Source organism: Pteropus medius, unplaced genomic scaffold (assembly GCF_902729225.1).
Source record: "Pteropus medius unplaced genomic scaffold, Ma_sr-lr_union100, whole genome shotgun sequence".
NCBI lineage: Eukaryota > Metazoa > Chordata > Mammalia > Chiroptera > Pteropodidae > Pteropus > Pteropus medius.
In genome coordinates, this window is record NW_024344432.1 from 1,155,723 (window position 1) to 1,299,901 (window position 144,179).

Sequence of the window (144,179 nt, forward strand, 5' to 3'; positions counted from 1 at the left end):
TTTTAACTGGGATTATATTGAATCTATAGATGAATTTGGAGAAAATGGATATTTATAACAGGTTTAAGTTTTCCAATCCATGAACACAGTACATTTCTCCCTTTGTGTAAATTTTCTTTAATTTTTCTCAGCAGTCGTCTAAGTTTTCAGTAGACATAATTTTCACGTCTTATTAAACTTAAGTATTTCATGTTTTTGACAGTTTTAAACTGATATTGTTTTATAAATTTGAATTTCCAATTGTTTGTTGCCATCTAAAAGTTTAATGCCAACCCAAATCAGATGACTGTCATTCCCTTCACTCAACTAGGGCAGGTGGCATGACTGTGGGAACACAGTTTTCTTTCTTTGGCATTTCTGCTGAATTGTCATTTACAAAGAGAGGAGTTCGGAACACTACTACTGAGTCACTCAACATCTTGTTTTGCCTTGGAGTCCGGCACAGAGAGAAACAAAGCCATTTCTAACTTGGCATCTTGGTTTCGATTCCAAGTCCCTGGCATGAAGTTTCTTAATTACCTCGACTTATTTCAAGACATTAGAGTTCATTTTCTTAAAACAAAGTTTGTAAACATTATAGATTGCTCTTTTTCTCTGTAGATTTTCACAGACGTCTAAGTGTGTTTCTCTTATAATCACCAATTGATGTAGATGTATTGTCAACAGTCAGAAATATTTGGAGATGAAAAAGTTCTTAGAAATTCTTTAACTTGTAGCCCCTGCCACAAAATAACTTCTTCCAGATTCACATTTGCAGGTAAAGATTCCCTTTTGCCTTGGTTGGTGAGAGAATAGAGGAGAAGAAAGAGAAAAAGAGAAAGATACAACGAGCCAGGTTCTCTGGTCAAGCGCAGAAATTTTGCATCATGAAAGGGCTGCTGGCAAACAGCAAAAAGCCATGGGAAAGATGTAGAGGAAATTACGAAATATATCAGGTTCGGTTTTTCTTCAAGTCAGTTCTATATCTGGCAGAATGTCAGTTTTTCTGTTAGGAAGAAAAATGTCTGCAAAACCCCTCGGCAATTGTTATAAGGCGAGGGGCAGAATACAATTTCCAAGCTAACTGGCTTATCACTCTAACATAGAGAAGTTTTGATAATAGTCCACTGGATGAACAAGTATGCGTCTTTGCTTGGAGCTTGGTTCTTTCAGCAAGTTTCTGCAAATTAAAACTCCTGTGTGTCTAAAAAGAAGGCTAATAAATTTCAAAGGTCCTTGCTCCCTACAATTTCTCAACATATCTATTTTTCTTTGACACCAGCTGTTTTCCAGATCCAAACGCTATCTCTGTAGTATATCTGCCCCCCGTCCTTTCAGGAGTACCTCCCTCTGTCAAATCAGATTGCTTTTCTTTGTGCTATTCTCCTATCCACTCACAGCCAAATTGAACAAGAAGAAAATAGTGCAATTTTGATGCCAAAAACTACCTGTATTTAACTGTAACTAAAATAACTAAAAATGCTGATTAATTTATTAGTTTCCACAGTGATTTAAAATACCTCTATCTGGACCCGCTCCTAACATTTGTAGGGTAAAGGCAAGAATATAAATGGAGGCCCATGTATCATATGTATATATACTTAAAAGTTTTAAATCATGCTAACGGGCTCTGTGTGTGTGTGTGTATGTGTGTGGCCGCAGATCCATTCTCAACTCTGTGGGCCTGCACAACTAAGCTCCACCCACTGACATCATTCTCAGAGCTCTGGAGCGCCCCTTGTGGTAGACCACAGGGAATTGTTCAGAGGAATCCCCTGAGGCCATTTTAGTTCATGAGACTCTCAAAAGTAGAGAGGACCCCCAGAAAGCCACCAATAAGTGTTCAAATAATAGACACCTTCATAATCCAAGGGTAAACAGCTTAATATATTGACCTGAATAGATTTGTGATAAGAATACAGTAAGACTTGAAATTAATAATAATAAAATAAAATTAAAAAAATACAGTATGTAGTTGTATTGATAGCCCTGTTTCCATTCTATTTACTTTAAAGTCAGAATTAATCAAAACCAATCCTCTCAACTTTCTTGCGCTTATGACAAATAATGACCTACTTTAAGCAAGAATTAACTGAGGGCATAGATTGGCAGTGATTCTTCTTTTGGATGTGACATAAGAAGCTTGGAAATATAATCACATACACTGTTATTCAAGGAGGTGACAACAAGAAGCAATTTCCAAACAAGCCTCTCGTTGGGCCTTGATGACACAAGAGTGATTTTTCCATTACTGAGAAGAGCAAACCAGTGCAAATAGAGGTAGATGATATTTTTCTGACAGCTGAACCAGACTTCAGTTTAGTTTCAGAGAAACCTTTTGTTTGAGTTGATCTGTGCTGCATCAAGTTGGGCCATCATTTCAATGGATCCATTGAATCATTCTGGAAGAAATAATGTGCCCAGGACTTGGAGTTTTCTTTCTCTTAGTTTACTGTCTGGAACCCACCCCTGGAGTGTAACTCACCTCTGATGGCCCATCTCGGCCTCTCTGGGGGGATGATTCATGGGGGATAAGAATGAGGATGAGAGGAGACCATAGGAATGAGGTAGGAAGCAGCATCTGCAAAAACGTTTGGCTCTGAAAAGAAGCATTGCAGGGTGAGGGCTACAGGGAATTGTGGGGAGACGTCTGATCCAAATATAGCATCTATTTCCTTGGGTTCCTCAGTTGCTTCTAGATGCAAGTTCCATGAGATTTTCTCCCTATTGCTCTCTAAACTCCCCTCCTGCTGTGAATTCCCTCCTAACAGTCCTCATCTCGTATGGAAAAATAAGTGTATCAGTCCTGGTTCAGTCAGGGAAACAGAACCACTTTGAGCTGTGGAGGAAGGGATTTATTAGAGGAAATAGACCTGGCCAGTTGTGGAAGGGTTTGGGAGACTGGCATCCAGGAGGGAGTTGGAGAATAGGGGAAGTCACCCACCTGGCAGTCAGAAGCCCAGGACATGCAGCTGCCAAAGTGGAAGCCCACAGGAAGCTATGGAAGTCGCTCCTGCTTCCATGGGGCTGCACAGATGTCCAGTGGTGGGCCGGGGGCTGCTATTGGTCAACAGGGTCAACATTTGGGAAGGTTTGGATACAGAGTGAAGGAGAGTGAAGTCAGGCTGGGACTGTCCCTCTGTTTGTCACCACCCCCTAACCACGACAACCTTTGGAAAGTAATGACCGCCGCTCCATTCTCACCTAAATCTTGTGCAAATTTCTCTTTCAGCCAACTCTAGCCCAGAACCATAAGGGAAAGGAGTCCTTGGAAATGTAATTCCAGCTCACCAAGTCAGCACACGACACACTGCCATGCTAGTAAACTAGCAGCGAATTCACTGGCAGAGCTCCCCCAGCAACTGGTGCACCACCCAGACAGAGAGAATGTGGGATGGATGGATGGATGGATGAATAGACAGAAAGGTCTAAAGGAGCCTTTGACTAATCTGTGTGTGAGGGCAACGGAGAGTTTTCCTGCTAGCATGAGACATAGGAAATCTCGTGGCCAAGGAGAATTTAGTTGGACAGCAGCCTTCATTGTAAACTGCAGTGTGCTACTCACGTTATCGGTCAGCACCCAAAGTTCCATAATACTTTGTTGCAGCCAGATTTCAAAAGAATCTTGTTCTCGGAAAGGCCCAAGCACATGCATATTTAAGTTCTTTTACCACACAGTGTTAAGTGAGGGGAAACTATCTCAACACAAACTATGAAGATTCTACATGGCTAAAATGCACAAATTCCTTATCAGTAACGCTTAGAATAGCTCCTTGGAAGAGAGAAAATGTTTATTAAAATCAAAGTACATGTGAGAGATTTACTTTATCTTTAGTCTCCTATTTAAAGAAAGTGCTGAGTTGTGTGTTAACACTTCCAGGTCTTGACCACTTTTTGTCTTGAAAAAAAGAGAGAAAATGTTTGTCATTCCAGGAGCATAATCAGTTGAGCCGGCGCACAATGACATAGTTAATTCACCAACGGAATTTGTTGCCATAGCTCCAGTGAGGGACGGAGTACATTAAACAATGGCCTTTTTCACAAGTGCAGCTTTTACCACAACCTGCCTGTCCCCACACAACAGGCCGTCATAGTGCCAGTCTGGAGCACAACAATTGTCAGTGAACAACAGCCCAGAGGGGACAAGAGGAGACTTGTGGTAAATAAAGCAGAGACCCAGCAATTTGGGTCTCTGCCGATTCAATCACTGGGACACAACCAACTCCTCCGAGCTTACCTTTGAGCTTAACTTTTAGTCAAGTGCTCTGGTAAGTTTGGAGAAAGAAAAATTTCACTTTGTGACTCAAAAGAACTCTAACGAAAGGACACTAGGAAAGAGGGACAGCACATCAGGAGCAGACATGGTGGGCCACCAGGAATGCACCGTGGAAGAGGACACCAGGGACAATTGCACTCCCAAATTCTGGCGCAAGGTACTGTACATGCTTTTGTACTGACTTTTGCCCCTTCGAATATCAAAGTAGCTTTAAAAAGTAAAGTTTTATGTATCTGCGAGTGTGATGGGCCTGTGCTAATGAACAGAGTCACACTCAAAGTGGAAATACTACTCTCTCAATCTTAAGGTGATACAGAAGAAAAATCGTGGCTAATAGTTTGTTATCGCCCTTACTGAGTGTGCAAGCTCATTGGATAGATGACCGGAACAAATTCTCTTCCTTAAAAAAAAGTCAAATAAGGATGAGGAAATGTAGGTAGTTCAAGGCAAAGAATGAGGGCACTGGAGAAATGTTTTAACAAAATGTTCATTATCCTATACAATGAGAAATTCTCCTAGCAGAAAAGTCACAAATTCCTGATTACAACACCCATTTCTGAATTCCTTGTAATGCAACTAGCACGTAAGCGAGGCCACCTTGTATGGTCTTTTATTTATCTGGGTGGGGGATGTCTACGAGAATGTGCATTTTAGTGAAGCCTTGTTAAACTGAATGAGTTCTGGATGAAAACGTTTAGGTGCTGGGACAAAATAATGAGGAGGATTCCAGGTGATATGAAGAAGAGATTAGGACCAGGGGAAGCTTCCTAGCGATGATGTAATTTCTCTGCTTCACAGTAAAGTTGATTTCATGCCACTCCCCTGAGAGTGGTTTTGCAGGCCTCAGGACACCGGCCCTGCTCTTTCTTGTCCCAGCACTCCTTCGGAACCTTCCCACTACCCTTGGAGTCAATGGCTGGTTAAAGCACCACATGCCTCAGAAAGTAGCCTGGGTCCATATGATCTGGGACTTGAGCTACAACTGGTAGACCATTTACCCCGATTGGTCCCTTTCCTGTGTACTTCCATATTATCTCAGATTTGCAGAAATTTGTATATCGAAGACTCACGAGTTCTACCAGCTCATTTTATTGAGTTAATGAGGGAATCAAGAGGAATTTTAGTCACTCATTCATTCATGCCTCATTCCAAAAATTTATTTGAGAGGTATCGAAACAACTAAATTCAGTCTTGACTGGTGCAGATGTGGATAATTGAGATGACCTATGTCTAGTCATGTAGAATTAAATCTATATAAATATCATTCTGTACTCCCATACCTTTTATGAATTGAAAAATAGCCAAAGGCTTCTAATCTCATGGATCTCCCAATAGCGTCACTTGTCGCTATCATAATAATGGCTGACATTTTCAGTCCTTCGTAGGTGGCATGCCCTATGCTAAGTACTTTACAAGCCTTATTTCATATAATTACATTCAACAAAAGTGCTCGAGCTCCTAAATGCTAGCCTATTCTGTAAATTTGTGCCTCAGTTTCTCCCAGGTAAATGGAATGGGTTTATTTCGTCTCCTTGGGCAATCAAGATGAATTACATTATTAATTGTAACAATAATAAAGAAGTGATTTCATTAACACTTCAATCAGGCTTTTCAGTTTTCAATGTACTTTTCATACACAAGCTGACCTCAACTTCTATAATTTTGTCTTTCTGACTGCCAGTCCTTGTGTGCATCATAAATTGATACCTGAAAGCTGACACATGATCATTCCTGGCTACTGCTAATAGTGCTGCTTACTGGCCAGTAGTTATAAGCATTGTCACTAAATATCATATCTGAATGCTGAGGATGATTATGAATTTAATAATATTTTTGAACTTTCTAGGAATGCAAACTCACTTTAAAGGAGAGAGTTGTTTGTTCAGTTTCCACATATTTAACTTTGGGACTTGACTGGCACTAAGTTGGAAATAGGAGAATGCCTGAATGTATCTCAATTCTTCTTGCTCCAAATCCTCTGAGGAAGATATTATTTATATTCTCATTTTCAAGTGAGAAAATTGAAGCCCACAGTGGTTAATTGTCCAAGGTAGTAAGGATAGGATTGGGATTCAGGTTCTTGGAATCTAATTTCACTTTTTCCTTACATTGTCAAATAAGGCTGTTTAAATTTAAATTAATTAAAATTAATTAAATAAAATTTAAAATTTCGTTCCTCAGTCACACTAGCCACACGTGGCTAGTGGCTACCTTATTTGGACAGCTGGACAGCTCAGATATAGAATATTCAATCGTTGCAGAAAGTTCTGTTGGATAACACTGCCTTAAGCCATAATGTCTCCTTTAGATATATTGACATATGTCCTCAAAATATATTGCAGTTCTAAGTAATATGGATTTAAAATTTTACAGTAAAATCTCATTCATTTGAAGTCTCCTCATTTGCATAGCACCAAGTTAACTTTGATCTGCAAATTAATAATATAGATAAGAGTCAAGGAGACATTAAACACACTTCAGAGACCAAAGATTTTTAAGCATCATCAAATAACTCCAGAAGTACTCACTTAGATGCAAGCAATTGATATGATAATTGCACATCATTTTTATTTATTCATTAAAACAGTGATCCCCTAAGGTGCCCTGGTAGGAAATAATGTGGTTAGCCTAGTTCTCTCTAGCAACCATTCTGACATTTCTAAATTCTATGTAAAGTCCTTTTATACTACTAATTTACCTTCCTCTTTTCCTTTGGATCATAAAGTAAATTTGTAGCATAAAATACTTTCACAATGAAATGTTTACTAGCTCGAGATCTAATTCTAAAGCCCTTGTTTCTTCCACTATCTCCCAGGATTCCCTGGAAGGAGAACTCCTGTGAGCCCCCCAGAGAGTTTGGCACATAGTAGGGGTTTGATAGATATCTGTTGATTGGCTGACAGAGATAGTTATTTTAAGATGCTACTCTTAATTGCACTCCAATTTTCAACAGAGAATTCATGGATCAAAATGAAAACTGTCTTCTGTTTCTTCTTTTCCCTTTACTGGTCTTCGCTGCAAAATCTTCATGGTGAGATAGGGCTTCCATTCCCACCTCCTTCTCCACTCCCCCGCAACACCCCCAGCACCAGGCAACCATGACTCTACTTTCTTTTGTATGGATTTGACTATTCTGGACATTTCATATAAATGGAATCATATAGTATGTGGTCTTTCGGGTCTGGCTTCTTTTACTTTGCATATGTTTTCAAGGTTTATTCATGTTGTAGTATGTGTCAGTACTTCATTCCCTCTTATAGTTGATAATATTCCATTGTATGGATAGACCACAGTTTGTTTCTCCATTCATCAGTCAATGGACATTTGGGTTCTTTCTAATTTTTGGTTATTGCGAATAATGCTCCGATAACATTTGCATACAAGGTTTTTTTTATATACCTAGGAGTGGAGTTGCTAGGTTAAATGGTAACTCTATTTTTAACTTTTTGAGAAACCGCCAAACTGTTTTCCAAAGAGGCTGCACCATTATACACTCCCACCAGCAATATGTGAGGATTCCAATTTCTCTATATTCTCGCCAACACTTGTTACTATCCATTTTTGAAATTATTGTCATCCTAGTGGGTATGAAATGTTATCTCATTATGGTTTTGATTTGCATTTCCCTTATGGCTAATGATGTTGAGCATTTTTCACGTGTTTATTGGCCATTTGTATATCTTCTTTGGAGAAAATTCTATTCAAATCCTTTACCCATTTTAAATTGTATTGTCTTAAAGACCCATCTTTGCCCTAAAGCAAGATTTCTCAACCTTGACACTATTGTCATTTGGGGCTGGATAGCTGTTTGTTGTGGGGGACTTTCCTGTGCATTGTAGGATGTTCAGCAGCACCCCGGTCTCTATCTACATGATGCCAGTAGCACCCTCCCAAACTGTAGCAATCAAAACTGTGTCCAGACACTGCAAAATCACCCTGGGGGCACAAAATCTCCCCTAGTCAAGAACGGTTGTTGTAAAACATCCTCCAGTACAGCTAAGAAATACATGGAAACAGAATTTCATTTCCATGTGGAAACGAAATGGTGGAGGCAGAAGCTGATCTGAGTGGGTTGAAGATGATGTAAAAAAGTGGATGGACCTAGGGGGTGGGGTGGGGCGTGAACTGATCTTTCCAATATTTATCTTATGAGAAATAAATATTAAGGTTACAAATGAGAATTAGGTAACATTATAAGATAAACAATATTTCAATGTAGTAACACAACAGGAGTTGTAAGACTATATTTAAGTATCAAAAGTGTGATACAGTATATCTAGAACTATAGGATTTTTGAGAAGGAGAATTTACTGTGAGCTGGTCTCTGGGGCACAGTGTCATCCCCTGACTCTCCTGGGCATGAAGTGCAAATGACTGTTAAGCTTCATTTCACAAGTTAGTCTCCTCTCTTAGTGAGGACGTGTACACATCTGTCTCAGAGATAGATTGTTGAATTGCAAAGGAAAATACCCACTAAGGTGACTTTTCAGTAAGGGAGAATGCAAAGGACTGCCTATTAGAATTCACAGAAGGCTGAAAAGCAGGCCTCGGCAAGTATAGGACCCAGAGCAGCTTGAGAAGCCCTCGGAAGGGGCTATTTCTGGACATATTTATTTACTCTGATGCTCTGCCCACAGCTCGGCTCCTGGACTACTTGGTCTCCATCTCTTAGTTCTAATTCCTGAAAGATGGAATCTGAGAATCTGAGAAACCAGTTCCCTGGGCTGTGAAGTGGGGCAGTTTTTCCAGAAGGGGTGGGATAGGATGAGGGAAAAAAAAAATAGGAACACATCATGGGTCCTTAAGCCATTCCACCACCCGTACAGATTTTTTACCCAGTTTTTATCTTCTCACCCATTTTTATCCTACTACCCTCCAAAACACATAACACATGTCACAGAAATGGCCTGAACTATTGTTTGCCAGTTGAATACACACTTACTACCATTTACCCCACTCTTTTCTTTACATTGATTTTAGAAAGGGGATGGGGGGTAAATTTTTTATTTGCTAATGACATAATAGGCAAGTGTCATATAAACTGAGACGGGCTATTCTAACAGGAGAAACATATGTATTAGGGAGCAGTGTCTGAATTCCCTTCATCCCAATCCTCCCCATTGGTATAACAGTTGGGAATAAAGACTACTGAGATGTTGGGAGATGACACATTCTTCCCACTAGTTAATAAAGTGATGCCCAACCTTCACAGTCTATTAATTAAGATGGTAATCAGTGCATGCTTTGAGTTTACTATTTGAAACTCAAAGGCAATGAAATCAGAACAGTACTCAGATTTTTTTTTTCATAAAGAAATGAATAACAAATTAGAGCCACAGAGCTAGAGTAATCACATTTTGAATGATTTCTCCTGAGCATGCCTTTAATAACCTGTATGTGTTGGGTAAGAAGAACAAAGAAAGGCAAAGTTAATTATCTAGGAAAAGCTTCATCAAGGAGTTTTGGTTACATTAGTTCAGGGTTTCTCAGCCTTGGTACTACATTGATACTTTGGACCAGATAATTCGTCATTGTGGGGAGCAATCCTATGCATATAGTAGGACGTTTAGCAGTATCCCTAGGCTCTAACCAGGAGATGCCAGTAGCACTCCTTCCCCTCAAGTCATGACAACCAAAAATATCTCCAGACATTATTAAATGTCCCCTGCGAGGCCAAATCGCCTTGGATTGAGAACTACTGAATTAACCACATACATTCCTTCTCATTCCCCATCCCCTCGGGTCCCTCCAGGATTTGCTATTTTAAACTCTTCAGACCAAACATTTCATATCAGGGACAGCTACATCTTCCAGGGAATTATTTAAAAATAAATTGATTGGATCAAAATTACTTGTCCAGATAAACAGAGTTCCTTGTATTTCTGTATTGAAAAGTAGCAGACAAAAAGAACAAAGGAAGAAGGCATAATAAAGGTATTTCTTTAAGGAACTCAGCAAAACACTTATATTTCATTCCTGCAAAACCTGCAGGGACATCATTAGTCTTATTTTATTGGTGAGGAAACTGAGGCTTATAGAGTCTAAGTCACTTGTTCAAGAAGACACAGTTGTAATTTAGCAGTGGAGCTAGAAGTCTGCTGGCAAAGTTTGTGCATCTATGCTTATTTCCTCAGCATATGCATTTAAAGTGCTAGGTATTTAACAAAGCAAGGTGACCAATTTTTATGTGTGTGTGTTTTTTAAAAAAAACACACAACTTTATTAGGGAATTTCAAACATATGCAAAATTAGACAAAACGGCATCTTCCCATTTGAGCTGTTTATGTACTCCTCACCTAGCTTCAGCAATGATCAACCCATGACAAAAATTGTTTCATCTAGAGCTTCTCAAACTCGGCATTATTGATATTTTGGGCTAGATAATTGTTTGTTATGTGTGCCCAGTACACACACAAGACAAGGCAAGACCAAAGCCAAGGTCTGACTGACTTGACTGGTAAAAAAGCACATAGAGTCGCTTTGGATTCAGACAGTTTATTATTTGCATGGATAGTGGAAGAAAGGTAGCCAATGGCGCCAGCTTCCTGTGGTCCTTGTTCCACACACCAAAAAGGACAGCATGGAAACAAAGGAGGCTGGATGACCTCAACTCCAGCTGAGGAGCCAAACGTAGATCAAAAGTAACTGGTTTTCTATTCTGCAGCACTGAAGTGGGCAGGGCAGGAAGCTCCCTACCTTCACAGAATCAACGAGGCTATTAGAAACTGCCTCTCCTCTTGAAACTATGGGCCTGTTCTCTGTATTTATGAGTCTGTTTCTGTTTTATTTTGTTTGTTTGTTTGTTTTTTAGATTCTACATATAAGTATAATCATACAGTATTTGTATATCAACTGTACTTAAAAACAAAAAACAAAATTGACAGAAAAAAAATAAGCCTTAACACAATAACTGGCACATAGTAGATTTATCATGAATATTAGCTATTGCTATTGTAATTATTGTTACTAATAATGTCTTTCCCTCCCAGATTGTTAGCTCCATTTAAGCAGGAGAACCATGTGTTCTGTACACTACCGCATCTCTAGTGCTGGCACGTAACAGGAACTCAATAACATTTAATTGACTGATTGGTTGGGACCTGAAGCCAACAACCCTGCCCTCCCACCTGTTTCCCCAATATGTCCCCTTCACCATTTTTATTTCTTCCCGATATATTTGAGTATACAGGACAAAGCTTTCTCCCCATCATCCTAGGTGCTCTGAGGCACAGTAAAGTCATAGCAAAAATGTCCTCATTATGGAGGCTTTCCATTTGCTTTCTTTTTTATTTGAATAAGACAATTGAAGGTGGAAAATCCAAGTACAGAAAAAAAAACTGTATGAAATACGTGAACTACTGACAGTGGTAGTGATCTCTGGTTATAAGAACTTTAGAGTTTTGTTCTTTTTATAATTCTGTATTTCCCTGATATTTTAAAGTATAAAGCAAGTATAAGTTTTTTTAAAAAATTGCCTCGTGACAACCTCTCAGGGGAGATAGGGAAGTTAGTGAGAGATGGTCTCAGAGCAGCTCCTAACAAGCCTCCCATGTCTCATGTTCCAGGAAGATCCCAAGGCGTTCTGCTAACACTCAGATGAGCTGCAGTGCAAGTCTTCTCTGGTGTGATCTGCGTGGACATGTTCAAGGTCATCAGGGTGCCAGGGCAGAGCATTCTCCCATAGTGGAGGGCTGTTCCTGTGCCCACTAGATGCCTGGAGCACCATCCCCCAAAATGTAACAACCAAAAATGTCTCCAGACATCACTAAATGTACCTTGGGGGGCAAAATTTCACCCACTTGAGAACCACTAATCTAGAGCCTTTATCCATTCCCCATATTCATGTGATATATTTCATCTGCAAATATTGCAGTATATATTTCTAAAATAAAGTTTTAAAAAGACACACAATGTCGTTATCATACCTAAAACAAATTAATAATAATTCTTCTATATTATCTAGAAATTGCTCACATTTCTAATTATCTCATAAATGTTATTGTATATTTTTAGTGTTTTGAATTAGAATTCCAGTAACATGGTCTATACTTTGCAGTTGATTACTGTGTCTTTTAGATCTCGTTTAATACATAAGTTTCTTGCAATTTTTTGGTTTCGACAATAGAGCTTCTGGGAAAAAATCCACAATCTGGATTTTTCTGATTACATCCCTGTGGTGTTAACATACTCCTTTATCCCTTCCGTATTTCCCGTAAATTGGTCTCAGATCAGGAGACGTGATCAAAGCCAGATTTTATTTTACTTGGCGAACTCTTTATAAGTGGTGCATGTACTTCTATCAGGAGGATATAATGTTTGGGGTTGTCCAGTCTTTTTGTCACATTAGCAACTATTGAATACCTAGGTGCTGAATACCTAGATCCAATTGTTCATTAGGGGTTATAAAATAGGGATAGTCTAATTCATTACTTTCTTTATTACCTTCATACCTTCTTCATTACTCACTCTAAGGTGAAACACTTCTTTTAACTCACTATTTGGTCCCCTAGAGGTACAGTTTGTGTCAGAAAGGTAAGATAAATACTTGATTTACCTTTCCCTCTAGTTTCCAGCTTTCAGAATAATGCATTTGTTCCCTTGTATCCTCCAATGCAGACAATTGAGGTTTTTAGTTTGTCTGGGATTTTTTTTTTTTTTGCAATATTATGAATTCATAGGTTTAAACATATCTGATGGATTTCAATCTATTGCAGTTTTTATCCTTATCGATGCTTAAACTTTCCATCTTTGGCTGGCAGGAGTCTCTCTAAGTTGGCTCCTGAGTCCTTTGACAATTTTTATCCCCTTTCTTTAAAAAAAACAATAATAGAATTTATATATTCACATGAATATTTTTATCTTCACAGTTTTGCTCTACAACAATGTTACTCAAGGTGTGGGTCTCAGGCAACACCCATGAGCTTGATGGAACCTCTAATTGATGGGCCCTGGCCTGGCCTACCGAATTAGAATCTCTGGGAAAGTGAAATTTAGCAAGGTCTCCAGGTGATTCTTATGCAAATTAAAGTTTGAGAACTTCCGCTCTACAGGAATTGACTTCAGAGGGTTGCCTTCCTCACTTAAGATCTTTAGCCCTTCAAGAATTTCTCACCAGAATAGATCTCCCCTCTGTTCTTATTGGATATCCTCAGAGGTCACAGTCATGGTTGAAGGTTATTTCTGATATTTTCAAAATAACCTAAAGTCAGTTGATAGTCTGATAAGTGAATGATAAATCTGGTTAATATCTCTTTGGACCTAAAAAAATCCGATTTGAGTATATAATAACTGATTTTCATACACAGCTTTATTAAGTTGCATGATGAAATTGTCAAAGAATTATTTCAAAAATGTTTTGAGCAATGGTAGTATTATATGTGCTACGGACTGCTGTGGTTTAATACTAATGGTTTTGCTCCTTTTGAGTTCCTACGGTTGAACGATTTGGTGAGGTTATTCACTGGCACCTACGAATGCGTCAAATATGAGTTTTATAGGGGCTTAATAAAAAGTTTTGTCTAGCTAGGTTGTATCATTAAATGTCAAACTAAATGAAAAACTTTCAAGATGAAGGCTCTTCAAAGAGAGCAAACTGAGCAGAGCATGGGAAATGTTGAGCTAAAAGGGTAGCATACAATGGGCAGGAGCAGGGGTTTTGAAGTCCAACAGGCCCAGCTCTGCCTTTGGCCTGTGACCTTGAGCAGATCACTTAACTTTCCTAAGCACTGATTCTTATCTGCAAACCTGATATGGAGCCTGTGCCTGACACAGAGTAGGGTTTCATAAATTAGTAGGTATTGAAATTACAGACGATGTATTTGTTGTTCGAGTATCTGAAGAAGAGATACCAGGTCCAGCTCATGCTAAGGAAGGTATGGTAGGCAGAATAATGTCCCTACCCCCCGCCCCAGCAAGATGTCTACATTCTAATTCCCAGAACCCAGGAAGATGGTACTTTACATGGCAAAAGGGATTTTACAGATGTGATTTAGTTAAAAATCTCACGATGAGAGAAATCATCCTGAATTTTCCAGGTTGACACAATGTAATCACAAGGGTCCTTTCAAGTGAAAGAGACAGGCAGGAGAGTGAGAGATGTGACTGCTGAAGCAGACGCTGGAGTGATAGAATTTCTGGCTTTGAAAATGGAAGGAAGTGACCATGAGCCAAGTAATACAGGCAGCTCTAGAAGTTGGAAAAGTCAAGGAAAAGGATTTTCCCCTAGTGCCTCCAGAAGAAATGCAGTTTTGCTGAAACATTGATTTTAGCCCACTGAGACCCATTTCAGACTTATGACCCCCCAGAACTTTAATAAATTTGTATGGTTTAAACCACTACCTTTATGGTAAACTCTTACAGCAGCAATAGGAAACTAATACAGAAGTTAAACCAAATCTCTCTTTGAGCATTAAAAGATTCTGAGTGCAGATTTTATAAGATAAAGATTTCATTTTGGAGTCCATGCTATTCAAAATTGATTAGTATAAAGTCCAAGAATTGTAATAATAGTTTACTTGTGAATGAATTTATCCATCCTGGCATCAGGGTCTTGATTACTCACTTACCAGTCATTTGGATCACATTGAGAAGGCTCCAGGCATAATCCTCAGGACTCTACAGTATATCCTGCAGTACTGGGTATCTGCGTGGTGGGAAAGCAAGAAGGAAGGAAACTGGTTATGGCAGATCAATAACCAAGAAAGACGACTCTTTAGGAATATCAGAAGAAGTATAAATTTAGTCAACTATTCTGGAGGACAATTTGATAAAAGTATCAGAAAACGGGTATATAAAACCTGAAAAATGCAAGGACTCTGACTCACCAATTATATTTGCAGGAAAATTTATCCTAGGGAGGGGAAAATCTAGATTAGTATGCATATCATTCACCTGCTTAAAAAAATCCTTTCATGGTTCCCATAATTGCTTATAGAATAACACTTGGGGAGACTGAAGGGTGACAGCAGTACACCCACTTACATTGGATAATTAAGACTGGCAGGTGTTTGTACTGGCCATAGCTTTGTCTAGACTTGAACCTGGTTAGATTAACCTCGAAGGTCCCTGAGCCACCTTTGCTACATTTGACCTTTTTCATGAAAATCACTGAAATGATGATTGTGACTAACAGTTCCAATGTTAAGTCAGTGCCTGCCCTTGAACATTTATTAAAAACTATCATCCAATTTTATGCCTTAAATAAATTAAATTTTTTATGTCTGTGTAATCGAGACATTAAGTGTTGAAAATTACCTATATTCTGACCTATCCACTGACATTCAGATAATATATCTGGCATGCAAAAGTTGTGAGTCCAAATTATGCTCAAGTCCAAGTGAGAAATCTTTATTCATTTTTGTTTCTGTTGTATTATCTGTTGCAGCTATATGTCTGGACCCAAACTCCATCAAGTAGGGACCAAAATTTACACAACATTCTTGAGTATGATGGCGGCTGCATTTGGAGTTTTGATTAAACTGCACTACATGTGTGATTATTACTTGTAAACAGATGATTAGATATTAATTAGACAATAAGTGATTGTAAAGCACTTAGAAAATAAAAGTGTTCATAAATACCACCAAGTAATAGCAACAATAATTCCTTACTGACTACACAGCTGCTAATGTCAATAAGAATGATTTATTCCAGCTAAGGGCAACTTCAATTTATGCAAAATAAAAAGCTGCTATCATATCTGTTTTTGCTACAGCAAAACAAAATATATCATCTTTACAACAGATTATATCATTAGCATTTAGATAAGTACATCTTATTTTGATAACACCAAACTTCTCTTTCAGGACCTTCTCAAACACAGGCACAACCATTATAGTATGGTGTCTTGAGTGCTAAGAACTGGAGTTCCTTATTACTCATGCCTCTGACTCATGTCAAATATTTCTTTTAAATAAAAGATGTAAGGTGACATTTCATTGATGGCATTTGCATTCATGCAGTAGGTTTGTCATGTCGGGTCTGTGCAGTTGCTCTGCAGCATCTTACAACTGTGCCTAGACTCAATAAATTTTGGTCAAATGAATGAGTGAAAGTCAATTTATTTTTGTTATGATAGAAGCTGAAAAAAGAAGAAAATCCATGTTAAGAGTAAACTAAAGTACTATCATTCCATCTTCTTTGTTTTGCAAAAAATAAGTTTCAAAGCTCTGACTACTTTTTATGTCTATTTTTTTTTTCCCTAATGGCCCTTATAAGTCATAGAACTGTATCAGCCTGGCTCTTGACCCACTGGTGAATCTGGCAATACGTCTGTGCTTATTTTTCTGTCATAAGTAAATTCACACACCAACAATGAGTCCGGGTCCATGGTTTCAAAGATATGAAATGGACTGAGTAAATACAAGTGGAGAGTGCTTCATAGTACATGAATTCAGTGGAGGAGGGAAGGGGTTTTTTAGATGATGAGACACACATGAGTTAGCTCAGCAACATTGTTAACAGAGCAAATGTAACTATCAAAGAGTGAGGCAGTATACTTTGGTGGAAAATAGGGTGAACTTTGATTCAAAAGACTTGGATTCAAGTGACACTTCTACCACTTACTGTATGACCTTGCTCAAGTCACTTAGCCTGTCTGAATCTGCTTACTCCTTTGAAGTGTTTCAGTATTAATAGTTGTCAATCTTGGATTGCTATTATGACATAATTCAATGTGTAAAAGCACCAAGTGAGGGGTGAAATGCTTTACACTGGAAAAAAATGTATTACCATAATTTTCCTAGAGTGAGTGAAAGGATTTATGCATGAGTTTCATTATTTAGTGCGGTGGAATTTTTTTCTGGACTTTGTCCGATTTTAGGCCCAAACCTATAAGCCACATGTGGAAAACTGGGGAAGTGGCTCAAAATAGAGCCATGAAAGTAACAAAATTCCATATAAGGTAATAATGGTTTCCGGGTAACCTGAAATTATTGTCAGTTTCACCTTGTTTTTTCTGTCTCCCTTCTTTATGATAAATTCTCTATTTGGCGAATAAGGAATTTATCATAAAGTGAGAAAAAAATAAGGAAAAAGGAAATGTAGAAGGAATAGTGGTGTCAGGAGTGATGGTTAAGGGGGAGGGACTTGGAATGAAGGAGACCTTGATAAATATTAAGAGCAGCGAAATATATGTAGAGGCATACAAACTGTAGCTAAAGAATTTAAAATTTTCAGTATGGTTGACCTAATATTTTTATACAATGGATATAACATTTCTAGCAGCATGACTAGATTAAAGATTGAAAAATAAAAAGGAAAAGTATTTTTAAAGAAGAAAAAGCTTAAATATAATACCTGCTTTAAAAAAATAGGCTTTTATATACAATATTACGACTCATTTTTATCCACGTGATGAGGTTATGAAAGGTATGTCCCCATAGCAAACAAATCGTACTAGAACTTTATGAGGGGGCTCTGAGTAGTGTCTTAGTTGGAGATACCCCAAAAGCAGACTCTGAGACAAGGATTCAAGTTCAAGCAGTTTATTTGTGAGGTGATACCAGGGAACACCCACAGGAGTGTAGACAAGTGAGACAAAGAAAGGAAGGCAGCCAGTACAGGGTGCATTGTCATGCCGGCTACCGCCGTGGCAATTGGAAATTAATGCCACTGGCGAACTCTGGAGTCACTGTAGGACTTGGGTATTTGTTTATTCACTCCTGTCAGTCATTGGTTGAGAGCGCTTGGGGGTGTGGACTGTTGATTTTCTCACCCCTCAGCCCTGCCTCCATGGTGGTGTTGTGGGAAGAAGGCCGGGGTTTTTCACAGCCAGAGAAAGCCCTCAGGGAGAGAGATGCAGGCGCTGGCAGTTGCAGGCCAAAAGTGCTGAATGAGATGATACAAGGTGGGTGGGGGTGGGGAATTGGGGATCGGCAGCACTCACACAGCCTCTGCTTCAAAGAGATTATTTTAGTTCTTCCCTGCAGATCTTTCGGAATGGTATCTTCAAAAATTTGATATTGTTGAAATGAAGACCGCTTGTGGGAAGAATGATGTTATTTGTAGGTTTCTTCTATGCTGAAGTGAAGGGCTCTAAGTGAAGGGCTCTACGGCTAGGTTTTCTCATCTGCAATGTGGGGCAACTATCCCTATCTGATCAGGTGTTGTGGGAATTACAAGTGCCTGTGGTAAGTCCCTGGGTAAATGGTAGAGATAAAGATGAAAGTGCTTGTGAGGGGCCACAAGTTCCCACCCCAGGCAAGCCCTACTTGGAGAGGTTACAAGATTCAGGAGCTCTGTCTCCAAATGTTCTCTGGGAATTTTCTGTGTAGCCTGCCTCCTCCAATTGCTTCTGCTAACCGGAGATAGCCACCTGCCATCCTATAGTTGCTCCTCAGTTTGTTTTTTTGTTTCCTTTCACTGTGTCCCTGCACCTTTCTATAGGCTCATGTGGCGACCTTTGCCTGCCTCATCCCCACCCCATCCCCCACACCCCGTACCCAGCCCTTAATGCCTTTGGGGAGAAGGGGTAATGTTCTTTTTTTTTTTCCTAACTATAAGGGCAATAAATGCTCTTATTTTTAAATACTGTTATCGACAGGAAAATATTAAAAAGAAAACAGAAATCCCCCATAATCCCACAGTTTAAAGATGTCACTGCTAGCAACTTGGCGTATTTCCTTCGAGTAGCCTTTTTCTAGACATGAACATAACCATAATTGGGATCTGTTTTTTTTTTGAGTGGTATTTTGGGACCCACTTTTCTCACCTGACATAATGTTAACATGTTCCTATAGCAGTGGAATTTCTTTAAAAGCATGACTCTTAATGCATGTAGAATACTACATTATAAGAATGTATTTCATTTTCATTTTAACCACTCTTCATATTGCTGTGAGTTGTATCTTCTTTTGCCTTTTTAAAATAAATCTGCAATAAGCATCTTTGTGCATAATTATTTATGCGCTTCTCTGATGATTTACTCGGGGATAAATTCCCAAGGGGAATCCCTGAGTCAAAGGATATGAACATTCTAAAGGCTGTTAGCATGTACTGAACAAATGTTTCCCATGGAGTTTTTAGCAATGTTAACATGTGTATAGATTTATGTAACTATTACCGTACTCAGGATACAACAATACCATCACTCCAGTAACTTCCTTTCTGCTATCCCTTTATAGTTATCCCCATAATCCCTAAAGGGTTATGGAATGTTCAGTTCCATAGTGTGGAATTAACTGTATTATCAGCTAATCATCCTAATAGCATTATGAAGCTCCTAAATTAAAACAACCCATTCAGGTATTAGTAGGAAGTTCCTGAATCGGGTTACAATAGCAGCCAAGACTCTGTCCCTGGAGTGAGTGGATCTGGTAAGGACTCCTCTAAGAGTGGTGCCAGAAAGAGTATTTCTGCCTGTTAGGACTGTGAGGCATACTGAGACTCACCCACTGGGCTGTGGGGCGAGAGGCATGAGGAAGCCAAGACAAAGCTGGCGTAGGATTAGTGGGAATGGAATTACTAGTAGTTATAGAGTGGACCCTCAAGGCAGTTAAAAGTCTAAATTTTGAGAGTCAAGGACTGGGGCTGAATATGTGCCTGGCATGACTTAGATTTAACACAGTGGAATTGATAGGTAAAGGTCTGACTTGGGTGACACAATGAAGATACTCATCCTAGGCAGATGCAGCATCTTGGTATGATGGGAAAGAGAAATATGAGGAGGGGAGGAAGGGGGCATCTGCCCACTTTGAGAAAGAAAAGGCACAGGGGGTGATAAGGACATGGTCTGAGGTCCTGGGCAACAGGGGTTCACAAGGACTCCACTGAGGCATCAGGACTCTGCTAAGTAGGAAGGTGAATAGGTGAGCCTCCCGTTCTAGAGAAGGAATTAGAAGATCAATTAGGAACCAAGTTGGCAGCTCAGGGGCCCAGAACACGGCAGGGGTTAGGTGTTTTGTAACGAGATTATATAGCTCTAGGCAGTGGTTCTCAAACTTTAGTATGTGGCAGAATGCCTCCAAAACCTGGAGGTTTCGTTAAAACACAGATTCCTGGTCTCTACCGCCTGAGTTTCTTATTCAGTAGTTCTAGAGTGGGGAGTGAGAATTTCTGACAAGTTCCCAGAATTTCTGCTGTTCCTTTGGGGACCACACATTGAGAACTACTGCTGTAAGGCAAAGAAAATATTGGGATTAGATGGACAATCTCACTCCCATATTACCCAACACAGGTGGAAAAGGCGCTCCTAAATGTATCGAAGGGCATGGTAGCGCTAAACTTGCAGCTTGAAGTGTTTTGTGCTTCCAGGAAGGCATATAGGACAGGAAGGAAAGGGTAGGAAGGGGGTGGGAAGACCCCTTTTCAGGTGACTCAAGTGTCAGTGGAATTCTTGCATCACTGGAGTTCTTTCAAGCATAGGTAATAACAGAGATGTCAAGAGATATCATTCTGATTTAAAGTGGCAGGATCTAAAACTGTCAATCTCCGCTGCAGGATCCATTTTCTTCCGTTAAGGCTAATTTGCTTATTTAAGAAATAATAAAAATAATGCTCCCATACATTAGTATAGCACATTGTAATTTACAAAGTGTTTTCACATGATATCTTATTTGATCTCCCAAATTCTGTGAGAGATGCAGGGCAGGTATTTTTACCCCATCCTTTGGACTACTGATTCTCAAAGTATGGTCCCTGGACCTGCAGCATCAGCATCACCTAAGAACTTGGTAGAAATGAAAATCCCAGCCCCACCTAAGACCTACCGAATCAAGTTTTGAGGGGCCAATAATTTACATCTCTAACAAGTTCTCAGGTGATCTGATGTTGGTGCTGCTAGTCCGGAACCACACTTGGATCAAAACTACTGCTATAGAATAAAATGAAAGATCTAGAAGTCCAGGGACTTGTCTTAAGAGGACTGCTACCTAGGTGCTTTTTCCACTACTGCACCTGCTGCATCCCCACTCCAGCCCCGTTCCTTCCAATCCCAGTTCTATCGCTTGTGAGTTTGAGGCCCTGAGCAATTACTCTCAATTGCAATTTCCTCACCTGTAAAATGGGAATAATAGGATCTATGTCTTTGGGTTCTTATGAAGATTATATAAGATCTAGGTAAAATACTTAGCACTGTGCCTGTGCTTAATAAATACTAGCAATTACCATGGTTTTTATTAGTTATTAAAAATGTGGTATTTCATTAGAATGAATAACTTTGTAAGTTCTTTTCTTTGAGCGTGTGTCCCTCTTAAAATGAGGGATATCCCTGGCCGATTTAGACATAAGGGCACATCTTTAACACCTCATCCGGGATGTTTTTGTGATTACATCCCCACTCCCCACCCCCAAGCATTTGCTGAGAGCAGGGTGCTTAGGAAATAGGAGCAGAGGAATAATAATAGACCAGCGGGTGGAACATTGGATTGAAGGGCAGACAACAGCAAGACTTTATACTGAGGAAACTCAGAATAGCTGGGCTGGGGGAGGAGTGGCTGAGAGAGGAAGCGATTGGGGAGGGCAGTCAGAGGTGGGAGGCCAGGTCAAAAACAATCTATCGCCTTCAGAGTTCCCCGTAGGACAGCCCCAGAACTAGGCTCCAGGCCATGCCAAGCCTCAGGAGATCTGCCCCCTGCCCTTGTTGCAGTCAAGGGGGTGAACACTCAGGTGCCACAATGAATGCTCTGAGAGGCCCTCTGAGGTCAGCTGGCAATTGTGGGCACAGGGAGTTTGGACTCAAAAGTGGCTTTGTCTTCAGGGTGACTCCTATTTGGCAAAATTCTGACTACAGCACATCAAAGGCTCAGGCCAGGGACATGGTCCTTTTTTAGTGGAGGTCTGTTATGTTCTTTCTCGAGGCGCCCTGGGCCCCCACCCCAGGAAGCGGTTTTATTTTATCTGGTAGTGCAGCCCGGGTCACCTGCCCCGAGTGGACCGAGACCTTTGCAACGGAATTAAACAGAAAAAACAAAAGCAGCAAGTTCGGGCCCCCTGGGCACGAATGGCCAGCCAATGGGGCCCGGCCGCTCCCCGGCGGAGTGGTACTATGATGACAGTAGCCAACCAGCGCGCTCCATGCAAATGAGGTACTGTATCCCGCACCCGCCGCTCCAGTGCCGTCTTGTTGTTATAGTGATAAACTGAGGCCTTGCCTCTGGGTTTCTCAGAGAAGGGCGGAAGGGCAAGGCGGTAACCTCTTTAAAGCCCCCAAGCGAAGCATCAGAAAGAAGGGGCGAAGTAAGGGGATGGGTAAGGAATAGGAAAATACGTGACAAAGAAAACATTCTCTGCCTGGGAGGAGACTGACTGAGGCTGTTGAACTGAAGGGAGCATTCGTTGGCCATGCCAGTACTTACCACTGATGCTGAGTCAGAAACAGGTATCCCAAAATCCCTTTCCAATGAGCCTCCCTCAGAAACCATGGAGGAAATAGAGCACACATGCCCACAGCCTCGACTGGTAAGTAAAGACAAAGGATGCAAATGTATGCGTGGCTATGGCACAAAAGAGTTCCTTATGCGCCCGCAGGCAGCGAGGAAAAAGATGCTTAGAGGATTTTCGTGTAAATGAGAATGGAGCTACCGCCTAATCCTTCTCAGCTTGTTTATACTTAGCTTCTCTACCGGACGCGCTCTCAGCTTACAAAGCATTATTGTATCGGCTGGGTAGGAAACGGGCTGCTTGGGCTAGGCTGTGTTTTTGTGCCCAGGGAGGAGGGAATGGCCTTTTTCCTTTGAGGTGTCTTCTCATCTGAAGATAAAAATCCTACAGTGCAATTTAAAAATGGTATTCTCCTCTCAAAGCTTGGAACGAATCCGTTGTTAAGTTCTAAATTCTAGCTAGTGGATAGATGATTCGGTCCTCAACTCATGTTGGTACCTAATGCCAGTTTTGGAAAAATGAAAACGACATGGAAGCAAAACTTCCTCATTCATTTGAAATTTTCAAAATAAGTAAAAGAGTCCTTCGATGATGTATTTAGAAATAATGTGTGCCTTAAATGAATTGTAAACATTTCTGGAGCGTGCTGTGAGGGTTTCTCTTCAGGTATGGGAAGCTGGGGAAGCTGCATTTACTTAAAAAGGAGCTGCATGCCTTTAATAATGAAAGTGTGCAAGTGGGGCGCTCAGAGCTTCCTTCCATCTCAGTAACTGGTTCTCAACCACCTCAGCGTGTATCCTCCAGGAATCAAAAACATTAAATGTGTGATGGGTTTTCTGTGGTGGTCTGAAGTCTTGTGGAACTTGGGGAGATCTCTCTTTGAACCCACAGATCCGAGCCATACACTAGTTAGTGTTATCCTTTCTCTAGCAATTTCCCTCAAATTAAAAGATGTGGTATTTTGATTGGCTATGGAGTTTGACCCTTGGGAAGAGGTGGTTGTTGTTGTTGTTGTTGTTGTTGTTGTTAAGGATTTTGTAATGTAGCGTTTTGAACTCCTAAAATGAGGGCTCACAGATCCCAAGGCCAGCCTATCATGGGACTATTATCTCTCATAAGGGTTAATAAGAGTTCAAAGGCAGGCTTAGAACAACTTTCTAATATATGAAAACAAGAGAAGTTATATTATAGTGCTATGGGCTTTTGTTCACTGCGTTTCTATTTTTTAAAATGTATTTCTTAGGGCAATTTAATATTAATATTTAAGCCCCTTACTGAACGACTTACACAATGTAGTACCTATGTTCTCATGGAATACAAACCATCCCAATAAGTTTGTTACCAAGGGATTCCTTTGAGGCACTAAAGATCTCATGGTTTAGCACTGAAATAAAAATGACCACTAAAAGCTTGTTACAAGATCATCCAAAAATATTTTTAAAAGTTTAAAACCCAGTGTTCAAATTTGCATCACACACCTTCCTGACAGATAAAGGGCAGGGAGAGAGGCCGCATCCGGTTCCAGTTCGTGCATCATTTCAGACTCTTGTGCCCACTTCTTTTCCTTGCCTTTTTGCCTTTTAGCTCTTCTCCTTGGTTGTTTCTGCCTGTGAGGGCGGGCAGAGGAAATTAAGGGAAGGAAGAAAGTTCGAATAGTTTTCACTTTCACTTGTGACAGCTCAGCCTGGAGTTAACTCATAAGAACCATGCAAAGCTGGCAATGTTACACCTCCACCTCCCAGCTGATTTAGAAATGAGGAAACTGAGGTTCAGAGAGGGTAAGCGACTCCCCCAAAGTCACATTGCTTCGAAGGGGTAGAGCTGGGATTTGAACCCAGAGCTCCACATCTGCAAAATAGATCTTTCCCCTACAACACACTCTGAAGTGAAACGCATTCGCTTCCAGTCTTTTTGGCAGTCGGCTTAAAAGTAAGTGTGTGTGTGTGTGTGTGTGTGTGTGTGTGTGTGTGTGAAGAGAGAGAGAGAGAGAGAGAGAGAGATGCGCTGCAGTTGTACTGTTAAGGATTTGCTCTGCTTTTGATAAAAATTTTTCATGTTGTATATTATTATCATGGTATACTGAAAACTGGTTCCGTTAAAATAAGGACTGCAATCAATTTATAAACCACTACACTAAACTTTTTTTGAAGCACCTTTTCTCTTATCAGCAAACTTTGATCTCTGTAGGGGTATATTCTAAATTTAGATTTATACTTAAGAGCCCAACTTTCCTTTGCTAATGATTTTACTTTAATAATTAAGACCCATATTAACTACTTAATAACAAAGTTTGTGGATGAAGAGAGGGAGTGGCAAGTGAAAATGCTAAATTTGTATTTCTTTTTAAGGTTTTTAGTAGTTTCTGTTGATCTTTAGATTTGCTAATGTCTTCATATTTCAAATTATATAAATTCTGTGTATCTCCCAGCACCCAAGCATATCACCCAAAATTACACATGGGTCACTGGCACCACAACCATCAGCAGGGTGTGGCTGCTGAGTTGCTTAACTAACTTTGGAAAGTACATGAAAGACTTGAGAGAGTCCCCTTCAGGGGACAGACTCCTTCTCCCACTTGTTATCAAAACTTGAATTCATACAGTTTAGAGGAAACAGGATTCAAGAACAAAACATCATCTTATAAAAGAAAGCAATTACTGATGTGGTTCTCATTGTGTTAGCTGAGGCATAACTGGTTCCCAAACTCACTCTAACTTTATCTAGGGATAATGGAAGAGGAGATTTCTGGATATATAAGTGCTATAAAGCTCTACTTCAAGTCCCAGAATGTGAACTTAGGTTGCTGAATGTCATTGTCTGTGAATATGAATTTTATTTAAATCTCAGCAGTTGTGTCAAATGCCCTTTTTATAACGAACCTGTGCTCTCTATTTAGCATGGCGCGCGAGAAGGTGTGTACAGTGTTCCTGTGTCTACATGTGTTTTTCTCTATATTATTTACAGTGAAAGTTGTCTATTGGGATCTGTTTTTAACTCAGCTCGCATTGATTGAGTACCTACTATGTGCTGAGCTCCGAGCCCTCAAGTACTTTGTGATCTAGAGATTTGAGAAGAGACTGAAACATAAACAGATAGTTTCCATATAGGTTGATAAGGGCACAGCATGATAAAAGTTGTGTTACCAGATGCAGCGGGGGCAGAAAGTAGAGAGTGGAGAACTCCCTGAGAGCGAGTCAAAGTTTACCATGGGAACGTGGAGGAGAAACCTGCCTTGCCATCACTGTATCTCTGGTTTCTAATTCAGAATGTAGCATTGCCCTTTAAGGAAATGAAGCGGGAAGCTGGCATATCTAAATAAACAGAACTTGAAAGCAATCTATATTTTAGATCCTTGTAAGTAGTAAATTGATAAGGATATTGAGGATTCGATGTAATCATGTTCAAAGGGGAATTTTTTCTGAAAGGTATACCTGTATTTTTTTCCACCTGCCTTATTTTTCATTGGAAGAAAATATAAGAAAGGATAGGAGTGAATAGAATTAAATAACACTAATAAAGAACTTCAAAAAGGAATAACAAGATTACCTAGGTTTAAGATAGAGCATTTAGGTTAGGAACGTAATTTTATTTCTTTTATTACTTGACTATGGTGCTTGGGTTTGAGATGTTTCTGAGAACTCTTCTTTCCATTCTTACAGTGTTTATTCTTGATCTTTGATTTGTTCCTTGTTCTTTGCTAGTTGGTTGAACATGATGCAAGGAGACTCATAAGCTTGACTGTCTAGAGGAGAAACTGAGTAGCTTTGGGCAATATGATGTAACTGCCCTCCTTGGAGACCCAGCTTCTGAGGGATGAGGACTTCTTGTGGGCAAGGATCATGTCCTCATATCTCCCCGACTCTCAGATTAGGCCTAGACAAATCCTCTGGGCCCAGCAGGTGTTCCATAAACCCCTTCTAACAAGGCCTACCCACCCACCCACCCTGAAAACTCTCTCCTTAAGGATTTGGTTAACGACCTTGGTCAAGTTCTTCCAGGAGTGCATTTTGCTGTCAGAAGGAAGTTGTAATTCTAGCCTCCAATAGTCACTTCCATGAAGATGGATGTGCTATGGATCAACTGAGAAGGCCTTGGAAATAAAAATGGGCTGGTTCAATATGCCATTTTAGCACTAGTTCATTTTGGGCTTTACTTCAAAGGGGAACAGTGCCAAGAGACTGCTGTCTTGCGGTAGGTGCATTATGTCAGTTGGGAGGTAGGACAGTCACCTGCTAGTGCTCAAAAAGATGACTGGGTTTCCAGAGACACCAGTGGCTTCCTTTACTAGTATCTATTTAGCCACTATCTATTTAGCCACTCAGAGTATACATTTTTAAAGTGAGACAGTTAATGTGCTGCTGTGTTAGTGAAAATATACAAACATGTGCCTCCTTGGGGATTTACTGTGGTCAACTGGAATTTTGCCCAAGGCTATTATTAGACATTTTCCTGCTGGTCTTGGTCCAAATGCAACATCCATTTCTTGCAGATTGATAATAGTCAGGTGTATTGAACATAGAATCAATGAATTAGTTTCTTCCACTCTTATAAGTTTGTTCTTTCACTAACCCTCCAACCCACCATTTACCTCATGCTAAACTCCTATGGAGGAAATAAATCTAAATCAAATATAAGAAAATATGTAGGTTTTTTGTTTTATTTTGGTGTCTGAGTGTATAGAAATAAAAAGAGTGCCTGTGTCTTCATTCAGGCAGTAGGGGGACTTAAAAATATTCAGTGATGCAGGGCTATAAAAGGCAACTGAGAAAAAACTCGGCCCCCTACCAACAGGATCCACAGTTAGCCAGCTGCTTATCAACTTCCATGTACAGCAATGCACCAGGTGCTGTGGAGAGAAATGTAAGAAGTAATCCATAGCCCCTGACCTTGAAGATCATTTCCATTTAACAGAAGGCAGTAGTTTGGCATGTGAAAGCATACCGGGATGTTGAAATCCCCTGAGAATGTTTTTGTGAGTTTGACTCTGTTTAACCTGATATATCCAAAATATTATTATTTCAACATGGAAACAATATAAAATGATTAATTTTATCATGTAATATAAAGGTATTTTATAATCTTTAATTTTTTCTTTTTTAATATAAAGGTATTTTCTATTCTTCTCATCCTAAGTCTGAAATCTGGCGTGTATATTATATTTGTAGCACACCTCAATTCACACTAGCCAATTTCAAGTGCTCAGTAGCCACATGTGGCTTTAGAGGGAGCTCAGACACCTGCTTAGGCCTGTGGAGGATGAGCTCTGAGAAGCCACGATGATAAATACATTTCATATTTGCATAGCACGTATAGACATGTATTTATTCATAGCTTAAAAATCACTTCATATTTTTCACTCTTATATTTTCTATGCTCTCCTATTCTGTTTTACTTAGGAGGCTGTTGCAGTAATCCAGATGAGAATAAGTTTGAAGTTATGGATGAGGCAGTGGAGGAGAAACTAGATGGATATGGGAGACATTAGGAGGTAAATGCCCCAAGATTTGGTAACTGAGTCTGAGCGTGGGGCAATATTAAGGAAGACTCAGTTTCCTGGCTCTGGTGAGTGGGTGCCATCACTGAGATGGGAGCATCAGGTGACAGCAGTTTGTGAGAGTTATGTTGGGGATACCATGGCAACTTCCATTTGGTGCGGGGTCCTTTTAATGTTTGATTTTAGAACTCAGGAGAGAGTTCTGAGCTGGAGATGTAGATCTGGGCGGCATCAGCATGGAAAAATGGAAGTGAAATTGAGGTAGTGAAGTTGATGGGACAGAAATTGAGTCAAGACAGTTTCTGGACTGGGAGGAAGTAAATGGAAATAGTTAGCAGGAGTCTCAGGATACTATAGGGTAATTCTAGAAAACAGCTGACCCTGAGCCATCCCGTCAGGGGGAAAATAGAGGAGCTGTAATTAGAGCTATTAGAAGGCTCCATCTATCTGGCTGTCTCTATATGAAATCTGGTTGAATTAATCCGCTTTATCCCAGAATCTTTCCAGGATGGAACCCTGAGAAACACCATTTAAAGGGTCAATAGAGGAAGGATCATGAAAAGAGGATGGATAGCTATTTCTCAAATATTTGGGAGATCGGGGGAGCCAAGGGCAGGGTAAGTTCCGTGAAGGGAATGTCCAGTAGAACCAAATGCATCAGAGAGATCAAATGAGATAATAAGGAAAAGTCTCCTTTGGATTTAGGAAGAGGTCAATGGTGATGTTCTAGAGAAGTGGTGGGAGCAGAGGCCCAATGGCAGTAGGTTGAGGAGCCTTTAGGAGGTAGGGAAATAGGAACTTGACTGAAAGGGGAAGCAGATAGAATGTGTAGGACCCCAAAGGTGGATAAATCAGAGTTTAGCATTGAGAGGGGCTGGATTTTATTTCTAACTTCTTTCCTTCCATTCTTCCTTCCATCTATTCAGTATGCCAAAGCTTTTGGTTGGTTAATTCTTTTAAGATGAACCACTTCCACTTATATATAATTGGGAAAAGGCCAGTGGGGGAGGGTGAAATTGATGAGGAAAATTGATGAAGGGAATGACACTAATGCTGGAGAGGTTGGGCTCCAGTGCACAAGTGGAAGAATTGTCTTCAGGTAGGAAAAGAGACACCTCTCCCACCATGGTGGTAAGGAAGCTGGCCAGGATGTTTTGGGTAAGAATAAGTTACAAGTGGAAGGGTATTGAAAGTTGAAAGCCTCTCTTATCTGATAGCCTCTGTTGTCTTGGTCAAGGTGGAGGCAAAGTCAAACTGGCTTGATTTTGGCAGGTACAGAAGTGTAATTATGGGCTAGTCTGGGAAGTCAGGTCTAGCCCAGGGTATTTCCTCTCCAGAGGCCTCCAGGCTGGAGGTGGAGTGTATAGGGAAAGGTAGAAAGGCTGAGTTGTCCCTGATCAGATGTGCTAGTAATGAGAGGAAATGGATCTGTTCCCTTATGGCATCTGGGGCTCCACACCAACCCCTAATGTCAAGGCAGATCCAGATCTGGAGCTCTAAGGGTAACTGGACTGGCCCAGAGCAAAGGGCTGAGGCTTGGCAAGACAAGGCTTGGCTGCAGCTTGATCTCTGCTCACTTGCCACAGTCTCATTTCAACCTCAGCTTTGTCACTGAATTATTGTGTGGGCTTAAGCAAATCACTTCTTCTCTCTGGACCTCAATTCTATCACCCATGGTGGGTTGAAAAAAAAGCCCAGTTTCAAGACTGTGATTCTGGCTTCCATAGCTATGGAACAGAGTCTACTACCGTGTGCTCTGTTTGACCTGATGCTTCTATCAAAAATCAGACCTACCCCACTCCTTACCTCCTTTTCATTTTACACACCTGTTTGGGGGGTAAAAAAAAAGGTTAAATGATCTTATAGTAAGACACGCTGGCTAAATATGAGCAACAAGTGTTCACAAAATACTTTGGAACTTTACATTGCTGTCATACAAACCACTTCTGGTGTCTTCCGCTTTATTCTTCAGATGCTTCTTCAGAAAGGTCGAATGTATTCTGAATCCTATGTTGAATGTTCTAGTCATTGTCCAAAAAAGCCTATGTCGAATATCTTTTTAATGTGAACTGTAGCCTTCTAATTTATCGATTTCATAAATAAGCTCAAAATACTGGTATGTCTTAGAGATAGGTAGATTTGGTTCCGGACCACTGCAATAAAGTGAGTATCACAATAAAGTTAGTCATAATCTTTTTGCTGGTGGAAGGTCTTGCCTTCGATTTGTAAAAAACGCAACATCTGTCAGGCGCAGTAAAGCAAACTGCAATAAAATAAGGAGTGCTTGTACTGGGTTCTTTTTGAGGCACGGCAGTATGGCATTGAATTACAAGGGCCTTCTCTAACCGATGCTATCCATCTCAGCTTAATATTTAGGGTTGACATCCAACAGCGAGTAAGGCCATAGTTCTGAAACCCTGGCATCTTTTGCTGGTGCCCACATAAAGCTCCTCGGTGCCCCTTAGTGAAACAGATGTAGAAAAGGATTTATTTCGTCTGATCCCCTGGGGCAGGATGAAAAGGAGAAAGCAAGGAAGATAGGAGCAAACTAAGTCGTTGCAAGCTAGGCCTATTTTCTTCCAATAATCTCCCAGGTAACAGCCTCTACCTTGCTAGGATCTGATTACCCGTTGCTGGCCCCAGACCATAGCATTATTGTTTTAACATTTCTACCTTCCTCTTTATCCCAGCATGAACCAGAATGTATGAGAAGCTGAGGAAGCTGACCCTGCTTGGGAATAAAGAGAGTTTAGCACTCAACAATCTTGAAGGCACACTCAAAAACACAGTGATTAGAAAATAAAGCAGTGAGCCCTGGTAGCGTGCGCCTGTGTAATAATGTGCGAGGCCACACGGGGCCAGCCTATTGAGCAGGATTCATTTTCATATAATCCTCTCCCTCCTGCCAAAGTCTTCGACTTGGCATTTTTGTTTTCCACTCAGTAATTCACGCATATCAAACCTGACATCAATATAAAAGGATGCCGAGGGTTATTTAAACTGGCATTTAAGAAAAGTAACAACAACGACAACAACAACAACAACAACAGCTTAATAGAAGCATCACGAATGATGTGTACAGCCTATTGCCAACCAAATGATGTAGAAAGCCTGTTCCTGGTACACACAGGCTTATATGCTTCATCTATAATGTGCCTATTCTTGACTGCAGGCACAGTCGCATAATAATACTAAATTCTATTTTATGTCCAAATTGTTTATTTATAAGGTCAATTGTTCTATGCCCGGTTCAAGGCTAGAAGTCGCACTCATTTTTTTCCCATGGTCAAGTGGACAAATGGAACAACTATTTATAGTGCACACTGTGTTGTGCACTGTGCTGAATGCCTTACATGTGTTATCTCATTAAACCAGGCTGCAGACCTGTGAAATAGGGATTACTATTCCCCTACCATAAGTAAGGAAGCCAAGAATTAAGTAATTCCCCAAATATCAAATACTAACTGAGAAAGCTAGGATTTAAAATTAGGTTTAACCAGCTTCTAAAGCCCCCCATTTCCACTACACGCAGTTCTCCAATCAGCAAGCAAAGAATCACCTGCTCAAGCTCCCAGGTGGTTCAGAAGTAAAATGTGCTGGTGTGCACTTTGAGAAATGTGGTATTTAGCTTTCCCATGTCACATTTTCTACTTTCAGGACCAGGAGTGGAAACAAATCAGATATCTAGGCTCTTTGTAATGAATTTAGAAATTCAAAGTAAATATTTTTGACCCAGCGCTTCTACTCCTAGGAAATTTGTACATAATGGCCATCAAAAACTAATACTAGGATGTTCTTAGCAGCATTATTCTTAATAACCCCAAACTGGAAACTGCCCAAATGTCTAGCAGAAGTAGAATGGATAAGTAAATTGTAGTATATTCACCCAATAGAATGCTACACAGCAATGAGAATGAAGAATCTACAACTGCTTGCAAAAATATATGGGTGAATCTCACAAACAATACTGAATAAAAGAAGCCAGATACAAAAGGAGGGACACTATGCGATGCCATTTCTGTAAAATATTTTTAAAGTAGGCAAAGCTAATCTATGATGTGATGTTAGAAGTCAGGGTAGTGGAAGGAGTACAGGAAGGATGCTGGTGGTGGTTGGTTACTTTATCTGGGATGCTGTGGATATTCAGCTTGTGAAAGTTCATTGAGCTGCACACTTAGGACATGTGTGCATTTCTATATATATATATATTATGCTTTAATACAAAGTTTAAAGATATTCCAACCACAATAATGGAGAGAAAGTACACTACAACATATTTTCCATTTTTGGACAATTCTGGTGAGCTGATAGATAACATTCTGTGGTGTCAGATCTTACCTAAAATTATATAGCTTTTGGCCACTAACAGAGCTTCAATGTGCTCAGGCCTTCCAAGGGGTCAGTATATTTAGCCCCAAAGAGAATATAGGTGAGCCCTTGAACTAAACTTGCCTTATTTCTAGGACCAGTTAAGCCCGAGTCAGGTAATCTGTGAATTAAAGTCCATGGCACCCAGTCCATATGCTTTTTCTAACAATGGCCTGACATTGGAGGAAATCAGCTTCTAGACTCAGAAAGAAGTGGATGGAATTGGTTAGCTAGTAAGAGTGCCTAAGGATAATCCTGCTGTAGGGAAAATTCTAGAAAAAAAAAAACTGGCTTCAAGCCATCTGATCAGTTGTTTTAAAGGAAAGAAAAATAGAAGAGTTGTAATTAAAGCTATTTATTAGAATCCTCCCTATATTTGCCTACCTCTATATGAGATCTGCTTAAATTAATCTACTGTATCCACAGTCTTCCAGGATGGAGCCCCGAGGAACAACATTTAGCGAGCCAATAGAGAAAGGGTCATGAAAAGAAGACGGGTATTTCTGAACTGCATGGGAGATCCAGGTCCATGAGCAAAGCAACCACCTCTGGTAGTTGCACTTACAGAGTGTTTCTGTGAAACACTGTTTTTATTAAAGAAGTCATCCATTTTGTAGGATCAGTCTTCTTTGGAAAATCTTTCTTCTTTGGAACATCTTTTGCGGCTCAGAAAAAAAAAAAAAGGTTTCATTATTGAAATAGCAAATACCTCAAGCTGAGACATGTTAGAAATATCCATACTTCTATCTAACCGTATAGCAAACCTCCTGCACTGCATAATTTGTTCTAATGCTTGTTTCTTCTCATCTTCAGCAATATTTTCTATATGTCTTCTAAATATATTTGCTGACAAAGGAATGCATTTTAGTTTGCTATCAATTTTTTTCCTACACATTAGAGCCGCCAGTTTTACTGTGGCATGAAGAGCAAGTGTTTCTGCAATGGTATGAGACTTTTGGTTTTCCTCTATTGAATTATGGAAACTCGAAAAAGACTTCTAAACCTTTATCATTCCGTGTAACAGTATTTTGCAAACTGCTGGAATGAGTATCATATATCTTGAAACCTTGCTGAAAAAGTGAGAGGCTTGTTTAATGTTCTGGATGCTTCATTTTTAAGTATCTTGGTAATTACAATAGCTTTATGCCATCTTTAGCTAATATCTCAAGGTACAAGATATGCTCCAGGTGAGGTTCAGTGCTAATGGTAGCAGATATTTCAAATAGTCTTTGTGATAATTTTCAATTCAGCTGTCTCCTTGTCAAGTGTGATTAGGTGGTCATTGTTCATACCACCTGGTCATGTGGTGAACATGGCACTCATTGCAGGGAGTAGAAGGGTCAGCTCTGCCACTTTCCTGTTGTTTACCTCTTCTTGTGTTATCTTTGCTTCCCCGTTTCATTGCAGGAAATGTTTTAAGTCACCTGCTGATCTTGTGAGTATTGGTTTAGTTGAACTAGATAATGTGATCCATGAATGTACTTATCCAGATCCAGGTGAGCTGCATTATGTTGCAGTAAGCTGAAAGTACATGAAAATGTCAAGGGACCCAGGTCCTCCTTTTCTATACTACATCTTGCATTCTTCCTTGAAGACACCTTATATATTTTCTGTTGACAAAGATGGAGCACCAGTGTAAATCCGTATGTTAGAAATAGATAGTAGTAATGCTTCCTTCTTTGTTTGTTTGTTTTTTTAACATGAAAAATAAATCTAAGTGTTGCTCTCTAAAGGATTGTTTTGCCTATTCCACATTAGAAAACCTGGTCTTACTATTCTAAATCTTGCTCTTGGATCCATCCATGAGGGAGAGAACTTCATTTTCAGACTGCATGTTTGGCCCCATGTAGAAATGCTTTTCTGAACTGCTTTTTGGTTCTGGGGCTCTGCCTCGCACGGAGGGTGCTACTGAGATAAACATAAAAAATGGGATTGTCTTTATGGGGGGAGGAGCTATTGTTGAGTGTATGGTGTCACTACAAAATCACTCCACCTTCCCCTTATGGAGGCACCATGGGAGGAATTTCTGTAAAATTCAACATCAGGAAATGCTGTGCTTCTCCTTCATAGCTATTTTGGTGTTTTTGCTTAAGGACGATATTAACTTTATCTTTTTCTTTGCTTTGACTGCTGGGAGCTGAAAGCCATTTAGTGGCTCACCTCTTTGAAATGTTGATGGACCATGATAGGCATTCCTATGTGCTCATTGTACCCCTGACCTTTTTTTGAAATCCATATTTCCCCCCTTACCCCATATCTTGCAACTATTATTTTAAACTTTCAAATTTTGTTTTAAAAGTCACCTGAAGTACTTCGAGGAAGGAGATGGGATATGAATAAGATATAAGATTGTTACTGATATTCATTATAAATTCTTTATGCTCAGTTGCCTAAGGAAAAAAATGATTTAGGGTGTGGAATTTTTCAACTCTAGGTAAGGATGATTATTTTCTGTTTTTAATGGCATCTGTGCATTTCATGAATCTAAGATGCCATTAATTATAAGATGAACTTCCATTTTAGAGGTGTTAAAATGTCAGAAAATTGCCAATACTGATTTTTTAAAGTAATTAATTTTTTTTATAGTGACATTGGTTAATGAAATCCAATAAGTTTCAGCTGCACACTTTAACAGTAAGGCATATATATATTTACACTGTGTGTTCGCCTCTCATAATTAGATTTCTTTCTGTCACCACATATATGACCCCCTTTACTCCATTACCTCTCCCCTTCCACTGGTAACCACTAGTCTATTGTCGATGTCCATGAGTGTTTGTTTGTCCTGTTCATTTGTTGCTTTTAGATTTATATCCCACATATAAGTGATATCGTGTGATTTTCAACTTTTTCTATCTGGCTTATTTCTCTTAGCATGATTATCTCGAGGTCCACCTATGTCACAAATGGCAGTATTTCATCTCTTCTAATGGCTGAGTAATATTCCATTGTATATATATATATACCACAGCTTCTTTAGCCAATCATCTGTCATAGGATACATCGGTCGCTTGCATGTCCTGGCCACGGTGAATAATGCTGCTATGAACATCGGTGTGCAAATATCTTTTTGGATATGGGTTTTCAAGTCTTTGGGGTAAATACCCAGTACAGGGATTGCTGGATCATATGGTAAATCAATTCTTAGTTTTTGAGGAACCTCTATACTGTTTTCCATAGTGGCTGAACCAATTTGCAGTCCCACCAGCAGTGTATGAGGGTTCCATTTTCTCCGCATCCTCTCCAGCATTTGTTATTACTTGTCCTGTTGATTATAGCCATTCTAACAGGTGTGAGATGGTATCTCATTGTGGTTTTGATTTGCATTTCTCTAATAGCTAGCCACGTTGAGTATCTTTTCATATGTTTGTTGGCCATTTGTATGTCCTCTGGGGAGAAGCGTCTGTTCAGATCCTAGGCCCATTTTTTGATTGGATCGTTTGTTTTTTTGTTGTTATTGAGTCATATGAGTTCTTTGTGTATTTTGGATATTAGACCCTTATTAGAGACGTTGCTTGCAAATATATTTTCCCATTCTGATGGTTGTCTCTTTACCTTGTTGGCGGTTTCTTTTGCTGAGCAGAAGCTTTTTAGTTTGATGTGGTCCCATTCATTTATTTTTGCTTTTACTTCCCTTGGCTTTGAGGTCAAATTCATAAAATTCTCTTTAAGTCCAGGGTCCTTGAGTTTAGTTCCTATGTTTTCTTCTATGCATTTTATTGTTTCAGGTCTTATATTCAGGTCCTCAATACATTTTGAGTTAATTTTGGTGTGTGGTGACAATACTGATTTTAAGACAACATTTCTTGTAAGACTCCCTCCTAATCTCAGAAATGTTAAAATGTGGAGGGAAATGTACATTTTAGAATCAATGAAATGTGGTATTATTTATAGTACTGAGAGTCTTCCACGTATTTGAAATCCAGTGCTGTGGGTTAGGAAGGTGGACGCATGGGGGGATGGGGGATTACAGCATATGGGTGGTTAGCATTTTAAGAAAGTCTGTATTCCTAGGACATAATTCTGAGCCCTGATTGTTGGAAGGGCAGTAATTGCTAGCCTGACCTAGATGTGGCTGTTCACACATTGGTTTTAAAAAATAAAGGGACTCTAGGCAAAGTTGGAAAATGCATTTTTAAAATGCTATTTAATATAATTTTTAATTGTGCTATTGTTTTGCTTTTAACTAACTTCAAAATACTTGTTCACAAAAATAGAAAAAACGGGCAAAGGACAGATTATTCTCAGAAGAAAACACGAATGCCTAATAAACATTTGAAAAATGTTCAATCTTTCTTGTAATCAAAATAATGCAAATTGAAACAGCATGATACCATTTTTTGGTCTATAAAATTGACAACAACAATACTCAATGCCAGTGAGATGGCAGCAAGATAGGTGCTTTCATACATTGTAATGTGAATATAAATGATACAGCTTTTGTAGAAAGTAATTTACCAATATATGTTAAAATGTTCTTCAAATATTTATCTTTGAAATGTTCATACCCCTTATCTAAGTAATTCAGCTCCTAGACATCTATCCTAAGGAAATAATCAGAGGTTCAGAATTATGTTTAGAATGTTATTTATATTAGTAAAAAGTAAACAACTTAATATTTAACAACAGAAATATTTAAATAAATTGTGGTTTTTCTATTCAGTGGAATCTTTTACAGCTATCAAAATTAGTGAGAGTTTCATGAAAATATCTGTACCTTCTCATTTTGCTGTGAACCTAAAAATGCTCCAAGAAAAGGTCTGCTAATTAAAAAAATACTTAGGCTGAAGACTATTTAGATGATGTGATAAAATAATCATGATACATTGAGTGAAAAAAAACTGTCTATGCAGTATTAAGATTCCAGAGTTGTTAATATGTATATATGACATATCAGAAGGCCAGAAAACAAATACAGAAAGCATTAACAATGATCGTATTTGGGAGGTAGAATTCTTGGTGAATTTTGCTATCTTCTCTTTATTTTTGTAAATATTTTGTAGTATATACTATGATGATGATAAGAAAAATGGATAAGTGCATTTATTTGAGTTTAATCTTTATTAGTAATCTTTATCAATGATCATTCTCTCTCCAGTTCTTTCCTTTGTCAATAATCATTCTCTCTCCGGTGACTTTAAATTTCCCTATTTAACAAATGTTTATTGAGGACCTTCTGTTATGCCAGGTATTGACCCAGGAAGTAGGGATATAGCGGTGAATAGGACAGACTCAGGCCCTGCTTTCTTGGAGTTTCCATAGTAGCTAGGGGAGACTGGCCATAAATATACAATGTTTCCTCATCAGACAACTAGGACCTCTCTTCAGCCTGCATTTGTGCCCTTAGCTGAATGAATGAACCTCGTCGAGTGGCTTTAAAGATCATATATATTCTGACAGCTTCTTAACCTGTATCTCTGGTTTAGTTCCCTGTCCCGAATTCCAGACTTGCACATCCATCTGCCTCTTGAACATCTCCACTTGGAAATCTAATAGACATGCAAACCAAATGTGTGAGAATGGAATTCTTGATCTCCTCATCCCTGTCCCTCCCACTATCAAACCTATTCTTCCAAGGTCTTTCAGATCTTAGGGCAATGAACTTTCAAGTTCTTTAGGCCAGTAACTTTGGAGTCATCCTAAATCCTCTCATTCTTTCACACTCTGCATCCAGTCAATCCCAAATTTTATTTCTTGAAAACCTATCCAGAATCTGACTACTTCTCACCACTTCCACAGCTTGTCACCCTGGCCCCAGCCTTCAATTACGCTTGCTTGACTATGATACCAAGTACCTAAGTGGTTTTCTTGCTTCTGCCTTTGACCTCTTACAGTTTATTCTCAGCACAGCAGCCACATGGTCCTGTTAAAACGAGGTTAGATTATATTACTCCCTATTCAAAACTCTAATGTCTCCCATCTCCTTAGAATTAAAGCCAGTGTTTACAGCATCCTAAAAACCCCACACTACTGGGTGCCTTTCATCCCTTTCCTTCTGCCTCACTTCTCTGCCCACTACTGTTCCTTTTTTCTCACATCTCTAGACATACTGGCCTTCTTGTTATTCCTGGAAGAAGCCGGACATGCTCCTGCCTCAGGGCCTTTGCACTTGCTGTTTACTCTGCCTGGAGTGTTCTTTCGCTAAATAGCTCAATTGAGTCTTTATATATTTACATATATATCGACTTATTTGGCTATTCTATTTATAGTTATACCCCCAACATGCCCTATCCCCATTCCTTGCCTTATTTTTATAGCACTTAACATCTTTTAACATACTACACATTTTGCATTCTTCTTTGTTGTTTATTATCTTTAAGCATCATAATGGCAGGTTTTTTTTTTCTTTTGCCTGTTTTATTCCCTGATGTGTCCTCAGAACCTAAAACAGTGCTTGGCACACAGCAAGCTTTCAAATAGTGTTTGTTAAATGTTGAAAAAAATAAATAGTGGGTAGATCCTATGAAGACAATTTAAATTGTTTTTAAAAGTTTGAATGAGTTTTAAATGTTCTGTATGCCTGAGAATAATATAATTTAACAATTAGTTTATAGATAATTGTTATTTTTCAAAGTATTTCTCTTTTCCTGTTAGACACTTCTTTTTCTCCATATTTGGGGCACCTGATCCTTGATTAAGTTTTCTACATCTCTGAATTCACGGGAGAGGAAATAATTCACTTTTCAATTGATCTCTGTGCTTCTAGCATGCCTCGTTGACATCTGCGAGCTAACATTTATTGAGGTGGACATCATACTGTTGTATATACTATATCAGTCAAGGCCCAATCAGGACACAGATGGCTTGTTCTAAAGAGGAAATTTAAAGGTAGTCTAATAAAAGGACTATTTATAAAGGTGTGGGCAGGGTTTAAGGAAACTTCAAGGGGTAGCATTCCCTCTTAGGCATGAAGGGACAAGGGGAGAGTGTGATTATCAGAACTTCGCAGAGCCCTCTATAAAGAGGGCCCCCTTACAGGAGCTATGGGTTTCAGTAAAAGGACAGAACCAACATACTGCCTCCTAGAATGTAGGAAGCCAGGGAGACAAATACCCTGAGCTTACTCTTGTCCTGCCCTCTAGTGTTTTGCATGCTTTCCATGGACCCAACACAAGTGGAAGCAGGAAGGCAACAGAGCCCATTGGTGCAGTCTATATAGGAAGCCATACAGAGAAGAGAACGGTAGGAGGAGAGTGGATTCTGGAGAGGCAAAAGAGGATAGTAATCACTCACACATTGTTTCATTTACTCCTCACCATAGCTTCATGAGATATATAATTTTTATTATTCCCCTTTTATAGATGAAGATACTGAGAGAAAGGTTAAGAATCAGCAATTTTCTAAAAACCCAATTTAAAAAATCAAATGGATATTGAATAGTGAACTAGGATTTGAACTCAGGCATGTCTGACCGGATTGCCCCACTGTAATTAAGGATAGCTTAGCTTAAGCAAGCAATTATGTGGTGGTCATCACCATCAGCAGACTATGCTAAATTCTGATTGGATGATTAGCTTGCTATCTGCTCCATCCAGTTGTCAGTGATGCATATTGCATAAGAACAGGTTCTACTGACCATTTTTTATACTCAAGTAATGCTGGCATTGTACATTGTATATAGTGCTTAATAGCTTTTGTTTTAAGTAAATACTTGACAATGTCCAATTAAACACATTCTGCTAATGAAATGCTCAATATCTAATGTCTTCCCCTTTAAAAAGCCTGATGGGAATATGGCTTTGGTATGTTACTATGGTGCAGTTTTACATAATCAGAACTTGCATGACAAACGGGCAACATATTCACATGCAGTGACTGGATGTTCTGAATCTTTAATAAGGTAGGGAGAAGTTTAATTGCAGTCTAGCTCTAAGTCTATGGTCTTTCAAGGTCCCTGCACATGTGAGGTCCAGGGTGCTGGGCCAGGGCTTTTTAACCTTTTAAACTCCTCGCTCCTTCTGTCAAACATAAAAATTTCATGTGCCTCCCTAATCCGAATTTGTAATATGGCTTCCTAGGTGGGTATAGTCTCTCCTCTCATGATCTCTACACGTCCAGAGGCTTCATTTTTATGACTTGTGCATTGAATATGGCTTTTCAAACTAATACCTTCTCCCATTCTAAAATGGCCACCCTTCACCTTTAGGGATTGCTGCCCCAGAGCCAATTCTGTTCCTTCCTTTCTTATTTCTCTCCGCTATTTATTCACCCTCCAACCATCTAGATCATATGAAACACAGAGCATGTGCTAGTAGACACTTAACAACGTGAGCTGCCCCTTTCCTCCTTTCATTCTCAGTTTCTGTGCCAGGGTAGCCTTAAAAGAATCCTTCATCTCTTGAGCTAACTTTAGTGGGTGTCAGATCCTTTACACCAGGACAGTCAAATTAGAATACGCAGCTCGTAAGTCCTGAAAAGGGGATTTGAACCCCAGTTTTGTGGCTATGGAGCCCCTGCTCTTGTCACCACACTCTTTTTCCATATTACAAATGCTTCTCTGGTTCACTACGGCCCACAAGGTCACCTTAATGTATCTGAAAAAAAACAAAAAACAAAAAACAATAATGGACTTAAATTTCCTGAATCCATGTCCCAAGTCTTGGTCTGCTTTCAGGTCCCTGAATGGGAGGGTGGGGGTTAAGAAAGTCTCAGGCATTTGGGAGGTCTCCAAACAACTCTGGGGCAGGATGCCAGCTTCCAGGGCGGAAGGTGCTACAATGGGAAGAGGGGGGGGAGGGGTAGGGATGGAGCGGGAGGGGGCGGGAGGGGGCAGGGCAGGATCAGTTCTTGGCAGTGCAGAGAACGGGTTGGGGGCTCCTCCAGGACAGGACTGGTCTTATCCCTACTTCTATCCCTAGTTCTAAGATAGTGCCTAACATACATTTGAAAGAGTGAGTGAATAAATGAATAGCAGAAGTGGGTCACAGCCCCTCTTCAAATGGATGGATCATTTTGCAGTTGAGCCTTTCCAGGTCGAGGAACACCTGTCTCTATCTCTAAGAAACAATCCATATCCAACAATATGAATAATGTTTACAGTGAATCATCAACTTCAGCTTTAAAAATACCAGAGATGATGTAGTGATGATCATGGTAATGACATAGTTCAAAGATTACAAATGGACAACTCTGTATTGCATTTGCTCTGTTTACAAAAATACCGCTCGCTTTGTCTTTCTCTGTCTGGAGAGAGTGAGGTTTTCATTTTAAGAGGCTGACTAAAAAATGCAGAGCCACTTCCTGGGCGGGCTTCCAAGTGACTACATCTTTCTCACAGCAGCTCCCCAGAGCCCCAGCCCCAGCTGTCTGGGGCGGGGCCTCCAGCCATTGGTGGCTGTTGGAGCTACCACAGGAGCAGTTATCTGCAGCCCGCCAGAAATGCTGTGCTTTTAGGCCCTCCCAGGGAGCAAATAACATCTTTGGCCTTTGCACTGAAGAGACATCAGAGTTTGTGATTGGCCACACTGGTGTGTGTGAAATACAGGAGATGTCTGCCACAGTGCTGAGTATGCCATTTCTTCCAGCTGAGTGCCCTAGGGTATGGGTAAGTCTTAATGCTTGAAGGCTGCTCTTGTTGGTTGTGAAATGTTCAAAGCTGAGCATTGTGACTTTCCAAGGACATGACTTGGCATATTTCTTAATTCTGCTGAGCCTCAGTTTCCTTTTCTGTGAAATGGAGATGGCATTGGATCCTATACTGTAGAAGGGTAGAATGCCTATAGAAGGATCTAGCCATCACAGGGTGTTGTGAGGCCTAAAAGATAACATATCCAGAGTACCTCATCTGGTACCTGGTGTATAGTAGACACTAAAGAGCTCTTATTATTTCTGAAGCATCAGTCAAAAAAAGGTTTCAGCGACATTGTCCTTGTTTTCATTTCTAACAGTACAATATTTCTCTGAAAGACTCAGTGGATATATTCTACTTCTGAATCATACCTGTGTAGCCAACAGAAATAAAACTTCAGGGGAAGTTAGTGCCAAAGGAAAGTTTGTCAGACTATATTCCCTTTCTCTTTTTCCCTTCTAGACCCTGACTGCACCTGCCCCATTTGCAGATGAAACCAGCTGCCAGTGCCAAGCACCCCATGAAAAACTGACCATTGCTCAGGCTCGCTTAGGAACACCAGGTGAGGCTGTACTTCTTGTTCTCCGAATGGGCCCTGCCTTGACATCCAAAGTAGCAGAAAGGCCCAACATTATTCGAGCAGCACTCACTTTCAATCGGAGAGTTGAATTTAGAGATATAGCACAGCACAAGAAGGATAAGTCTAACAGTAATAAACTCAGCAAACGAAAGTAGCCGTGTAAAAGGTGCAATGGGGAGACTGGAGTTGGAGCCCCAACTCTGTCATTTTTATAGCCTTCCAAGAACAATCTGAATCTGTTTCCTCATGTGTAAACAGGGACGATGATAACCTGCTTCACAAGGTTTTTGTGACAACTAGGCTCGGTTAAAAATATCAAAGCCTTTTTTAAACCATGAAGGCTTATACAGACCTAAGCTACTCTAATTATTATCACTTTTAAAAGTCTGTGTTTTAAAAAAATTTCTCCAAGTGCACCTTAAATTAAAGCTTTTTACAGCATCTCATCAAAGATATAACAAAACAATGTTGAACAAAACGTTGGACTCTGCTCTAGCTGTTTGTTTATTTGTCCACTCCTTTTGTGTATACCAGGCTGGATAGGGAAGAGATTTAAAACGAACTATATATAAGGTACCATCTCTGTTTCCCAGGAGCTTCTCTATAATTGAAGAGACAAGACAACTAGATATAAAATAAAACCCACTAGCAGCATGCATGCATATGCTTACGGGTTAAATTCTGCAACATAGACAATAACTGACAGTTTTAAGAAGGGCAGAGTCATTTGGCCTGGAGCAGCCAGACAACAGCTGGTAATAGACCTTAGCTGATCCTTTTGGGAGAAGTAAGATTTGGACTATGTGGGCAGAAAATGGAACAGTATTCTGAGCAAGTGGAACAGGAATAGCGAAGGCACGGAAATAGACAGCTGTGTAGCAGTAAATGAATGGCATTCCAGTTCGTTGGGATGGAGTGGAAAATAAGACTGGTTAGCAGATAAACTTTGAGCCATTTAAGATGGCTCAAAAACAAACATCCCAAATTCAATAGAATCCATTATCAGTTTTCTTAATGATAATAACGATGGATATTTATTAAGTGTTTACTATCAGTAAGTTCTTTATATGTACCATGTCATTTCACTGTCACAACTCCATGCGCTTGATACTTTTAGTATTTCACAGATGAGAAAATAAAAGCTTTAGAGAAGCTGAATGTGCGCAGGGTTATTCAGCTAGTAAGCTGCAGTGGTTCTCACATTTGAGCCTGCATAAGAATCACCTGGAGGGCTATTGTTAAAACACAGATGGCTGGGCCTCACCCGCTGAGTTTCTGATTCAGTCCAACTGGGGTGGGACCTAAGAATTTCCCTCTCTAACAAGTTCCCAAGTGATGCTTCTGCTGGGGGAGGAGGCAAGAAAACTAAAATGTTAAATCAGGCTACATTCAGAGACTGCAATATGCTGATCGGTCCTGCAGCCGGGCCACAGGACACCTGCAGAACAAAGGAAGATTTCTGCTGGGATTTCTAACAACCCATTTCCCCACATTGTGAAGGGAAAACAGGAAAACAGAGTCTTAAGTTGCTCTCTACACAAAATAAAATCGTTCATTCCCTCTGTCTAAAACCATGGGGAACCTATGGATCAAAGGCTGGGAACTGCCAGCAGGCCTTTCACGCTACATATTCTTACCTTTTCACGCTGCATGCCCTTATCCTTTCTCACTGTATGGCCATTCTATCAAAGGAAAATGGGTAAACAAAATCTTTACACTGTATAGCAGAAACTAAGAATGACATATAAACTGGATTCCCCGAACACTCAGGGTCCCTCTCAGTGTCTTTACTCTGTCCCTCGCCATCACTGTCTCTGTGCCTTTCTCTGTCTGTCTCTGAGTCTCTTTTAGGCTCTTTCGCTCCCTGCCTCTGAGAGACCACACTGTGTCTATGGAGTGTTACCCCTTCTCACTAAACTTTCCTTTTGACTCTAACTTTGGCATCTTTGAATTGTTTCTTGTGCTCAAAGAATCCTCTCTCTCAGTGCAGGCCGACCAGGGGAAATTCACCCCGTCCTGTATCACTTGGAGAACCATTCCTAAGTGGTGAAGCCGGGATTTCATTTCAAACCTGTTTGTGTTCAAGTTTGTTCTGTAATCACAATACTCTGCCTCCTCTTTAAGATACAGCAGGTTCTCGACTAGTGTTGTTTTTTTCAATGTTGTTTTGTGATATCGTTGATGAGATGCTGTAGGAACCTAACTCTTGTTTATGTCAATTAGCCTATGGTAAAATTGATTTCATTATACATCGCTTCACTTAAAGTTGCAGAACCTATTGACGATGTTAAGTGAGGACTTTAGGTTGGAGAGAAGTTCAGAGAGCGGGACAAGTTAGTAAGCTTTTTTTGTGGCTTCCTTTGAGAAAGCAAGAAGTGGCTTGGGGCAGCTAAAGTTCGGAGCAGCTAAAGCAATTGTTCCCAGATTTTGGTGTGCAAAGAATCAAGTTTGTTAAAGAAGCAGGTTTCCTGTCCTCTGTCCCCCTACCCCTAAAATCTGGGATGAGGCCCAGGTATCTGTATTTTTAATGAACGGCCCAGATAAATCCAAAAGATGAAATGAAAGTCCAGGTAGTTATGAAGCGAACGAATTTGCCCTAAAGTTAAAGGACGAGCCACAGGCCCAAGAGAAAAGGACCCTGCTTTTCAAATGAAAGGAAAGGGAAGTCAAACTTACTCTACATCTGCCAGGTGCTCTGCCCTGTATTCTGTCTCATTTAGTCTTTGCAAAAACTGCGTGTGATGGTTATCATCTTGTCCTTTCTACAGATGAGGCAAATGAGACTCGGAGAACTGAAAAGTTACTTGTCAAATGTCCTAGCTGACTGGGTAGAGCTAGGATTCAACCCCAAGTCCCTTTCACCTCAAACCCCCACTTTGTCCATCACAATGGGCTGCCTGCCCTGTGGAGCACCGGTCACAGCAGACCACGGAGCTCATTGAAAACATACTCAGGCTCTGAACTGGAGGGTGGAAGGTATGTTAACAAGACAAACAGTAGCACTGATCTTCTGCAGTAGCGGGGCTGTCTGTCATGCTCACTTCTGTATCACCAGCACTTAGAGGTATACTTGTTAAGTACTGTGTGCTCAGTAAATATTTCGTGACTGAATGAATGGATGGAAGTTTAGGACAAGAGAGGGAGCTTGTCCTGTGGAAGTAGAATCAGAGAGAGTTGGTCTGATGCTTTGAGCCAGCATCAAACTAATTGGGTGAGATTTGGCAGCTGCGTGTTGTCTAACTACCAGGCAGTTTAAACCCCAAGAATCAAGCTAGAATATGATGGTGGTGTATTTTCAAATACCTGTGTCACTACAGGAGGAGGGAGATGGAGCAAAGGCGAACTCAATCTTAGAAGGGACATTCTCCTCCCTCCCCTTTTTTTTGGAATCTCAGGCAATGACCCTGGGAAGTTATCCAAGAGAATTTGTGATGTTGATGGCACCTGGCCCAGGAAACTTCTGTTAGAAATTCCTTTATTTAGAACTTCTAATATCAGCATTAAAATGTGACAGGAACTTAGTTCTTTGATTACCTAGAAGGCACATATTAGTCTTAGACCTGGCTCTGACAGCCATTGTTTTATTAGAGCAGTGGTCCTCAGACTTCAGTGTATTAAGAATTTTCTGGAGGGCTTGTGAAAGCGGACTGCTTGGCTCCACCCTCGGAGTTTCTGATTCACTAGGTCTGGGGCAGGGCTGGAGAATCTGCATTTCTAACAGACAGGTGACATCAGCATCAGTCCCTGCTGATGCTGATGTCACCTGTCCTGGGACCACACAGCAAGAACCACTGCTTAAGAGTAACTAGATCCAAATATCATGCTAAGTGAAATAAGTCAGATGGAAAAGTAGAGAACAATATAATTTCACTCATATGTGGGATATAAAACTGAAAGCAACAAGCAAACAAAAGACAGGCAAACAAACAAAAACTCATAGACACAGACGACAGTTTAGTGGTTACTAGAGGGAAAGGGAGGAGAGGAGGTAAATAAATAAGGGTGAAGAGTGTCAGATATAGTGATGGAAGGAGACTTAACTTTGGGGGTGAACACAGTGTGATATACAGATGATGTATTATTGAACTGTACACTTGAAATCTATATAATTTATTAACCAATGTCACCGCAATAAACTCAATAAAAATTTTAAAAAAGTAACCATGGGTAGTGGTTGGAGGGAGTACCAGGGAAATTATTCAAAATAATTGTTGGAGCATTGTACTGGTACTAGAAAAGCTCAGAGCATTTTAAAAAATCTTGCTGTTTGACCACTTTTTAAGAAAACAAGAAAAACAACGTTACTTTTTTGAAGTGTTTGGTAATTTTCAAGAGTAGTAAGCAATTACTTTTTTGTTGTGCTGTCTTGAGCATTCCATCAAAAAGACAAAACAGACCCACACTTGGAGTTTATAATGTGCTTCAAGATTATAGTTATAACTGAAATCTTTTACTATCTTCTTTACTAGCCCTATTTTATGATTTAATACAGTTGCCTGCAATATGTTTTGCAATCTTAGGTCTGCCCAAACAGGGGCTGGCATATACATTCTAAAAGAGGTAATGACAAACTCTGTTCAACTCTTAGCTCCTGGACATTGTCAGTGAGGTCACAATGATGATGAAACATCAAGAAAAACACTAGAGCGATCAGAATGGCACCTTTGATCTCAGGTCAACTAGTCCAGCTGTGGAGCTATGAAGCTACAGGGTTTAGTATGTATTTCTGAGACAGAGAGAATCACTCCTCTGTCTTGAGGTAAAGGAAAATAGTCCAACTGATTTTTTCATAGGTCCCTTTCTGTTAAAGTTGACTTTTTTTCTTAAAGGTAAACTCAATTCTGATTTCCTGTGTTCCTTCTCAGAAAGGGGATCTGTATTATTCTGTTTTCACAATGTGTAGTTTCCCAAATTCATCTTTTTTTCCCCAAATTCATCTTTCAGGAGCTCCCTTAATTAATTTTGCCTTATTTATGTGCAGCCTCTACTATAATTTACTTAATTTTTCTTTAAATGTACTCTTTTTAACATAAATTTAATGTATTTAAAAAGTAAACATCAATCATCATTATTTATCAAAAATGGTATCTCTGGCTATAAGTAGAAGAAAATTATAAAGTTTATATAAAACTACTCTGTAAACGTTATAAAATACGTAACTGTTAGATTTTAAAAGGTTAATTTCTGTGCCACCTTTTTTCCACATCAGTTGTACACGAAAACAATACTAGTTACCATAACTACTGGGCATTTAGTCATAGTTTGGTTGTGTGACATTGGGCAAGCAGCTTAACTTGGCTCACCTTCCATTCGCCCCTCTGAAGTGAGGATAGTAAGTCCATTCTCCCCTATCTCCTTCACAGAGTTGATGCAAAGATTGAGTGAAATATATGGGCTTTGTAAATCATATGTACTTTTAAGGCATTGTTTAAATGTAGGTTGTTAATAGCCATAATAAAAAAAATGAGTAATTAAAATAAATGAATGATCATCCCTTTGTTGTTGCCTGAATCTGAAGCTATACTAAGAAATGCCATAACACACCCCACAAAAATGTGAATTCAGATATAATGCAGTTGGTGATTTCTTCCTTTCTGGCCAGATGGTAGGTGTGTGTTTACAACTTTTTAAACAACTGCCAAACAGCTTTCCAAAGCGATCGGACTATTTTAGATTTCTACCAGCAATGTATGAGAGTTCCAGGTGCCCACCAACACTTGGTATAGTCAATATTTAAAAAAAAAATTCTAGCCATTCTAGGGGTATGAAATGGTATATCATTCTAACTTTACTTTGCATCTCCCTAATGACTAGCGATATTGAGCTTATTTGCTATCCATGTATTAATTTCTTTGGTGAAGTGACTGTTCAACTCTTTTGCCTTTTTAAAAATGTTATTTGTCTTATTATTGATGGGTTTGAGAATTCTTTTATATTCTAAATGTAAGTCCTATATCAGATATATATTTTGCAGACATTTTCTCCCTATTACGACTTGCCTTTTCTTTTTTGAAAAAATGTCTTTTGAACAGCATAAGTTTTAAATAAGGTTCAATTTATCAATATTTTGGTGTTATAGTGTGTCCCTTTTGGGCCTTACTTAAGAAATTTTTGCCAAACCTAAAATCACTAAGATTTTCTCCTGTTTTCTTCTAGAGATTTTATAGTTTTAGCTCTTACATTTAGGTCTATGATTCATTTCCAGTTATTTTTTGTATATGGTGTGAGATGTGAGGTCAGCATAGCCCCCTTCACTGTTTCACTTACTTCTAAGTACTGAGTAATTTATAAAAATTTGGAATGTAAGATTCAGGAACTTAAAACAATCAGATTTTGCCCCACAGTACTGTACCATAGTCATTATTTGTATCCATGCTCCTCAAGCAAATATTTAGCATCATTTTGGTGTTATGTGTAGTTTGTTATATTTAAGTTATTTGAAGCATGGTAATCAATGTGTGGTATACAGACATACATTTTACCAGAACATCACATTTATCTGATATACTTACTCTGACCATTTAGGATAAATAGGAATTTACTTGAAATACTTTTAAATTTTTATAATAATCTGCAGGCAGAGTGTGTAATGCCATTGCATTCATTTTCTATGCTGCATAACATATCACCACAGACCTAGTGGTTTAAAACAATGTGCATCTATTATGTTGTGATTTCCATGAGTCAGGAGTCCGAGCCTGGCTTAGCTGAGGTCTCTGTTTGGAATCTCACAAGGCTGCATTCGAGGTGTCACCCAGGGCTCAGTTCTCACCTGGAGGTTTGACTAGTGATAGATCCACTTCTGAGCTCACTTAGGTTGTTGGCAGAATTTATTTCCTTGGAACTGCAAGACCAAGGATCTAGCTTCTTGCTGGTTATCAACCAGAGGCCACCCTCAGCTCCTAGAGGACACCTGCAGATCTTTGCAATGTGGCCCTCTATGTATCCCTTCTCACAACATGGCAGCTTGTTGCTTCTTCAAAGCCACCAAGGGAAAGTGAGTCAGCTAGCAATATGGAATCTTATATACTGTAATATAATCATGAGAATGACATCTATCATCTTTGCCAGATTCTACTCATTAGAGGCAAGTCATAGGTCCCACCCACACTTAAAGGGAGGGGATCACACAAAGGCGTGAACACCAGTAGACAGGGATCACTGAGAGCCACCTTAAGGTCTCTCCGCCATGGACACGAAATAGCTGTGCTCTAACTTGTGACCATTGCCAAACCCCCAGCTTCACAGGCCAGTGCTTCCCAACTTAGATGCTCTAGAGAGTCCCCAAATGCTGAAAAGGGTATCTAGAAAATCCTCAAATAAAAGATGAAAACAAATAAACATGCAGAATAACTAAACAAGCCACACTATTTAAATTTTTTATTATGGATAATTTCAAACATACACAAAAGTAAAACAATATAATGAACCTTCATGTGCTTGTCACCCGTAACTAACAGCCACCAGCCCATGGCCAGTCTTGTCCCATGCATGCCCTCATCTTACTCTTTCTTCTTGAATTATTTGGATGCTAGGGCTTCCTATTGTTTCATATGTTTATAACTTTTTAAAATAGCATAGCCACTATACCATTATGTCACCTAAAAATTATCAGTAATTCTTTAATATCAACACATATTCAGTGTTCTAATTTCTAATTGTCTTATGTCATCATTTATTTATAGTTTGTTTGAACCCAAATCCAAATAATATCCATATATTAGAATATGTTGGAACGTCTTTTAAATCTCTTTTAATCTGCAGGTCTCCCCTCCATCTCACTTTCGCATTTTTTCTTGAAGTTTATTTTTTGAAGACACAGAGTTCTTTTTTTTTTTTTTGATTTTACAGAGTTTCCCAGTCTAGAAATTGCTGACACATTACAGTTTGTAAAAGTGAGCTTATTGCAAAATCAACTCCACAAATACTGTTCAAGATTTACTAAATGGCCTTTTTCTCGGTAATTATGTCATCTTTCTTACTTTTCTTTCCTCCCTGTTTCCTGAATCCATTTATCTTGATCACCTCCGAATCAATAACAAAAAGTTCTGCAAAACCACCATCTGTTTTCCCCTGGGGTTTATATCTTAAAACAAATTTTCTTCAATTGAATTCAAATTGAATAAGAGCATTGAAACCAAGGATCCCTCATTAGGCAGTTTGTTATTTCAAAGCATTTTCTATTTACTGTGCCTTATTTAGAATACAGGATAATCCTGTGAAGGCAATTCTGTTTGTTCAAAATGGTGTATAATTGGAAATAATTGCAATTCCCTATCTGACATAAAGTCTCTCGAGATTTTTTTTATTAGAGAAATTTAATTGATTAGAAACATTTTACCATCTGAATCTATTACTGTAACATTTCTTTTAATTTATGTTCCAAATTAATAAGAAATAATCAGGAAATAATCACAATTTTAAATCTAAGTCTTAAAGATTATTCAACTGAAGTTTGAATTGATTTCCTTTTTATATTTATTTTTATAACACCAGTATAGTACATGCATATAGTTTTGAAAAGTCACTAAGACTCTTAGGCTTATACAAAAAAAATACAGTCCCTTTCCCTACCTGCCCTGCCCCTGAGTCTTATTCCTTCTCCACAGGTACTCAGCACTTGAAAATCAACTTTCCAAATGATGACATCTCTCATCCACTGTCATTGCTTTTCTTATTCCCTCTGCCCTTGAGAAATTGTACCTTTTTAATTCTTTCTCTGTAATTCTTGTGGTGTTTGGGAGGAAGTGGAGATATGTGTGTATGTGTTCAGTTTGCCATTTTTAGCTTGTAGTTTGCCATAGTTTCACTTTTAGTTCTTTCTTTGGGAATCCAGAATGGTATAACAGTTGGTACCCAAACCCTCTACTTCACAATGTCTCCCTCTTATTTGAGGGGATGGGTCTTTGGGTTGGCTCAAAAAAAGTGTCATCCTGCAGTTTCTAGTGCAGTCTCCTGGCTCTCAGGGGTCTGTGTTGAAGTGTGTTCCTGTTCCTCATGGAATGGCACTTCTCAGAACACTGTATGCCATTGTGAAAGTGTCTGTTGTGGCCTCTTCACTCTTGACCTTTCTCCTTAGGAAGGACTGTAGTGTTGGTCGCTTGCCTCTAACCCTGAGCACCATCCCAACATGTAACTTTTGTACCCTTCAGAGGGAAATTAGCCCTGATTTGTAGCATTTGCCAGTTTCTGTGGTGTAAATATTCCTACCAAGGCTGATTTCAGGCTGCCAGTATGACTTGGAGTTGGAAAGAAAGGTGCACAACTGTCTCTTAGAGCATTATGAGTTACTTCTGCCGAACACTGCCTTTGGGAACTTCATTCACAACTGCCAGACTCAAGGATGAAGTCATTTATCCTTTTCATTGAGCTCCTCAGTTACTCCTGTCTTGATATTCCCACTGGCCTGACTCTGCCAACTGTTTGGTTATTCCTATTCTGTCTGAATTTGCCAGCTCAAACACTTGAGACTCTACTCTGGCTCAAGAGAACTCCCCAGAGCTCTGTGTTTGTCTTTCCTGTTGTCGAAAAATGTATGTTCTGGGTCAATCTTAATTTTGTTATGTTTTTACTCTGCTTTGATGTCCTCAGGAGAACCTTTTTAAAAAATTAGTTTCATGCACTAATATGAAACCGATGGTACGTAGACATTGTGTTTTATCCAAGTAAACTTTCTTACAGTGCTATGCTGATGGAAGAATCAGGCAATTGGGATTCCTTATTCTGCAGTTCTGTCAATGATGTTTTCTTTTTTTCACAGTTGACAGGCCCGTCAGAGTATATGCAGATGGAATATTTGACCTCTTCCACTCAGGCCATGCAAGGGCACTTATGCAAGCAAAAACACTGTTTCCCAACAGCTACTTGCTGGTAGGAGGTAAGAAGTGCTTTTTCCCTTTGTCTAGAAAACTCCTTTATAAAGTGCTTCCTGAAAAGGACCGCTTTCAGAGTTTCATCATTAAAATCCCACATTGTTAATGCTCCTAATTTAGCCCATACTGGCTCACTTGTTCATTGCCTGAAATTTAAAATGATGTTTAAAAAACCATAGGGGAAATTACATCATGCGATTATATGCTACTGATCCCAACAGAGAGACAGACTAATAATACCACCAAGGGTAACTGCTTCATGTTTTCCATTAGTGCCTTTCTTCTTGTGTTTGAGGCATGATTCAATTTATATTTCTAAAATTTTCTAGAGAGTTAGGAGAAAAGCAATATCATTCTGATTTCAAATCTTGCTGAGCTGAAGGGGTTCAGAATGATTAAGGGTAAATAAGGTCATTGTCTATTTCCTTTCTGTGACCCACAGCACTTAGGACAATGTTGTGCTAACATTAGTGGCTTACAACAGCCCTAAATAATTGGATTTATGCACAGTGTGTTAAAGAAATGGAGATTTATATACCCAAGTCATCTTGGTTCACAATGAAGGAACTGACTTATTTCATAAGCATGCAGAGAGAGAAGGGTGATGATGTGGCTTGAAATTTTCCTCCTCCAGAAGGCCTACAGATTTCAGTTTGGGTAAAAGGGATAGTACCTGACTAGGGAGACCTGTATCTCACCTCTTGTAGCATATCCTTTTACCACGATCAGTTTTTATGGCATTACATGAACTAGGCACCATCAACTCTTAGACCTCTACTGTGTGAATAAAGGTGCTGGTAAGAGGCTAGGTATCTGGTTTTTCTTTTTTTTTAAGTATTTTGGTATCTTCTGCAAGTTTTAAACTACATTTTGGATATTTAAGAGGAACTCATCTTCAGATTTCCCTGAGGATGGTGACCTTGTGGTTATTGAATAGAATTCTTTCCAGAAGGAAGAGATGGTAAAAGGCAATGGTTACTGGATGAGTCATGCAGAGGGAGCCCAAGGCAGGAAGAGAACCCATCTCTTGTTCATTTCCCTGTATCTCGAGCGGAAAACCATGTCTTCAGTGAGTACTACCACCTGGGATCTGGTCCTAAGCTGCCAGGGCCCTGGGGAGACCTCTGCAGTATTTGGGCTTTGGTCATTTTAAGTTTGTAGGTAGTTAGGTGTAGGTCACACTTAACAGGAACACTTGCTATGTCCCTGGGTTATTACATCAAAAGTAAGATCGAAGGAAATGTGCAGCTTTCGGTACATTCTTATAAATTGGAGAAAGCAGTAAATTAATGTCAGCAGCTATCTAGGTCATTAGGCAATAATGATTTCGCTGATTCACCGAATGATTCCTTCATTTAACAACTATTCATTGAGCATCTACTATGTGCCAGGCATTCTTCTGTACACTGAGGATGCAGCCATGAACAAAGCAGACTGTGTCCTCAGAGAACTTAAGAGTCTCAGGAGGAGGCAGACACTGCCCAGTAAATAAGTAAATATGTTAACAGTGGTACTATGATGAAATATGAAATATAGGGTAAGGGGAAAGAGTGACTGGTCAAGGAAGGAGGGATGTTTTAGGCAGAGGGAGGTCAGGGGAGGCCGCTCTGAAGTGCTAGCATTTGTGCAGAGACCTGAGTGAAGTAAGGGCACACAAAAGCCAGAACATAGAACTTTCTCTGTGCAGCGTTCTTTTCACCAGTCAAGACGATAATGTTGGGACAAGTGGAGAAGACATAGCGGCTATAGCAATATATTATTTTATTGATTTGTATATCCTAGGGAGACTTTTCATAAAAGCACAGATAATGTAATACTCAGAGAAATTAATATGGACAAGAGTTAAGAGCCAAGAATTAAAACAGAAGAGAAGGAAAAAACTCCAACAAGAAATCCTGAACTTAGCAGCCAAGGCAAAACAAAAGGAGCCACACAGTTATTTCATAACTCTCAAATGCTAGAGCTGATATTGCTCCATTAGAAAGAACTTGCTTTTCCTGCCCTGAGTTCTAAGATAAGTGTTTAAGAGGGTTGCTGCATAAGGGGCATTGAGTAATCCAATGAATGGTGTCCTCTATGGCAGATTTACAAAGAAATGCAGATAGATTTCCCCCCAATGGCTAGTATGTGGGTTCTCTGTGGAAACCAAGGACATGTTAAACTAAGATTACTGTTGAGACCATATCTTTTGCTAGGTGACAGGGACTAGGGTATGCATGGAATATGAAGCAATACTACACAAAGCTGTAAAGAAGTGGTATGTAGACTTTTGGAGACGGTGACAGAGTAAGCGTGGAAAACCACAAGCAACATAAACAATAAATAATGAATAAGTTTAATGTTATTTTCTCCACCGATTTCTTATTATTCTATTTTAAATAATTGGATGACAATACTATGAAATATTTTAACTACTCTATTAATAAATTCAGTGCAATACTATATTTCATGGATCTCCACTAAGTAAATTATATTTGATTCTAAGTCTGTTAAACAGAGTCTTCAACCTCCTCTATGTCAGCAGACTTCTGCAGGGGCATGGTTTTAGAACTCAGATCCCATGAGTGAAATAGCTAGGGTGAACATGTTTAGGTAAAACTATGAACAAGAAAAAGTGCAATCTTTTTTTGATATATATAGTAGTTGCCTGCCTCTAAAATTCAGCATTGATCACAGCAATTCTAGAAATACTTTGTGATTATATGTAAAACAAAGTCAGGTTCTAGACTCAAATAAACATAAATAATTATGCACAAACATTTAGAAATCGTGTGAGATGTGAGAAAATTCTTATGTGAGGCTGTGCCATACATTGCAAGATGTTTCGCATCGTTATCGCCCTGCTAAATGGCACCAGATGCCAATAGCTCCCTCTGATCATTATGACAACTAAAGATGACCCACGATTTTCCAAAAATACTTTCTAGGAAATGATAAAGCCCTTGTTGAAAACCATTGTCTTAGACTAGGAGTCTTCAAACTTTGTTCCCCACAATCCTTAAAAGAATGAAAAACTATACCTTCTTGCTTTTTTCATTCTAAGTTTAAGTAGTTGTAAAATATGCAATTTCTAGAATATTGTAAATGTTGACAATTTCAAAAAAATTAATAAACTTTTTTTTAGGGAAATTATACATAACAAAATTTACATAGCAAAATTGAGCAGAAAGTAGAAAATTCTGATATACCTACACCTGCATAGTCTCCCCCATTATAATATCCTCCATGACAGTGGTACATTTGTTATAGTCTGTGAATCTGCATTGACACACATCATTGTTGCCCAGAGTCCATAGTTTTCATTAGAGTTCACTCTTGGTGTTGTACGTTCTGTGGGTTTGGACAAATGTGTAATAACATGTATCTACCATTGTAATATTGTATAGAATATTTTCACAGCCCTAAAAATCCTCTGTTCTCTGCCTGTTCATCTGTCCCTCCCCCCAACCCCTGGCAACCATTAATCTTTTTATTGTCTCCATAGTTTTGCCTTTTCCAGAATGTCATATGGTTGGAATCATACAGTATGTAGTCTTTTCAGATTGGCTTCTTTTACTTAGTAATATGCACTTGAGGTTCCTCCATGTGCATATTCTTCTCATGGCTTCATAACTCATTTCTTTCTAGCACTGAATGATACTCCATTGTCTGGATGTACCACAGTTTATTCATTCACCTACTAAAGGACATCTTGGTTGCTTCCAAGTTTTGGCAAATAAACAAAGCTGCTATAAACATCCACGTGCAGGTTTTTGTACGGACATAAGTTTTCAATTCATTTGGGTAAATATCAAGGAGCACGATTGCTGGATCTTATATGTTAAGAGTATGTTTAGTTTTGTAAGAGACTGCTAAACTGTCTTCTAAAGTTGCTGTACTATTTCACATTCCCACCAGCAATGAATGAGAGTTCCTGATGATCCATATCCTTGCCAGAATTTGCTGTTGTCAGTGTTTTCTAGTTTGGTATTCTAACAGTTATATAGTGATATCTCACTGTTTTATTTTGCAATTCCCTGATATACGATGTTGAACATCTTTTCATACGCTTAGTTGCCATCTGTATATCTCCTTTGGTAAGGTGTCTGTTCAGATTTTTTTGTCTATTTTTTAATCAGATTGTTCATTTTCTTATTGTTTTAAGAGTTCTTTATATAGTTTGAATAACAATCCTTTATCAGTTGTATCTTTTTTAAAAAAATTATTTTTATGGTGATATTGATTAACAAAATTCAATAAGTTTCAAGTGTACAATTCAATAGGAAGTCATTATGTATTGCATTGTGTATTCACCGCCCACAGTTAGATTCAGTTGTATCTTTTTCAGATATTTTCTCCCAGTCTGTGGCTTGGCTTCTTATTCCCTTGACATTGTCTTTCGCAGAGCAAAGTTTTTCATTTTAGCTAAGTCCAGCTCATCAATTTGTGTCTTTGATGGTTTGTGCTATTGGTGTTGTATCTGTAAAGTCACTGCCATACCCAAAGTCATCTGGGTTTTCTTCTATGTTATCTTCTAAAAGTTTTATACTTCTGTGTTTTACATTTATATCTATGATCCATTTTGAGTTAATTTTTTGTGAAGGGTGTAAGATCTGTGTCTAGATGTTTTTGGTTTTTGTGTGTGTGGTTGTTCAGAGTTCCAGCATGCATCATTGTTGAAAAGAATCTTTTCCACCGTGTTGCCTTTGCTCCTTGGTCAAAGATCGGTTGACTATTTATGTGTATCTGTTTCTGGAATCTCTATTCTGTTTCATTGATCTATTTGTACAGTCTTTTACTAATATTACCCCTTCTTGATTACTGTAGCTTTATAGTTAGTATTGAAGTTTAGTAGTGCTAGTCTTCCAACAGTAATGTGTTTTTATTTCAAAACCCACTTGTTCATTGCTAGTATATAGGAAAGTGACTGACTTTTGTACTATTAACTTTGTATCCTGCAACCTTGCTATAATTGCTTATTAGTTCTAGATTTTTGGGGTCAGTTCTTTCAAATTTTCTACATAGGCGATCATGCCATCTGTGAACAAAAACAATTAGTTCTTTTCCTTCAATCTACTTTTTTTATTTCCTTTTTTTTTTTTTTTGGTCTTATTGCACTAGCTAGGACTTCCAGTACAATGTTGAAAAGCAGTAGTGAGAAGGGAGACATCCTTGCTTTGTTCTGATCTTAGTGGGAAAGTTTCGAATTTCTCACCATTAGATATGATGATAGCTGTGCGGTTTTTGTAGATATTCTTTATCAAGTTAAGGAAGTTTGCCTCCATTATTAGTTTGCTGAGAGTTTTTGTCATGAAGGGGTATTGGATTTTATCAAATCATTTTTCAACATCTATTGATGTGATCATGTGATTTTTCTTCTTTAACCTGTTGGTGTGATAGATTATATTAATTGATTTTCAGTTGTTGAACCAATCTTGCATACCTGGAATATATCCCACTTGGTCATGGTGTATGATTCTTTTTATACATTGTTAGATTTGATTTGTTAGTATTTTAAGAGTTTTGCATCTATATTCATGAGAGATTATTGGTCTGAGTATATCTATTTGGTTTTGGTATTAGGGTAACATTGGCTTCTGGAAGAGACTGTAGAGAATTGGTACAACGTCTTCCTTAAATATTTGGTAGAACCTATTTAGGCCTGGTGTTTTCTCTGTTGGAAGGTTACTAAATGTTGATTCAATTTCTTTAATAGATATAAGCCTATTCAGATTGTCTGTTCTAAGGTGAATTTTGGCGACTTCTGTCTCTCAAAGGATCGGTCTGCTTCATTTAGGTTATCAAGTTTGTAGGCATAGAGTTGCTCATAATATTTATTATCCTTTTAATGTTTATGAGATCTGTAGTAATGTCCCTCTTTCATTTCTCATATTGGTAATTTGTCTTTTCTCATTTTTCTTAGTTAGCTTGGCTAGAAGCTTATCAATTTTATTGATCTTTGTAAAAAACCAACTTTTGGTTTTGTTGATTTTCTCTATTGATTCCTGTTTTCAATTTCATTGATTCTGCTCTGCGTTTTACTATTTCTTTTCTTCTGCTAACTTTAGATTTTATTTGCACTTTTTCTAGTTTCCTAAGGTGGAAGCTTAGATTATTGATTTTAGGTCTTTCTTCTAAAAGATATATACAGTCAATGCTATAAATCTTCCCTTAAGCTCTGTTTTTCCTACATCCCACAAATTTTGATAAATTATTTTCATTTTCATTTAGTTCAAAATATTTAAATATTTCTTTTGAGATTCAGTCTTTGATCCATTGTTATTTAGAATTGTGCTTTTAATCTACAAGTATTTGGGGATTTTCCAGCTATCTTTCTGTTATTGATTCTTAGTTTAATTCCATTATGGTCTGAGATCACACACTGTATAATTTCTGTTCTTTTAAATTTGTTAAGATGTTTTATGGCCCAGAATGTAGTCTATCTTGGTGAATGTTCCATGTGAGCTTGAGAAGAATGGGTATCCTGTTGTTGTTGATTGACGGTGCTGTTGAGTTTAACTATATGCTTACTCGTTTTCTGTCTGTTAGATCTTTCCATTTCTGATAAAGGGATGATAAAGTCTCCAGCTATAATAGTGGATTCATCTACTTCTCTTTGCAGTTCTATTAGTTTTTGCATCATGTATTTTGACCCTAATAGGCACATACACATTAAGGATTGTTACGTCTTCTTGGAGTATTGACTCCTTTATCATTATGTAATGCCCCTATGTATCCTTGATAACTTTCCTTGCTCTGAAGTCTGCTCTGAGATTAATGTAGTTAATCTCACTTTCTTTTGTTTACTGTTAGCATGCTGCTTCTTTCTTAATCCCTTTACTGTTAATTTATCTGTGTTTTTATATTTAAAGTGGGTTTCTTGTAGACAACATATATTTAGGTCTTCTTTTTTGATCCACTCTGACAACTCTATCTTTTAATTGGTGAAGTTAGACCACTGATGTTCAAAGTGATTATTGATATAGTTGGTTTAATATCTACCATATTTTTTCTGTTTTTTCTATTCTTTGTTTTCTATTTTTGTCTTACACACTCTTTCTGCCTTTTGTGGTTTTAACTGAGTGTTTTATGATTCCCTTTTCTTTCCTTTCTTAGCATATCAATTATATTTCTTTGCAATGTACATTCTAAATTAATCCAAGACCACTTTCAAAGAACACTTTACCAGTAGTGCAAGTACTTTATGATAAAATATTTCTAATTCCTTCCTCTCATCCCTTGTATTATTGTGGTCATTCATTTCATTTATGCGTAAGCATATATATGTAATACATACCTGAATACATTGTTGCTATTATTATTTTGAACAAACTGTTATCTGTAAAATGAATTAAGAATAAGAAAAATGAAAGTTTTTGTTTTATCTTATTCATTCTCTAATGTTCTTTCTGTCTTTACATAGATCCAAATTTCTGAGCTATACCGTTTTCCTTCTCTTTGAAGAAATTTAAAAACATTTTTTGCAAGGCAGGTCTACTGAAAACAAAGTCCCTCAATTTTTGTTTGTCTAAGAAAGTCTTTATTCCTCCTTTCCTTTTAAAGGATAATTTTGCAGAGTACAGAATTCTAGATAGGTAGCTGGGTTGTTTTCTCTCAACACTTTAAATATTTCACTCCATTTTTTTTCCCTTTTTTTGCTTCTGTTGTGTCTGTGGAGAAGTCAATGTAATTTTTATCCTTGCTCCTGTATAAGTAAGGTGTTTTCTTCTTCTGGCTTCTTTCAAGATGTTTTCTTTGGCATTTATCCTGGTTTGGTGTTCTTTATCAGTTAAATGAGATGACTTGCATCTCATTTGTGACTGAGTATATTATTGCTAAAATGAGACATAGTTTAACATTGATTTTATTTGTATTTTTTTGTTATAGATTTAAGTGGTGAAATGTTTTGTTCACACAAATATGTAGATGGGAATAGAAGTAGTTTGTTATAGTGATGCCACCCATTCTTCGAACTCCTGAGTTATTTGCCAGGTATCACAAAAATGATTTATTATTGTCATCAAAAAATTTTAATGGCCTATCAAGTGATAATTTGTTAAGATCATCTTTCACATTTGTTGCAAGCAATGGATTAGAAATGACCTGACCTTCAAGAAGATTTGTTTCCAAGCTATTAGAATCATTTGCTTTCTCCTTTTCTGGGAAGTATAACAAAAAGGCTTTACCAAGACTTATCAAATGACTCTACTTACAACCCTTACTCTTTTACTTGAAAGCAACTTATTCAACCAGATATACTCAGAAAGGGTTGGGGAAATGGAAATACTGGTAATTTCATTATACCATTTCCAATCCAATAATTTTTGATAAAATGCTTTTTTCAGTTGCTTAACACTTAAAAAAAAAAAACCACCTAGAGCTGCAGTTTTAGCTTGCTAAATGTGCAGAAAACACCATCTAACCTAATTGGCAAAGCCGGTCCTCCTTGTCAAACCTACTAAAAACCTAGAAACCAAGAAAAAGTATTTTCAATTCAAATGTATTAATGTATTTCAAGAAGCTTTATAAAAACCACTGAGAAATAAATTATAGAATGCATTATATAAAATAGAAGCAGTCAAGATTTAAACGATGTAGATCTAATTGATAAGTTACAAACGAGACAATAAATCAATGTGCTTAATTTATAGTAATGCAATGTAATTTATAGATAAAATTATATGATATTTGTAAGGAGAGGAGTATGATAAAAAAAACATGTTATTCCTTCTCTAAATATTGATGTGTGTGTATCAAACTCTAGTGTTTGATTTGGGGAACAATTACATAAAATCGAATATAAAAATCAGAAATAACCTAGTTATCTTTATTAGACACCATGGTTAATATACAACTAAAAGATAATTTTTCTGGCAGTAGATATTTTAATTTTTGTCATGAGGAGGTAGAAAATAAACATTTTAGAAGATAATATGGGATAAGGATTGTCTGTAACTAGAATAAAGATTTTACGATGTGAGTTGATAAAATACATTTTTAACTTTCTTTTTAAATAGTGCATATTAAATATTTAAAAAATCATGTAAATGTTTTATCCACGTGTTTATTCCAATGTATTTTGAAAAATTTGATAACTCCAGAAAATATTCCAGTTATAGTTCTATGAAGCAGCAGTACCATCCTATACAGCTTTGGCTATTGAAGTGATTTTTGAAGTGAATAGCTTACTCTTAAATAAAAGATAAAAGGCATTTTTGTGATTCAGTATGAGTATTGAGACTAGCTAGAAAAATGCTTACCCTTAACTACCTGAAAAGGCCATTTTTAGCATTGAATATTTCTTTCCAATGCTCCCTTTGCCTTGAATTCCTGGGCCATATCCCTCAAGATCCTGGTCTTTTGACAATAGTCGGGAGAAGGAAGAGGCAAAGCTGTTAGGCAAAAATTTGCCTTATTCTGTGTTTAGTTTATAACACTCAGCTTCACCTGTAACAGAAAAGTGTGCAAGATAGAGAAAGATAGGAAGTTTTTATAGGTTCATGGTACTTCAAAGAGTCATTAAACCAGGTTTCCGTTTGGTTTGGCTGGAAATCTAAACTCTTCGCCCCTTGCGATGCAACATAGTAAGGTTTGGATGGTGCTTTTCTTTTATAAAATGGTATAAAGATGGTTTTGGACATAGAGGCTCTTTTGGGCCTATTAATGTTAGGAAAGGGTACTCTTGGAAATCGAGGATCTGGAAATTAATTCCTTTAAAGCTACCTGTGCTTGAATACCTTTTGAAAAGTGTATCCTCAGGGGTATGTGTGCCCTGGTTTGAAGACCATTGCCTTAGACTATCTTTCCTGAGTATCACAAACCAACTTAATGTCAGACAGTTCTATAATGAGGAAAGTTAGGGAGCCCCTTACATAAAGGTATTCTGTGTTGTTGGTTGAAAGGCTGGCTTTTGATATTATGTGTGTAGTTAGCAAATGAAACACAACGGTGAGTTGAAAGAACCTGCTGTATTAATTGTGGGCCCCTTTGCAAATCTGCAGGTAGATTTGTTGTAGGAATTCCCCTGGGTGGAGCAAGGGTTTAGCTCATTAAATCACTCGGGTCTGGACAAGTTCACAGACAGTTACTTGCTTGAAATAGTTGGTATTTGGCAGAAATAATTGATTCAAAGAACAGAAACTGTAATAACTGGAGGTACTACTTAAAGTCTACTTCTCGACCTTAGGCAGTAACAGACACTACAAATTGCCATGATTTTGTGCTATGATTATAATACCTGCATTTCTAGCTTTTAAGCATGTAGCCAGTAATAATTTGAAAATTCTTTTATGCAAACGTGTTTTGTTGGTATTATTTTACTTTATTTTTGTTTGTTTGTTTATTTATTTTAATGCCTACAGCACCTGGTCTTCCTAGGTGGTCTCCCATCCAAGTACTAACCAGGCCTGACCCTGCTTAGCTTCCGAGATCAGACAAGATCAGGCACGTGTTGGTGTTATTTTAGTGAATTAAAACTATGCAATTGTAAAGCTCTTTTTTCTTCATTTTAATTTTAAATATCAGTCATTTAAAAATAAGTCAAGAAATTAAAATTTATATCAGAGTTTCTTTTCCCTAAAAAAATTTGTTTAAGGGTATGAGTCACCAAATACCCACTTCTGCCTCACAGGAGGGGAATAAATAAAACGGTAAACATAATACTACTCCTACTATAGTAGACATAAATATTACTCCATAAATGTGGGTTTATGCTCTATTGTATTTTAATTGAAATTAAACAGTGCTCTAAGACTCCATTTTGCCTGACTGGTAGGAAATTCAGTTTCAGTTCTTGTTGGGCTTTCTTCAGCTCCCAGAGTCAAATAAGATTCCAAAATGTTTATATAAACCAGAGAGGGGCTTCTGTTTTCTAGCACTGTTTTTGCACTGCCTTCATCATCTAGTCCACAAAATTACGAGAAGGGAGCAGATCCACTGCACCTGTGCACGGTGAGGCACCTGTGGTCTGTGCCCAGGTGGAATCCCATTGCCCAAGTCAGCATGTCCCTCTGCCCTAGAGGCTCTGCCACTGGCCCCTCCTGCTTGTGGGCTCCTCAGACCTTTGGTCTCTTCCTTGTTTGGAGGAATGTTCTCTCTCTGTCTCCTTCCTTACAGAATCCTCTTCCCTCCGCCCCGCCAAGGATGTCTGGCTTTGGAGAAACAGTAGCCAAGAGGCCAGGTTGTCTACCAGCAACTTGAACTCCACAGCTTCTGTGAGGGAGTTTGTACCAAGAGGCTGGGCACCTACTTGGAGTGAGAGCAGTGAAAAGACAGATCCTAGAACACAAATGAATATTACCATAAATGGTCCTATGTTTCTACTACTATTAATAAATGTCAAATGTTACTGGGCATTGCTCTCTGCTCATGCAGATGGTCAGATTTAATTCTCAAAACTTAAACCGTGTTTTAAAGACAGACAACTGAGGCTTAGAGAGTTTGAATAACTCTCTCAGTAATAAGTAGCAGAGCTGGGATTAGAACCCAAATCTGTTGGGCTCCAGAATTTAACCCCTATGTTATATTTTCTCTCCTGTAGGATACTGGTAATATTGTTTTAATTTAAAAATTTTTTTCAATTACAGTTGACATCCAATATATTTGTTTCAGGTGTACAACACAGTAATTAGAAATTTATGTAACTTATGAAGTGATCACCCCAATAAGTCTAGGGGTACTGGTAATATTTTTTTCAAGCACAGTGATCTGCCAGGATAGGTTAGCTGCAGCGTGAGCTCCCTGATAGCTCAGTGAATTCATCCACAGAACACCATTGCTCAGAGTTCTCCATCTGGCTGTCAGAGTGCATTTGCCAAGACTCAAGAACAACAGTGCTGCTTTGGGCGTAATTAATGTTTAGACAATAACTGGTCAGCATGTTCAGCTGCTTCTTGAGGTCACTCCTGGGATATGAAAATAGGACCCTGTATTGGCATAAACAGGATGTTTGTTTTCTCTGTGCTCTGTTAGGAGGCCATTATCTTGATCATCAAGATGTTATACCAAATTGCTCAGGTGCCGGTTCAAAAGGCGGAGGTGGGGTGGTGGTGGTGGAATATGGCTCAGCTTAGCTTTGTGTTGTTTAAAATAGAAAATTGATGGATCTGAAATCCATTTCTGCTTAATATGATTCTTGAGGTAGTATTTTAATAAAGTCGTAAAAAGAACATTTAAAGTCTTAGATCAATTTTTAAATTGTATAGCTTGGCCCATAAATAATTCCTATTTATGGAGCGAAAAGCTAACAGTCAGTGAATCAATACATAACCTAGTCATTATGGCCCTACTCCCTGCCTACCCCTGACAGCTGGGCGTGATGGGTGATTCAAAACCAGGCTGGACTCTTTCCTCAAGATGTTCATAATACGCTTCAGGGGCTTTCGAATGTTGTATGCATTGGAATCTTCCCTGAAGCTTGTCAAAAATAGAGCTGCCTGGGCTCCACTCTAGACCCACTCACTTCAGACGGCTATAACAAGATACTACAGATGGGGGTCTGGGAAGTCCAAGATCAAGGCACTAACATGGTTTCCTGGTGAGGGCCCTCTTCCCGATTCATAGCTGGTGACTTCTTGCTGTTTTCTTATATGGTGGAGGGCGCTAGGGATCTCTCTGGAGCCTCTTTTATAAGGACCTAATCTCATTCATGAGGATTCCACTCTTGTGACCTAAGTAGCTCCTAAGGACCCACCTCTGAATATCATTACCATGGGAGTTAAGATTTTAGCATATGAATTGGGGAGGGGGGACCATTTAGACCATAGTGCCCACTGAATCAAAATCTTGGGGAGTAGGGTCTGGGTATCTTTATATTTGACAAGCTCCTTAGGCGATTCTGATATTCATCAAGGTGTTTGAGCCAGCCATGTGGTTGATGGTGTTTTAGTAACATATAAACCACTACACTGTTTTCTCTATTGTACTGTACTGTATATATGTCTATACAGCATCTCAGGAAGTATGTATAGGAGATATATAGGCATACACATATGTATCTGGACACACATCAGTGTCTTATTTGCATTTATAGTATTGAAATACGCCTGCAGATAAATATACATCTATTATTTTAAATCATAGTAAACATTTATCGAGCATCTATATGTATCAAGCAGTGTTAATTCATTCAACAGATATTTGTTAAGTGCCCTCTATGAGCCACCAGAAACTGAAATGGACAAAAGTCCCTATCCTTGGGGAGGGGATGGGGACTTCCAGTGATGGTGGAGGGAATGCAATTTAGAATAGGGTGGTTGGGGAAGACTTGAGGGAGGAGAGGGAGTAAGCATGTGGATATTTGGAGCACAACTGTTCCAGGTTTGGGGAACAAGAAATGCAAAGCCCTGATCTAAGAAGGAGAATTCTTGGTGGATTCAGGAAACAGCAAGGAGGCCAGGAGCTGGGACAAAATAGCCACAGTCAGAGAGGCAAGGAATGGGTGGAGCTGTGGATCTTTTAGGAGCCCGTAAGCCTCTGGAGGAGTTTGGCTTTTACTCTGAGAGAGATGGGAAGGGTTCTGAGCCTAGGAATGACACAGTCTGACAGGTTTTAACGGGGTCATTCTGGCCGATGAGAACAGGCTGGAGGGAGTGGGCAAGGCCAGAATCAGGAGACCAGTTAGGAGGCCACTCTGCAGTAATCCATGGGAGAGATGGTAAATGTGCCGGGAAAGGAGCAGTGAAGGTGGCGAAAAGAACGTGGCTTCCAGCTGCATGTGAAGGCAGAGCTAGCAATTTTACTGATGGATTAGATGCAGGCTGTGTGAGGGCTGCAGTAGGTTTTCCAAGGATGCCAGGCCTGGCTGCTGGCTGTACTTTACTCTGTGGCCAGATTTGGTTCTGGATGTGGGTTATGATTTGGTTCTAAGAAAATGATCATATTTTGGTTTTTAAAACAAACCTTGTACACTTAAAATTTGTAAATTTATTGTATGTACATAATACCTTAAAGAAAAAACAATTCATCCTAAGTAGTCGGGGTCTGACCCTTTGCAGCAAGCCCCTCACCAGGATACTGGCAAACAGGGACAGTACCCACGATGACAGTTCTTCTTGATGTGTAGGAAGGCTCTGGAAAACTGCCTGGGCCCACAAAAAATATATATTCTGAATAGGATAATGAATAATATTTATTGTTCCATTTATTTCAAAGCACTTTTATGTAAATCCTCAAAAAATCCTTTCTGAGGCTGATAGTGGAGGATATTATTATCCACATCTGAGGGTTTAGGAACCTGAGGTCTAGAGAGGATAAGAGACGTGGGAAGGATTAACTTTGCTAGAGCAGATCTTCTTTTATGAAGTCATTTTATGACTTTCTCCTCTCGATTGTGTGCCTGGATGTGTAGTGACTAGACCTCAATCCAGGAACAGAAGTATGTTTGTGCACACACGTACATGTGCATGCACGTGAATCACTTGGGTTACTAAGTACAACGATCTAGTAAAGGAATTGGAACTGATTGTTCAAACCTTCTATAATTCATGCCCCTTGGTTCCTCTCCTTCTCTCTCTCTTCCTTCTCCATCTCTTCATTTGATCATTTTGTTTCTGAATAGTAATTTTCACTGAAGGTTGGGCTAGGGAAATAAAAAGATATGAAAGTCACATTTGGTAGTGTGGAGAATAATTTTAATAAAAACTGCAGTGGAGAATGCAGTTGTAATTAGCACTAAAATGAAATTCTGAATTGCTAGTGGATTTCAGCTTGCTTCATTTTCCTGATCCTTTGTTCCTTTAAAAAACTGAGTTTGATTATGCCAAGCACCTAGCGAGACTAAGCTCCCTTTGTCTTGCTAAAGAAGCCATGTCTGTGCTGGGATGGCTGTGAGCAGGGCCTGGGACGCCTAACAGCATTTAATGCATTTGCCTGTTTCAGTTTGCAGTGATGACCTCACTCACAAATTCAAAGGTTTCACCGTGATGAATGAAGCAGAGAGATATGAAGCTCTCAGACACTGTCGCTATGTAGATGAAGTCATCAGAGATGCTCCATGGACACTCACGCCAGAGTTTCTGGAAAAACACAAGGTACTTATTCTTCCATGTTCTCTGAGTAGCAGAATTAGGAAGTATGGCTTGGTGGCCAATGCCCAGAAAACCCAAAGAGTCCTCCAATTTCTAAAAGAGATAACTTCAGGAATCGTCACGTGGTGTCACTTGATATAGCACCTCTCTCCTGCCCCCGTATGGGGACTTGTATCTTCTCACTCCTTCGATGCGAGCTCTGGAGCTAGACTACCCAGGTCCAAGTGCAGCCTCTATCCCTTCCTAACCTGGAGCAAAATATTGAACTCACCTGCCTAAACTGTAAAATGGGGTGATATTGATGCTTACCTCACAGGGCTGTTTTGAGGATCTAAAGAGATAATGTAAGTGAAACCCTTGGAACACTGGCTGGCCCATAGCAAGAGCTCCAAAAATGTCATCGTCATCATCACCACCATCATCATTTTTTGTGCTTATAGACTCACGGGCATCGTTTTTTATGGAACAAATGAACACATGTCTTATCCAGAAGGGCATGGGTCAGCCTTTAAGGAAAGAACTTTATGTCTATGATTTTGTGACCCTGAGACTCCTACTGATATGAGATTTTTATTAGTTGAAAACATGAGAAATTCTTTTGATCTGCATCGAATTATGTGCTTTGTATCTCCCTACAAGCCTCACATTAGGAGCTATTCTTTCCTTTTATAAGCAGTACAAAAAAATAAGATTAAGCTGTTCTAAGAGTTTTCTTTTCTATTTTTAAATTCACGATGCAGAAGAGAATAGAGAACACTGATAAATGTGCATGGGTAATAGCAGAGGAGACAATTTCCCAGCAAGAATAAAAAGAAAAAGGAAGAACTACAATATGATTTACTTCCAGCAATCACTAACACATTTTTACTAAGCATCTATTGTATATTCAACTTGTGCTAGGCATTATGGGGACTCGTGATGGTAATGATGGCTGCCACTTACTGAGTATTCAGCACGTGCCCAGCACTGTGCTAAGTGCTTTACTTGTACACAAATTGCATTCAAAATCTCATGGCTACCCTGAGAAGTTATTGTTATTGTTATTATTATACATTGGAGAGGAGGGGGGACTAAGTTTGAGTACTAAGAATAGGATTCTTAATAGTAATAACATTTACTGAATACTTCCTGTGTACCAGTTATTATTTTTAAGCACTTTTACATAATTGTATCATTTAATCCAGTGATTCTCAAATGGGGACAAGTTTGCCTCTAAGGGACATTTGGCAATGTCTGGAACATTTTTGGCTGTCACAGCTGGAGGGGTGCTACTGGCATCTAGTGGGTAAATGCCAGGGGTGCTGCTAAGCATCTTATAGTACACAGGCCAGACCCTCCCCCTAAAGAATTATCGGTTCAAAATGTCACTAGTACCGAGGTTGAGGAATCCTGATTGAATTTTTACAACCAATTTTTAACTTACATAGCTAGTAAACGGTGGGGCAGGAATCTACCCAGGCAAATTAAACTGCTACTCCAAATTACCTCTCAAGGTGCAGTGAAGCTGTGTTATAAAGGGCTTTGAAAGTTAAGCAAGATTTTACTTGATGTCGTAGGAAACAGGGAACTAATAAAGATCAGCAGGCACGAGGGTGACAAAAAGAAAATTCTGTTTAAGGAGGATCCCCCATGTGATAGAGGGGTGGCTTAGAGAGGAGAGAGTCTGCAGTGAGGAAGGTCAGATACAAGTTAGTATCAATGATCCAGGTGACAGGGTCCTGGGTTAGTGTAGTAGCAATGGAGAAGAAGCAAGGCTGATTCCAAGGGTTTGGGGCCTCGATGAACTGGGGAAATGGAGGTGCTGTTGGAAGGGGACACCTGTTTTCAAGATGAATTAAATTCCAGACAGGTGGATTTTAAAGTGACAGCATGGGGTGGTGCAAGAAAAAGGTGACTTTGGGCAAATCTGACAAGTTTTCCAGTTTCAGCAGCCTTATGTCTCAACTGAAATAGCAATATATGCCCTACCTACCTCACAAGGTGGTTGTGAAAATCAAATGAGAAAAGAGATTAAATTCATTCATCAGACTAAATTTATTTCCACAATATAAGCTATGACTTAAATGTGAGGACCTATTGCCATCAGTGGGATGGGAAATGGAGACTTGGGTTTCTCATCATAGCGAGAGTGACTAAGATCTGAAGAATGAATGAATTCTCTGAAGGACAAAGTTTAGAGGCAGAAAAACAGAACGCCGAGAAAACCTGCTGCCAGAGTTAAGAGAAAGAGGGACCAGCAAGGAGAGAAATCAATCTAGTTCCCATTATCTCATGGAAATGGAGACAGTTGGAAATACTTTTCGGTCGAGGATTCCAATCCACACTATAAACTGTTTATTTCAACTGCTTTATTACAGCTGCTTTATTTCAAAGAGGCATTTTCAAATCACAGATGTGCACATCCATCCCAATGGTGACGTCACTCTTCTCTCTCCAACAGATTGACTTTGTGGCCCATGATGACATTCCGTACTCTTCTGCTGGCTCTGATGATGTTTACAAGCACATAAAGGAAGCAGGTGAGGAGTTCTCGTGGGCTCCCTTGTCCGCTGCGGCACAATAATCAGGTTTAATGAGACATCTGCTCTGGGCCTGCAGCGTAGACATACAGGTATTGGAATTTCAGATATCTCCCAAATAGCCTCTACAAGCTTCTGTTGACATGTGCTAAATGGCACAGACACCAGTTAGGTATTTATATAGGAACTAACCTGAGCCCCAACATACTCAACCCGTTTGAGGCTTGATTAGAGTTCACCAGATGAAAATCACAAAACCCTATTATTTAAAGGGCAATCATTTTCCTCATTCACAATGAAATGTTCGGAATGAAATTACTTTATACTGTCAAGAAAGTTTCTTCCGCTAGAAGACTGGCTAAATTAACAACCTGGACTCCTTTCCTCCAAAGTCAGCCCTGCCATATGTCATCTTATCACATGATCGTAGTATCCTCAGGTATCACATGCAGAGGCAAAAAAAGAATAGTTACGTATTTGTAGAATCAGGTAAGATGTTTTCTTCCTGAAACCATCGTGGAGCCACAAACATGGTGCCGGAGCTTTGGAAGTTGTCTCATTTGTCACTAAACATTTCTGTTAAGGTCAGAGACTCGTCAGCTCCAGGGAGTTACTGGGGGCCTGGAAAGGGGTGAGTTTCCTTCTGATGCAGGTTCCCTGGAGTCAATTCCTTCATTACATTCTCTATTCCTACTTTTACGCTGCTGGAATTGCTGTTGGGGCTTTGTGACTAATCTGTGGTTTCCAGCTTCAGCCGGATTCTCGGGGCTCCTTGGTGACATTTACCTCCTCTTTTTACCCTTTCCACCCCAATTTACCCATAACTCATACATGCTTTCCTCCTCTCCTGCTTCTTGAGGAAGAAGGGTACGTTTTCTGTTCCAGGCTAACCTCTTTGTCTGAACCTACCATCTCCCTTCCCCAGAGCCTGTCTTCTTTCTCCTTCTTCCTCTCTTTGCTATCCAAGGTTCTTACTCTCCGGTCGTTTCTTCCCAGCTTGCAATCAAGTGGAAGTCTACAAAAATAAAACAAACCCAAATCTTACCTCTGCCATCCCTCTTTCCTGCTTCTCCAGCCACGTCTTTTCTCAGTCCTCCCCTTCTAGGCAACTTGCAGGCACATGTCCCTGTCATTCCTCGGCCACCTGCACTCTGACTTCTGTCCCATCCTTCCTGAGTTCTGCAATGACCTTTGAACTACCAAATCCAACGGCCTCATTTCAGTCCTCCTCTGGGCATAAAGACCATGCTGACTGATCTTTTCTCTTAGATGCTCTTGTCTGATGCTTCCAGGACACTTCTGGGATGTTCTAATTTTCCTCCGGCCTCTCTGACCACTCTTGGGTTTTGTTATCGGTTTCTCTCCCTTGGCCTTGTTCCAACTCTCCATCTCACCAGCCTGGGCTCTATGCACCACCTTCCACAGGCCCTAAGGTTCCAGCACATCCCCGTGCTTGGAACACCTTTTCTCTGAGCTTCTGTGCTTATTCCAGGCCCAGTTGAGGAACCAGCCTAGACATGCCCTCTCTCCCTGGGGCATAATTCAGTACCCCTCTTCCTCATCTTCCTCCAACACTCATTACATTAGACTTCCCTTTCAGCTCCCTTCTCATATCATCCTGATGGTTTCTCTGTGTGTATCCCTAGCTAGAATGAAATGCCACAGTCCGTGGCCATATCTCATCAATTTTTGTATCCCTAGCACAGTGCCTCCTACATCTGTAGTGAGCATGAAATGCTGTTGAACAAGAGAGTGCTTTTATGGAGTATGATAGGGAGTTAGTCTAAGATGGAAGCCTTCTGTCTGCAAGGGCTCTTCCCAACACACGTGGAATGGAGCGATTTAGATAATTTGGGCACACACTTCTATCATGTGGAACTTTTCATATTTTTTTAGATGTAGGGGTAATATTTTGGTCTGAATTAATGGACCTTTGCATCCAATTTGTTTACTTTCCACTGGTATATTGGCTCTGAGTCCCTCACACACCCCTTTATTGAAGGAGATGCTGACCACAAAATCACAGACATACCCCAGAGATACTGCAGGTTTGCTTCCAGACCTCCAAATAGAGTACAGTACTTCAAATCGTCATAGCCTCACAGGCGAGCAAAATCTCAGTGAGAGATATAAGGGTTTGCCATTTGACTTGTTTCAAAAATGACTATGATCTGCATGAAAAATCTTTAAAATTGTATCTATGAATTTGCATTTCTTGCTCTATTTATAACAAGCAAGTGAATATAAATCACAAATTGTAGGTGCTCTTTTGGACAAATATATGATGGAAAAATTGTCTCTGCTATACACTCACTATCCAATATTTGTTATTTTCCTGAGCTGAGATTTTTAGTCAATGTCACAGAGTTTAAAACAATCACCTAAGAATTAAAATAGTAATTGCTGGGATTTTTTAAATACCCTGCCTCACCAGATTATATCCATTTGGATTACTTAAAAAGACAGATGGGGAAAAGGTAATTACTTCTATCCTCTTATAGGGTCAGATGGCTTTTCTGACCCTAAAAATGGAGACGTTTGAGATGGAGGGGCAGTTATAGTAACCTGAATTACTCAGCTTCTCCATCCCTCTCCTTCATCAGACCACCTTCCTTAAACCTCCCATCAGCCTGTTGCTGCATGATAATCTTAGAGCAAGGAAGAGTGAGGAAGGGAGCAGCTGGAATTGGTATTTTAGGTAAAGGTAGATGCAGAAGTAGATTTTTAATGGCTTGTTTTGTTGTTGGTGTTGTTTTTTGCTATTTTACTTTCTACCATACATTTCATCTATAGGCACTGTAAGTACATCCATACATACCTTCCTACATACATTGAACGATTATCTGGCACGGTACAGATACACTAGTGAATTATCATATGCTTTACTTAGGGACTTCAAGAAGTCTAATACACCCCACATTATACTTGAGCTGCCTCCATTGCTGACATCTGCCATCAGAGTTATGTTCTCCCATTACTGGAGCCTACTGGAACTCAACCCATGTTGGTCCCACCATCCCTCACCCTTAGCCTGCTGTCACTATCATATTTTCCTGGCACTCATTGACCTTCAGACTTTTGAGATAGCATGGGCACCTAAAGGTGACTAACCTAGTCTCCTATCCCTTCCTTGGCTTCACTGTCAGCTTTTCGTAGGATTGATTCTTGTACATCTCCTGTGATGGGGAGTTCCCTACCTCTGCAGCCCATTCCATCTTTGGATAGTTTTGATTCTCATGAGTTAACCCATGAATCCTCTGAGTGCATCCCTAAGCCAGGGATTATTGGAGGGCAAATGGAATGCAAATTTGAATAATACATAGCCCTACTCTTGAGAGAGAGCATAGACAGACACAAATAATTATACAAAAATATTATAAGCCTGTGATGGGGCATATACAACAGTCTGGGGAGGCATGTCCAATAGTGGGAGTGTATGAAGAAATGTAGCATATTTGGAGAAAATCAGCAATGTTTATGTAGCATAAGGTGTGTAGAGGGGAGAGCAGAGATGGAGACTGATGGGACAGGATTGTTAAGTCTTAATTCTGTATGTCACATAGAGCCAGATACCATCCTGAGGTAGGAGAATGCCATGAGGAGGTCTTTTGTGGGGTAAGGACCAATTGGGTATGGGTATGAAAGTAATTTCTGTAACTGAACTTACTTAGGAACCCCCATTTCCAGGAAAAAAAATATGCTTGACATTTGAAGTAATTCAGACTCTTCTAGATTTGCCCCTAGATTATGTGGAGTCAACTTTTGGCCTTTTTCTCCTGGGGTAATCTATGTTTTTGGGACCTATGTATTGGTCTATCATGGATTGGGATCCTAGTTCTTGCTGAGCTTTCATTTTGGGGTATCAAGATACACTCAGCCATCACCTATGGCTACCAGATTCCAATTGCAACCCTTTTAACACTCAGCCACCTCCTCCATCTGTTCCCCATCTGCCTTCCCCTTTGGCCTGTCCTTGCCATAGCCTCTGCTGTAGGATTCCCTTAACCATACTACAGGTGAGCCACCCAGCAGTCATACTGGTCTTAAATCTCAGCTACTTTCAGTGTTCCTAGAGAGTGTCCCTGGGAACTTGTCTTCCATAGTCTACTGGAGGGCAGTGGAAGCATGGGCAATGAGAGGGAGGCATGTCCGGCCCTGACTTGCCTATCATGAAAAACACTCTGCTGAGCATCCCCACATTGGCACGGAGCCTCTGTGTGACCATTTCCTCCCAAAGTTACTGGAGGTAAACAGGGTGCCAGCCCCTCTGCTCTGGGCTTTCTCAGGGGATCACTTCAGACTTGCAAAGCTGCTGAGAAGCATGTTGGGGAAGGGGAGAAACTGGCTGATGCATCACTTACATTGAGGTGGGTTATGGCGTGAGGTGATAATTACCTTTTAAGTTTTTGTAAGATCTGAACTGTAAGCCAGCTACTCCTCCTCTAAAATTACCATGAAAGACCTAGTAGAGACCAGTGCTTGTCGAATGGAAATGTGGATTCAGTGGGCCTGGTGGGACCTAAGATCTCCATTTCTGATGAGCTCCCAGGTTGTTGGATGCTGCAAGTCCACACATCTGAGAGTAGCGAGAATCTAGACCAGAGATTCTGCTTCACCCAGGGCTACCTCTGGGGTTGATTGAATCAGCATTTCCTTGAGTGGTAGTTCCTCAGCTACATTGTAGAGTAGGAACAAGCATTTGGTGGTGGTTCTATTTATCAGCGAGTGACCTCTATTGAGCTAAGAAAAAGTTGCATTTCTAGTTTTAGGGAGTAAAACTTCAAGTCCAGTTCTTTAGATAAATGTAGGAACAGGTCCAGCATTTTTCTAACTCTAAGCAATCTAGTGCCCTATTGTTGCATAAGAAATTACTCCCATAATTAGTGACTTAAAAGAGCCACTTTATTTTGCTCATGATTTTTGTGGAGCGGAATGTCAGCAAGGACTTGGCTGGGTGGTTCTTGCTTGGGGTCTCTTGAACAGTTGTCAGATGTTGGCTGGGGCTGCAGCCATCTGAAGACCCAACTGGGCTGGAGGTCTCAGATGGGGCATTGATGTGGCTGGCAGCAAATGTTGGCTGTTCACGGGGAGCTCAGTTGGACTTGACACTGAAGTGCCTATATGTGCTCTTCTGCATTGTGTGGGCTTCTCGCAGCATGGCGGCTGAGTTCCAAGAGTGTACGTACTAAGAGGAGGTATTCGCAGGGCTAGCGATCTTGACAGAAGCTGCGAGGCTTCTTTTGACCTAGCATTGGAAGTTACCCAGCCTGACTTATACCACATTCGATTTGTTACAAGCAAATCACTAAGGCCAGCCCAGATTCCAGGGGATGGGAACTGTGCCCATCTTTAACTCACCACAATTCTCATCTCCAAATTGAATGGTCAGGTGGCATTTTAATTGCCCTGGGAGCACAAGCATAAGACTGTGTGACTTTTCATATGTACAGGGACCCTTTCTTGGGACCCTTTCTTGTGAACCATTGATCCGCTCTGCTGAGTCCTCACCAAGGGAGAGCCACAGCAGAGATGTGTTTGAGGCCCAGGTAGAAGAGGCCACAGTATTCATTGTGAGAGAAAGATGCTCAGAAATAGCCTAAGCATCCACATTTGGTTTTTATACTCTAATTGAGGTGTATTTTGAAAGTCAGAAATCACTTCAAATGAAGCCAGAGATATCAAGAGCATGAATTAAACTTTACGGCACTCTGCTATGCTTGTCAGAGCTACATATCAAAATCTTCCAGCAACGCTGGATGAAAAGATGGAGCTTAAATGAAGTAGACTATAAGGTCCACATTACTCATCATCATTCTAATATTGCCTACTACTGTTGAAAGTTTCCTTCATTAACATGTGCTTTGCTGCTGCTTAAAATAGCTCCATAACCAAATGCCGCAATTCTGAAAAGCATGATAAAAAAGGTTCTCTGATCATGCTCATTACTGAATATTTTTAGCAGAGCAATAATTAGGATGTAGAGGAAGCCGGGTGCTTCATTATGTCAGCAGAGGGCTTGGCTTCTTTCAGAGACCTACCTCCCAACCAGCCAAAGCAAATCTCTCCCAACCCCAACTTTTAGTTACTTAGCCACAGAGACCTCATCCTGTGGCTTTAAAGAAAGGGTGAGCTCATGTCACCAGTGTCTAAGTGACTTGCTAAAATCCATTAGTAGTTGGAGGATCTTCTTAACATTTCAGTAGGCAGGGGTGAGAGTGAAATATGTCTACTGAAAAACGGGACACACTCCTTTCCAGAAAGTTCCCTGTTGCTCCCCACAAGGTGAGGCTGTTATTTCACGACCCCTTGGCTTAGGACCACTTAGCATTCTCCACCCACCAAAGCACCCTGCACAGCTGGTGCTCTTTATATCCATGCATTTAGATGTTTTCATCCTCTGCCTACCATATGGTTTTCTGTGTTTTCGTTCACTTTATTAGAAAATGATATAAGAAGTTTTTGGTTTAATAGCAAACCCCAACTCTGTTCTCTGAACCACAGAATATTAGAAACTGGATGCTTAATGTCTAACATCAGCAGTCCCACCCTGCTGCTGACACTGGGGTTGTGCAGATGATATCAAAAGAAAGCTCGAAAGGGACACCTTAGTAGGGGCCAGAATACTGAAAAATTCACTCATGTCAGTAGAATCAGAGAAAACTGGATTTGGAAAGACACTTAGAGATCAATATCCATCCAGTCATTCATTCAACAAATATTCTTATAGTGCCTGCTTGTCACCCAGTGCTGAGAATATAGAAGAGACAGGAGCAGTTCCTTCCTTCACATAGCTTATAGTCAAGTGGAAAAGGCAGTTACTGACCAAGTTGTTTTATAAAGACCTTGAAATATTTGAAGGAAAAGAGCAGTTGAACCATGGGAGGGAATAACAAGTAGAAAGACTCAGTCTGGGGGTGGACAAATTTCCTCGAGGAAGTGATACTTAAGGTAAAACCCAATAGATGATGAAGGATTAACCAGGTATAGAGAGTGTTTGCAGCAGAGCGAGGGGAGAGGAGTCAGCCCTTTCAGGACTCTGAAGTCCAGTGTGGCTGGGCCAACTCAGGGTCAGGCTGTTGCCCATCTCCATAGAGTACAATGACAATGGTGCCCCCTGTAGCTGTGTTGCTTGGGGGCTTGGCTTAGGGAGTGAAGGAGGAAGGGAGGAGAAGAGGGTCTGAGATGAGACTGGAGAGAAGCACAGGGAAGAGATGATGCAGGCTGATGCAGAGCCAAGTTAAGGGTTTGAATCCAAATACAGAAGAAAGTAGAAATCCAATGAAGGCTGTTGGACAGGCATCTGACTTGCATTTTGAAAGACTATTCTATGGATCTTGCTATGTGAAGAATGGATTGAGAGGACAAAACGACAATGTTGCTGGAAACTAGTTTTGAATAAGATGGTATTAGATTAGTTTAGATGGCGAATGGAGAAAAGTGGTAAATTGGAGAGACATTTAGGAAGTAGATTGGTGATTGGAAGGAAATTGGGTGTAGGGAATGAAGGAGAGGGAAGTGGCTTGGATGAGCCCATGGTCACCTTGTCCAGCCACCTCATTTCTCAGCTTTGGAGACTGAGGTTGAATAACTTGCCTTCTGAGCTTTGAGAGACTTTCCAAGTCTACAAACCAAGATCCCAGCACTGTTGTCTCCAGGCTCTATCCATCATGTTGTCTCATGCCTGATGTCTCTGAGTAGCCATAATCATACTGGGTAGAAAGATCTCAGTTGCCAACATGGCATTTCAGTTGACAACAGAAGTATAAGCATAAACCAGATTCTGCTCTTTGATAACATTTGTGACCTCTTTTTAGCCCTGTCTGATATATATACCCAAATACATCTGAGGACTTTCAGGAGGTTCTAATAGAACTTGGCATCCTCTATGCTTATTTTTACTCAGTCCCACATATTCTAGATGAAAGGTCCTTTGATTGATAAAATCACCATCCAGAGTAGAAAACTCTTAGGAAGATAAAATCATCTGACACTCCACAGGCATGTCTTTAGATCAGAGACAACAAAAATAGTACACTTTTTCTTCTTTTTCTTTGGTATAAGGTGACACAGACTTCCTTGGGGAAGAAAGGGAGTTGCTGTGATCTGACTAATTCATTGACTCAATTGTTATTCTCTATTCACTTACTCATTTAATTTGCATTTACTGAGCACCTTCCATGTGCTAGACACAAGTGTACTGAGCTGGGTGCTAGGGAAGCAAAGATAGTCAAGGCATAATCTATGCTTTCAGAACGTTCCCCTTCTACAAGGAGACAGATGTTTAAAATACTTTTATTAATGGAAGATGAGTTTATGTCGTAAATGTTGTGGATTCTGCCTCGTGGTGTCAGAAAAGATTTCCCAGAGGCATAACCTTGAAGCTGAATGCTGCCGGATGAGGAAGAATGTTGTCGCCCATGTGGGCAGGGAAGGGGGATCTAAGGCAGAAAGAAAGGGTTGGGAAAATGCTAGGATCCAGGTGAATGCATGGTGAATCTAGGGAACAGATCCAGGATGACAGTAAACACAGTACTGCAGGGAGGGAACATTCAAAACTGATCCTGAAAGAGATCAGCTGGGGCCAGATATGAAAGCCTTACTGAGACACCTAGGATATGCAACTTTGTCCCAGAAAAGGAGGGCCATTAAAAAAAATGGGTCAACCAAATCATCATAGTTTTTCTCTTTATCTCCTCTTTCCTACTTGAACAGGAATGTTTGTTCCAACGCAGAGAACAGAAGGCATCTCAACATCAGACATCATCACCAGAATTGTCCGAGACTATGATGTTTATGCCCGACGTAACCTCCAGAGAGGGTACACAGCCAAGGAACTGAATGTCAGCTTTATAAATGTAAGTGTACCACCCCATACCCTTTGATGATCACCACATAACACCACTGCCACCATTTATTGAACATTTACTATATGCCAGTGTTCTCGATGTTTTACATTTATCATCTCATTCAATCCATATAACAACCCAATGTTGTATTATTATCCCCACTTTATAGCTGGGGAAACCAGTGTCCAAAGGAGTAACATAAGTTAACCAAGGCACACAGGTATGAGCTTCGCATTTTATAAAGGAGCCGCCATACTTCCCTCCCCTCACTCCAACCTCCCTTCCTTTGAGCTCTCCGACCTGGGCGAAGGGTTTCTGGGAGATCTGCCATCGTGAAAGGCAAGAGTTGTCTTCTGCTCAAAAGGAAAGAGGACAGCGGTGATAAAAAAAAAAGCTAAACCTAGAGAAAATGCTTTCTTGTTCTAACATTTTTAAAATTTTCATCTTATCAAGGCCTTACAGATGCTCATTAGATATCTTAACAGCTGTTTTTTATTGTCCAGAGAAATTACAGCTGCTTAAATAAAGCCTAAAGTTTTTGGCTCCCTTTAGTATTTCTGCTGTATTGTTCCCACAGAGCTTCTGTTAGTTTAATAATAGAGCAACCGTTAAAACAATCTTTAAAACAAGCAAAACAAGCTGTTAAAGCAGAGGGCGCCCCAGTTGCTGGAGGTGATCTTAGTGAGTCTGGACAACTATATTTGCCTGGACTCTGAGGAGCTGATGTAGTTGATTAAAACAAGCACTCTCCATCCATACAGAATTTCAACCCCCCGAAATAGATACTGTATTTTCGAAGATGGATTTTTTTTTTTTATTTTTTACAAAACTAGATGCTTATAATTATGTGCAGCCATAATTGTCCAGCAGCTTACACAAATCTGTCACTGGTACCTTCACAATAAGGAGGGGCTCATTAATCGTAAATCAGTGGTTAGTTTTCCTCATGAGGCAGGGGTTGTTGGGAGGCCAGGTTCTGTGGCTTCGTATTAGCTGGGCGACAAAATGGAAAATGTTGGGTTCCAGTGGCACCACTGTAAGTGGCTGAAAAGAATTCAGTCAAAGTGATTATTTGGTATCTTATAAAGAATAAAGCCCTGGTTATGTCAGTACATTAAACTGTTTTTTTAAACTGAATTCAGTCAACTGTCCAAGCATGTTGAACCATTTCCAAAAGTTGCTCACTCTCTTTAAGCAGCCTTTGGATAAGCCACTTAGCTCAGGGAACCATGTAGTCACCATAGATGCACTCATGGCCTTTCTGTGACAACAAATCTGGCTGCGGCCCAGAGATGAAATCAAATGTGTCGGATGGGCATGTAGGTGAATCACTCAGAGGTGGCAAGAAACTGACGAGGGTCCATCACCCTAGTCCAGGTCCCTTCATTTGGAAATAAGGAAAGCTGAGCTCAGAGAGGGAACCTGACCAAGGTTCCCCAAGCAAGGTAGAGGTAGAGGCAGCAGCAGCCTCCCAGCCTCTTGACTCCCAGCCCAGTGCTCATTCTACTACTCTGTGCTGCCCCTGAGAGCTGTATATAATAATCATATATATAGTTGAGTGGCAGCACATATAGCTCGCACCCCACCCTGAAACTTCAGTAAGTTTTGGAAGGTCTAAATCAGGGAATCCTGACCCAGTTTTGCAATATTCCAGGTACCTCAAAAAATTCTGAAATATGAACTTCAGTCCTATGTAGTGAAAAAAATGGTAAACCTTATTACCACTTTAGGAAAAATGTATCATGATTTAATGGAAGGGAACACCCTTTGTCTCGTTATTTTCATGGTTTTGATACCACTCTCAGGTAACACAATTAAATGTCTGTGCTGCTTAATAGTAATGAAACAGACAACACACACTGAGCTTTTACTAAATGCCAGGCTTTGTGGCAAGCATGTTTAATGCATTGTCTTATCTAATTATTAACAGCAATCCTATAAGGTAGAGATGATAAATATACCCATTTTACAGATAAGGAAACTGAGGTGTCCTTAGGTGATACGTGAATTGCCCAACATATGATGCCTTCCAGGCATATAGGTATACCACTGCTGCATGAAGACTATAAGAAGAACAAAATCCCAGTCCAGAGAAGCTATCAGAACTAAACCTTTCTTGATCACCAAGGAAATCAATACAGTTCAATTAGTTTAATGGAAAATATCATTACAATGAAACTTTTCATATAACACATGGGTTCTAAGGCCCGTCCAGTAGCCCGCTCATTTCAGCCATTATTGGTTTTAACAATGTCCCAGTAAAATGGAGGACTCGAGCAATGTGAGTGGCCATTCTATGTACAATTCATACTTTTGTCTAAGTCCCAAAAGAATTGAGGGGGTGTATTTGCCAAATATCTACCCATAATGAAGAGCAAATATATTTTTTTGTTGTTATGTAAGTGAATTCAACTCAGACATTTACAGGAAAGAGAATATTAAAACCACTTCTAGTTCACTCTACATATCCAGGTAGACTGATGACAAATGACTTCTTACAAGAGATGTGCCTTCCCATCAATCCAGCCCTTGGGAAATAGCAACAGCCTGACTCTTCAGGTTAAGAACAAACACAAGTTGAAATTCAACATAACAATTAGTGTGAATGATTGATCTCTCTCGTGCCCTCTTGGATAAATTCATTTTTTTTCTCCTTTAATTTTTGACCAGGAGAAGAAGTACCGCTTCCAAAACCAAGTAGACAAGATGAAGGAAAAGGTCAAGAATGTGGAAGAAAGATCAAAAGAATTTGTTAACAGAGTGGAAGAAAAGAGTCATGATCTAATTCAAAAATGGGAAGAGAAGTCAAGGGAATTCATTGGCAACTTCCTAGAACTGTTTGGGCCAGATGGAGCATGGGTATGTAATTACTTCATTTGATCCTCCATTGACGAGTATTTTCAGTTTATCCTCCTTTTCACGTGACCACTCAAGGAAGTCCCTTATCTCAAGTCCAATATGTGGCCCGTACCTTGGGCATCCACCTGAGTGACTTGAAGTTCATTTCACTTCCTTATTTAGTTCCTGCTCTTTACCCTTCAATATGGCACCCAGTAGCACCCAAAGCCAGCTCTGGTGTCTGTTTCTATATCTTACCCAGAGCTTGAAGCCATTTGGTAATTGTTGAATGTCTATTACTGCAGAGGCTGGTTTCATAGCTCATCCCAGGCTTTTAACTGGCGATGATGCAAAGCTTGAGGGTAAGGGTAAAGTGAGTCAGTGGCATCATGGAACTTATGTTGTAAGTCAAGGCTCAGGGGAGGAGGATGCGAAAGAAATGTAGCTGCCTTGGTCAGCTTTTATTGTCAGGAACTCTCCTCTTTCACTGATTGGAAGAGCAAAAAAAAGATAGGGTTTCGTCCTGCATCTGTGCCCATCATGCCCCATTTTTCTTTTGTTTTTCCATGGGATGTATATATACACTGGTGCAAAAGCCTTAGGGACTGAGGCCATAATCTGAATCTTAAAACAGAGAGGAAATGTCGAGGATCTCCTGCCTCAATTCTACAGATAATTCTGAGTGAAAACTATGGGAAGGGAAACAAATTCTGGAAACCGCCTTGTATTCCATTGGTATTTCTATTGTGCATGTATCTCTAAATAACCAGTATTGTCAGCAGAGTTAATGAGGTTCCCATGAAAGAGATACTTTTACAGCTAACTTTCCTTTTAAAACAAAAAGAAACGATTCCATTTGACTTCCCTGATTTTAAGTAGCCTAGATTTCCTATTATGACATGAGAAGTCTCTAACAAAATCCACTTCGGCTTAATTATTTTATTGATGGGTTGTCACTGCTGCCTCTCTGCTCATTTGAGCTGGTTCATTATAGGATTATCTAAAAGTAAAACACTCAATTAGTAATGAAAAAAGAACGTTTGAGAAGTTGGAAGAGATGCTTTGCTTAAAGTGATTATGGAGGTGGATATGTTAGGCCAACCATATCCTATTGGCTGAATCTGAGAGGGGTAGAGGATTTGCAGGGGGCTCCCTGTTGACTTCTAGAAAGAGCTGGCAAGAGTAGAGGAGTAATGGGCTGAATTCCTTCTCATTTTCCCCTGGCCTGTTAAAATTTTCACTCAGGTCAATTTAATTCATGGGACATTTATTAATGTCCTTGTCTGTGCATAGTACTAGGGAAGAACATGAAGTACAGACCCTGTTCTCTGGTATTCCATGTTCTCTATAAGATAAAGTCTGAAATTTCCCATTAATCTAGTGTATACTTCAACAATTCACATTTTCACAACTAATTTTCAGGCTCTGAAGAAATAGCTAGTGTTTTTTATTTTTTTATTATGAAACTATGTAGGTGTTCATTTGCTTACAGGGATTCAGAAATATGTCTCTACTGAGAAGCCCTGGTATTATAACTCGGGGGAGTGGATGTTTCTCCATATGGAGTGTGTAAAGGCAGGGAAGGAATATAATTTCATAGAAACTCTGTAGACCCTAGTCATTTCAGGCTCCCGGTAAAGGTGAAATATTAGCTGGAATTGTTCTAGGGGAGTCTGGTGACAGCGAGCTGAGGTGATTTTTAAGAAATGAAATCCAGCTTAGAGACTGGAGGTTTTTCTTTTTAAAACTTGCTATTAGTGTCAAAACTGTTATTAACATTAATTTACTGTATCAGCCAGACTTAGACATTACTTTTTTTCTGTTGACATTAAATGTACAGAAATAGTTACGAGGATGTTAAACGCCAAGATAAGTAATTTGCTTTTCATGAATATGCTATTATTATAATAATTCTTTATTTGTGGATTTGGGACTGGAACTCATTTCTTAAAATAGAGGATCTACCTTATCTGCAAATACAGTACAAATAACTGAAACTTGGAAAGACACAAAATAGAAGAATTTAATGTAGAAAATTTGGCACAACAGGATTGGTAGGCAGCATAGTATGTAGGTTATAGTAGGTACTCTATTACATGTTTCTGGATTGAATGCATGGAGTGATGGATGTGTCATAAAGACCTATTAATGGAATCTTCCAGTATCTGCAAAGCAAATGGTGAGGCCATATAGAGATCAATACACACGCACGCACGCGTACACACACACACATACACACATATAGATGCTGGATATATGGTGCCGGATACAGGGCTTGGTTACAACTTGGTATTTGGTAGATCGAATTTATTAGGCAGACTTGGTTTGCTTGGCCCTCAACAATGTTTTAACATTTCTTTTAGGGAGGGTACAAGCTTTCTAGTTTGTAGCGTCCACACCATTCCCCAGCATTCTTCCCTGCCACCCCCTCTAACCTGACTTGCACATTGATGCTACCTCCCTGGCCCCAGAGAATGTTTGTTATTTCCCTGTGGTATAGAGTCTTTAAGTCTCCTCAGGTGACCTCATGTGTGATATCAAAACTATGATATAAAATCCAAACGCTTACATTCTGAGTGGAAAGTGGTGGTGGTAGCAGCCATGATGATGATGATGTTACTGTCTGGAAGTTCTATGTAGCAGGTTAAATTCTTTTCCAAAGTCCTTTCATGTCTACTATACCCATTTTAACCACACAAGAAAGTAGTCTTGTGTTATAAAGAAACAAAGGCCTAGAAAAATTATGAAACTTTCCTATGGTCTCACAGGAGTTTGGAGGGACTGGGATAGAACCTTGGGCTCAGCCTCTTACTCCCAGCTAGCAACGTGTCGTCCCTCATGATAGGAATGTCCACGGGATGCGGTCACTTTGCTTTACTTCGGGGTGTGGCATTGTGGAGAAACTGAGGTTTTCCAAAACTTTTCAAAGGCTTTGTGACAAAGCCAGATGCCAAAGTGGCACTTTAGGCAAGGTCATCTACATTCAGGAGAGGTACTGTCGGCTTACTCCCTAAGCAAGCAAAAACCATGGTGTCCATGGTTGTATTAGTTATCTATTAGTATGTAACAAATTACCCCCAAACTTAGTGACTTAAAAACAACAAACATTATCTCACAGTTTGTGAAGGTCAGAAATCAGGAAGCAGCTTAACTGGATAGTGATGACTTGGGGTCTCTCATGAAGTTTCAGTCAAGATGTCAGCTGGAGCTGCAGTCGTCGATGGCTGGAGGATCCTCTTCCACAGTCACTGAGGTTGACTGGATACCTCAGTTTCACAGCACGTGGGCCTTTCCATGCAGCTGCCCATGTGTCCTTATGACATGACAGCTTTCTTCCCCCAGAGTGAGCAAGCGATAAAGAGAGTCTAAGACAAAAGCTAGTCTTTAAATTTTTGAAATTTTTCAGTTACAGTTGACATACATTATATTAGTTTCAGGTGTACAACATGGTGATCAGATGTTTACATAACTTCTGAAGTGATCACCTCGATAAGTCTAGTACCATAGTTATGACAATATTATTGACTATATTCTATATACTGTACTCTATATCCCCATTCTATATACTGTACTCTATATCCCCGTGACTATTTTTATAACAGGCAATTTGTACTTGTTAGTCCTTTCACCTTTTTCACCCATCCCCCAGACCCCCTCCCACCTTGCGGTGATCAAATTATTCTCTGAATCTATACGTTTGTCTTATTTTGTTTTTTAGATCACTTAGAAAGCTAATATGAAGGTTAAAAGACAAAAGTAGTAAAAACTATAACTACAGGAACAGTTAAGGGATACGCAAGATAAAAAGATGTAAAAGGTGACATCAGAACAAAGTGTCTGGGGTGAGGAGAGTAAAAATGTGGAGCTTTAAAATGTATTCAGATATAAAGGGGAAAAATGAGCTTGAGATCATAGATACAGATAACAGATTGGTGGTTGCCAGATGCAGGGTGTAGAGAGGTGAATAAAATGGATGAAGGCGGTCAAAAGGTATAAACTTTCAGTTAAAAAATAAATAAGCCTTGGGGATGTAATGTATAGCATCATGACTAGATTTAATACTGTATTACTGTACAGTACATTACTGTATTACCATAATATACATGCTATACATTATATATTTGAAAGTTGCTAAGAGACTAGATCTTAAAAGTTGTATCATACAAAATTTTGTAATTGTGTATGGTGACAGATGTTAGTCTTGTGGTGATCATTTTGCAATATATACAAATACCAGATCATTATGTTGTACAACTGAAACTTACATGTCAATCATACCTGAATTAAAAAAATAAATGTGAGCATAGACTTTTTTCTCTGTTATTTACTCCTGTGTCCTTAAAGCTTATATTAATGGCAGAACCATACATAGTGTGCTATCACTAAATTTTTGAAAGAATGAGTCTTTGGTCAACTTTCAGATTTTCCATGCCAGGAAAACCCTCCATAGTACTTTGTAATAGACGAAATGTATCTTTTCCGCTTCTATCATGGAAATACCCTATACCGTGCTAACAAAAGAAAAAATCTCATGTGTATATACACACATGTGCACACATATACAATGGGATATTATTTATATCTACCGCATTTTGTTTATCCATTCACCCGCTGGTGGACATTTGGATTGTTTTCACCTTTTGGCTATTGTGAATAATGCTGATGTAAACAGATGTACAAATAACCGTTTAAGTCCCTGCTTTCAATTATTTTGGGTGGATACACAAAAGTGGAATTGCTAAATCATATGGTAATTGTAAGTTTTTTGAGGAACTGCCATACTGTTTTTCACAGTTGCTGCACCATTTTATATTCTCACCACATTGCACAAGAGTCCTCATTTCTCTACATCCTCTCTAGTACTTCTTTTTTATGTTTTTATAATAGCCATCCTAATGGCACTGCTAATTTTTAAGGCTGTTTTGATTTGGAGAAAAGAAATATAAAATTCAGTTTGTAGATATGAGTTAGATTTCCCACTTGAGTCTTTTTGACAGTGGTTTCAAAATTTGTCTTCCAACAAACACACAAGTAAAACACGAACAAACATGAAAAGCTTCTTATGAAAGTAGCTAGTTAGAGAGAGTTGGTCATGAGAAAGGGCTCACTTCCTGGCCGGGTAGCTCTGAGCAAATTCCTTGGCCTCTCAGCCATCTCCTAGGGTTGTTGTGAGGATTGAATTATTTCATACATAAATTTGAAGCCCTTTCAGTGCCTGGCAGGCACGTGTCAGGCACTGTGTAAGCAGTAGTTGTTTATTGATCTGGCCACAACCGAAACTCTCCTTGAGTTCCATTGTTTATCAGGGGTCCAAACCAGATGTAACTAGGATATTTTTCATTTCTTTTTGGGCAGATATGCCAGAATATATTTGAAATAATGAAACCTTTAAAGACATTTGTCATGACATTTACTGCCTCCAGAGATGTTAAAACTTCTTAAAAGGGAAAACTTTGTAGGAGGGGAAAATGATTACTTTCATATGGACATGACTATAAATGGGATTATTCTTGGGAGAAAACTTTATAAATGGAAACCTCTTAATACAATAAAAGACTGAATTTAAATACCTTTTCTCCTTGAAAATGCCAAACCAGAACTAGGGTCTTCATTATTTGTTGTATTTCTAAAGTGCTTTTCTTCCCAGGAAGCTCATTACAAACTGTCTCCTGACCTGATTCAATTCAGCTGCTTCACAGGGGAAATCACCCTTCAAAATGCACCAGTAACAGATCAGAGAGCTTGCAAATCGAGACTCACAGTTACTTTGTATGGATATCGTGTTTTATGAAGTACAAAACCATTGTTTATCATTAAGGATTCAAATTATTTCATCCCTTTAGGCAGATCTTCACTTATGAGCTTGAGTCAAACTATAGTAGACAAGTTGTAGATTCCTTTAGAAAGTGGGCTTCTAATGGAAGTTCTGACAATCCATTAACAGCAGGAGGGCTAATGGCTGCCACTAAAAAATATACTTAAAGATTACAGTAACAAAAATACATACTTCAAAGTACATACTAAAAGTTCAAGGATTTTTTTAAATGTTGCTGTTAGTGGTAGACCACCTATTCTTTTGGCATTTGATTTTGTCTCATAATGGCCTTTATACCATTTTTTTCCCTATTTGATTTTGAGGGGAGTTGGTTCTTTTGGCAGAGTTATCAGTACGTTTAATGGAAGGTGCATAATTGGTGTATTTGTAGAATTGTGGAACTTTAAGTCTGGAAATGATCTTAGTAATCAGAAAGTCGTCTGTATTATATCTGCTAGAGGAGACTTCAGATTTTAAAAAGTAATGGCCCACAGGTTATAAAGGGAAAATGAATGTTTGGGGGAATTGATGATGCGCCAGAAGCCTTAATATTTTCTCATCCATGTCATTATAGCAGTGTACTCCAGCCTAATCTCCCTGCCTCAGTTATCTCTTTCTCCCTATCATATTTTTTTAATGATAAAAGTAATATATGTTCATTACAGAACTATTAGAAGTAAAGAATAAAAAGACAAAAAGTCACCTATAGTTTTATCACCTACAGTCACATCACCCAGAGTTGTCACTGTTCATGTTTTGGGGGTATTGCCCCAATCTTTTCTGTCTACATGTATATATGACCTTTTACAAAACTAGGATCGTGCATAACGTACTGTCTAGTATCAGTTTTACTTTGCAATAGCTCCCGACATTTTCTCATTAAATATTCTTTAAAGACTTGATTTTCATCAGCTGCTTAGTGTAGCCTCTCAGTTGTGTAAGATTTCTCTCACCTATTTAGGAAGTTTCCAGTTTTGTCTGTTATGACACTACAATGAATGTCCGTGTGCACAATAAATATTTACTTACATTTCTGATCATTTCCTCGGGAAAAAAATTTTTAGACCTTTTTCCAAATTATCCCACAGAAAAGCACTATTTTACCCTTCCACTATAAGTAACATGGGTATGATCTTTTTCCTGAACCTTCATCAGCACTGACCATTACAAATTTTAAAAAATCTTGGGAGACTGACATCACCAAGACGGCAACTAGGTCATTCTGATTGCTCCCTCTGACAAGACATTACTGGGAGAATTCTAGAACACATGGGTAAGGCTGAAGCACCACCCTGCACCAAGACAGACTGCATTAGAAGGGTTAGAGGAACAGCTACATGCTAACCAATTGCCCCTACCCCAGGCTGGAATAGCACCATGTCAAGAGGTCTCCCCTGAGCCTATGGTTCCTCTAGTGGGAAAAGAGCCCAAGATAGACATTCAGCTTCATCATTGTAGGTCACTTTTTGAAAGTCCCCTGTCCAGTCTTGCCCCACAGGGATTGCAGGGGAATCTGCAGGACTTGATCACTCGGAATCTCACTGTCAGAAAAGTGGGAAGGGCTGGCAACAACCAGCACTGTGATCTTGGCAGACCAAGTTCCTGCCTGCAGCACTCAAGTAGTAGTCCATACCAGTATATTTGCTCATCTGCAGAGCCAAGTGATGGTGCAGTCTGACCAGGGAACTCAGCAGGGTACAGGTTTGCCTGATTTGGGTACCCAAAGATTTTTATGGCTCTGGAGCCTGGTCTGCCTCTGCCCAGGCGGGGGAGCTGAGTCATAGCCCTGCCCAACCAGGAAGCCTGGCCATAACACCTAGAAATCTGTGTAGCCCACCAACACTCAAGCAGAGAGTCCTATAGGCAGAGCTGATAGTCTGCAGAGCAAAGCCTGTGGCTCTGTTCAGGCAGGGAACTTGGGGCACAGGTCAACTTGAGTCAAGAACACAAAGAACCTTTCTGGCCTTGGAGCTAGTTCTCCCACTATGCTGGTGCAGTGAGATTAATTTGTAGCCCTGCCCATTGGTGAATACGACTTTCAGCCCGCCTGACAAAGGAACCTAACCAGAGCACATAGGAAGCTGCGTAGCCTATCCAACAGCCCTGATTTTTATAGTGGCACTTGAACAGAGAGCACATGCCTCTCCCCATCTACAGAACAAAACCAGTGCCCCTGTATGGTCACGGAATTCAATGCACAGTATTACCTGGTTTGGGTTCCCGAACAAATCATGCAGGCCCTAGGGCTTGTCCTGCTGCCTTACGAGGGCAGAAAAGCTAATTTATAGTCCCACCTACTGCTGAGTATCATACAGAGTCCAGAATCTATTAATCTGGACCAGAGAACCCAGGCAACTGTGGAGCCCATCCCACAGCCTCCCTTGGGCAGGGAACCAAAGTAGCAATCTTAAACAACCGTTCTCAGCCACTGGCAAACCCTCCCCACCACCAACTTCAGAGCTTGGGCAGTGGCCTTACCCAAAAATAGACCCTGATAGCAAACCCTGCCCAAGGATGTTATCAGCAGAAACATCCAGAAATCCAAAGTGAGCTGACTGGTAAAGAACCATCTCTGCCAAAGTGAACCTGTAAAAGTCTGAAAGAGGAGACTGCTTACTTGAATGTGCAGGTACCAATATAAGGAACCTAGGATCACAGAAAATTATCTGGTGAACATTATGCCGCCAAAGGAAACTAACAAAGCTCCAATAACTGACCTAGAGAAATGGACATCTGTGAACTATCAATTCAAAATAATACTCTTTAAGAAGTTTAGTGAACTACAAGAACACACAGACAACAGTGAAATTAGGAAAACAATGCATGAACAAAATGAGAACTTGGACAAAGAACCAGAAACCATTAAACACCTGAAATTAATGTTGTATGCCAACCGTAATTGAAAAATAAATTAAAAACAAAACCCCATAAATCCTAGAGCTGACAAATACAATGATTGCACTAAAGAATCCAACAGAGAGCTTCAAAACAAGGCTTAATTATGCAGAAGAAAGAATCAGCGACCTAAGACATTGGGCATTTAAAATTATCCAGTCAGAGGAGCAAAAAAGAAAAAAGTGAAAAGGAGTAAAGAAAGCCTACAGGACTTATAGGATACAGTCAAAAGAAACAATGTCCACATTATGGGAATTCCAGAAGGAGACAACAAAGAAAACGAGACAGAAAGTATGTTTAAAGCAATAATGGCTGTAAACTTCCCATACCTAGGGAGAGAACTGGACATCCAGATCTATGCAGTACAGAAGATCCCAGAGAAGTTGAACCCAAATAGGGCTACACTGACACACATTATAATTAAATCATCAATGACTAAAAGAATTGTGAAAGAAGAGAAAAGAAGGTTATATACAAGGGAACTCTAAGACTATTGATAGATTTCTCAACAGAAACATTTCAGGCCAGGAGAGAATGGAATGATTTCAAAATATTGGGGAGGGGGACTGTTGACCAAGAATTCTATACCTGGCAAAGCTGTCTTCAGAAATGAAGGCGAACTAAAGACTTTTCTGAACAAACAAAAGCTGAGGGAGTTTATCACCTCTAGACCTGCCTTACAAGAAATGCTAAATGGTGTTCTTTGAGTAAAAACATAAGAACATAAGAAGGTATACACTTGTTATTTATATAAATAACAAGTGCTTGTGAGGATGTGGAGAAAAGGGAACCCTCCTACACTGTTGGTTGGATTGTAAATTGGTGCAATCACTGTGGAAAACCGTATGGAGATTCCTCAAAAAATGAGTAGTAGAGCTGCCATGCAACTTAGGAATTCTACCTCTGGGTATTTTTCTGAAGAAAACAAAAACAGTAATTTGGAAAGATATATGAACCCTTATGTTCATTGTAGCATTACTTACAGTAGCCAAGATATGGAAGCAACATGGATGTCCATTGATCAATGAATGGATATGTGTGTGTATATGATTATTACTCAGCAATAAAAAAGAATGAAATCTTGCCATTTGCAACCACATGGATGGACCTAGAGGGTGTTATGCTAAGCGAAATAAATTAGAGGACGACTATTACATGAGTTCACTTATATGTGGAATCTAAAAAACAAATAAACAAAACAGAAACCGACCTCTAGATATAAAGAACAAGCTGATGGTTGCCAGGGTGGATAGAGGTGGTAGAGGATGGGGAAAAAAGTATACACAGTACACTAAAGGTTGGGCTGTTACATGCTGCAAAAAATATGAATGTCACTGCTCTGGTATTAGATGCACTGGTATATATTTCATCTTCCTTAGAAGGTTATTCTTGGGAGCCAGACCTGCTGCCATGGTAATGAGATTCAGGCTGTCAGGATATTTTTAATAGATAGCAAATGACCAGGGTTGGAGATGAATTAGCATTTCTTAGATGAGAAGGTACCTCTTTATGCCACTAATTCCAATGCAAAGTAATTCCGCCATCCTTTTCCTAAAAAGAAGGCATTGTAAATTGGGGGGTGGAGGCGGGGTTAAAGCTTCAAGGATTTATCAATGAGCTGGATGGGCTACAATGTCTTCCAAGTTTCTAGGCTGGGTTTTGTTTAGCCTGAGCTTCTCAAATGGGTCACTAGTGACTTTTAGTTAGATAATGTTATATAGGCCTAGATTACAATAAGCTCTAGACCTCAGTCATAATCTTTAAGCTCTCCACTGATAAAAGTGAAAAAATTTTCAATTACAACCCTGAATCCTCCCCTTCATCTTTCTCAAAAAAAATAAAAGTAGCATAAAACTCACTGATAATGGTGAATATATAGTCAAATTTAGATTCTGTAATATGGTAATAGTGATACACTTACAACTAAATTAAAAGTTAGAAAACAAATGTAGAAAAATAACTAGAACTACAAATAATCTATTATTGTTTACACAATAAAAAATATGTTAACTAACATCAATAACCTAAAATGTGAGGCAGAGAAGTGAAAGCATAAAGTTTAAGAATTCCATTGAAGTGATTATCAGTTTAAAATAGGGTGTTAAGATGTACGATGTAAGCCTCATGATATCCACAGGGGAAAACCTGTAGTAATTACACAAAAGAACATAACAAGTCAAAACATGCTAATACCAAAAGACATCAACACACAGAAAAAGACAGGAGGGTATGAAACAAAGAATAATGGATCTATAAAAGAACCATAAGACAATTAACAAAATGGCAATAGTAAGTCCTTACCTACCAATAATTACTATAAATGTAAATTCTCCAATCAAAAAGACATAGAATGGCTGAATGGATTTAAAAAACAAGATCCAATGATGTGTTGCCCACAAGAGAGCACTTTAGCCTTAAAGACATACATAGACTGAGAGTGAACGGATGGAAAAAGATATTTTAAGCAAATATCCCCCAACATAGAAATAGCTATACTTATATAGATAGTATACTGGTGACACACCAGAAAAAAAAAATGGACTTAAAAATGGTAAAAACAAACAAACAAACAAAAACAAAGAAGGTCATATAATGAAGAGGTCAATCAATCAAGAAGGTTTAAACCTTCTTGTTAGACCTTTTTGATTGATTGACCTCTTCATTATATAATGACCTTCAGCACCCAGATATATTAAGCAAAAACTAACAGAGCTAAAAGGAGAAATAAACAGCAATAAGAGTCGGGGACTCTAATTCCCCACTCTTAACAATGGGGAATATATAAAGAACATAGTAATTACCTACCAATAATTACCTACCAATGGGGAATATATAAAGAAATGGATATATCATCCAGACAGGGAATCAATAAGGAAACAGTAGATTTGAATAACTCTATAGACCAAATAGACCTAACAGACATACAGATAATTCTATCTGACAACAGCAGAATACACATTCTTCTCAAGCATACATAGAACATTTTCTAGGATAGACCACATGTTATATCGCAAAACAAGTCTTAGCAAATTCAAGAAAACTAAAAGTATACGATGCATCTTCTCTGACCACAATGGTATGAAACTAAAAATCAAGAACAGGAAAATTGGAAAATTCATGAATACATGAAAATTAAACAATCTTCTGAACAACCAATGGATCAAATAAATTAAAGGGGAATCAAAAATCTCCCAGTGAAAAAAACCCCAAGAACAGATGGCTTCACTGGTGAATTTTACCAAACATTGAAGGATTAATGCCAGTCCTTCTCAATCTCTTCTAAAAAAAAAAAATCACAGAGAGAACACTCTCAAACTCATTTTATGAGGCTAGCATTACCCTAATACAAAGCCAGAAAATGACGCTGAAAAGAAAACTACAGGTCAATATCCCTGATGAATAGAGAGGCAAAAATTCTCAATAAAATACTAGCAAACCAAATTCAGCAGCACATTAAAAAGAGCATTCTTATCCCTAGGATGCAAGGATGGTTCAACAGACAAAGTCAATGGGATACATCACATTAATAGAAGAGATCATATCTCAATAGACATAGAAAAGGCATCTGACAAAATTCAACATCCACTCATGATGAAAACTCTTAAGCTAGGTACAGAAGGCACATACCTCAACATAGTAAAGGCCATATACGACAAGGCCACAGCTGACATACTCAATGATGAAAATTTGAAAGCCTTTCCCCTAAGATGAGGAACAAGACAAGGGTGCCCATTCTCACCACTTCTATTCAATGTAATACTGAAAGTCCTAGCCAGAGCTATCAGACAAGAAAAAAAATGCAAAGCATTAGAAAGGAAGTAAAATTGTCTCTTTTTGCAGATGACATGATTTTATATATAGAAAATCCTAAAGACTCCACACAAAAACTGTTAGATCTAATCAACGAATTCAGAAAACTTGCAGGTTACAAAATTAATACAAAAATCAGTTGAATTTTACACGTTAAGAGTGAATTATCTGAAAAAGAAACAATCCCAGTTACATTGGCATCAAAACAATAAAATACTTAGGAATAAATATAACCCAGGAAGTAAAGGACCTAGACACTGAAAACTATGACACTGATGAAAAAAATTGAAGAAAACACAAATAAATGGAAAGGTATCCTGTGTTCATGGATTGGAAGAACTAATATTGTTAAAATGCCCATATGACCCAAAGTCATCTATAGATTCAACGAAATTCCTACCAAGATTCCAATGGCATATTGTTACGGAAATAGAAAAAAACAATTCTCAAATTTATGTGGTACCACGAAAGACTCCAAATAGCCAAAGCAATCCTGGAGGAAAAAAAAAAGAAAAAGGGAGGTATCATATTTCCTGATTTCAAGCAACATTTATTATAAAGTTATAGTAATCAAAACAGTATGGTACTGGCATAAAGATACATAGACCAATGGGACAGAATTGAGAGCTCAGAAATAAACCCATGCAAGGGAGCCAAGAATACTCAATGGAGAAAGGACAAATGGTGCTGGGAAAATTGGATATTCACATGTAAAAGTGAGTCTTACACTCATAAAAATTAACTTGAAATGGATTAAGGATTTCAATGTAAGACCAGAAACCATAAAACTCCTAGAAGAAAACATAGGAGAAAACTTCCTTGGCATGGGTATTGGTGATGATTTTTTGGTTACAACACTTAAAACACGAGCAACAAAATAACAGATAAGACAACATCAAATATAAAAAGCTTTGGCACAGGAAAAGAAACAAATCAACAACATGAAAAGAACCTACAGAATGGGACAAATACTTGCAAACCATGCATCTAATAAAGGGTTAATATCCAAAATATGTAAACTCATACAACTCAATAGCAAAAAAAATCCTCAACGCAGTTTAAAAATGGGACCGAATACACATTTTTTCAAAGATGATCTACAAAGAGCCTATAGTTACATGAAAAGATACTCAACATCACTAAGCAACAGGGAAATGCAAATCAAAACCGTAATGAGATATCACCTCACCCTGTTAGAATTGCTGTCATCAAAAAGACAAGAGATAAATGCTGGTGAGGATGTGAACAGGGAACCTCATGTACTGTTGGCGGGATTTGTAAACTGGTGCAGCCACTATAGAGAACAGTATGGAGGTTCCTCAAAAAGTTAAAAATAGAACTACCATAAGATTCAGCAATTCTGCTTCTGGGAATATATCCAAAGGAATCAAAATCATTATCTCAAACAGATATCTGCACCCCCATGTTCGTAGTGGCATTATTTACAATAGCCAAGACTTGGAAACCACCTGTTTCTATTCATGGATAAAGGTGGTGTGATATATACATATGTGTGTGTATATATAGATGTACATATACACAGTGGAATACTGCTCAGCCATAAAAAAGGAGTCTTGCCACTTGTGAACCACATGGATGGATCTTGAGGGAATCATGCTAAATGAAATAAGTCAGACAGGGAAAGATATACTATATGATCTCACTTATGTGAAATCTGAAAAAAAAAATCTCATGGATAAAGAGATCAGATTTGTGGTTTTAAGAGGCAGGGTGTGGGGGGCGGGGGAAGTTGGATGAAGGTGGCTAACCGGTATAAAATTCCAGTTATAAGTCCTGAGGATGTAATGTGCAACCGAGGACTGTCGTTAACACTGCTGTGTGGGATATATGAAAGTTAAGAGTAAATACTAAGAGTTCTCACGAGGGAATTTTTTTCTGTTTTGGTATGTATATGAGATGATGGATATAAAACTTGTGGTAATCATTTCATAATATATGTAAGTAAAATCATTATGCTGTAGACCTTAAAGTTATAAAGTGCTATATGTCAACCGTATCTCAATAAAACTGGGAAAAAATTTAAATTGGGAAGATGTCAAAATCTTTAACAAATCAGATATATTAAAATCTCACTTCAGTCATTTTGCATTTGTTTGATTACTAGTAATACTGAACATTTTTTATGGTTCATTTTTGTCCTGTTAATTGCCTGTATATGCCATATGCTCGCTTTTCTATGAAGGTTTTTACTTTTTGATTTTTAAGTTTTGTTTTATACTAAGACCCATAATTTATAGTTAAATGTTGCAAAAAATTTTTTTTTTTTACCTATTTCATGGTGGCTTTTTTGAGATACAAAAGTGTTTATATAGCCAGACATCAATATTTTTCTTCTATGGTTTTTTTCCTTGCTTTTATGCTTACACACAAAGATATTTCTAAAACACCAATCTGATCATACTTCTTCCTTAATTAAAATCTTCCAGGGGCTTTTAGAGGAAAAAATCCAGCCTCCTTCTGGTGCTCTAGCCTCAGGCTACTGCCACCCAACAGACACTTGGGCTTCTGGTCACACCAAGCAGTCATACCGAGTACTCTCTACTTAGCTCCCTCTACTTGGACACCGAGCCCTCCACCAGCTCATGGGCTCCCTCCCCACCTAACCCCCTTTTCCCATGTTTCACTGAAGCCCCAGCTTTGACATGACCACCTCCTGTACAGCATCTGGTCCCCAGGGAGCTCAGTGCTTTGTAAAATGAATAATTCAAACAACGGGCAAAGTCTAAAATGACTAATAGGAGAATTGGCTCTCAGGATCAGTTTAGGATCAAAAGATTGGACAGAGCTGCTAGGGACTGAGTCTCAGTGATGAGCAACGGAAAGAAACAGAGGGCAGAGAGCTCAGGCAGCCTGGGCAGGGCGTTCAGAAATGGATGGAATGGAGTCGGGGGGCGGGGGTTGTGCCACAGGCAAAGAGCAGAAGGTCAGATTGCTTGGCAGCTCTAGGAGGCTGGTGCCCAGGGGCTCAGGGCCAGGACCAGGCTCCCCAGAAGACGAAGGGCAGTGTCAGGGAAAGGTTTGGTCCTGAAAGCACCAAGCAACAGTCACCTGAAGTCCCAGACTAGAAGATCTATCTTACCACTCAAACCTCTTACACCTGCACAGTCCCCTGCACCAGCAAATGTCATCGCCTGCTCTCCAGTTTCACAGGCCAGAAACTGGAATCAGTCCATTCCTCTTCTTTCTCCCACATCCCACATCCCATCTGTCAGTGAGTCCTGTTGGCTCTGCCCTCAAAATGTAGACAAACCACATACTGCATGATTCCAGTTAGATGACATTCTGGAGAAGCCAAAACTGTAGGGACAGAAATCAGATCTGTTGCCAGAGGCTAAGGCAGGGGGTGCAGGGGTGACTAGGAAGGGTCCTAAGGGAATTGGGTGGCTGCTAGAACATTCCAATAATTTGATCGTGGCGGTAATCACACAGCTGTCAGCATTTATTAGTTTTATTACTTAAAACTAAAATCGCTCTTTTTAGTTTTAAGTAAATTATATCTTAACAACAACTACGGGGGAAAAAAAACATACTCTAACCATTTCTCACCATCCTCTTGGCCATCACCCTGGTCCGGGGCACCATCATGGTCTTGGATTCTTATTGCTGTGGCCTCTCCGCTGTCCTCACTGCTCCTGTCCTCACTTCGCTGTAGTCTATTTGTAGCACAGCAGCCTGACTGGTCCTTTTAAACCAAAAGTCAGTTTGTCCCCCTTTTGCTTAGAACTCCAGAGGTAAAAGACTTCTGCAGAGTGTAGGCCAAAATTCTCACATGGCCACCAAGATCCTACATGACGCAGTCCTTTTTTTACTCTTCTGGTGACCTCCTTCTAACCGCGCCCCGCCATAAGCCCCTCCTCACGTAGGTGACTTCACTCTAGCCACTGTGTCCTTGCTCCTTGAATGTGAACTGCATACTCCCTTGGGGTTCTGTCCGGAATGTGCTTCCCCCTAATTTCCATTCATGTAGTCCCCTCCCTCATCTCTTTCAAGTCTTTGCTCAAATAGCACCTTCTCGGTGAGGCCTTCTCCGACTACCCTATTTATAATTGCACCCACTTGTCCCCCAGCCCACACCCCTCTTTTTTATTTGCTATCCTCTCATTCTGTCTTTTTCACAGACTGTAGTTCCATCTGACATACCACATATTGTTCATTTTGTTTATTGTGTGATTCCTCTTTACATCCGTGAGGACAGGATTCTTGATTTATTTCCTGCTACCCTTCCGGTACTTAGGGCAACTATTTGCCTGGCCAATAATAGACACTCAAATTTTGTAGGTGGAGGAAAAGAAGGCATCAAGAGTGCCGGGAACCAGCAGTGATGGCACTCTTGTGTGTCGGCAACTCACTGTGCCTCAGTGTCACTCGGCTCCTCCCCAGAGAATCTTGGACAATGTGGGCTGAAGTACAAGTCTGTGTTTGTGGGCATAGGCGTTTGGGGGGTGGGGGGTGGTAGCTCTCCTTCTTGCCTTTCCTTTCTGTTTCACTGCCGTCTCAGATGCTCACTAACAGATACCTTCTCTCAAATTTCTCTCTAGAAGCAGATGTTCCAGGAGAGGAGTAGCCGAATGCTGCAGGCCTTGTCCCCGAAGCAGAGCCCTATGAGCAGCCCCACCAGGAGCCGGTCCCCTTCCCGCTCCCCGTCGCCCACCTTCGCATGGCTCCCAATCAAAACCTCACCCCCTTCCTCACCCAAAGCGGCCTCAGCCTCCATCAGCAGCCTGAGTGAGGTGGACGAGGATGAGAAGTAAAGGCTGCTGGTAGACAACAGCCGCACCACACAGGCTGGGGAGGAGGGTGGGGTCGCTGAGGATGCCTGGGTGGTGTTTGAAGGGTAATAGTCGCAGGAGCTGCAGCTCAGCAGGAAGACCCTGAGCTCTGCTAAAGGAAGGCCTCGGGACCAGCTCTCCCTCCATCTCCATTCAGCCTAAGACTTGGGCTCTGCATGGAGGTTTCCAGCCAGACAACCTATACAAACCTTCTTAGAGTCATCTAGAATCAATCTACTTTAAACTTGCTAAGGAAAGATGCAGAACCACCCCCCCATTAGACTTGCACCAAGTGAGGTGTCTTCTACTCTAGTCCTTAACACCTACCCCTACCAAGTGCACCCCCTGTGGAAGCGGCTATTCCCTCGACCTGCTACTTCCAGCTCCTAAGGCCCTGCACGTTGCCTCCTAGCACCCAAGCTCTGCCAAAGTTGTCTCCAATAAAAATAGTTGCATTAGAAGCGAATTTCAACCTAAGTTTAGCCACTGAGACCTGATACTGCAGCACATCAATTCTTTCTAGTTCCAGGAACATGGCGCATAGACAAAGCCTTGCTTTAGGCCAGATGTATTAAAGATCGTCTAGTGTGACTCTTAACTTCTTTATCAAAGGACAGTTTTGTCAAGGAGAGAGAGCCACATAAGGCCTAATGTGCTCCTGGTTGTATTTTTTCATCAGTGGTTTGACTTGTTTTCCAAAAATTACCTTAATCTGTGGGAAATGCAACAACAACAAAAAAAACATGCTATCGAGGAAGAAAAGAGGAGCTGCTTTGCTTTGGCTCCAAATTTAGCAGATGATAGATATCTCCTGAAACTTCTCTTTAGAGGATGCTATTATGGAATGGCTTTCCCCATTTCTGACCACTTAACAATTTCATAGACCTCAAGTAACAGTTCGATGTACCAAACCACATAGTATACCAATAGGGGGTGCTACCTGCACACATCTTTTCTATGTACACTCTAAACATGCCATCCAGGGTATAGATCGTATGCAATATGAAAATATGGTGGTGGCATTTTACAATATACTCTCCTGCTCTCTCCCTAATAACCCCGTTGAAATCCTTGATCTCAAGGATTATCTGGTTCCTTTGTGACTTGGGAACTTTGTCGAAAGCTCATTCTGGATTTCTGTAGAAAGGCTTGTACCAACCAGGAAATTAGTATGTTGTTCTCACGGCCTGTCATATTTTGGGGTGAAGGGAGGCTCTGAAGAGTTTCACATAGCACTATGGGAACCTCAGTTCTGAGCTCAGCATCTGAATGGTCTGGGGAGTATTATAGTTATCCCTGGCCCTCAGTTTGCCAAATGAGATGCAGACCTAGAGCATTCCTGCTGACCTGTTTGAAGTTACTATCCCCTCATCACAGGTAGGAAGTGAGCAGGTAGAGTCAAGGTGTAGAACCACACTCTTTGGTAGAAGAGGCATTGCCTGGCTGTCCCGGTAAAGCCAGAGACAGAACTGGGGACTGACTGAGCAGTGACCCAAACCAGCAACTTGTGGGCAGAGCCCAGCATCTCTTGTGACAGAAACACCCCTTTTCTAGGGCCTTGGGAACCAGCCTTCTGGGTGACAAGTGGAGCAACCAGTGAAGGAAGGTGGCATGTCTTTCTCCCCTAGTGTTGGGGGTCGAACTACCTCCCTGCCCACCTGGAGATGAGTGGTGTTTATTATGAAGCTAAGCTGGCTTGGAACCCCCTTGTTTGTGGCACTTCCTCCAGAATTCTGTTGAGCATTCATGTGGGACAGAGCTGGCAGTAACATGGCATGTGAGAAGAAAACTTTTTGCAGTTAAGGGCTAGAACATTGCTCCACTGGGAGAACAAGGCCCCACTCTACTGTGCCCATTAATTCTGTCTGTCATGCACCCAGGACCAACTGGGCATTTAAACCTACCACTTCAGTTGAGTGAGACTTGTAGCAGTGAAAGGGTGAAGAAACCAGCTGGGCAAGACAAGGTGGTGAGAACAAAAGAAGACAGGAGAGAGGAAAGGAGGCTAAAGTAAATCTCAAACCATTTCAGGACATCACTTATAGGGGAGACTTTTGGGAAGCCCTTTTATGTGCTTACTCCATGACGCAGGGCAGATAGATCCACTTTTGCCTGAATCCTGCTCTGAAGCAAATAGCATGGGGTCGATGCATCGGGATCATTGTAGGCCCTATACACCATACTGACAGGTGCCACGTATGTGACTCAGATTCAGTGCCATCGTGGCTGCCAATTGTGAGAAACGACCGATGCCTGGGATAATCCAAGGATGGGCCAAAACAACCAACAGGTTCTAAATTTCACCGCACTTCCCCTTCCTGACCTCTAACAATGCCTCCCCATTCTCCTAAGGTTACAAGACTACTGAGAAAGAATGGGGGGAGGCGATTCTGTAACCCAACTTTTGATGATTCCTGGCCAGTTTCTTTCACCCCCTCCTTTTCAGGAGGAGATGGGGTTGCTCTGCTTGAGCCAACCAGTTAACAGTAATGGCCAAGAGTGAGTGAGGCAGTAATGAGAGATGTAGGAAGTATGACGCAAGCTTGGGGAGGTCAGCAGAAATGACAAAAAGCAAAGAAGGATTCTTTTGCCCTAGAAAAGGATGGAAGCTTCAGACTGAGGACGAGAGGACAGCACTTCGGGTGGTGGAAGGATAGATTAAATGAAGATGGGCAAAAAACGGGGCTGAAAGAGGGCGAGAGTGGGAGAATAGTCGCTCTGTTCCAAGTGTCACCCAGTAAAAGGTAAAGTCAGGCTTCCTTTTACAACACCTGAAGTCAGTGGGTCCCCCTGCCCCTTAGATTCCCCATTTCAGCACTGCTCCATTAGCCGCCATACCCTCCTTCTAGGGACCCTGAAATCAAATATTCACCTTTCCACCAACTAAAAACACCAGGGAGACTTGTAATATCAGTCGCATTGAATGGCCCATTTGTGGGAAGCTAGCTCCCATGTGCCAGGACCTTACAAGGCAAAGGGAACCAACCTCAAGAAAGTGGCCCTGAGACTAAGTCTACCTTCTGCTCTGCTCTGTAGGGGGAAAGGACACAGCTGTGGGATTGCAATCTTTCTCCACACCTTAGGCTATGGTTACTGTGAGTCCATCCTTGGAGGGAGGGATGGGAAGATTGTGGGTTTGTTTTCTCTCCATCTTCAGGCCTTATTTGAGCATGCAGCCGTATCCCAGGACGAGATGCAAGATGGCACCACAGACTCAGCTGAGTCGGATGAGCCAGAATGGAGCAGAGACATTCCTGTGCCTCAGGCATCCGTTCAGTGCTAGTCTTGGCCATCGGGTTTTTAAAAAAGAGAATAAGTTCAAGAGGCATTTGCAACTTGTACTTCTCTCTAGACTTTAGTTTTTTGTTGTGTCACTACAATGTGTTCTGGGACAAAGCCATAAGAAGAGCATACATACTTAAGTCTGCTGCACATATAAGACAGGACGACGATACGCGTCTGTGTTAAAGCACGACCTTATGCCCAAGCAATTGCTCTGGTGCTGAATAACGCAAACTACTGGAATCAGCCGTCATTCCCACCCCCGTGCCCATCCCGGCTCCAAACCCACTCCTGCTCCCAAATGGAACACGGCATTCCCAACCTGTTTATAAATAAAGAAATGAAGAATTGCACTTCTGCTTGTTGTGTTTCTTTAAAATTTACTCAACGTGGCAAAACACACGTGTAGCAGCTATCCTGGCTCTGCCCAGCTGTGTCCCCAGCACTTAAGGATGGGACTCCATGCTATGTGACATGGGGCAGAGCCTTGGAGTTGCCAAAGGGCCCACACCTGACTTAAAAACTAGCTGGGAACAAACGCACCCGGAGGAGAGGTCACTTGGGGAGCCTAGTCAGGACCCTGAATTGTACACTCATTTGCTAACTTGCTTTGTGACCTTGGCCAAACCATTTAACTTCTCTGACCTCAGTGTCTGCTTCTGTAGAATGAGAGGTCGGAGGAAATGGTTTCGAAAGCCTCCTGTGCTTACAAAGGTCTCTAAATTTATGAGGCAGCCTACGTTGTTCCTAAGCTTCTCCAGCTATGATGCTGTCACTGAGCGACCATGAAGAAGTGCTTACCTCTCACTGAGTGGGAACCCGGAAAGGTGGTCAGCCAAGCCCCTGGAGCCTCCATAACTGCCAGCATCGATGGCTCGTTTCACTCTTCAACTGCTATACGCTCTTGGGCTCCACTCACCTTTCTTATACCTGACAAATGGTTTTCGCCTGTACTGAAATGTGGGTGAGCAGCCATTTTGACTACTTTTCCATCTTTGGGGAAAAGCTTTGATCAGCTGGAAGCTGATAGATGGTGGTGGAGGCACTAAATCAGGATCCCAAATGTCAACAATTAAGGCAGATGCCAATGTTCTGACAATTGCGTACATGCCCTCCACTAGCTGAATTTAGGAGCTTCTATTAACTCCATCTGGTGAGGGTTAGTTATTTGAAATGACAACAGTTCTAACACTGGCCGTGGCTCCAGAAGAATAAAGCCAGGCCTGCAGTCAGCAAGGGAATTGATTTAGAAACAGAACACCTGTTATTTATAGACCATATTACTTGGCTTTGCCACACAGATCAAACACATTCTTGACAGACTGTATTTAGAGTAGCAGTTACAGGTTTCTTCTTAAGAAATGTTTTCAAGGGACAATTGGTTCTATAGCATAACAAAACTCATGTTTAAGAACTCTGATATCTGCTCCAAAGATAATTAGCCTTTGTTAATAAATACAACCCCTGGGATAAAAAGGTACGCTCAAAAATGTTTACACACGCAAAAACCACATAGGGGACTCTCGTATTGGAGTTGTCATTGGCTATTGGAGTTGAATGTTTAGGTGACTTCTCCAGGAATTCAGCAGGAGCTAGTAGATAAAAACACAGCCACGAGGTGCTTTTCAGACAAAGGGTGACAGTTCATAAGCACGAAAGTATATCCAGTGATCCAACTATTTAATAAACCATCGAGTAAAAACCAATAAATACCAGCAAAATCTGAAAATATCGGTAAGAGCATAAATATCTGTCGGTGCTAATTGATCATTATTTAAGGCCCTTCTGCACTGCCATAAGTTATGCTCTAGAAAAATCTCAGCTGCAGTTAACCAGATGTGGGAAACTCGAGGAGAATGTTCAGAGTAGGGTTGGTTTGTCTTGTCACCTATAAGCAATTTTTATTCTCCTCACCTTCATTATCTTTCTTGCAGGCTGAGGAAAGGAACTGATCTACAAGGCTATTCATAAAAGCAGCGTTCTGATGGAGAGATTAGACATAACTAAAATATTTGATATATAACCTTCCATTTTCAAAGAATTAATGAATCTATCTCTGAGTTAGGATATTTTACCCTTTCCACAGGGACCTCTTCAACTTATACTTGCAAATGAACTTGCCACTCTAAAATTTCCAAGTTCAAAGAAAATCTGTCATCTTCTGCCATGCGCGTGGCAGGACATGAGTCATTGGATAGCTTGAGGAGATAACCAGTCTTTCTTGTCTGGTAATCATGTTTCACTGGACAGATGTTGACAAGATGCCATTTACTAGTCTGACCACAAATCAACACGAACACAGCTAAAGAATTGATTCTTTTTGTACTGGTTTCTAGATCTGGTACCCAGTGACTAATGATAGATGAAAGACGTTGGATTGGTGTGTATTAGTTTCCTGTTGCTATAACAAATTTAGTGGCTTAAAAGAACACATATTTATTGTTTTACAGTTCTGGAGGTCAGAAGTCCAAAATGGATCTTTAAAGTGCAAGCAGATTATGTTCTTGTCTAGAGGTACTAGGAGAGAATCCATTTTCTTGCCTTTTCCAGCTTCTAGAAGCTGCCTGTATTCCTTAGCTCATGGCCACCCCTTCTATCTTCAGAGCCAGTAACGACCAGCTCAGCCTTTCTCACATCACATCACTCCAACACTCCTGCCTCTTCTACTCGTGATTACATTGAGCCCACCCGGATAATTCAAGAAACCCTATTTTAAGTTCATCGGCAACATCAATTACTTCTTGCCGTGTAATACAACATATTCCCAGGTTCTGAGGATTAGGATGTGGACATCTTGCGGGGGTGGGGGGCATTACTCTGTCTACCATGAAATGCCTGAAGACGGCGGTCAGAAACCTTTGAGCTTTTTCCCAGATCCTGACAGAGTCGAAGAACAGTAACTCCGATGCAGATAGATTCGTGTCCTCTTTTAAACATTCCTACATCTACTTGTGATAAACCCGCTTAAATGTTTCTTTCTAGTCTTAACACCCACGAGAGAAGCATGGAGTGGGTAAAATGTAAGATGTATGACCCAAATGAACATGAGAATTGGTCCATGAGGAGAGGAAGCGTTAGATCCTCAGCTCACGAACACAGAATCATGGCTGGTAGAGAAGAAAGTTTAAGAGCTCCTCTTCCCCTGTCCTCTGTGCATACTCTCCAGTTCATATTTGGCTATACCAAGATGACAAGAAGTGAAAAAGTAGCTAACCAAAGTCTTTGATCATTGGACAACTTATATGGCCCTGCTGAAAAAGACCAGGAATACAGATTCTGGCTTTCAGGCAGAATCTGTTTCCTGCCTATTCTCCCTGTTTTTGTTGTTGTTGTTGTTGTTTGTTTTGTTTTTATTTTGTTTGGTATTTGTTTTGGTCTTTGAGCGCCGACCATAGTCGGTTTAAGCTGGGACTCATTTCCAGCCATCCAGTATCAAGGTACTCCATGTTCCCTTATAGAGTACCTTATTTTCCCACTGTGGCCTTTGAACTGCATTTTAACTTACGGTCTATCAGACGTTCCTGTCTCAGGCATTCAGTAAACATCTGAGTGGGCCACTAGGTGTTAGGGACACAAAGAATAAAGAGGACGCAATCCCTGCCCCCACCCCAATTTCAGTTCAGTAGCTTGACTCTCAACTTGGGTTTCTCCAGACCTGCGACATCGCTGAGCTCTTGATGAACGGTCCATGTTTCCGATTCTGCCCAATAGAATTTGATGGTGATTTTACTAACGTACTAATTTCACATTATTTTATTAATCACTTTGGGGTGGGGTGCTCTAATGTTCCCAAAGTGCAAAGATTGCCAATTCTTACTCAGACTGGGGGAAAACAGACAAAGTAGATTTTAAAAAGACTTTCTGTTTAGTAGAAACCGCTCTTTGAGAACGCTAAATAGAGGAGCCTGACGATATCACCCCTTAGCTAGGCCTACGAACAGTAAGGCCTCAACAAACAGGTGTGGGCCTTCGCCTGCAATAGTTGAAACTCTTCCATTTGGACAGAGCTGTTTTATGGGCGAGATGGGCATTCAAGGTCTCACCCTAAATTCTTTGATTGCAGGGTGGCTGACAGGCCTCTCACCTGAATAATAGGGCATTATTTGCCCTCATAAACTGTTATTTTGTTACCAAGTGAAGCTCTAGGAAAAGAGCAGTTTTCACATAGGAAGTTATGTTCCAATTATTGTGCTAAGGTGACAACAATCATCTCTAATGTCAGAAATAATTACGCTATTAAGCAATTACTAAGGAACTGTGGAAAGCTTCTGCATCCATCACTGTTGTTGAAATCATTAACGTGTTTATTTTGTTTGAGGACTGGCAAATTCTGTTTGGACAGGAATGCCAGCAAATACAAGTAGCATTAGCTTTAGCTTAGAGTTTCTTGCACAGAAAGAAACAGCAAGACTGCTTAGTTGCCCTGGATCCAAATCGACAAGGCCTTTTCTCTTTTAAGAATTTTCCAATTATCTATTAAACAGAACATCAATAAAATGGCAAGGATCTTAAGCCTGCTCTGTGCCAGGGAGACAGGATTTGCTGCTGCCAGCATTCTACCTAGTCTCAAAGGCTGGTCAATAGTTTAGACTTTATAGGTGGTTTTCAACCCTGTCACACATTAGAAGCCCCTATGGAACTCCTTCCCAGAGACAGTCTAATGGAACGGATCTGGATAGGGCCCAGGACTCGGAGATTCCAACGTGGCCATGTTGAGACCCTCTGGGCTACAGTTAATATTTCAACTCACAAAACAAAGTGAGCCTCTGAGAGAACTGGATTCATAGAGGTGGACGATCAATGCCTTTTATAGCAAAGATAAGAATTGATCTGCCATGTAGCTATGACAGAAAAAGATCTAAATATCATTTTATTTCCTTATCCCAAGAGAGACTCTTATGTTGATAAAAGTGTCATCAACGAGTAGAGGGCAAAAAATTCATTTAAGATCAACACTTAGAAATGACAAGGGTACTGTTAAGCACCCAGCCCAATGACTGGTGAAAATGGGCACTCAGTGTTAATTTAGAAAAGCTTCAATAGCATGTAATGGCTGTATATAGCTGTACTGTCCAATTTCGTAGCCACTAGCTACAGGTGACTATTTAAATTTAATATAAGTTAAAAATTCAGTTTCTCAGTTGAACTAGCCACATTTTAAGGGTTCAAGTGGCTAGTGGTGACCATATTGGACAGCAGAGAGAACATGCTCATCATCACAGAGTTCTAGTGGGGAACACTGGTCTACAGAAACCCTTCCCAGAGGGAACCCCACCTACACACCTTATGGTTTAGTGTCCTGTGATCAAAGAGCACGTCTGTATGTAACTACGAGGTGAACAGCTGAAAATATCAGCAGATAATCATCTGTAGACATGGACTGTAGTCATTGCAAAGAATTTGAAATGAAGGACGAGGACATAAAAACATACACTGAAGTGCAATGCTCTGTGGCAGCTTGACGGAACCACAGACTCTTGAGTTAGAGGGTCTCTTTCGGAGTCTGAACTGGAGTTACTTCATGATTTTCAAAACAGGCCAGGAGTGGCTGCTACAAGAAAGCTATCTATCCCCCAGTTATGAATGACATATTAGCGCAGTGGCTGACTTTTGGCATAACACAGATGTCCTGGCTTGGACAACATATTATGTGGTCCCCTTTCTCCCATCCACGAGCCATATTTTGAAAAATACTGCTATAACAGCTTACTGTTAAGCAGCTCTTTTATTTTGCCAAAAGGATGTTCCCAAAAGAGATGAGCTGAATGTCCCCTGCTACACAGAATCCACATAACCTATTTTTCCTTCGATCGATCATATCCTTTGTCCATTCCCAGCAACTTACAAAGGCGTTCATGTACTGAATTTCAGAAACTGATCAAGTAGAAGGTGAAACTTACAGGCGAGAGGGATGAGAGCTCAGGAAAAGACTACACTAAAGCACAGTGGATCACAACTACCATTTTATTGTTTGATGATTGTGGTACAGAATTGTCCACATGCTCCTGGACTAGTTTGGCTAGGACACACACCACAGATGGCTCCACGACTTATGGGGTACATTATCTGAGCCACACACTTCTCCGGTCATGTTTTTCCAACAATCTCAACAACAAAATGCTTTTCTCCATAGAACATGGAGCAACGAATTACCTCGAACCAAAGTCATCCTTCCCTCATGACAGTGTGTCCCAGCCAGGCCACAGAACAGCACAGAGCACGAGGGGGCCGGGCTTCACTCTGTGAATCACAGGACCGCTCATGAGCACTGGACACGCGTTTACACTTATCGCTGTAACTAAGCTGACAGATGCACAAAGCGAACCAGGTCAGATTTGGACTTCTGGGTACAAACATTATAATGAACTTGTATTTCATACATAAGTTAATATTCCTCTCTTGTCAAATCAGCTATCGTTCCCAGTTTAGACACTGCTTTTATGAGTTAAGGAGTTCTGAAAAGTAAGCCAAGCAAGTAACTTTACATTAAAACACAGTGTTAGATATGTCCACGACAGTATATTTTACTCCGTGTTGACTCTTCTTATTTGGTTCAAGCATTTCTTAAGTATTCACAAGTTGCATTCTAAATCTGGGAAATATTTACGTTGCCAGCACTTGCGTACTTTTGTGAGGTTGTGAACTTAGAGCAACAGATGGTACATATAAACCTAGCAGCAATTACAACCTCAAATGACACCAAGAACTCGGCAGAGATTAGAGTTAGCCAGAATGCTAAAGTGGTATGTTCCATTCTTCTGAAACCTGTCATGTCGTGCAGAACAGACTCAAGTACGACTCCAGTTTTTATCAGAGTGTAGCATTCAGTTCCAGTGCGATGCAGCATGAGAAGAGGGCATAATAATTGTAACGAACATAACAGAAACAAAGGTGGAGGCAATATAACCCAATTCCTCCAACACCCAGTAACGTCAACTTAAATTTTTTATGTACTCGATAATTGATATTTTCTAGGCAAACCTTGCCTTGACTGTCTACCCAGAATCAAGATACATTTAGTTTGGTCTGGTCCAAAAAAAGAGTTTTAAGTATATGCACAATCTATTGGTCAAACTCACATGCCAGCTGTAACAGAAACTTTTAAAAGTGAGAAGCAAGAAACTAAAGGACATTTACGTGATGCTTTCCCCAGTAAGTTACACAGGCAGCTAGAGAAAAGGGAGCAGATACAGGATCTCGGAGAGACCCTTCTATTTTATCTTTTAAACTGGTTATGACAGCCAGGCAAAGTCTGCCTCCTGCCAGGCTCCTCCGAAGCCTGCCATTCAGCCTGGTCCCTCTTCAGTGTCAGGCAATCTCCAGTGGTTTCAGATCCCTATAGCTATAGGCTTCTGCCGTAGTTATTTTAAAACGTTTGTTCTCATTAAATATGTGGGATAGTAACCTCAGCAGTTTTTTAGATAAAGGCATAAGCCAGTTCTTAATGTAAATACGGTGCCTTTTAAAATACTGATCGAGGTTTCCCGTGGTTATAAAAGCTCAGAGGACAAAAAGAAATAAAATTTATAAGAAAGGGGTGTCGTGATATATTGTAAACAACAACATAACATTTTATACTCATCCTACCTGTTTTGGCAAACTCCTCTTGTCACACTACATTTAGTTAGCATGGCAAAATGGCGAATGAGCTTGACTTCCAATCTGGTTGAACTTTTATAATTGCCTTTTTAACGCCTAGCACACACGAAGAGCCAAAAGAGATTTACGACTGAATGTTAAGATTCTTTTTCTATTCTCTCAAAAAGAATCTCAAGATAAGAATATTTTAAAAGATTAAGTGGTTCTGGTATTAACATGTATTCTATTCTAAGTTTGCTATTTTCAACCAATTTGGAAGGCAAAGATGAACTGAAGAGCTGTTAAACCAGTAATAAGTGCCAGAGTTAAACATTTCTTTACTTTGCTAACTGGAGGGCAAACACACTGCTTACAGTATATATGATCTTTGACATTTGTGCTGTTTTAGCCTGTTTGCGAAAACTATGCACGGAATTCAAATTAGCAGGCCACTTTTAGGTTGGCGAAAGTTAGAATTATTTAATAGAATGTTCTTGTAAAAAACTTTATTATCCCCTAAAGATTCAATTCCGATGGGAAACAGAATCCACATTGAAAAGCTAAGAAACAAAATTACCAAAGAAAATCAAATGGCAGGGTTTTTCTCTCTACGAAAATCTCAGAATCTCAGATAAGCGTTGAGAAAGAGATCTTTGTATACCTACTAAACAAAGCGCACTTGAGTGTCATTTATCATGAAAAAGCTTAAAGCACATAGAATCTGAATGGTAATAAGGGCGAGGCTCAAGTTTCTTGGGAAATCTTGTGTTCCTGAGATGACAGTACTTTTGAAACTCTAGCTCTAGAAATTTAGGTGAGAACTATCAAATCTGAACACATCGTGACAGAGTTTCAGAAATTTTCATGGGGATTCTCATCAAAGGCTATTCCCTGAGACATGCAAGGGCAGTGAACATGCAATTCTTTGAGTACAAAAAAATATAACATATAAAATCAATTTGATCTCTTTACTTCTCCCTTTAAAGAAATTGCTAAAATAAGAAGATTTATCATTATAGTCTAAACTCTTATGTTTTACCTTTCTTTAAAAATTTCATTTCAATTATCGAAAGGCCAGGCACGGTGGGATGCTTTCACATACATTCTCTCTCTTTTACATACATTCTGTCTCTTAATACATCTCTTAAAAGATCACTTCTTTAAAGGTACAGAAAAATACAGTTCCTACAATTGAAACAAACTTAGTAGAATCCTAAAATAATCAGTTGCAATTTAAAGAATACAACTGTCATTCTTCACTTTTGGAAACCATAACATGTAAAAGTTAAGCAAACTTAATGAAGCCCTAAAATGATTAGAACTTCTAAAGAATGCAATTGCAATTCTGTGCTTTTGGAAAATGTGGGGAAAAAAATCCAAAATATCTCTCTATGTAAATTAAAGCTCAAGCCATGGTATTCAAAATTTAAATGATTTACATAATCTACTATACTTTGTGTTTTTTTAATAATTAACCTTCCTGAGAATGATTTTGTTCTCCTTGGTGTTTGCTCAACTAAAGTGCTTAATAAAATTTCTACAGAATATATTAGCATCTCCAAGGATGAATATTATTTTGAACTCCAATCTGACAAAAATCTAACTACGTTTAATTATGCTTGATTAATCCAAATGTCACTGAAAGACTTATAGAACACAGAAATATTTTTCGGGTTAAATTCATACTCTTTCCACTGTAAATTTCCTGGATCCAGTATTACCACAAATCTTCTACTCAGGTCTCTAACATTTAAAAACGATCTCATAAAAAAATAGTCCAAACTGAACTACGAGACTCTTCACATCAAGCTCCGATGCTTATCATTTTCAAGAGATATGCAGACTCTACACAAGATCGAAGTCACCGCTTTAAATCAGGAGGTGTGCTGTCCCTGAAGAGTCGCCAGTGTTGGAGAGAGAAGGACACAGAACTGGGAAGTCGAATACTGCTAGGGATTTATTAACACTGCAAGGATATTAATACGAGAAAGGGGTGGTCTTTCTTTTAACGCAGGCGCTAAACTGTATCAGACATTTGGAGACTTTCAGGAGTGATGCCCTGAAGTGCTGTTATTTATATGAAAATAAGTCAATTCAAAGAATGACAAATTGGCCCCACCTATGGGAATGAAATGCATCCTAGCATCCTATCTCTTTCTCTGTCATTCAGCTCTGCCTTCCACGGGTGACCAGACAGGCAGGTATCAGAGAACTGGTGACGTGTCCACCGTGGCTTCGCTGTTCCCTCCCAAGGAGCTGGACAGCCACAGAGAGCCACCTGTGTTACAGGTAGCAGCCTGTGTCTCGGCCACACTGACCCTATCACTGGGATCACGGGCAACCCAGGTCCCTGTTTTAGAGACAGACAGAAGGCAGAAACAAAGGTTTCTCAAGGATTCTATGACCACAATATTATTGTCGTTTTACTTTCTTCTTTTTGGAGGGTGAACATGGCTCACGCCAACCTGCAGACCTGAGAGGGAAGCTCGCTTGCATAACCCTTCCCTCCACCTCTAACATCAGTCTGGAAGTGTTAACGAGGGTTTCTCCTGACAAGCAGCTATTTTAACTCCGGCATCATCATCCAGGTGCTGTTAAGTGGGAAGCTTTTATTTAAATAATGATTTCTGAAGTCCTAAAAAGACTCATCTGGAACTGCTATAATTGCATTGGTTATGAGGAAACGGCAGCCCATATCATTCAAGGAAATTTGATTGTAAAAGCCGGCTCCTCTCACCCGAGCATGGCTCCCCATTGGTCAGCGAGACATGGAAATGCAAGGCGTTCAGTCCACTCTGTCCACCCAAAGCTGCAGCACAGAGTCCTGGCAGGGTCCCCTGCAGAGCCATGCACAGAGCCAGGCAGGGAGGAGAGACTCCAAAATCAGACGAATAGATACAAAGGTGAAAGGACTCGGGAATCATCAGCGCTTTCTCGTGTAAGGAACGCACCTGTCCACGATGAAAACATCTACAGATTCCTGTATCCCCCTTTATTCTTCTCCATAGCACTTATCTCTCAAGTGTACTAGAAACTTCCCTTGTTTTGTGTCTCATTTGTCTCCCCTACTAGAATGTGAGCTCCACGAGGCGGGGACTTCTGCTTCAATCACTGCCACGTGCCCAGCACTTGGCAGTTTCTAGCACGCCGCAGATGCTCGCGATTATTTAAATGGAGGAATGAACATGGCTTTCTTTGCCACGGACTCCTCAGTCTACCACTTTCACTTCCTTCGTCCCTTTCATGTGGTTATGTATTCAAGTCTCCATTTCACACCAGGACAAAAACAGGGCAAAGACTGACGTTAGGGGAAGGCACGGCATAGAGTGGAGTTTGGCGCACAGAGCCAGGCTGTCACTCACACTCATTGACCATTACGCTAGGCCCGGAAGGTGAGGAAAATTTGCCTAGTGGATTATGTTGGCCACAGAGAAAAGGAGGCTTCAGTCCTTCAAACGGGCCAAATGAACCCCCCGACCCATGGTCCACCTATCAATGCACTTTTGAAACATTACCTTGTGTGCTTCTACAGTAGGTCGAGACCTATAAACTATCTCAGTGCACATGCACGAATAACAGATAGAATCCTGATGAGGACTTAACTCTCTTCTATTAATGAACCAGTTTTTTAAATGAGTTGATCGAAAAGACAGGTAGGAAAACCTACGTCACGGTAAAGCTCTCAGTGGGGCAGTTTGGCTAGCAACTCATTAATAAAAAAGTTTATACTTCTCCTGATAATGCTGATTATGTACTAGTTTGAAATAGTCTATCATGTTTAATTAACAAATGTCAATGGCTGATAACTTATGTTCATTAAAATGTCACGTTTCTTACTTTCAAACCAGAAGGTACTGATATTTCTAATTGATGGAAAAGGAACCCGAGTTAAAAATTACCTTTCTACAAGTAATAAGCCAAAATCCTGTATTGATCAAGTTATTAACGATTCTTTCCTGCTAGTAATATTGGGTCCGTATGTTTACTAACATAGATTATGATTATCTTCGTAGTTAATGTTGAAGCACCGGAGCCGCTGGGAAAGAACGCAGAATAAATGCAAGTTTGCTTAAGCGCTCCTGCCTTTCAACACACGCGCCATCCAAAAACTGGAAAAGAAGCTGTCCATAATGAAATAAAAGCTACCACTCCATACTGAGGAGTCCAGGGAAGTGTCTGACAGATACAATGAAGTTGAGGATTAATCAAAAGAGGATTCCTGCATTTACCAAGCAGGCCACAGTTGCTGGGCCATTCATGAGTGTTCCAAAGGACTCTACCAATCATTTCTTCTTACAAGGAGAAGCTGAGCACACACTACGTGGGCACACATTTCCAGAAGCAAACCTAAGAGCAGACAGAGGTTGAGATCTCAGGTGCAGAGGAGAAAACCAGTAACCCAGGAGCCACTCACACAAATGCTGACTACAGAAAGTCCTCAGTGTCGTCAATAGGTTCTGAAGACTTCAAGTGAAACAACATATAACAAAACCAATTTTACCACAGACTAATTGACAGAAGCAAATTAGGCGCCTACAGCATCTCATCAACATTATAACAAAACGACATTATGCAAGACCTGCTGTACATATAATCCAGCAGAGCCGATGTACGAGCCCACCACACTCCTGCTGGCACGACATCTAGTGGAAATGGGGAAAGTCAAGGGGAATCCCTCTCCCCCCGGGCAGAGGATTCCATAGCTTCCACGAAAGGCACTCAGAGACAACATGTTCCAAGGAGGCTTTACTTCATTCCTTATTCTCCCATATCCAGAGAGCATAACAGAAAACAAAAACAGCTGCGCCACTACAACCCATCGAGATCTAGCCTTATAGGTCAAGTGCTACGTTGATCTTTCAAATGCTTCTCACTTGGAAAAGGAGGCATCAAGAAGGATTTATCCATACTTTTCTTGGTCAGATAGAACTGGCCCCATGCAGACAAACAATAAACAGGAAAAGGCATCATGATACTTGTGCAACAATGAAAGAGTAAAACAACACAGAAGAAAAGGAATGAAAGAAGCGAAAGACAAACACACTCTGGAAACAGAATGATTTCAGAAAGCCCCGAAAATGTAGACAACACAGTTCGGCCTCCAAAGAAATGAAATAAGGAGCCAACGAGGACAACATGGTGAGAGAGAAAAGCTGGAAGAGCTAAGGAAACGAACGGATAAAAAACAAAACCATAACAGAAGTGAAAGCCACATTGCAAGCATCAAGGCCTAGAATCAACACTTTAGAAAACGGAGTCAGTGAGATGGAAGGTTAAAAGCTGAGAAAGAAATCATACAGCAAGAATAAAGACAAGATGACAGTGATTGAAGGAAAGATAAATGGGAAGGACAGAAAAGAGAGAGCCAATACCAAGATAAACTATTGAAGAAAACAAACTGATAAGACATGCAGTAAGGCCTGAACGTCAATATCTAATGCGCACTGCAAACCAGAAAAATCCAATAGACAGCTGTCAACTCTGAGATACACTCAAATGAAGTTACTGAATTCAAGGATAAACAAGAAATCACGAGTTCCCCAGGGCAAACAAACAGGTCATCTACCAAAGAGGAAGAAAGATCTGTCTGGACTCAGCCCTCTCAGCGCCACCAGACACTACAAGACAATAAAGTGAGGTCTCCAAAGAATCGAGAGACGAAGGATGTGACCCAAGAATCTGAGAGCCAGCCAAGTTACTGAACACAAAGGAACAGTAATAGAGGTACATTTGTAAGTGTGCAAGAAAATCCAAATGATGCTGTGACCTAGTCCACCAAAAGATGAAAGCATCAACTTTCAAATGTGGAGCCTTTGTCTGAAAGGGCTGGCAGTGAGCACTGAGTTCAAACATAGAATTAAGTCTAAATAACTCTAGTCATTACCTACAGCTATACACTTTAAGTTGCCTGTCTTCCTAGCTAAAAGTTGCCAAATCCATTTGATTATCTCCTCTAATTAACCACGCCAAAATGAAAACACACAAAAGAAAACTTCTCCTAAATGGAACTGTCTTGCACTATAGAAAAACTGTGGTTTCTATCTTTACCTTTGAGGGTTGGTATACCCAAGAAATTCCTCAAGAGAGATCATGCTAATTGTCCGGTGCATTGTTGAGAGCACAGGCCCAGGAACAAGAAGGCCCAGTTACTCACTTTGGTTCTTGCATTCACTTACCATGCCACCTAGGCAACCATTGCACTGCTTTGGGACTCATATGAGAAACAGAGATAATACCTGCATGGTCCACCTCACGGCATGGTAAGGATCAAATGGGATGCTGTATGTGAAAGTTCTTTGGAATCTTTAAGCAAGGCTATAATACCACGTCACCTGGTTGGTTGGAAAGAACCCTCTATATTAAGGAGTCGCGAAATATTCAGAGACAAAGAGGATCAGAAGGCCCCAGTGGATCCATCCCTGCTTCCTTTTCTTTACATTTCTCTACATCTTAAAAGTCATTGTTTAGCACTAAAAAAGGAAATTCGGTCTTTCCACAGCCCCTGACCAAAATGATTTTTAATCTGGAAGCAAAGATAATTTAAGAACTTAGAAAGATGTTGCCTACCACCCGAGGTAAATGTCTCTCAGTTTTCATTCCTTGATTCGACTAATGTTTACTAAGCACCTAGTATGTGCCAGGCACTGTTCCAAATAGTAGACATGGCCTCCAAATACTTAAAATAAAGTCAATGAAAGGCAAACACAGAGGAACTGAGAGAACTAAATGGATTTCACGGAAAAGGGATCAATGTCTATTTATACTCCAACCGATATGTAGAAATTTGATCATTTGCTTAGAGACAAACCCCACCGGCCAGCCAGAGAATCATGTTGAGCCGACCAAAAGGATAAATGAATACTTAGGGTCGCTAAACTGTGAGAATGCCAGGTGTTCCTGAACTCTTCTATGATTGCTTTGGCAGTTAAGTTAAATTCTTAATGCAGAAAACAAAGAAGAGGCAAGATTGTACTAGACTCAGATGAACAGGAGTAAACCAGAAAGCATATTAGCCAAGGACTACCAATTGAGTCACTAAACTACTGAAAAAACTCTTTTACTTTTGAAAAAGACCTGTGAAGGGAGGAAGGTGATAGGATTTCCCCACACCACATTTTCCATCTTCAATCTCTACATGGAGCTTGTTGTGAAGGCAGAACGATCGACGGGCATTACTCGACCACGCAGTGAAACATTGCCGGTCCGATGCGGGAGGGAACAGCTCCGGAATCTGTTGCCTTCTTCCCCTGACAGTGTAGCATACTTGAAAGTGTAAAGAACGGTTGGAAACGGAGGCCTAGGAAGGTACTCGTATACTAACATTTATAAGGAAGCCAAGGTCTTTAAATGTAAAGAACCATTATTTTTACATTTTTTACACCACTAGAAAATAATCACATGGAACAGCCCTGTCCCCAACATCTTGTCAGATCCGTCTTTGAAGTACATGGGCCTTTCTTTTACCTGACTGATTATCTGAGTTCTCTGATGAGATCCTTCTAAGGATGGAAGAGGTGAGATCTTTCTAAAGATGAAAGGAACTGCCGCATAACGAAGTGAAAGAAAATCAGATTCAGTGGAACTAAGAAGCTGTCACCAACCCACATGCAGCTGGTCAGAACACAAACTCCCCAGGGAAAATTTCCCACTGTGATAGCCGTGGGGACAACTGCACTGATACTGTCATATGACTTGGGGAGGAATAATACTTTACAAGTTACGACTTTTAAATCAGTGCCCTCGGTATCTAAAAATTAGATGGAAATGTTGCTACGGATGTTCAAAGAGGGCAGAAGTCGAAGTGGGTAATAGACACAAAAAATTACAGTGAAGAGAAACGCATCCTGTGGAGCCGTGTAAGTTGCAGGATGTGATCGGGACTCTCGGATAGCTGCTTGTTTCTAAGGGTAAACAGAATGGCTCCTGTTCCCTCGCCCCAAGTCCTCTGCTAGTTCCCACTTTCAAAATGCGAAATTCGAAAGAATGTGAAAATCAGATCGGCAATTCTAAAACTGGCTAAGATTCACGAAAATGAAAAGTTATGAAGATCTAGGGCATTTTCCAAAATAAACTAGAAAGCGGTTTTCCCTTCTATAGTCTAATTTGCAGGTAGTGAAGAATATCACGCAAGGACCTCCAATTCCTTAGAAAACTACAAAGGAATAGAATATGACAAAGGTATAGTATCGGGCTAGTAAAATGCTTACGTAAGCATAAAAATTCCACTTCCAACTCTTTATAAACTTGATAGTGACCAGAAGGTAGTTTTTCACTTAAGATCTTTGAAACCAAGCAATTAAGTGAAAAATCCCAAGACGACTTTTGGAATGCTTTAATTGACAGAATGGAAGTACACAAACGAATTTTAAAATAAAACCAATGCATCAAAGAATAAGATCTAATGCGAAAGTACCCACACCTCACGCTGGGAATACAATCAGAAGAAAGAAGGCAAAAATCTCAACCAGAGTGAGGAGGGATGCATACGAAAGAGGAAAGGCCCTGGGACTGAATTATCAAGACACACTTGGCTGATGTCTCAATCTCTCCAGGCCTTAGTCAGTGGTTTGGGACAAACATGGTGTTTGGTCACAAAGTGCAACAGTAGAGATCTGCTGTATCTGCAATGAGTGGGGAGCTCAGAATCCCGGGGAGATCGTAGAACTCAACTCTATGATGATGACAGAGGTACGAGGACACGAGAGCGCTAGCGAGGCTCTGTGCTCTCTTATGACGGGTGCCAACTGAATAACGGCAACATACTATGAAAAATTACTCATGTCACTACTTTAGTGGAAGATCTTAAGTAGCTACAGGAAGGTTTCTGTGGTAAAGGTCCAGCTGGTACAGAGAAAATACACATTCAAGCATTGGAATAACTATGATGCCACGCTCAGAGTTGGTAGAGGAAAGGAGCTCTCTCTGGTTGACTTGCAGATGATCTTTCTTCACAGACAGGACCAAAGCATTGAGTTCTCTAGAAAGTTCTATTGGTCTTCATCTTTTCTCTACAAAGAAAATGACAGGAATATCCATACTGAGTTTATTAGTACAACCATCTCTATTTTAACTAAGATTTACCGAAAGCGTTTAGTTATAGTGATAATTCAAACACCCTTGTGCTTTATCTCTGAATTATTTTCTATGGTTACCACAGAAAAAGAATTACCATTTAATTACTTATATATACTTTAAAACAGTTCTTTACTCTCAGTTAAAAACCTGATTAGAAAGGAGGAGTGACTGCTAACGGGTACAGAGTTTCTTTCTGGGGCGATGAAAATGTCCTAAAATTAGATAGAGGTGAGGGTCACACAACTCTGTAAGTATACTAAGAACTACTGAATTGTATACTTTAAAAGGGTGAATTTTGTGGTATGTGAATTATATAACTTGTTAAAAGTCTGATTAAAGTATAAATTTTCTTAGAAATTCTCGTTGAGCCAGTGGATTTACCATACTTACTAAACGCTTTGCCGAGATCACCCCCAATTATACTATTTGTATAATTTGACAATTTTAATTGTTAGGCTAACCATTTTAGAATTTTAAAAGTTGCTTTCTGCTAAAATATGTTTAATAATATATTAGAAATTAAGACTCTTACTTACTTAGTATACAAGCTGCTAAACTATTTAAAGTTTTAAAATTGTCTTTAAAACAGTATTCACTTAAAGCTATCTTTTTACCATTCGAATGGACCTTATTATTTGTAAAAGGCTGCTTCTGTACTACCCAAATAACTTCCCTGTCAGAGCAATAGTTTGAATGAATTGGTCACATTGATGCCCAACATACTAATTGACTTACATACAGACTGAAGATGGAGTCAAGGAACACTGACCCAGGTGTCTCAAGGTGATTTAGCTTAATCTTGGCCAGAGATATGGTGTGCGCGCGTGTGTGTGTGTGTGTGCGCGCGCGCGCGCGCCTATGCACATGCATACCCGTGTGTACACGTACACTCACGTGCACAAACCAAACTCCCCTAAATTTCATCATCTCAAATGAGTGGCCGGCAATATTGCATAGAGGTTCATTAGAACCCTTCCACAGAAAAAAATAATACATCAGTATAGATGCCCTTTATATCACTCATTGGAAAAGACCAATGCTACTATAATGGTAGAAAATTACAAAGCTATATAAACTATATTTGCAGATAAATACCTTCCTGTTGCATTATGTTAAGGTTCTCAGGGTAAGGAGAAATATATACAATTAAAACATATTAGGGAGAAACACTGCAATGTTAAATTTGAAGCAAAAATATCGATAAGAACTTATGATTTAAAAAAAAAATATATATATATATTTATAACTATATCCAGAAAAGGTATAATGTACACTCTCGACTTCCAGATTAGGGTTCCCAATACCCATTAAAAGCAAACAGGAATCCTTGAGGAAAATGGCTCATTCTAGGACTGGGGCAGGGAAGGTATAAGATGAGCCTAGGATACCATCTTGGGCCAGGAAACTTTCAAAGATGAATGGGGTTTTATCAATGGAACACAGAGGATCCTGCTCGAAATAGCTCCTGTTGCCTAAAATTATACCAATTTAAGCATCGAAAAGATGGTTGCTATGTGCAATAATGGATGAACGTCACAGAAAGCCAGACACAAAAAGAATACACACTATATGTTTCCCTTTGTTTTAGGTTCAAGAAGTAATAAAGTCAGATATAGTGACAGCTGACAGAGTCATAATAATGCTTACACTGTGGGGATGGAGGAGGGAGAAGAGTTTAACTAGAAAGAGGCTTTTCCAGGTACTGGAAAATATATGTAAAAAGTTGTCAAGCCATAAACTTAAAATTTGTACACTTTAATATACAGATGTTAAGTACTGATTAAACATGTCCAAGCAATAAAAAATCTATAATAACCATAACGATACCCAAAAAAGAGAAAGCCAGAAACTCATTATTTGTCACTATTTAAGATGGCTTCTAATTCAACTTCTCATCTCAAAAACTGGTAATTAAAGGGAAAAACTTAAATGTCTTTCTTGCCTTGCCAGGAGGAACTGTACTTCAAAAGGTGCCTAAATGGCCTTAGTTCATGAGGAAGAACTTTATAGAAGAATGTCAGTTAATAATTGTCAAAGGAATGATCATTTTAAAATTTATCTTCTTCTAAATGTTAATAAAATTATTGATTCAGGCCAAAATGATCAATCGGTGTAAAAATGATTAGCTGATGGTTGCAGAGTACCAAATAACACTACACAACAGATTACTTTCTAGTTGAAGAGGGAAAAATAACTATCCCATAGAGGGAGCAGACAGCCATCAGGAGGACTACGGTCTATCTCAACGTCACTAACGGTGGATCAACCAGACATCATGGGTCTCAGTGTAATCAGTGTAATATCCAATAGTGCTTATGAAGTATTCTAGCAAAAAAACAAAAATGCTCCATTGAGCCTTTACATGAACTTCCAGCTTATAGGAAATACAGAGAATGAGGGATAAGATACATGACATTTCAAAGAAGAAACCAAACAAATCAAGGTGGGATATTTTTGCAGAACAACTGGCATGGTCTCTCAACAAGAAAAAAATATTCTAGGTGAAAAATAACTTGAGGTCTACTGAGATATGTCACATGGTCCTGGAATTTGCCCAGGTTTGGACAAATCAGGGAATTTTCATGAGATGAAGATTTATTGACATGGAGAGGTGGAGATGGTTAAATGAAGCAAAACCAGGTCATAAAACGGTATGAATAGTGTGATCTCATTTGGAGGAAAAACACATATGTATCGAAATAGCAAAATATCTGGAAGAACACACAAAGCTGTAACAGTGGTAATCTCAGGGTTGTGGAAATACAGTGGTTTCTCTTGTTTTCCTTATTTACATTTTCTAAAATTTTATAACCTTCTATTACTAAAAGCTTATTTTAAATTAAACAAAGAAACAGAACTTTAACTGTTGCTAGTTAGAGTTGGAGCTTAAGGGTCGTCAGAAGAAAAAAATTGAAAACCAAAGATTGGATTATTTTCCTTATTATGGTAAAATAGTGAAACTCATTCTGTGATTGATAATTTTTCTCTTTTTCATTAAAAAAATTTTGTGGAAAACTATACATAAAATTTACCAATTTTACATATTTAGATGGTCGAAAATGGTTATTCTTAAGCATTCAATTCAGTAGTTTTAAATGTATTCACATTGTGCAACCGATTCCAGAACTTTCTCATCTTCCCCAAACGAAACTCTCTCCCCATTAAACAACAACTCCCCATTCCCCCGGCCCCTGGCAACCACCATTCTGCTTCCCATCTCTATGAACCTGACTACTCTAGGTACCTCATATAAATGGAATCATACATTATTTGTCCTTTTGGGCCTGGCTTATCACACTTAGCATAATAACTTCAGATTCATCCATGCTGTAGCCTATGACAGAACGTCGTTCCTTTTAAAGAGTGAATAATATTCCACTGTGTGGCTATACCACATTTTTTTTTACCCTGACTGATAATTTTAAGTCATTTATTTTTTTCAGTTTGAACTCACAGAACTTCTCTAAATTTTTTTTCTGTCGATCTCTACAGATGACGACGAATTGCCAACTTAATTACTTTTAAAATATAATTCATGGCAAGATAAACTCTGCTTACTGCTGTTAATATCCTCACACTGCGAGGACCCCCAGAGCAGTGGGGCCTCTATCTGAATGGCTACTCTGCCTACCCAGTTCCTTCTCTTCTTCCTGTCTGGGGTGAGAAAGCTGCTCTAATATTTCTTTAGGGATCACTTTGCCTTTCCAGTGATAAAATCATAAAGAAGATTTGGCTGAAAGTTATCAATTCTCTGATAGGTCTATTATGAGAAAATATCAGAGACTTCAGAAAGGAAAGCGAAGTAATATATTACTGTTTTGCCTTGTATTTTGAAGCATCTCTGGGCTCGCTGCTAGGATTGCTCCAATCATCGGCTTCAGGTGTGGTCTTATAATGGCGCCAAGCTGACTTATTGAAAACTGGAAGTCTCTCGAATGACTCACTTGAGAGTGCCTAACGGAAAAATATAAACAAAGGGTCACAGTGCCATTTGTCTCACATGAAATACGAAACCAAATTTTACAATTTAAAATGTTAGAAACCCTAATATATTTGGAATTATATTAAAATTACATTTTAGTAGCTTACTTTGACTGGCCAGGATAAAAGGAAAGCTCTTTTAAAAGAAATAAAGACATTCACTCATTCAGAACCAGTACTGATGTACACATGATCAGAACAAAAAGTATTTTAATTCAGTTAACACTGCTTTGAGATACTTTTGACTATATGGCCTTAGACCAAGCACTACTGTTCACTGGGCAAATTGCTCTCCTGAAGGACCCAGACAGAAATAGTTTCCTACATACTAGATTTATAAACATAAGCCCATAAAGCGATATTAAATGTCACACCATTTAGGTGTATTGGCATCTGAGATAAACACTGCAACTCACTGGTTATGGTGTAACATATTACATGTATGTTAACATATAACACCCTATGCAGCTGTTAAAAAGAATAAGCCAGTTCTACGTGAACTGATATGGAAAGATCTCCAAGACATATCAGAAATTTTTAAAAAGCAAAGTGCTGCAATAATCATTTGTGTGAAAAAAAAAATTAAAGTTTCCTCATATGTTTATCAATACAGAATCAACTGTAGGAGGATCCATAAAATAGTGGGGCCTGGGGTAACCTCTGGGGAAGAGAACGGGGTGGCTGGTGGCTCGGGGCCAGTGGTGGAAGAGACTTCGTTTTCCCTTTTGCAGCTTTAAAATTATATACTCTGTGCCTACATTGCCTATTCAAAAAATACTCCAAGTATTCTCGAATTCAGAAATAAAGTCTAACGCCACCAATGAATGAGAAAACCTGTGTTACAGAGAACTTTGCCATTGGATGAACCTTTCATATAACCGCATTATGACTACCGACTTCTTCTAACTTTGAGAAAGCCAGCAAGTTTTTATAGCAAAAGACTAAAAGACCTCAGTTTATGATAACGTCTCCTTTTAGATTAGCCCTTTCCATGGATATGCAATTTTTTAAAATATCACAATTCAGAATTATGGTTTTAAAAATCAATTTTACTTTTTATATCTCCATATTTCACATTTTGCTATATCTGAGCATAAAATGAAGAGTAGGACATAATATGCTTTTCCCATAAAACTGAAGTAAATCTGAGCTGAATATAAGAGATGATAGAAGATACGGTGCTAGTATCTATTAGTTATTAGAACTTATAGTTTTAAAGAGTAGATGCCTTCATACTAATAGAAATAAAATGCAGTACCTTCAAATAAATGACAGCATCTGTACCCACTCCTTCCATAGAATAAAGTTTTAGATCTCCTTGAAAATACCTGGCATACAGACGCGAAATTGGCAAGCCATAACCAAATCCAGCCTACGGAGAAAATATAATGAATACAGTGAGACAGGCACAAATGATAACACATTTGTTAGGACGATCATTCAGAAGATTAAAATACATTTTTGGTTGAGATTTAAAGCAAATAAATTATTGATTCAACCTTTACAATGATGTACATGCTCATCTATGGCAAACAATCTATTTTCACTCTACAAAAACACTTCTCATAGGTTTGGAGAATAATAGAAATACTTCAATTTTTGACTAATGCTTTCTTAGCACTTTAAAGCACATTTTTAGCATTTTAAAAGCAAATCCCCAAATTAAGTGGAATTTGAACTGGCAACAAAACTAAACCACATCATTCCAAAGTTCCATTATCAGATCCCCACGCTCTTTGAAGTGAAAATTAAATTGAATAGCACAGGAGTGCAAATCTACCAGGACCAAGGCTAATGCATTGAAAAGAAAATTTCCTGAGAGGCTACTTTCTAAGGTTCTGGGAATCTACAAGATTTGAATATATGGTAGTCCATATATTTTTAGAGACAAGAAAACAATTCTAGTACTTCCCTATACCTCTATGTTACAGAGCCCTGACCGTAACAGGTTGTTTTAAAAAAAAAAAAAAAAAGTCTCCGGTATTGACAAGAACAATACAAATAACTGAGACTAATTTCAGTAACGCTGGGGAGGACGGGGAGACGCTGCCCTGCAAGCTTCGGCCCCTCTGATTAAATCCACGGCCAAGGTTAACAAACGAGGCAGTGGGTAGAGAACTGCGCCACAGAGTGCGGGTTGCCTGGGCTTTAGGCTCAGAGAGACCTAAGTTGAAATTCACTTTTTGTGCAAGTCCGAGCGATTTCCTCGACCTCTTTGAGACAGTTTTCTCATCAGAGCTGCTGTAGGATTAAATATATAAGTATAAAGTCTTAGCGCAGTGTTTAAGACACAGTAAAACTCAATAAATGAAAACTGTCGTTACGGCTACTACAGAACAGCAATTCTACGAAGTTATGTGACTTTTTACCATTTTCTACCATCTTTCTTCGATTCCCTCCTCAAGGTAGGGCCTAGCTCTAAGGGCTGGGTGTGACAGAGCATAACCAGTCATTTAAGGGTGTTAAGATCGGCAGAATATGGCCAGTAGTGAAGACGAGACATCCATAATGGTGATTGAGATCACCACAGAAAAGAAGCCAGCATGTTCCAGGAAGAAGCCAAGAAAATCAAGGCCCAGAGCCTGCTCTCGGGTCTACCAGGGAACAGCTGAGAACGCCTGAGCCCAGCGCAGTCCTGAGTGAGGAGAGACAGGTAAGCCTGGAGCCCTGTAAAACGCAGGACAGAGGCCGCTAACTCGGATTTGGTCAGGTTCAGGTAAGTTTTCCCAGAGTTTCAAAGGATCGATAGGAGCTGGCTAGGAGGACGTTTCTGAAAAAGAAATCCATGTGTCAAGGCATGAGGCTGTATAACACAGTAGAGTGTTTGGTGAGGAAATTATGTTCTCTAGTAGTACACCTCCGCATGCCCACCTGAAGGCGGAGGACAGTTTACTAACTGGGAGAGATACTACTGGAAGCATTTCTTCAAAAGGAGAAGCCATGTGGTGCACTGGAAAGAATGTGGACATGGCCAGTGTTCGCTGTGCCGTAAGGAGCTCGATGGCCTTGGGCACGGTCCTAAGCTTATTTTCTCATCTACGAAATGGCAGGTCAGACATAGAATTTTTCGACGTCTCTTACTTCAATTGCTCATTAACAAATTACATTTCGTTAACAAATTATGACATAACAGTTATCCCCAAATGCTATTTTGAGACCTGGAATACATGATCCATCTTCCTTTTAAACAACTGGAGAAGGCTCTAGATTTGCTTGCATGTTTTTTTTTTTCCTTTTGACATTTATTTAAGTAGGTACCAGAACCTGGTCGAGGCGATGCCTTCCAAAACTGCTGTTTAATGAATTTTCTTAAATGTGATATGTGACTTCCTCTTTATTTTCAACATGCTGAGCTAACAAACTCTGTCTCAAATAAATGATGCCAAGTGTTGGATTTTATTCACACAAATAAAATATCTTATGTGCTTTTCAGTCAGGTAGAACTTGGAAATGAAAATTAATTTATATCCTGCACCATTCTGCAGACTGATAGATTTATTGCTGTGTTTAATGACCAAGGGTTCACCTGTTGTTTGTCAATTAGAAACACTCAGCAGGGGAAGAAAGTATGGCCCTACCGGGAATCTAAATGCTGCCATGGCAACCAGAAACTTTTCTCACTGCCTTAATAGGGCTGAAAGTTCTTTCCAGAGTGAGAAAGAAAAGGCTCTGAAAGTGCATATGCCACCTATATGTTTCCTGCTTATGTTTTTAAATATAAAACTGTAATGTGTTCATAATTTAACATTTTAATTATATAAACGAATTTGGCAGGGAAGTTCGAAGGCCTCAGGTGATTTGGTCCTCTATGGCATGCAGTGCCAAAGCGCCCAGGACCACGCTGCAGCCATACCCGCTGTGCCGTTCCCTTGCTCACCCGCTGTCAAACTTCAACTACCTCTAAAGGAAGCGCCAGGCGGACAATGCTGCTCCGGCAGCAGCCGTAACCACAGGGAAATGCTTTTTCTCTATATTTGAGAGTGAGGCGCTGAGCTCTGAGTGTTTCTTAGACACAAATTAGGGAAGAAGTCTAAGTCCAGAGGATTCACAAAGAAAGCAGCAGTGGCATAAAATTCTCCCTCCTCCAAACCACACAGGAAACATTCCAGTTCAAAGAGGCTGCTGCCCCGCTCTGTGGGAATCCTTGCTCCTGTTACCGGTCTCCCCTTAAGCAGCAGTTTAAGATGCTCACCAGAGGGGCGGCTCTTGAAGGCTCCAGGCTCGGTTTAGGAGCAGTTGAATACATGTAGTTAAAAAGACGGTCTATTTTTCGAAGGGGGACGCCACCACCTAGGTCAGTGATCTGTAATGTACAAAAGGAGGAGGAAGGGGCGGGGTGGATGGGGGAAGAGACAGAAGTCATCACTCTACACTTCGTAGGAAGCAGCAAGTTCATTAACTGAAGTCCATACCTGATTACTTTAAAATGTACAAGGGCTTTGAATCCCAAAGAAATATGGTTCCTTTGTGAACAATGTAAAGCAAAGTGGGGAGGGAAGTGTGGTGGGATCCCACGGGCTTGGGTTTGAGATCTTGTTTAGCTTCCTGAAAAATGGTACTGATAAAGCTTAAATAAGGCAACTTAAGCCAAGGATCTAATACAGTACTCACGAACATGACACTGCATAAATGTCAGCTTTTGTCCCTTCCCTCTGATTCCTCAATGTCTAGATACCATTAAACTAACCGATAATTAAAGTACATGTGCAAATAAAGCAGTTACCTTAATGGACAAATCTTCTTTACCCAAAGTAACAAGAGTTTTAACGGATGGATAGCTTTCTTTTCTATCTTCATAGAGTTCAACTGTAGCTCTCATTGAGTTCTGAAATAATAAGACCTTTTTTTCTAGCATACCGCTCACTCGCAAACCACAATTAAAAAAAAACAAAACTGGCACAACATTACTTATACACAATTCTCTTTCTTGCAGGGCAAATATTAGTTGTATTTATACGGCCTTTTTTCCCTCTAATGAGGTTAGCTAAATCTGTGTTCTGATCAAGAAAAAAACTTCCTGTTGCTTTGTTTTTCAACTAGTTTTAGTCCCATCTACCATACTAAACATCTATTTTTCTTTCCTTCCTTTTATTTCTTTTTGTTTTGCTTTAGAGTATTCAGATTATTCAACTTTTAACCAAGAGGAATGTTTTTATCACATGTAATGAGGCTGAGAGCCTCAGTGATTCGTATTAAACCCTATTTATCAGTCTGCATATACAGAGCACCTTTCCTCTAAAGAAGATGGAAAACCTGAGAAGATTCATGCTTCCCACAAAAATTAACCATTTGGCTGAAGAAAAAAAAAAGTAGAAGAAATGTCAGTTAAAAAGAAATTCTGAAAAAGCCACAGCTGTTGAAGAGAAAGTTCACAACTGAATGCCCATTTCAACCTTCAAGTGTTACATCAATAACAGTATAATCTGGGGAAACAAATGAGCATAATTGATTTTCAGGTGTTCAATTTAGGGCTTCAAACAGTGGAAGAAATAAAATTTTAGCTCAAACGCCTAGTGCCTGTTGTATTGCTACCTGTAAATGTCATTAGCTACTGGTTAACAAAAGCAACAGCTTAAGCTGTAGAGATTCTAAAGACACTTTTTTTTTTTTTGCCCGGGGCGGAGGTTGGGCGTGTCGGGGGGGTGGGGTGTGGGGCCCCTTCTCGGCCCAGCCCTTCCACATCTCTCTCCTCTGCCTCTGTCAGGTCTTCAAATATGTAAAAGGGTCACGGTCAGTCCCAGGACTGGAACAACTGCTAATGCGCAATTAATGTTCGGAGGCCTAAATACATATAAACATGCTTCTCTTTTGATCTGGCTACCACCAATAAAGCCTCTGCCAGGTCTGGAAACTAAAAAAGCATCTCTAATCTCATAACTAAAGAAAAACAGAATGGATTTTACATAAAAATCACTAAAGTACAATTAAGCTTCAAAATCAATATGTACTAATATTCACAAAAACTATACTGTACACAGCAATTTTTCATCTCCCAGTGTACAAATTATAAAACCCACAGGATATCAGAACTAGAATTTTAAAAATGCTTATGTAAAACCTTTTTCTTATGCTAATGTAATGAATCCATTATGCCCTGAATCAAAGTAATTTAAAATGAAGGCTTCTTTCCATGTTGTTAAATTCCACTTACCTTGAACAACTCAAATAGCATGTGAAACAGATGTGAGGGCACATAAACTACCTGAATAGGTTTGTTTGGAGCTTTGGCTGAAAACAGAGACAAAATCATCAATGAATAAGGACCAAAACTAGAAGAAAGTCAAGAATGTCTGTGTTCAATTTTCCAAGTGCATAAGAACTCTATAAATTGTTAATTTTGGTTTCCATCTCTAAAGGCAGGACTGAGCAAAAGCAAATGTTTCGAGGTCCAACAAACTTGGGGTGATCTCCAGTTCCTTCACTCTATCAGCTATGTGACCTTGGGAAAATTACTCCATCGCCCTGAAACTTAGTTGAGCAAAACTGGAATATTATCACCTGTGTAATAATGTTCTGAGCATTACATAAGGTCATCCAAGTGTCGCTCAGTGTTTTTCAAATTGGGAGACACCCGCCCCTATCACTGACCCCTAGTAGTCAGCAGGGAAAACGCGAAGCCACAGAGGAAAAGGGGCACATCTTGGTAAATTAAACAGTGACGTTAAATTCTGTTACATTATGACAAACAAGGCATATTATAGAGTAGAATGTAAGGTTTACCTAACTTTTTTTCTACTAGCACCTAGCAGACGAACCCCTAGAGACCTACGGCCCTTCCTCCTTGCATCAGGGATCGTCTGGGGAAAATCTGAGAAACGCCAAATTCCACATCAAATGCTAAGAACAGCGTGGGCTATAGAGTAGATGCTAGAAAATTTAATCCCTCCTCCTCCTCGTGACCTGAAATCACTTAAGAGACTGAAACCACGTGAACTTTCTCAGGCAGGACATACTCATATTGTAATTTTGACCTAACCACTTCCTCTAATAAAGTACATAATTAACAGTAATATAAAGTAGAGCGAACAACTGTTTGGTTCTTAGCAGTTTACAAAGAACTTGCACATACATTATCCAATTGAACCCTTGTGACGATACCGTGTGGCTTATGGGGTGGGTGGCATTAATATGGGTGAAGACACAGGCTATGTGACTTCCACCATAACAGAAGAGGTGCCGAAACTGGACACCTGAACCAAATACTTTTGATTCTAAATTTGGAACTTTCAATTCTAAATCTGTGAGTTACTAAGTAATATATACAAATTATTTAAAAATTTGTTAAAAAGGATAAAAGTAAAAGTCTCTGCACCCTTTCCCATCTCGCCCCCCAGACCGCACCCAGAGGCAGCCTCTCATTATTATTTCTGCTTTAGTCTTTTGGTTGATAATATTTACATTCTGTTTTGTAACCCTAATTAACCCTTCCGTACTTTGCCTATGGGTTCTTTTTTATGAAGCTGAAAATCGACAGTGTTGGGAACATCATAACTAGGTAAATAAATATGGATCACTGCGGAGCGGCCGCAAGAGTGGACCAGGGCAATATTTCCTTCCCTATGGGTCCAAAGACATGATTTATGTGTCACTTGAATGAGAATGTTCTCGGCCTAAGGTGAAATGGATTCTCTTTTATCTTCCTCCAACTGCTCAAAATCAGACTACCCTTTTTAAGTTGCCAAATATTTGGACCGTGTCTTTCTGATAGAATTTTATATATTTCCTGGAGCTTCTAAGGACCCTTCCTCTGGGGTGATTGGATAAGAAACATGCTTTCTTCTTCACGTCTCTAAGATCTTCCGTCTTCTTATTCTAATGCATGGCATCCGCTCCATTCTTTAAGACTTTTCAAATTAGAATCGATTGCTTTCCAAACGTGCTGCGTGGCCATCATCCTCAAATTGTTTTGATCGAAGCTCCAGAATGTTTTAGTTATTTCTTATATCCCTATTAAACACATCATCAAGTCAGTGAGGAAATCTATCTCAGAAAGGTGTTCATGGGAGATACATTTCTCAATCCTTATTCCTCTGATGCATTTGATTGAAGGTTTGGCTGGATACAGAATTCTTGATCCGAAGTCATTTTCTCTCAGAATTTAGGAAGGGGGCGGGGGGAGGTGGTCTGCCGGCCATGACAGTGCAGCCTGTCATGTTTTCGTTCACGTGGCTGGCTTTCAACCAAGGTCTGATACTCCTTGGTTGTAATCTTGTTGAAGAATGAGGGACTGGATTAATCATCTGAGGTAGCTGGTGTTTATCCCTCCACTTCTTGGGCCCTCCCTTAAATGGGAAAGATGACTCGAATCTCTGTGTACCTGGTCAAGACCTTTCAACTGGCTTTAGGACGAGCGGATAGTAAGCTGGACTCTGACCAGAGGGTCCCCCAAAGCTTGAATGAAGAGGGCTTTACTTTGAGCTAATGATACACAAACAGCCCAGTTTTTTTCCAGGTTGTTCCTGAAGAAAGTTCTCGAGTTTTGATTTTTTGCTCAGGGGAAAATGCTTGTGACTGACTCCAGGCAGAGCCCAGGCAAAGTCCAGGGCTCTCCATCACCCCTCCATGCTCTACACCAGCTTTCAACTAACCCCTACCATTTCCCTTCGGTCCCTTGCACCTCACGGTTCTGCTCCCCAGTCTCTCCAGGATAACCTCTGGCAATCAGGTGCCATCTCTGCCCGCAGCCTCCCCTGTGGCTTCTTCTGCTCTGTCACATTAATCAGAATACTTCTTTCCATCTGGTTACCCTCTGGCAGGAGGTGGGATCAGCGGTTCACTGAAGTACTTCCTGGTTTCTTTGCTGTTTTCCTTTGTAGTCCATTATTGTCATTTTAATGGAGCTCCAGGAGCACACTGAATGCTTACTCTAGCTTCTACCAAAAGGGCATGATTAGTTATACAAACAGCGTTCTGAATTCAACCTTTTCACTCCAAATCTCGGAAAAAAATTAAAATACCTTTGATAGTTTTATTGTGTTGGGTATTTTTGTTTTTTTTTAGTTCAATCAACATTCTCTAGGAACCATCTGAAGTCTTGCTCAATCACTTGTACTTCTGGGGTGGGGGGTCATTATAGTTTACATGCCTTTTAGAACCAGGTCGAATGTTTTCGTCCATGACTCTTCCCTAATCCTGGGCTTTTATATAGTGGATCCTTAGTAGATGTTTATTGACTTTCAGAAATGGATATGAACTTTCCATCTAAGGGTACATTTTAAAAAGTCAATGGGAAAAATGTTTCAGGTTTTCCATGCTCAAGACTCAAGAAGAGTCATACTTGTGTTCAATGTATCTTAAAAAATAGTTGTGATACTATTACTTTGTAAAATAATAAAAATAAAAATTAAAAAGCAAAAAAAAAAAAGACTCAAGAAATAACAGTCTCTATTTCGCACACTCATTGTTCCAAATACCATTCATTTAAACAACATTTAAAGAATAGCAACAGAACTCAGCAGAAAAAAAAAAAACATTTAAGAGAAAAAGTTGCTTGGCACTTTTAGAGATGGTTAATCAATTCCCAAAGTCAATGGATAAGGCTGTTGGAAACAATAGATAGTGTGGTTCCAAGTCACACTGGGATCAAGTCCCGACTTAGGCATTTAATAGAAATATTAGTAGGTACGTAACCCATCTGGACCTTGGCATTCCTTTTCTGAAACTGCACAGTACATATCTCCCTGGGTTAATGTAAAGATTAAATGAGATAATGGTGATAAACTAGTCTACACAGAGCCTGCCACATTGTAAGCAGTCAATAAATGTTGCCTATTATCACTACTAAAAAATTTCTACAGTGTTAACGGAGCTACCAGTAATGGCTTTTCGATTGCTGTACAGAACCACTTGTCTGAAAATACCCAGAAAAGCACACAATATGGGAAAACTAGAGGTCAAAACTCTCAGGAGAGATGCATACTTTTTCTATGAAACCTCTTAAAACAAAATATACATAGTATGAAATGAAATTTTTCTTTCCCACCAAACCTAAAGCTAGGAATCAATCTCTTGACATAAAAGACTAATCTAGAAACGGTGAAAAATGCAAGTAGTAACCATAACTCTTATATTTCCTAAGTGAACCCTGACTTCTAGTAGCCACTCTCTTAAAAATATCCAGCACGTGCCTGGTACCGTGTCTGAGGCCCTAGAAACATTATCCTTTTATCACCACGCAGGGTGAGCTTACGGATAAAAAAGCTGAGCATCACACACAAAGTGACATGTCTAAGGCCAATGTATCCTAAGTGTCAGAATCCAGATTTCTACCACCTGCATAGCTACAAAGCTCACGTCTTTCCTCTAAGCCATGTTGCCTTACCATAAGGATGCAAAAAAAAAAAAGGAAAGGTGGAAATGTTTACTTGCTTAATGTTTTTGCAAGTGATTTCTCAAGAGAATGAGAATGCTGAAATGAGAACAAATATGATGAAATGGCTACTTGTCTTTGGAGAAACCCACACAGGTTGCCACAAGTGGTGAGTCAGAAATATTTGACACCTAATACAGTAAATAAAATTCTGTTATTTTTAATGCTCTTGTTAAATGTGCTACAGGAAGGATAATAAAAGAAGTTTACTATAGCTGGCCCCCATATTCAGAATTCCAGTGATGACTGGTACGTGCTGATGGTGTTCACACAGTATGTTCTACATAATCCTATTTCCTACTTTCTCAGGGGTCTACATTGGGAAAGAAAAACACCAAAACTTCAGAGGAAAAGAAGGTGATATGTCAAACTAACAGAACTTAAATTCTCAGGTAGCAATAACTGTTCTTTTGGGTTAACGGCAGGCTCACCTAAGTGCAGAGCAGAGGGCAGCAAGCGCTATCACTGACTGTGGTTAAAGGCACCCGTTGGGTCATGGAAGCGTCTTGAAAGGCAGTGCAATGAAAAGAAATCCATAGGTATCTGGATCTATGGATTCACACGGGCACTGAAAAGAAATCCATAGGTATCTGGATCTGATCTGATCTCTCCCTGAAAACAGTCAGTCATCACTCTGTGAGAGACACGTGCGCACACTCTCTCATAATGAAGTGCAAGTGCCTACTTAGGGTGTTCACGATCGACCTCTGAGCTGCATTTCTAACGTAGAGCTTGTTAGAGCTAAAGCATAGTCTTTAACTGCACTTGCAAAGAAATCACAAATATAAATCATAAATACGTTATCCAAAGCAACGGGAAACTAGAGGCTGCCTGTAACCACCGGCATTCATTTATCTTAATGATGGAGAAAAGGGCTTCAAAGACCATGCGGGAGACGGTGCCAAAAATAGTCATAAAGCTCTTCTCCTGGTGGGGTGCGCTGCCCAGCATGACAGCCTCGCTGGGAAGGAACTTGCTGACACAGCTGGCACCTGAGAATCAGCAAGAACAGGCTCGCTGCTCTGGCCTTCGGAGCGAGTGAGGCTGCCATTCATGCAAAAGAGCAATTGGTTACTACCTGTGAATTTAAGTTCCATGTTTGACAAATAAAAATCTGGACAGTGAGGTCACGTCCTGCCTAGCCAGGAGGAAGAAGGAAAGAGAATATTAAGATGCTTCTACACAACAGTACGCAAGCGAAGTCCACTCGGCTCTGGGAGTGTACTGATTCAAAACAGGCTCAACTCTTCTCAGAGAGCCCAATGGGCTTTGAAAGCAGCTTTGAGTCCAGACCTTCTAGTAGAATTTAGAGGCAAATGTCCTATAACAGCAGCCTGAAGTCTTTTCAGTTTTTGATCTCGTAAGATAAAAACATTTTTGATATGTTATTGAGAGGGAATTTGCTTTATCTTTAATCGTAAATGCCCACACCCTAAGACTCAGTCGTTCCATTTCTGGGGATCTAACCTACAGAAATCCTTCCACGTGTTCACAAATTTTCCCGCTTTCCAAACACACACGCGCGTGCACACACGCGCACATCTATCTTCACTGGGAAATGACTGAATAAATTATGGCAATCTACACTATGGATAATTTCTAAATGACAATACATGCAAAGATCTTCAGGTGAAGTGAAGAATGCATTATGTCTAACCAACGTACTTTACACTTGAAACTAATAAAAGAAAAAAAAAAGAACGTATTATAAAACATGTATAATTTCAATCCCAATTACGCAGAAAGAAAAGCTTTGTACAGGACTGAGAGAGTAGTGGGGACTTGCACTTTTTACTCGATATTTCTGTATTGTTTGTATTTTTATAACGAGCACGTCTCTTTTGTAACTTACAAATAAAAAATAATAGTAACATGGAAATACAGACTCATACAACTAATATAAAAATCAGCTATAACCCCAATATCCAGATAGCCATTGTCTGTATCTAGGTGCTAAAAATCCTTCGAAACATTTTCCAATGAACTTACAAACTTTTACAAACTTTTGTAGCCTGTGTTTAAAAAATTAACTTTTCCCATACACTAAATATTCTTTTAACACGTTATTTTGAATGGCTGCATAGCATTCTATCTTACGTGTGTACCACCATTTTACTTAAATAATCCTCTACTGTGGAAAACGTGGGTTGTTTTTAAATTTTTCTCTATAAGGAAACCACTGTGACCACCACTCTTATACGTACATCTGTATTTTCCTACAACAAATTTTCTGAAGTTTAATTTACTGGACCAAAGAATATGACCATTACTAATTTAATCTAGTGGGTCAAGGAGAAAAGAGCATTGTTAGCATTTTTTGAGAAAAGCTGTACCAATTTAAACTTATACCAGAAATGTACAAGTGTTGGTAAGAGTATTTTTCTGGGCAGCAATTTAAAGCAATAAAATGTTTTAATCATTGCCATTTTGAAAGACAAAAATGGCATTTCCCTGTGATTTTGTTTGTATTTCTTTGACTAATAAAGTTAAACATTTTTCCATCTGTTTATTGACTGTTCGTATTTGTTGTTTTGAGAACTGCCTATTTATACCTTTGTGCATTTTCTACCTGGATTACTTCTGTTCCAAGAACCTTCAGTTCTAATAGATTATACATTTCTGTACAAAAACTCCTTACAACAATATAGCTAGTTGACCACAAATATAGAAGAGGTTTTAAAAATATATAAAAGATTTAAAAAGCAGCATAATTTTAGGATTGCATTGAAATATAGCTCAGGTATAATCATATTTTTAGGCAGCTTATCTGTATTTAAGGTTAAATTATTTTTCTTTTACCATTAAATTCTTCAACTTCCAGCTCTGGAGCTGCCATGTAATACTGTTCACACAACATCTTGGCAGTTTCATAGGCATCTGTCAAGGAAAGAAAAAAAAGGTTGGCGGCCGCACTAATAACATAGGCACAAATAGACAGATAGACAGAGAGACATAATAGAATAAGCACACAGGGACAATTTCTAACCTGATGGGGTTAGAATTAATCAACTACTGCCTTTTTTTAAAATAGCCTTTTTGGCTATAATAGAATTACTAAGACTGAACAAAAATTTCTCCTTCTTTAAAGTTTTAATGACCATATCAAAAAAAAAAAATCCCAAAGAAACTGCACTAGTAACAATATGGCAACCTGACTGAATTGTAGCAAAAAAAGATATCTGTTGTAATTTAAAAAATAATAATGCCAATAGTCTGAAGATTTGCCAATTATTCGTAAACGAAACATCAACAAGTATTTGCTGAATGAATGAATTTCCACGAGCCACACACTCTAAGTTACTGGAGACACTACCATAGCTTGAAACTGTCCTTTAAGTTAGTTAAAGGTAGCAGGTTGGGCTGATATTTATCAAAGTCCGAGGACCAACAGCTCCCTTTTGAAAGGGGGAAAAATAAAAACATAGGGTAAGAAGATCGGGGCCATTACAGAGACAGATGGAAGAGAGAATTCAAGTTACATCCCAGCAGATGGGGAATCATTTCAGAAAGCAAAAGTGCATTATTATACGCTACATGTGTGCCTTTTCTCTTAAACTGTAAACAATTTGAGGTCAGGGTTTACGTCTTATATTTGTTTTGTAACTCAAATACAATTCAGTATGTGCCTGTTGGTCAATAAATATTTCTTGGTTTGAAACTTTTGAACTGTTTCGCTAATTTACATTTTAAAAAACAGCTTTATTGAGATGTGATTCTCATACCAAACAATTTACCCATTTAAAGTGTACATACAACTCAGTGGTGTTTAGTGTGTTCGCAGAGCTGTGCACCCATCACCACAACCAGCTTTGCATTTTCATCACCCCAGAAAGAAACTCAGTAACCATTAGCAGTCATTCCCCCCATCCCAGCCCTGGGCAACCACCAATCAGTTTTGTCTCAACAGATTTGTTATTCTGCACATGTCATGTAGAGTCTTATAACATGTGGCCCTTTGTGTCTGGCTTCTTTCACTTAGCATGATAGTTTTTCAAGGTTCATCCATGTTGTAGCATGCATCAGTACTTCATTCCTTTTTGTTGATGAAAAATATTGCATTGCACAAATATGCCACATCTTGTTTACCTATTCATCCTTAGATGGACATTTGGATTGTTTCCACTTTTTGGCTATTATGAATAATGCTGCTATGAACACTCATGTTCAAGTTTTTTGTAAACATATGTTTTCATTTCTCTTGGGTATAAACCTAGCAGAGGAAAATTGCTTGATCACATGGGAGCTCTATGTTTAAACGTTGGCAGAACGGCTAGACTGTTTTCCAAAGTGAAATTATTTTTTTAAGTTTTACCTTTACAATTTCTAAAGATCACATATTCAAATTACTTTAAAACGATTCATGGGTATTCACAACTGGTATCGGCTTCATGGAGAAAGGCTCAAACTTCTTTTACATTCTCCATAACAATACTGTGCATAGAGCAGATACTTGTTTAAGATTCAAGAGGTAAGAGAAAGAGGGAAGAGAGAAAAGGAAGAAAGGGGAAAAAGTAAGCCCTATAGAATTTGAATATGTTAAAATTTGACATATCAATCTAAAATAATACAAAGATAAGATTGGGGTATGTTCAGACTATAAGTTTTGGTTCATTTATCTCATATTTCTACCAAATTAAAAGTTTACAAAATATTTGACCTCAGTCTAAAAATTCTAACAATAGAGATGTTAGGATAACTCTGACAAGATGAAATAATGAGGGGTATAGCCAAAGAAAATGTTAGTAGGAGGAGAAAAAAAATAAAGAGTCGATCGGCGTGAAAACCGACATGAAAGTGGGCCTGAATTTAAACCCTAAAAAATGAAAATTTAGAATTATATTAAAGTTACAAGCTTTTTCCTACGGTATAATAAACCTCATCGAATATTTGTAAAAGTACTTTCGTAAAAAGAAAAAAAAAATCAAGACTCACTCTTTTTGCTCTGGCTACACCACCAAACAATGCTACATCTCCACCTAGTGACACGATAGCACAAAGCCAACCAAGAACTTCCAGGGCCACTTTACTTAAACCAACAAACACTGAAACCTAAAAATGATGCTTTGTTATCCATATACAAAGCCAATGCAGCTCCACAAAACATCTCTCCTCCAAGTATATAAGATCTTTAAAGATGTTTAAGTATCGTTCTTCCATTCACTATAAAAGGAAAAGAACCCAGTTCCACTAAATGTGCTAGCTCCTCATGGCATTCACTTGCCCAGTGGCATGAGGTTATACTAACATTACTCAGAAAAAGTATTACGCGAATGTAACATGCAGAAGATGGTAGAGCCCAGATAGAAGCAGCCAACTTGGGACTCAAAGACCCAGTGTGGTTCCTAAAACCGTATGTGAATAAGAATTTTTTAAGCATCTACGAATTATAGTGTATCGAGGCTGTAATTAAAAATTACATTGTGATCCTTAAAAAACTCGAGACATCATAATGAGGCTCACATACACAAGCCAGTCAAAAGTATTTGGGGGACAGTAATAGGAAAATCTATATTCCTATGCATCTTTACAAATTCTCACAAGCACATCATAATGCCTTGGGTACAATACACACCTAGTAGGCATTTGATAAGTGGAACAATCCTCTTGCCCATGAGAAATTTCTCAAGGTGTAGTCAACTATACTGATGAGAGATGTTCTTTATGGTTAGACTGGGAACTACAGGCCTAGCAGGTTCCCAAACCTGGCTATATACAGAATTCATTACCAAGTTTTTAAAAAAATACAGTTTATAAAATGAACCCCTGGAGATTCTGATGCAGTAGATCAGTGTTGAGGCCTGGGACTCTGTATTTAAAAAAACAAACAAACAAACTTAGCGAGTCATTCTAAAGAGAAGCTAGATTTGGGGACTACTTGCCTGGAAAGTCAAGACTGGGTCATGCTAATTATGTCACTGTTTCTCCTAGGACATGAATGATTATGGGGTACTGGGGTAGAAAACAGCACATATATGCTCAAACAGGATACTTCTGTTTAAGTGAAATAATATAAAAACAAAAAGCTTTAAAATGTCGCCGACATAGCAACTATTGGCTTATAATTTCCTCTATTCTAGAGTAAAATGCAAGTTCTACCTTTAACGAGCTTTCTAATAAGACTTTTCTATTTTTTAATTAAAAACCAAAATTTTAAAATATGACAATTTACCAAAACACTTTTATCTGCAAGCTATCTAAGCCACTATTTACCACCAATCTTTAAAAGGAAATATTAGGAAACGATTATTACGACCACTAAACGTAAATGCTATTGTTTTAAGAATTTGTTCTCAAGGATAAGGTATTGACATAAAGTAACAAAACTCTGGGTGTGGCACATACACACTTCCTCAGGCTAGAACATCCAACCTGTAAACACATAAGACTTATTATTTTTTATTTAAAAGGCCGAGCCATAAAGAGTAGGGTGAAGGTTCACACAGCAATTAGCCCAATAGATCCAGCCTAGCCAGGAATTCATTTTAAGGAAAAGCACACAGGAAAATTTAATAGATTATGGAGGTTATTTTATTAGATTTTTAAATTAGATGTTCCTATTCAAAATTCACCATAGAACTCTGCTATCAAATACTAGTCTCTACCGTAAATACACACAAACGTTTGTTTACTAATATCTTATAAGAGGCTGGACAAAGATGAATTTGAGTGAGTGATGAAAAAACAAACACGAAGGTGCCAAGGTCCCTAACTTAACTTGGGTCTCATAGGATACAGAAAACCGTAAAGCTCAAGTTTAAGAAGTCACTGCTAGAACAAGGTAATATAAATGACTATAAAGCAGTACAAACTCATGATAACGCTGCTTTTTTAGAAATCCTTTCAAGTTACAAAGCAATTCTAATAACGTATGTCTATCACCAACCTTTCACCCAAAACTCACTCTGAGTGGGAACCAGCAGGATTCTTTTAAGCACTGGACCCTCTCCTACCACCAAACCACAGCCAATTGGAGAAGTGGCGGGGGGCAGGGGACCGGCGGGGCGCAGAACATCTAATATCAAGGGCAACCAATCTACAAGCTGACCAGAATCTTAAAACCTGTGGTCATGGGTGAAAAGATAGGCTGAGCCCATTAAATTCCTCTTTTGAGAATTTAGGATCGAGACGCTTGGCAGGGCAGAAGATGAAAGGATACACTGAGAGTTATCCTGATTCAGAAGGCCTGGAGTGGCCATCATTGCCCTAAACAAGTCCCACAGTCTACAGACAAGAAAGGCAGAGGGGCCAGGATCTGGCAACCCCAGTTTGCAAGGATACACAGAAAACAACGTTGTTTTCTGTTTCCCAGTCCCGATCTCTATAGCTCCAACTGTGAAGTGCTTCCTGCTCTTCGATCATCATGCGACCTAGTAGGTTCTTTCAATCAATCCGTTTCTGGAGCTAGCACGAGTAGGTCTCTGTTACTTGCAACCTGAAGAGTCCTGAGTGAGAACATATTATTTCTGAACCAAAATAATGACACATTCTCAAGATACCATTTGTATGCTATTATGCTAAGCAATAATAGCATATAGGAACAGCACAGGCAAGCTAACATCGCTGTGAGAGCTGATTTTTGTACCAAGTATTTAAGTTTGTACCTTTAAAATGATCTTACCACAGGATTTTCCATTTTATTTCCTGGTTTCTTACAAAGAAAGGAGGGAAAGGGTCACAGCGGAAGGCACCTCCCAGAGGATAATAGAAACTGCTTTACAACACTAATTCTAGCATTCGCTACCACAAGTCTATAATTTGCTGATGTGTAAAGGTAGATATTAATGTGCTAAATAAGCAGCAAGGAGGCATGCTTCGATGTTCTGCACATTCAATTAATGTTATGCAAGATGCACCCCACTTTTACACATTTATACAACTGTCTAGTCAAAAATAAAAATATTGTCCCTACCCTTCTACATAAAAGTTTTCTATAGTCTGTCTCGAGAGATCTAAGTATGGAATCATTGTTAGTTCATTAAGGCTTCCTAAGGCTGTACGAACACATGCGTGCACGCGCAGGCAAGCACACGCATGCGCACACACACACACGGTCATCAGGGCTGGACATTCGACTACGCTTAAACCGTGCGGGACCTTCGCAGCTGAGAAAATCAACGGTAGATCTGTCATTAAAACCCAGGAGTCCAACTCCCTCTACATCAAGCTTCCTAAAACAAAAGTAAAGGGACAAATATTAGCGATAGAGTCAGAAGATTAACTGAGAAATCTCATAGGATAGAAGAAGAAGGTAAGCGGCCAGTGAAAAAATACCGACTCCTCTGAAAACAGGAAGGGAGTGGTAAGACTTCACTAAGAGTCATGGGAAACCGACAGGTGTTACTTTCTCTCCTCGACAGCATCTGGGAGTACTGGGAAAAAGAGCTGCTGAGGCCTGGGCCCTGTGAGACTTTCTGAGGGCTTCTCTTAGGGCCTTTGGGGGTGGAGACTCCAGTGCCTTTTGGCTAGAAGACATGGAAGAACTTCCAGGCCTTCTGACCATTGGGGCTCTCTGCCTTGTTTGTCCTCTCTCATTTTTAAGCCAGAAAGAGCATCTTTTTGGGTATTCTGCTACTCAAAGAATTAAGAGTAGGGCCCACAGGGAATGAAACAGAAAGCTGACTGCTAAAATTTGCTTTCATGTACAGAGAGAAGACAGAACTTTTGGTTTCCTACTAGGTGGTCCGGCTCATTTGGCCGTGGTAGAAAAGGTAAGTGATTTAAGGCCTCATTGAGGAATAAAAATTATGTACACCTGGCTGGAAAAACCATTTGAATCTAGAGATTATAAGTATAGCAGATCAGACATAGGAAGAACTCCAGCGCTAACTGATACAGAGGGCAGAATAGAGGCTATTGCTGTCAGGTACTGAATTCACTCAGGAAGGTCATGTGTGATGGGCCTTAGTGCTGGAGATGGGGAAATACGCAAAGACTATGGGTTTCACAGAGACAGAGATGACTCATATTATTCACAGTTGCATACCGATCTGTAAATTTGTTATTTAAACATATAAAACAATGTTCTCACTGGGTTACAAAAACAGATCATTTTTAATCTCTCTTTTCCCACATTTTCTAAATTTCCTTCAATGAGCACTTTTTATTATTTTGGTAACATGGGATTACTCCATTTAACTGGGAACAGGAGTTGGATGACAAAAATGTTGTATAAAGTGGGAAACCATAAAATATGACTACTATCATAAACATAACTAAAAATGTACATGTGACTATACAACTTATTCCTCTGTCAATCTTTTACTATAAGGCCAAGACCACCTTTTTGAATGTGGATGAGCATGGGGTTCCAGGTCTTTTTTAGATAAACAATACCACGTACATCTATAAATATTCCATTTCCTATTCGTTTAAAGTATAATGAACTTAAAGATAATTGTGAAGCAATCTGAGTGCAGATTCTTTCTAGGATTTTTACTCAGTGCTGCCCTGTAACCTAACAGTTATCTCATTCACAGTCATTTCATTTTGTAAGGGACTCTATCGAGTCTTTCCAAAGCATTCAACTTGATTTTATTGAAGTGAGGCTCTTTTCTGTACTCACATTTCTTCAGTTGACACAACATTTTAATAAATCGTGTAGTCATGACAGGTGGTATAACTTATGCCAATGGTTTGAGGACAAATAAATGACCCTTAGTAAGCATACACTTCACAAGATGGAAGAAACACAACAGCATTCTAGAAAGTATGTACAAGCCAAGCAGACTTAGTGTGCTGTGGGTATCAGTAGGTATGACTTGTGAAGGGAATGAAGTGGGGGCAGAAGAGTTGATTATGTGGATGTTTCTTTTATGTGTTTTTGCATTTTCAGAATCTGAAACCACCCAGCACTGATGCTTTCCTTAAGGGAAGACACTGTCAAGAAAAGCCAACCATGGTTTGAAAGATGCAGTGGGGAGCAGGGAGGGAGCACGCCAGTACTTCCTCATCCCATGAGGTGGGCGTAGGGGTGTGCGTGCTTGCATACGTGTTGGGGAAAGTGGCGTTCCAAGTGGCAGAGGGACCTGGGGGAGATTTTTATTGGACACGGCCTCACTAGGAATCCAGGCTTCAAGTCATGCCAAACAAGGAGTAGGAATGATTAAATGAGAGGATGTAGTAAACTTTGTTCACAGCACAATAGTGGTCTCGCTGGGAGAAAAGTCAAAAGGGGCACAAGAAAGAGTGAAGAATGCTTTGAGTTAGCACAGGAAGAAGGAGGAGAAAGAAGAACATCCGCCTATGGTCGGAAATCGGGCTACAAAGGACAAAGAGAGCAGGAGGCCGCGAGGCGGGCTGTAGGCATAAACTTCCGGTTTCTGTCTTTCGAATGCTGATTAAATTGTTTTGCACATACTCTTCAGCTAGTTTTTAAAAGTACAAAACTTCTGTCCCTAAGAGTGATGCAAAAGTGGATAAGAGTAATTCCAGACCTTTAGAAGTAGACACTCCGGTTAGAGAGGTCAACATCGTCTGATACGAGCAGTATAGACAGTAACTGCTGAAAAAGCAGATTCTTTTTGCCTCAAGAGTCAAGTCGCAACAGGTTCCTCCTCATACTTTCCTAAGAGGCCTCTGACCCACTTTAGCGCTGCTCATCTCTATGCTCTACAGAAGGGCTCACAGTTCCCTGAAACTCCCCGACACTTATCTAGTTGTACTGATTTGTGGTTAAAATCTCTCTAAAAATTAATGAAAGACTATTTGTGAAGAAACGATGAGGTGAAAAATGAATTGTTCTTACAATTTTTTTACGAGAAACTGCAAACATATGCAAAAGGACAGAGTATAATACACTGAACCATCAGGTACCCATTACTAGCTTCAAGAGTTTTCAACACATGCCCAATCTTTTTCACTACCCTTCCTCCTCTGTGTAATTTGGAAGGCAGCTATGCTTGCCACCATACCACCAACGCCA

General features: G+C 39.6%; 2 protein-coding genes across 4 annotated transcripts in view; one reads left to right on the plus strand and one right to left on the minus strand.

Moving 5' to 3' along the window:
* Nucleotides 1-22,315: 22,315 nt before the first annotated feature.
* PCYT1B (phosphate cytidylyltransferase 1B, choline) lies at nucleotides 22,316-102,608 on the plus strand. Of its 3 annotated transcripts, none has more exons than XM_039872465.1 (8): nucleotides 22,316-22,651; nucleotides 42,466-42,565; nucleotides 52,344-52,460; nucleotides 67,312-67,463; nucleotides 69,901-69,979; nucleotides 78,692-78,834; nucleotides 81,496-81,684; nucleotides 98,743-102,608. In XM_039872465.1, the coding sequence occupies exons 1-8, from the start codon at nucleotides 22,535-22,537 to the stop codon at nucleotides 98,953-98,955; spliced, it is 1,110 nt and encodes a 369-aa protein (XP_039728399.1). In that variant the 5' UTR covers nucleotides 22,316-22,534; the 3' UTR covers nucleotides 98,956-102,608. The 3 variants fall into 3 exon arrangements, with proteins under 3 accessions (XP_039728399.1, XP_039728400.1, XP_039728401.1); XM_039872466.1 differs by lacking the exon at nucleotides 22,316-22,651 and adding an exon at nucleotides 41,763-41,979; XM_039872467.1 differs by lacking the exon at nucleotides 22,316-22,651 and adding an exon at nucleotides 41,763-41,973.
* A 15,542-nt stretch (nucleotides 102,609-118,150) lies between these two features.
* The window catches only part of PDK3 (pyruvate dehydrogenase kinase 3), a 62,500-nt gene continuing 36,471 nt past the window's right edge, over nucleotides 118,151-144,179 (minus strand). Inside the window, exons 3-10 of the mRNA XM_039872471.1 lie at nucleotides 141,308-141,426; nucleotides 136,058-136,135; nucleotides 129,041-129,117; nucleotides 127,613-127,714; nucleotides 127,082-127,192; nucleotides 124,148-124,261; nucleotides 122,723-122,862; nucleotides 118,151-118,841 (exon numbers count right to left, since the gene is read on the minus strand). Coding sequence (XP_039728405.1) covers nucleotides 118,811-118,841; nucleotides 122,723-122,862; nucleotides 124,148-124,261; nucleotides 127,082-127,192; nucleotides 127,613-127,714; nucleotides 129,041-129,117; nucleotides 136,058-136,135; nucleotides 141,308-141,426 — 772 coding nt within the window. The 3' untranslated portion in view covers nucleotides 118,151-118,810. The remainder of the gene's footprint in view (nucleotides 118,842-122,722; nucleotides 122,863-124,147; nucleotides 124,262-127,081; nucleotides 127,193-127,612; nucleotides 127,715-129,040; nucleotides 129,118-136,057; nucleotides 136,136-141,307; nucleotides 141,427-144,179) is intronic.

Coding starts and splice junctions, on each gene's coding strand:
- PCYT1B (XM_039872465.1), top strand. CDS start 22,535: ATGCCAGTACTTACCACTGATGCTGAGTCAGAAACAGGTATCCCAAAA. Junction 52,461..67,311: donor CAGCTACTTGCTGGTAGGAG/GTAAGAAGTGCT, acceptor TGCCTGTTTCAG/TTTGCAGTGATGACCTCACT. Junction 78,835..81,495: donor TGAATGTCAGCTTTATAAAT/GTAAGTGTACCA, acceptor ATTTTTGACCAG/GAGAAGAAGTACCGCTTCCA.